We start from the raw sequence: 142,412 nt of genomic DNA, 5'->3' as shown, positions 1-142,412 counted from the left end.
GAGTGAATGAAACGGCAGTCAGTCCCGCCAAACAGTGACGTCACAATCACCGGAATGACGTCGCTTACATAATTCCCACGGTAGTAAAAAGGAGTACACACTCATTCGGTTTAGTGAATGCAACTTTTCTTGATCATCAAAGAAGCGTTTCGCTTTGAGCGAAATCGTGTAAATAACAGACAATTTGCTTTCGTTTTGAATACCATCTTCTGTATGTATAATGAAAAAGTTGCAGGATAAACAGAATACCCGGTCACTATCTTACAATACAAGTTTTATTTTGGTGTCGACAGGGAAAACAGATATGACTCTGCAAAACCTCCTCATCTCATCTCATCGCACAAACGATAGCAGCATCGATATTAATTATAGCAAAATAAAAATGTCCAACGTTGGAAATATTGCAAGTACATTCATTATTTACATAAACCAGTAATTAGAATAATCATTTATTTCATCTAGACTAAATAATTTGCAACTCCCATACACCGCCTGCAAGGAGACGTCCTTGGCCTATCGCTACCCACGATGCTTTCCATCGTGGTCTTATATTATGTAACTTTTCATGGGATATTAAATCTAGATATATCTGTTTTCGACAGTTAAATTTGTGTAAAACAAGCAGTCTCAACTGCAAATTACGAGACCGTAAAATGTAATCTTGGTCAACTCAGCCAAAACACAGGGGCACGCAAATTATGACGGAACGTTTACTAGTAAATTGATACGTATGTCATTTAAAAGTAATGGAGACCTTTTGATATGCACGTGTATATCATGACGTTTCAAGTGGCTACCCGTATTATTTTTTGTGAAAAATGAATTATACATATATGTTATAAAATTCGGTTAGCTTTTTTATTATTGTTTTATACACATTATGTGATATTTTAATGAAAACACAGATTTTACCTAAGAAGCCAATGATATAATTATATAATGTAAATATCGATTAGGTTGTAATAATAATAAAAATACTGTAAGAGATATCTTCATAATTCCAATTGTTCTGAAATCAGAACGATTTTTTAAATGTTCCAGCAAAATTAATGTAATGTAACTTACTTACTTTTGGAGAAAATCGTCTTTTTGTGTCCCAATTTCCCTGATGCAAATTTTCACTTGGAAGGTCTTTATCACTACTGTGTTTATTCACGTTGAAAACAAGCGTTCTGACGCCCTTCGCGGGTTAAGTTCATTTTACGAATTTAAAATCAACAAAAGGAGCGGAATAATATCAAGAAACAATGCATTTTCAGCTGTAATATCAACATTAGTCGGGCACAAAACCCGATATCGGATAATAAGAATTTCCTATAATAGTTGCAATAGGAAAATATTACTATGTCAGTAAATAAACGTTTAATTTCTTTCGTTTGATTCAATTTCTAAATTTGTTGACTTGATCCCCAACATTCCAGTGACGTCACTTTTAGTAGGAGTGAATGAAACGGCAGTCAGTCCCGCCAAACAGTGACGTCACAATCATCGGAATGACGTCGCTTACATATTTCCCACGGTAGTAAAAAGGAGTACATGTACCTACTAATTTGGTTTAGTGAATGCATCTTTTCTTGATCATCAAAGAAGCGTTTCGCTTTGAGCGAAATCGTGTAAATAACAGGCAATTTGCTTTCGTTTTGAATGCCATCTTATGTATGTATAATGAAAAAGTTGCAGGATAAACGGAATACACGGTCAATATCTTACAATACAAGTTTTTTTTGGTGTCCACAGGGAAAACCGAGATGACTCGGCAAAATCTCCTCATCTCATCTCATCGCACAAACGATAGCAGTATCGCTATTAATTAGAGCAAAACAAAAATGTCCAACGTTGAAAATATTGCAAGTACATTCATTATTTACACAAACCAGTAATTAGAATAATCATTTATTTCATCTAGACTAAATAATTTACAAATCCCATACACCGCCTGCAAGGAGACGTCATTGGCCTATCGCTACCCACGATGCTCTCGATCGTTGTCTTATATTATGTAACTTTTCATGGGATATTGAAGGTAGATATATCTGTTTTCGACAGCTAAATTTCTATGAACATGTGTAAAACAAGCAGTCTCAACTGCTATTCCGAGACCGTAAAATGCAATCTTGGTCACCTCAGCCAAAACACAGGGGCACGCAAATTATGACAGAAACGTTTACTAGTAATTTGATTCGTATGTCATTAAAAGTATTGGAGACCTTTTGATATGCACGAGTATATCATCGACGTGCAAGTGGCTGCCCGTATTATTTTTTGTGAAAAATGAATTATACGTATCTGTTATAAAATTAGGTTAGCTTTTTGATTGTCATTTTTATATACACTTTGATCTTCTATTCAAAGATATTCCGAATACCGAATAAATTTGTAGTACTTGAAGCCTTTTACCAAACTACAGTTGTGTCATGGACGTGAGGTTGGGGAACTCGCTCTTCATGTCTTGACTCTTCACAACAAGAAATTAAGAAATTAGAGTGACGATTATCTCCCTTTTGTAACAACTATAATTAATCTCATCACATTCTTACAACTTACAGGAATACACAACATCCAGCGTCACAAAATAAAATCGCCGAAAGGACAATTGAAGTGTTATATCTCCGCCATTTTGAATACATGACCTTGAAATTAGTCATTATATGTGTCTGAGAACATGCTCTTGCATATCCGTCCGCCATTTTGAATACATAACCTTGAAATTAGTCATTATATGTGTCTGAGAAAATGCTCTTGCATATCCAATCTTCAAACCATTTTTATCGGAAATCTCATACAAACGGTAAAATTTACGTTAAAAATTGAACGAAATGACGTTATTCGGAGGGCTATATTTTAGCCATTTTCAAATTCATGACTTCGAAATTAAAAATACCCTGTACAGATAATATGCCAATCCGCCATTTTTCTATATAACCCATTGAAATTCATAGGGTTTGCAGACAAAGTTTATACAACACAGGTACCAAAAATCAACACCATACATACATGTTTTAAAGCGCTGAAACACATGGCGCAAGGACAAAATAAAAACTAAAATTTCGATTTTGATGTCCTATATCTCCGCTATTTTCAATCATATGACCTTGAAATTGGTCATAATAGGTGTCTAGGAGCATGCTCTTTCACAATCCGAATTCAAAGCATTTTTCTTGGAAATTTTCATGAATTACGGTAAAATTTACGTTAAAAAATGAACGAAACGCCATATTTGCAGGGCTATATTTTCGCCAATTTTTAAGCTTTTTCTTTGAAATTAAAACCCTTAAAATAAACATATGCCAATGTCTAATTTTACAAAAAAAATCAACACCCTACATGAAATGATAAAGGCCCTACGAACTCACAAATTACGGAAAAAAATAAGGAAATGGAACATATTGCCATTTTTGGCTATATCAGTGATAAATCTACCCGCGCATCCCGAGTCCCTGGATTTTGTTTGTATTTTGTTTGTTTGATTTATTAACGTCCTATTAACAGCTATGGTCATGTAAGGACGGCCTCCCATGTATGCGGTGTGTTTGCGTGTGTATGTTGTGCGAGGTGCGTGTTTTGTGGAGACTGCGGTATGTTAGTGTTGTGTCTTCTTGTATAGTGGAACTGTTGCCCTTTTTATAGTGCTATATCACTGAAGCATGCCGCCGAAGACACCAAGCAACACACCCCACCCGGTCACATTATACTGACAACGGGCGAACCAGTCGTCCCACTCCCTGTATGCTGAGCGCTAAGCAGGAGCAGAAACTACCGAGTCCTGGACTCACAGAATTTTAAAAGGACCCATGAAATTTCTGGGAATGGGTATCTTAACACTGTGGGACCCATTGTTTTCACAAAAACCATTGAAAAGGACCCAAGAAAAATAATCGTAGATTGAACACTGCTATATTTCCTCTTTTTTCTATATAACCCTTGAAATTTATATATTTTGAAAACAAAAGTTTTTACAACACAGGTACGAAAAATCAAGACTGTTCATACAGGTTTAAAGGCGCTGAAACATCTCGCGCAAGGACAAATAAAAGCTAAAATTATGATTTTTGACGTTCTATATCTCCGCCATTTTGAATCATATGACCTTGAAGTTGGTCATTTTATGTGCCTGAGAGTATGTTCCATCACATGCGCCTTTCAGAACATTTCTACGTTAAAGTTCATTTTTGACCTTTGTTTGACCTCATTTGACCCCCCCCCCCCTCTCGTGACCTTGACATAATTGTGTAGCATACGGTTATGAAATTATGAGCGTTTAAAGAGTGACGTCTTCGACCTCGATGACCTGATGTGACATTACATTACCGGGTTACCATTGTGGTTCTAACTTGTCAACCGTCCATGGTCAGAGTTAACATCAGAAACATCGGATTCAGGGATGTGGGAGCTCTCCCTGCTTTCTCTTGCTGAAAAATCACCTTTTTTTGAGCTTAAAATCAGATTTTTTTCATTTCCTGCGTAGATATCACTACATATATTGGATATTTTGGTCCTGAAATGTATTTTTTGTTCTATTGTGGTCATTTTGATACCTCATTTGTCTACTTCGGTTGAAAAATGTTAATGTTATGACTATTTTTCAATTTTTAGTGAAATTCGAGTCATAACCTGAAATTCATCCCAACTTATGCAATGTTAACATTTTGATTTGTGATCAGTGGGTCATAAGGGTTCAGAAAAATATTGGTTCGGAGGTTTAGAGGGGGTGTGTGCATGTGGGACCCTCCTAGCCCATGGTCTACATTGCTTACATGTATTGTTATCTTTTACATGTTATAGTAAATCTCCATTTATCTCATTACAAGGTGTTTGTTGATTATAGTTAAATTGATCCAACACAAAATTTGGGATTCGTCTGCTGACCGGTGTCAGGGGATTGTAAATCAACACAATACGATCAAACCTTTGGGGAATATACTGTATTGTTGCTAATATTCGCGGAGGTTTCAATTTCGCTAAATAATTCAAGAAATGCAATACCTCAGGAAATCTATCAATAATCATGGTTTCGCGTATTATAGTCGATTGACACTTTTAAAGGCTACTAAGATAATTCGCGAAAATAAACCCCCGTGAATATGTTCCGAACAGTAAATCAACATATTGGACAATTTCAATTTGGAAAAATGACAAAAACTACTTATTATTTTTGTTTTCAAACTTTATTCATTGAAGAGAACTCAAAACAAATATAACATAAACAAATTATGACATCTCCAAATAAGCCGATATTGAAATTACACGACCTCGATCACAGGCGGTCAAGGTCATATGTCCCTGATGTTACCACTTTTTGATAAAGTGTATTTATGTTATATTTTGCATTTTTTTTTGCTTTTTAATACACTAACTCATTTTCTAGTTCGATTGGTTTAGTAGCGTGAAAGAAAAATAGGTTCCCATTGAATAAATTTCTTTTTATAATAAAAACAAACTTAGCTTTCGCAGTAAAATGCATTTCCTCGAAATGATTTTACTTATTACATATGATTTGAAACATTCAGAATTATTTTCTTCTGTGATTTGTTTTTCTTTGTACAATGGATTTATAATAATACTAGCTTATTGAAATCTGATGATTTACAATAAAAAATATTTTGAAAAATTACCTTAGTCACATCATGGATGAATGGGTAACAGTAGGGACACAAAAAGTAACATGACAGACATTTTGGGCAAAAGTTCTAATTAACAAAATATTCTGTGGATTGTGTCGGGGCTATTTTCTCCTCAGACCAATATTCATATTTATTAGTAACCCTTCTAACCATCAAGATCAAAAACAATTTGGAGAGAAGCAGATAATGACAAAAGTACAATAATGTGGTAACAGCATTGATGACTCAGTGTTTGTTTGATTAATTAACGTCCTATTAACAGCTATGGTCATGTAAGGACGGCCTCTCATGTATGCGGTGTGTTGCGTGTATGTTGTGCGAGGTGCGTGTTTCGGGAGACTGCGGTATATTCATGTTGTGTCTTCTTGTATAGTGGAACTGTTGCCCTTTTTATAGTGCTATATCACTGAAGCATGCCGCTGAAGACACCAAGCAACACACCCCACCCGGTCACATTATACTGACAACGGGTGAACCAGTCGTCCCACTCCCTGTACGCTGAGCGCTAAGCAGGAGCAGAAACTACCACTTTTACAGACTTTGGTGTGTCTCGGCCAGGGGACAGAACCCAGAGCCTTCCTCACAGGGGCGAACGCTCAACTCAAGGCCAAAAGTGAGGCGGTGCCAATGAAGGCATTAGGAAGGATAAAGTCAGTTAGGAAGAATAGAAAAGATAAGATCCTAAATTTAGTCGCCTTTTACGATCATGCAATAGGGGCAGCAGGTACAATTCCAACGCCTTACCTGCAGGGCATTGACTCAGAGTAACAGTAGGGACAATTATATTGCTTACATCAGATTATCAACTAAATCACTCAGAAATGATTTATTAGATAGTATTAAATGACAAGGTTTGAACTTTGGTGCCGTTGGCTTTTCTTTTTGAGGCATGTTAAGTTAATCAAATTCAAAGAAGGATAAAATCTTATAAAAAGTAACAGCATGGACGATGTAAAGTAACATCATGGATGGTGTTAAGTAACATCAAAGACATTTATATTCTTCTCATTGAGTATTCAAACAAAGTAAAACACTAAACATTTTTTACAATTCTATCCTACAAACATATTTATTAATCCAATATTCCAACATCAGAATGACAGAAATTTCAATAATGGATTAATAAAAAATAACATTTTAAAAGTCAAGTAACAGCATGGATGGTAGAAAGTAACAGCAAAGACAATATTTACATTATACTCTTTTTTGAGTATCTAAAATGAAATTAAGCACATTTAAAAAAGTAATTTCATACTGAAATTTGATCTTGCTTTCCAATATTCTATCAAAGTTATAGAATATCACAAGACTAGAATAAGTAAAACACATTTACAAAAACCTAATAACAGCATGGAAGGTAAAAAGTAACAGCAGAGACAATTCTGTTGTTTTCATTTGAGCATTTGTGTGAAGCATGATAAAATAATTTGAATTTTTTAAAACTCCCATCCTGTTTTACACTCTAACATACTTCGATCAAGCTAAAAGAACATTGATGCATGCTAAAGAATGATTAGGACAATGAAAAAAATAATTAACAGCAGGGACTGTCAAAAGTAACAGTAAGGACACTTAATTGCCTTCCTCTCTTTGAATACCCAGGTTTACCAAACAAAATAAAGTATAAATCTCAAAATAAGATATCTTTTTCTACTACTTGTATTGAAAATGGGATAAACCTTGTCAAATCCGAATTACGAGACATCTAAAACGAGTATTCACTAAAACCATAATGATGAGGCACCGATGTCTACATGGACAACGTTAGTTACAGCAAGTTGTTCAAATGTGGCATACAAATGAGATCAAAATTCTCACTCAACGCTTTCTAAGGTGTCACAATATCCTTTTCTAGAATTTCTTTCCAGATTTTCGGGTTTACCTCGAAGTGTGATGCAGAACCTTCCTTTTGTGTAGGTTCTGGAATAACTGCTAGTATATTTTCATGTAGATACCAACACTTATCTTTGATTTTTTTAGGCCAAAAGAAACAGTTGTTTTCATGCTTCCTTCCGACCATTGCCATGCACTCAACATAAACATCATCAAACCCCGAATCCTCAACATACCCAGGATATGGTTTTCCATCATACAATGCGAACACTCATTTGGGCAAGGGACCTCTAACAGATCACACACTGCTCTACCATCTGCTTCCTTTCCATCTTTCTTCTTCTCAATATGACCTTTCCCTTCAACAACACTTGCTTCTCCTTCATCTTTCTTTCCCTCCATGGGATAGTCCCCTACAACACTTGCTTCTCCTTCATCTTTCTTTCCCTCCATCTGATCATCTCCAATTACGACATTTGCTTTTCCCTCCTCTTTCTCTTCCTCAATCTCATCGTCTCTGACATCGATATTTGCTTTTCCTTCGTCACACTTTTCCCCAATCTGATTGTCCCTGACATCGACATTTGTTATTGCTTCATCTTGCTTTTCTTCAATCTGATTGTCGCTTTCATTAACTAGTGCTTCCCCTTCATACTTGCTCATTTCCACCTGTTCTTGCCTTGCAACTCCACTATTTTCTAACATATCAGCAGATGAGTCAATTTTGCTATCTGGTTGAAGCACTGGAAAAAGTGGTTTGGAGCCCAGTGAGCCCTCATGTCCCTCCTTGTTGAACTCAACATGATATATGCTACTTGAGGTATCCTCTACACCCGTGGTTTCAATAGTCTGTGTAAATCTGCTCTGACTATTGGATTTCCAAGTTGAGGGTATACTGAATATATTGGCATATGTAGAACACTTGCTAATCCAAAGAGCTGCCAGATCCCCATGTAGGATTTTGGTTTGCAGATTTTCATAACCTCATTTTCAAAGATAGTTTCTATCAGTGATGGAGTCAGATGTACCCCTGCGACAAATTCATCGGAATACATTGTGAATGTCTTAGATATGTTGGCATGTTTTGGTTTGTTCATCATTCCTTTGAGAAGGTTGTTGTCTTGGAGGTAATAGTCCTTATGCAATGAAAGTTCAGTAACGATCCTTGTCCTTATTTCATTGGGTTTGTTATCATGCCCAAAAGCAAAGACGCTTCCAGAGGCTGGTAAACAATCGCCGTCTGCCCTTACAGTAACAGGAAAATGGGCTCTGTCACCTGGAACATCTGCAGGATACAGATCAATGGCTGTGTCATCTACAGACAAACCTTCCTCTAAAATGTATCGTGATGAACCCTCTATTTCATCCAGAGTGAGATTTGAGCATGCAACTTGTAATTCAGCACATGTTTGGCATTCTTGACTTTGTTTTTCCAACCAGTTCTTGTAAGAAGTATCACTCTGTCCAGTTTCTTGTTCGCGGCTGGTAGTATGTTCTTTTGGTGCTGGTTCATCTGTGGTATTTTTTTGACATTTGACGATTTGGGTTTAGTCCTGTCAACAGATCTCCCCTCACAAACAAAGGAAAAGTCTTTGAAGTTGTGGCCGTTGCAGGGATTTTCTGAGCAGGAACAGCTGATGTCACGGTATTGGATATGTTCAGGACTTTTGGTCACAACTTGATGAAGTCTCATCGTACCAGTGTATTGGTGTATGGTATACAGATGAACAGATGTCTTTGCTTCTTGAAGACTGGAAACAAAGGTTGTAGCATTCATAATGTCTGCTCCATGGTGCACACATCGATCAGCTTCCCTTTTCAAGGCTCCACCAATGCCATCCGGTATTCCTTTTCCGTGACCAGCTTCAGGGAAGTTCCAATTTGCAGTAGTAAACCCAAGTTCAAAAATCTCTGTAGACAAAAGGTAGAAGTTAGCTTTTTGTCTATACTGAGAGGTAGGCCCATCGCTGAATATATGGACATGATCAACTGAAGGGTTCTTGTCTTTGATTTCTCTTAGGACTGGTGTCATAAATGTCCAGATAGAAGCTGGATCATGCTGAAGAGAATCTGAAACTCCACAGAAGGTAACAAAAATTTCATCTGTTCCAATAGCATAATAACCTGTGTGTAAGGTGATTTGGGGTTGGGAAGCGCCAAATTGCATGCTTTGTATTTCCTGGCTCATTTCCCCGACTTAATTTTCAGCAAAGTCTACATGGATGAAGCATTCCTGATTGGAAAGCGACTCTATCACAGATTTGTAAAACTTCAGCTGGTTGCAAAGATAAACAGTGATGTCGGAAGATTAGCCACATCTGTTCGTGGAACTTGTCCACTAGAGTACCTGCTGCTCCACTTTCTTCTTCTTTAACAGTCAATGTCACACATTTCTTTTCTCCACCTTTCAGAACTCTGTCTTCTTTAACTGTTTTCCATTGCTTTCAATGTAATATATGGTTTTGGTCTTTGACCTCGGTTTGTTCTTGTTTTTGGTTGCCAAGGTTATATTGGCCATACATGCATGTTTTTTCTTTAGTTGAGCATACTACTTCTTTAAGCAGTTCATTTAGATGATCAGACTTTAAGATTTTTTTTCTTGTACATTGCTCCTGCCAAAAACTTTACATTCTCACACTTTTTACAGCAACACGTGTCCCTGTCCGCTTCAGTTTTCAGTCAGCTGCGCGACTTTTTATCGAAGAGGTTTGTCAAGATGTGGTAACAAGGAGGAGTTGGTAGCTCTATGTTATGCTGCTATGCAGATGAACATATCCATCAAACAGTCTGAGTCAGAATATATTTTACAGAATACATTTGATTATAATAAATTGCTATGATTTGATGATAATGGCAATGTACATTACCAGATCCACTGCAATTATGTGCGGGTTGGTTGAAGGAGAGAATTGATTTATCACGATGGCTTAGAAATTAAACAATCATGTCTATAACATGTGTTTGCGAGTTGCTGTGTGTGTACGTCTATATGTTTTAGGAGGCTGCGGTATTATAAACGCGTTTTTGTCTACCTGTTATAGCGGAACAACTAATTTCCTTCATATCATGTTCACTTTTACATGCCGACGGAGATATTGATCAGCACACCCCACCACTACCCTGACAACAGGCAAACCGATTTTATAGACAATGAAACCCTAGTACAAAATTGAATTGTATGTATGTATGTATGTCAGAATACTTCGGAGAACCATTGCTGTGAAGCAATATCATCACTCATTATTGATGAAAGCTTTTTCGACAGGATATTCATGATTTATGCGTTACCATTGTTCTTTGTAACGGTGTGTATAGCATTAGTCGAACATAAAACCGTAATGGAAGTCTATATAATTTTACATAGCACATACAAACGAATTACAATACGATGAATATAGATCATCAGATGACCTAGTGGCGACAGTAGCCCTGCAGGTTTGTTTATTTGTTTGTTTGAGTAGTTCTATTAACGGCCATGGTCATGTAAGGGACGGCCTCCTATCTATGCGGTATGTAGCGTGTTTGTAGTACACAGTGCCCCTATTGCATGATCGTAAAAGGCGACTAAATTTAGGATCTTATCTTTTCTCTCCTTCCTAATTGACTTTATTTTTCCTAATGCCTCCCTTGGCACTGTCTCACTTTGGCCTTGAGTTGAGCGTTCGCTAATGTGAGGAAGGCTTTAGGTTCTGTCCCCGGACCGAGACACACCAATGTCTATAATAGTGGTAGTTTCTGCTCCTGCTTAGCGCTCAGCATTCAGGGAATGGGACGACTGGTTCGCCCGTTGTCAGTATAATGTGACCGGGTGGGGTGTGTTGCTTAGTGACTTTGGCGGCATGCTTCAGTGATATAGCACTATAAAAAGGGCACAAGTTCCACTATAAAAGAAAACACAACATGAACATACACACATAACGCGTCTCCCAAGACAAGCAACTCGCACTACACAACAGCTAACACACCGCATACCATGGAGGCGTCCTTACATGAACCACCAGGGTGCTTGATTTAATAACGTTTGTTTAAAATCAAATAAACAAACATGGGCGTGTTTTGGGGAGACTGAGTATAGTCGTGTAGTGTCCCCTTAGTCAAAGGGGAAAACGCTGGCACTTTTTATTGTTGCGATTTCACTGAAACGATACCATTCACAAGGACACAAAGCAACACACCCCACCCGGTCACATTATACTGACAACGGTCGTCCCACTCCCTTTATGCTGAGCGCTAAGCAGGAGCAGAAACTTCTACTTTTATAGATTATAGTGTGTCTCGGCCAGAAGACAGACCCCAGAGTTTCATAAATATATAGTTGCATCCATCTTTTCACCGAAGCATTTGTTATATAAATGCATAACGATTTTTTTAATCACGGTTTGAATGGTCTTTTTTTGTTTGTTTTGTTTGATTTATTAACGTCCCATTAACAGCTATGGTCATGTAAGGACGGCCTCCCATGTATGCGGTGTGTTGCTTGTATGTTGTGCGAGGTGTGTGTCTTGGGAGACTGCGGTATATTCATGTTGTGTCTTCTTGTATAAGTGGATACTATGGAGGGCTGAAGTTGGTTGCGAGTTCCTAGTTCCTAGTTCCGTTTAATAAACGGAACTAGGAACCAGACCCGAGTTCCGTTTAAGCTTATACGGAACTAGGAACCAGACCCGAGTTCCGTTTAACAAAAGTACTGGCCAACGACCCGAGTTCCGTTTATTAGGATTTCTACCTCTAATTGAATGTTCAATTACATATTATATATCGGAATCGAACTCTGAGCTTTCAGCAGCGATACGACACAGAATTAATCTCTATAACACAGATTTTCTTAAACGGATCTGACACCTAGACCTCAGTTCCGTTTAACTTAAACGGAACCAGGAACCAGACCCGAGTTCCGTTTAACAAAAAGTACTGGCCAACGAGCCGAGTTCCGTTTATTAGGATTTCTACCTCTAATTGAATGTTCAATTACATATTATATATCGGAATCGAACTCTGAGCTTTCAGCAGCGATACGACACAGAATTAATCTCTATAACACAGATTTTCTTAAACGGATCTGACACCTAGACCTCAGTTCCGTTTAACTTAAACGGAACCAGGAACCAGAAGTTCCGTTTAGCTTACCCGAGAGTTCCGTTTAACAAAAGTACTGGCCAACGAGCCGAGTTCCGTTTATTAGGATTTCTACCTCTAATTGAATGTTCAATTACATATTATATATCGGAATCGAACTCTGAGCTTTCAGCAGCGATACGACACAGAATTAATCTCTATAACACAGATTTTCTTAAACGGATCTGACACCTAGACCTCAGTTCCGTTTAACTTAAACGGAACCAGGAACCAGACCCGAGTTCCGTTTAAGCTTATACGGAACTAGGAACCAGACCCGAGTTCCGTTTAACAAAAGTACTGGCCAACGAGCCGAGTTCCGTTTATTAGGATTTCTACCTCTAATTGAATGTTCAATTACATATTATATATCGGAATCGAACTCTGAGCTTTCAGCAGCGATACGACACAGAATTAATCTCTATAACACAGATTTTCTTAAACGGATCTGACACCTAGACCTCAGTTCCGTTTAACTTAAACGGAACCAGGAACCAGACCCGAGTTCCGTTTAAGCTTATACGGAACTAGGAACCAGACCCGAGTTCCGTTTAACAAAAGTACTGGCCAACGAGCCGAGTTCCGTTTATTAGGATTTCTACCTCTAATTGAATGTTCAATTACATATTATATATCGGAATCGAACTCTGAGCTTTCAGCAGCGATACGACACAGAATTAATCTCTATAACACAGATTTTCTTAAACGGATCTGACACCTAGACCTCAGTTCCGTTTAACTTAAACGGAACCAGGAACCAGACCCGAGTTCCGTTTAAGCTTATACGGAACTAGGAACCAGACCCGAGTTCCGTTTAACAAAAGTACTGGCCAACGAGCCGAGTTCCGTTTATTAGGATTTCTACCTCTAATTGAATGTTCAATTACATATTATATATCGGAATCGAACTCTGAGCTTTCAGCAGCGATACGACACAGAATTAATCTCTATAACACAGATTTTCTTAAACGGATCTGACACCTAGACCTCAGTTCCGTTTAACTTAAACGGAACCAGGAACCAGACCCGAGTTCCGTTTAAGCTTATACGGAACTAGGAACCAGACCCGAGTTCCGTTTAACAAAAGTACTGGCCAACGAGCCGAGTTCCGTTTATTAGGATTTCTACCTCTAATTGAATGTTCAATTACATATTATATATCGGAATCGAACTCTGAGCTTTCAGCAGCGATACGACACAGAATTAATCTCTATAACACAGATTTTCTTAAACGGATCTGACACCTAGACCTCAGTTCCGTTTAACTTAAACGGAACCAGGAACCAGACCCGAGTTCCGTTTAACAAAAGTACTAGGAACCAGACGAGTTCCGTTTAACAAAAGTATCCGTTCCGTTATTAGGATTTCTACCTCTAATTGAATGTTCAATTACATATTATATATCGGAATCGAACTCTGAGCTTTCAGCAGCGATACGACACAGAATTAATCTCTATAAACACAGATTTTCTTAAACGGATCTGACACCTAGACCTCAGTTCCGTTTAACTTAAACGGAACCAGGAACCAGACCCGAGTTCCGTTTAAGCTTATACGGAACTAGGAACCAGACCCGAGTTCCGTTTAACAAAAGTACTGGCCAACGAGCCGAGTTCCGTTTATTAGGATTTCTACCTCTAATTGAATGTTCAATTACATATTATATATCGGAATCGAACTCTGAGCTTTCAGCAGCGATACGACACAGAATTAATCTCTATAACACAGATTTTCTTAAACGGATCTGACACCTAGACCTCAGTTCCGTTTAACTTAAACGGAACCAGGAACCAGACCCGAGTTCCGTTTAAGCTTATACGGAACTAGGAACCAGACCCGAGTTCCGTTTAACAAAAGTACTGGCCAACGAGCGAGTTCCGTTTATTAGGATTCCTATCTCTAACTGCATGTTCAATTACCTATTATATACAGGAATCGAACTTAGAGCTTCCATGAATAATACAGCAAAGAATTAATCTCCTTAACACAAGTTTCCTTAAACGGATCTGACACCTAGACTCCAGTTCCGTTTAACTTAAACGGAACTAGGAACCAGACCCGAGTTCCGATTAAGCTTTAACTGAACTAGGAACCAGACCTGAGTTCCGTATAACCCCACGCTTGTATAAACATTTGTAAAGCTCATCTGACCTGAAGGGCCTGATATCGAATATAATAATATATGATATCTTATATAGTTCGATCAAATTCTGGATGGACCTTGCTTCTTCAATAAATTTTAAATTGGCTTGCCATATTTACAGATATCTTTATCTAATCCCCATGGTAAAAAGGATTTTATTTTTAATTTTAAATCTAACAATGTTTCATCGAAATATTTAGATTTCCAGATTATTTTTCTCCATTTATTTTTATTTTTATGTGAAGGAGTATTTCAAATTAATATTTTTCTGATATTTTTATATCTTGTTAAATTGATGTGCATTTTATCGAACTGCAAGCATAAACCAAAACTGCCTTCGAAATATACATGTATATTGTACCTATTGATCTTGGTTAAGAATATCCTTCCGTGAGTCAACAAAATAGATCACGAAGAATCACCTGTTTTATGAAGTAATTGTCACAAAAACTCTTACAGTTGGAAATAGCAAAACAGGCTTCACGATTTGCTTAATTTAAATCTCCATCATATAATGATGCTTTCAATATCATATGATTATGAGTGCAAATCAATAGTGGTAGAGAGTCAGTCCCAGCATTTTTACAATTTTGAATTCGTTTAAGGATGCTACCATCGCAATATGAGTACGATCCCATATTTAATTTCAGAGAAAAAGTCGTTTATATGGAAATAAACAAATTGACCCCTTTTGGCCCCGCCCCTCAGGCCCAAGGGGATAAGCCACACCCTTTTTATAATTTTGTATCCTCGCCCCATACAGATACTACCTTTGCAATATGAGTTGTTATATATCGTGCTTAGTTTTAGAGAAGAAGTCTTTTATAAGGAAATTAGAGTTTTTTTCAATGTTAAGCCACTTTCATGATATAATACTTACTATAACTTTATAATTCAAATTCACTACATACACCAATTTTTATAGCCCTGAAAACATTATATTTGAGAATCCCGTCTCCCTACCGTACCTTATTTCGTACTCGACGAGAGTATATAGAATGATGTCCCTTCCTAAACACCTCTATGTAGCCCGAGGCCAAATGACTGAGAATGAAAGGGAGGGAGGACAGAAGAGTGGAACCCCATAAAGTCATTGTTAGTTTTACATCATGTAAATTGGTTTTACATTGAAAAACCTCAATTTCTTTACAGTAATACGCTACTATAACTTTAGTATGCGAATTTGTCTTTCTTACCGTAATGGCGAGTCCGCAGCCAGGCAGCCCAGTCAAATGGTAAATGTAGGGGACAGGCCCCAGGCAGGGAATATAAAACAGGGTTGAATGAACAAAGGTAAAAACGGATATACCTCTCCGTGGAAAGAGGTGCACCATTGTGGAAACCTGCTCGCATAAGGTTAAAAGACCATAAATGCATTTAATGTATACTGAGGAGGAACAGTCACAGACCGAGTCATCGAAACTGGGCCCAATGAAAACAGTCCATCAGAGTGGAAGGACAGAGACCGGAGGTGAAAGTAGACTGACCACGCCAAACGGCAGAAGACATTGATGTCCTGGTACAAGGACCTATTGCGGAGAGCCAAAGAAGTCGCAAGGGCTCTAACCTCATGAGCCCTCACCTTGCATTCCGCATGAGATTGATCATTAGACGGCTCATAAGCAATCTTGATCACCTGACATATCAATGTGGAGATGGACTGGAAGGAGATATCCTGCTGACCATGTTTTAAGGTCCCGACAGGAACAAAGCATCTGATAATTCTCCCCAGACTCAATAGAGACTGACAGGAAAGGGATTCTAATGGAATGGGGCGAAAAACCTGGTTCCCAATTCTTTGCCCAAATTTCAGGATCAATGAGAAGGGTAACGGCAGAGCTAGCTCTTGCCCATGAAATACGCGAAGAGCGAAAAGACAATGCATAAATATCACTTCTCATGTGGCCTGAGGCAACAGCAAGCAGAAAGACAGTCTTAAAAGTTAAAAACTTTATGAAGTCCGATCCTAAAGGCCCATTAGAAGCCGAAGCCCCCATTTATGACTCTAAAACGAGTTCTAGGTTCCACTGTGGAGCTAACTACTGTACGTTAGGCCTGTCCAGATTGAACCCCCGAATAAAGAAAAACAAAGAAATGAAGATCCTACCTCTGGTTTACCACGGAAAGAAAGTACACTGGCAATAGCTGTGTGATAGCCTGCAATAGTACATGATTGTGCTCCCTAAACAAGACAGAGAAGGAAACTCGCAATCAGCTGGGCAGAGGCCATGACCGGATCAATCTTCCTGACGCCAATCAAAGAAGATTTTCCAACGTGACTGGAAGGCGGCAGAGGAGAAAGACCTAATTGATCGGGCGATGCGAGCTGACATATCTGAAGAAAAGCCTGTCTGAGCTAGGACTCCTGAAATCACGTCCAAGCGTGAAGGTAACGTCTGGGGCCGATGCTAACGAAAGACATTTGTTTTTGGTGAGAGAACGAGGACGAGCCACCAGAAACGACAAGAGCTCCGAAAACCAGGGTTGACGCGGCAACAGTGGCGCTATCGGAAAGAAGGAGCAATAATGCTCCGGAAACTTCTGTAGAACCCTGCGTCTATGGCCCAAGCCATTTGGTTTGCCACGGAGAGACAAAGGTTGACAACTGATTATTGAGAAAAGAGGCAAAAAGGTCGAGGGATATAGATGCCGTTCTGTCATAACCAGCTGGCGCCCCCTGGAGATTATCCGCCAGAACATTTGCGCTTCCTGGAAGATGCTTGACTAAAATTGTTAACTGCATTTCCTTATAGATAGGAATAATACGGAAATACTGATAGCGAGGGCACAAAGGACGTGAGCTGGTGTCCCTTTCTCTCCAGATAAGCGACCACTGTAGAGTTGTCCGTAGCCATTCAAACTGCATTGGAATGCAGAATCTTCTAAAATGCCTGCAGAGAAAACAGAAGAGCCATCATCTTCTGCATGTTCCCCAGACCACTCCATCGACTGGCAATGGATGTCGAGGTAAGCCCCTAACACTTCCATGAACGCATCCGTGAACATGTTAACGGTGGGAGCTGGCATGGACGACAACGAAACCCCCTGAAATACATTTGTAATTGCCTTTCAGAGTACACCACCGAGCAAACCCCATGAGTTGAGATAACACACAATATTTAGATACCAACGAGGGGCCAGCCGTTGAAGGTCAGAGGAATATCTCTGGCCTTCTCGAATTTCTTCAAAGTTGGAATGACAATGCCATGAACCGCGTGGAAACGGTTTCCCAAGAAGACAATGTTTTAAGAAGGGGAACCTCATACTCTTTAAGGAACTAAGCCAACTCTAAGCAAAAGTTTCATGACCAGACGGGTGTTCCGATCCAAAGATTCCCGAACTAGATGGATCATTAGGAATTCGTCGACATAGTTGTGAACATGTCTTCCCTAGAGTGCAGAAATCACACTACAACCAGCAGCAGTTGATGGGACATCAAGCTCCAAACCTCTTGCGGATCAGAATTATTCTGGAATAGAAGCCGAGTGTGTAGTCCATAATAGGCACCTCCTCGACCGCGCCCTTTAAAAGCATGGTCCTTAGTTCCTCCCGGATGGAAACTGCCATCTCCGGATCCCCCGAAGGAGGGAAAAAAATACATACTTTGACACAAAGTGCGGATGCCGCAAGTATGGAATGCCAAACCGCTCCTTCACTACAGAAAAGGCTCAAGGGTCCTGGGTGATATCCTTCCATTGACTCTAGAAAGAAGGTGGACTGACGATCTCCTACAGGAAGATGAAAACGAGGAATATCGAGACCTTCACAGATGGAGAATTGTTGCCTTACCCAAACCCTAATTTACGAGAGGAGGACTTAAATCTGAGACTGGCTGAATTCTCAAGAAAGAGACCTTTCGTATGGAACGAGCAAGGACGGAGAGACGAATCAGGAACTTTTCGTCTTGTCCCAATGATTTGTAACTCTTCCTACCCTTCCCAATGTTACCATTGAAATAAGGCTTTGACTTCGGTCGCATATAACAGTGGGAGCAGAATTTCTAGCTTTCTTTTTTGGTGGTACTGACCTCTGTGAGGTAATGGCCTTCAACGTCTGAATTCTCTTCAAAAAAGGCAGAAGGGACCACGTCTGACATTGACGAGTAATGATACCTTCAAAGAAGCCAATCCTCTCAATGTCCTGTTCAGGGCAGAAGTTTCAAGTTTATGTATGACATTCTGGATGGAGAGACGCAACAGCCTCTCCATCGTGTGGTGCTCCTTGGAGCCGAACACTACCTGGTTCATTGACCAAGTTTCCAGAGTTCAACACTCAAGCTTAGCAGGCAAAGAGGGACGGCAGTCTATCGTGTATTGCATAACCAGGGGCTTGAACCTTTGACCAAAACTGAGGTGCAACAGGGCTAACTTAAGCGTGCGAGATGAGGAAAAATTCTTCTTCATAACTCGAGTTAAGATATGAATGCCATTGACCACTTTTCCTTGTTAGATAAACACCCGTCATATTGTCCAATGAAAATGTCCTGTTAAACATCTTATTACACTTGGGAATTTTTCATAAACGAACTCATTGGTGTGAGGAAGGCTCTGGGTTCTGTCCCCTGGCCGAGACACACCAAAGTCTATAAAAGTGGTAGTTTTCTTTCTCCTGCGGTTAGGCGTTCAGCACCCAGGGAGTGGAACCGACTGGTTTCGCCCCGTTTGTCAGTATAATGAGACCGGGTGGGGTGTGTTGCTGGTGTCCTTCGGCGGCATTGCTTCAGTGGACATATTACGCAACTATAAAAAGGGCAACAGTTCCCACTATACAAGAAGACACAACACGAACATACCCGCCGTCGCAGTCTCCAGTACACACACCTCGCCACAACATACACGCAACACATCGGCATACATGGAGGCCGTCCATTACATGACATAGCTGTTAAATAGGGACTTTTTTTTTTTTTTTTATAGGACGTTTTAATAAATCAACAAACAAACAAACAAACAAACAAACAATGAGTCAGTAAAAGCACGTGAACTGAATATGGAATTTGATTGCGTTGGGTTAAAAGGAACTCGGGTCTAATTCCTAGATTCGTATGATCTTAAACGGAACTCGGGCATGGTTTTTCGACTCCGTTTCTACGCTATATTGAGTTTTTCTGTGATTATAAGTTCCTAAAGGTTCCGAAGACGATTACTGTTAAATACTAGAACACTGACACGTCAAAATAGGCCCCGCTCAAGGTGCTTTGCGATTAGGTAAAGTAATATCTTGACAATGAAATGTACAATTGAAGCTCTGATTTCGAAATGATTGATGACAGTATATATTACAAGATATCTTAGAGGATTCTTGGCGCGTACCAAAGAATGATGTATGTCTGACGAAAGAGGAATATTTTCTCTGCTTTTTAAACAATAAATATTAAAATCCAAGATGACTGCCTCTTGGCCATCTTGTTGATTTTGTTTGATTGAGTTGTATGGCCCATTTGGGGATATCTTGTTGATAGATCGGTTCAAAAATGCCTTATACGCAACTAGGAACCTAGGGGAAACCAACCTCTGAAATTTCAGACAGATCCCTTTGGTGCTTAATAGAGATAAATATCTTCAACTACCAAAATCAAAATTGTTTCTCTGTCGGCCATCATATTGACCGATTGGCCCAAAAATGTAATATGCAGAACAAGGGCACTAAGGTAACCTACATCTGCAATTTAAGAAAAAAATTAAAAAAAAGAAACTAAAAAAGGACAGGCGGACGGACGGACGGACGGACAGATAGACCGACAACCTGATACTATAAGGCACCCGTATTGCGATACGGGGCACTATTAAGCATCAGGATATTCATTAAAGTCTTTAAAGGCAATGTATAGGCCAACATCGGCTTAAACAGAACTAGGAAACTGGTTCCTAGATCCGCATAAAATATTAAACAGAACAGAACAGGTCTCGTTGTCGACTTCGTGTAAAGAAATCTACACTGAAATGATTTTTTACTTTGATTACATGGTCATGAAATTTCAAAGACAATTCCTCCTGTAAAAATATATCTAAAAAAGTCACATCTATGCAAGCGTCGCTCTAAAACTGACCTCGAGTCTGGTTCCTAGTTCCGATCAAATAAACGGAACTCGAATATGGTTCCTAGTTCTGTTTGAGCTTAAACAGAACCCGGGTCTGGGTCCTAGTTCCGTTTAAGTTAAACGGAACCAGGGTCTAGGTGTCAAACCCGTTGAAGAAATTTCTATGTTGTATTATTCATGGAAGCTTTAAGTTCGCTTCCTGTATTACAATGGTATTAAATACATCTATATTAGAGGTAGAAATTCTAATAAATGGAACTCGGCTGCTTGACCAGTATTTGTGTTAAACGGAACTCGGGTCTGGTTCCTAGTTCCGTTTAAGTTAAACGGAACTGGAGTCTAGGTGTCAGACCCGTTTAAGGAAACTTGTGATAAGGAGATTAATTCTGTGCTGAAGTATTCATAGAAGCTTTAAGTTCGATTCCTGTATATAATAGGTAATTGAACATGCAGTTAGAGATAGGAATCCTAATAAACAGAACTCCGCTCGTTGGCCAGTTTTTTGATAAATGCCAACATGTTATGTCATAAAAATATCAATAAAGTTTGAAATGAATAATAGAATTAAAATAGTAAATTATAATACCATATTTATCTTATACGTGCATATTTTATTTGCCAACCATTATCAGATGGTGGGCTATTAAAAGCACCTTTCGTCCGTCGTCCATCCGTCCTTCCGTCCTTCCGCCCCTCCGTCCGTCCGCTAACAATTCTTGTTACCACTATATCTCAGAATGTAAAGAAGGGATCTGTCACAAATTTCATGTGCAGGTTCCCCTAGAGGTCTAGTTGTGCATTTTGCATTTTGGGACCGATAAGTCTACCAGATGGCCAACAGGACGCCATCTTGGATTTTGATAATTGAAGTTTGTTACTGCTACATATCTCAGAAAGTACTGAAAGTATCTTTCTCAATTTCATATGTAGTGTGTAGTAAAGTATGAAAAACAGAGTAAAGGTACCTCTTTCCATTGTAAGACGTAGATCATTCTTTGGTTGGCGCCAAAATCCCTCTGGGATCTCTTGTACAAAAGAATACAAGTATTGAGTGGCAGGTGCCAATACAGATTAAATTACCTTTACATACATACATACATTTATCTTACTGTTCACAATATTACAGAAGAACGCTTGTATCATTAATATGACGGCCAGCATAAAAGACTCATCCAGGTGTGATCTGTCAAGGATTACATCCACATTTTCACTATGCACATAAAAATACAAATTGTATGCAATACGTTATGTTGAAACCAAACAAAAAAACTTCGGGAATTAGAAAGAACGAGTCTTTAGATTTAAAAAACAAGGATTACACTAATTTAGCTGAAATTATTCCATTGGTTTGGTTTGCTTATTTTTACGTCCTAATCACGGTCAGGGTCATGTAATCGTGACAGTTTTGATGATGGAGGAAAACCAGAGTACCCGGAGAAAACAACACCGCCCAGCGGTGAGTACCTGGCAAATGCCCCACGTTAGATTCGAACTTACGACCTAGAGGTGGAGGGCTTGGGGTATATGTCGGAACACCTTAACCACTCAACGCGTCCTCAGATTATTTTATGTCTCCATGTTTGCCATGATCACCCAGATACACAAAAACCATCCTCGGTACTTTAGGGGTTACTATCCTTGTCATTATAGTGACAATGATAGTAACCCCTATTAAGTCGAGGATACACACATACTGTATTAGATATAGAGTAACATCCTTCTGGATTGTAGTGGATCAGATATGTGGGGCCTGAGTCATGGCATAATATTCAATTTTTAGATTTTAAATGGTAAATGACTACAACAGTGTTACAGTAATATACATATATCAGACTTATTGGTAAATGATAAAGTACCGGGTAATGTCTAATGAATCACTATGACATGTAGGGGTTAGAGAAGAACCATCGACCTATGGTCTGTCTAACTCTCGACGTTAGTTTATTGTTTTTCCCCCAGGTTAAGATATCATACACAGTTGTAAACTGCGTTAAATAAATCGATTCTCGCCGTCATGAGGAATTCCGTCCGGGCGTCACATAATTAATGATTTCAGAAATATTCTTAGTCGCCATATCACACATTTTCACTAATTCCACTGTTTGTTAGATTGCTTACAGCATATAAGTCTGTAGAACCAAAATCTGAATAAAACAATGACATACAGCAACGCTAAATTACAGTCTGTGATTATCGTCATCGAGGATTTCGCCCATATTTACTGTATATAATCACACATTTCAAAATACAAAATATATGTTAAAACACCAAGATGAAAGGTGGACATGGATCAATCAGTTCAACTGGTATGAACGATTTACTCCAACTAAGCACAGACATGTTTGTGCCTCAAATATACCACGGTAATCCAGGTGTTTAAAAAGAAAATACAAAAGGACAAAGGAAATGAAATTTTGTAAACAATACCTACACAAAATATATGTTATTTTGAATATTGTTGATCTGTAAAGATTCACTAATCCTTTAGTATGCAAGCCAATATGAAATGTGCACTAACAATGTCGTTTTGTTACTTTTGAAAGAGGATAAACAAGAATTTTAAGATAATTATAAGGAAACGAACTTTATATGCAATATTACTAAAAGTTACTAATAAACAGTGCGTTTGAAGAGGATCTAGATTGTTTCTATACTGGAAAACATGTATAGCTATAACTAACTAAAGCAACATCATACATGAAAAATCAAGAATTGCCAACTGCTAACAAACAAAATAAAAAACGCCATTATTGTCCAATCACATAAAAAAAATGATAGTCTACATAATTTCCCGTCATCACATAAAATTGATGATTTCGGAAATACTCAAATCTCATATAATGTGTTATGATATTGTTAAACAGCCAGTGAACATTTTATGTATGGCAAGAGAGAGGCATACCCTGTCACATTCATCAGACAATTAACCATGCAGCATAAGTAAACAAAGGTGTACGAACTGTCTTGCTGAAATGAAACTCGAACATTGATGCCTAATGTAAATTTTGGCACTGCTGAATATACAGCATTATGCTGTAGAATTGTAATGGACCGGAATGTCTCGATCTTTGGCTACTCTTTGTCTTATACCTTGTCATATATTTGCGAGAGTTTGTGTGTCCCCTCGTCTCGATTCAATACTGGCCCACTGCAGCGTATCAAGTTGGCTTCCCTTTTTTTGTCGCTGCAAGAGATTACTCTCCCTGTCTGTAATTCTGAGTTTTCCTAGTCGATCACCCGATGTTTCTGTGTGACATGGTCTGTAACAGCCGATTTGTTGATCTGGGACTCCGACTGTCTTCTTTTAGATTGAGAGAATATCTTGCTTGACTGATAATCCACATCTTTCCGGTGTTCCTCAAGGCGGATTTTGTTGTTGCCCTTAGTTGATTTTTCCCTTTATTATGACACTATTTTTGCACCACCTGTTTTAGGACCCATTCCGTATAATCATTGTCCTGGATATGTGGTTTTGGTTTATTTCCATTGTCAAACGTGGATTATTCTTTGATGGACCCCAAGATCCCTCTGGTTGTGTGTGTGTTGATCTTTTCCATATACACTATTACCTATATGCCACCGTCTTCGTTTTGATTCATCGTTGTTTTTAAGCTCTTTGTCATAACATGTATCACCTTCTCTGACAAATGTCACTGTTTTGTCCATACCATTTCCATCCACGAGTTCTCTACCCCGGCGGTAAAGTGGTCGAGACACACATCGACAGAAACATGAGGTACCAGTGTGACTTTTGTACCCAAATATTTCATAGCTCACGTGCCTTGGTTCCTCGTCAAAGTGGGCGTGGCTATTCACGAATCCGAGGAGGTCAAGCGATTGACCTGACCACGGGCTCCATCTGGTGGACACCTCTGAAATATTAGCCATACTTTTTAATATTCAGACTTTTTCCAAAATATATGTATCAAATCGTAATAATCATATCAAATTAAACGATCGTTCAAAAAACATGTTATAACAAAAGGAAATTAAAATGCATTATTTAAATAATAAGGTTTCTTGATATGATGTAAGATACTGACTTTAATACAAATAGTTTTCATCAATAATTCAATTGAAAATTAAAATTATAATGGCTTTTCAAGACTTCCATACAAAGCCAACGCAAATAAAAACCCAAACGAAAATGATGTTACAACGTAATAGAAAGGCTAAAATGTATTACACATAGGTTTTGAAATTCAGACTTTCTAAAAGTTTTTTTTCACTCAAAAATTATTTTAATGTTAAAACATTCGTCATTTACAATTGATTTAAAAACAACAAGATGTTAGACAGAAAGATGTGGTTCTTATTTTATTAAGATACAGAATTTGTGAAAGTATTCTAACTCTGGAAAATAATAATCTTTAACATGTTATTTAAAAATCATCATATATTGATGAATAAACAAAACTGAGTGGTTGAAAAGGAGAAGAATAATATATTTTGATAAAACATACATATAACAGGTTTTTGGTAATAAGATCCCCAACAAAATCACAAATAATTAATTATATACTTCTAAGATAAGAAAATCAAGCCAAAACTTTTCCATTTTCAAAATCTCATAACAACAAAAATATAAAGTGACCTACGTAACTCGTTGTCCTCCTATCTCCTCGTGTCTGCCCACCAGGACAACCCCGGCTATATTTATACCATGACAGTAAAACGACTAGTGTACGATTTCTGACGTCATAGTCAGGTTTATTTATAGATAATACTATGCCTTGTCGGCAGACGACAGGTATACGTATACTAACTGTAAACAAACGACTAGGATTTTGTTTACAGACGTAAACCTACGACCTGGTACGTTTACACATTGACACAGACGGCGGATTGGGGTAATGATGTAATGATATTCCAGTTAGCGGACGGTTTATAATGATGTTACTCAGTTAATTGACGGTCTATATACGTGTGTGTAAGGGTGTCAGCTAGTAAACAATACAAATATAAATATACATTATTATGTCTTATTTTATTTTAGTGCTGACGTTTGAAAATAGCTTATAAGATTATGGAAGAAGCAAATAAATATGTTGACCCCTGAATCCGATATTATTGCATCAGAAATATATATCATCTAATTTTCATTTGCGATTGTCAAGGGGATATAGCTCAGTGGTAGAGCATTCGACTGCAGATCGAGAGGTCCCTGGTTCGAACCCGGGTGTCCTCTAATTTTTATCGTCACATTACAGATCTGGATTAACGCAGATTTGTCAATTCTTGGATCACTCCATATATCAAGATATGCTCAGTAATGTAGAGTTATCTCATTTTCATTCCTGTTGTATTATCGATGCAGAATTGTTTTGATTTCTAGTAGTGATAGTATTCGATCTTTTTACTTTATTGTTATATAAAAAATAATGACTAATTTCATAATTTGACATCAATGTTTAAGTAATTAATTAATTAATCGTGTCATATACTTCTGAGGTAACAGATAAACAACGTATTTCTAATGTTTACTATATAAAACGAAATTCATCATTGTATGGTAGCAAAATTGTAAAATGGACAGGGCTCTGCTAATGTATAACATGGATAGATATATAGAATCGAAAGTTAAAATCGAAAGAAGAAAAAAGTTCAAAGAAGAAGTCTTTACATTCTTTACATGCTTATTGATTTAAAAATCCCTACATACAATGCTTATTTGCTTAATGCTGTTTATCATGCGGGTGATAATTAAAAGTAAAATAATTAAAAAAAATATTTAATTTCAAAATTTGCATATTGATAAAAATCCTAGCATTAAAAAAATGTATTCGTCATTTGTTTCTTTATATCATTAAATAGCAATACAAGCATGGCTACTAGAAGTGAGTTCTATTACTGTCTCTTCGTCACTGAATGAGTTTCACGGACACTATGACAAGTGTGCCGGATTACACACTCAAAATGTTCATGGAAATAACACAAGACAACCATTGTTAAAAATATCGACGATTTTAACAACGTATCGACCTCTACACTCTATTGATATCTCAATAGGAAAATGAAGGAAATGATCGTCTATTACAGATCACGTTTATAATATCAAACTATAATATTAATAAACTAAAATGGTAATTATACATAATTAATCTTCATTTGTGTAATTTCACAAGTACGCCCTTGTTATTAATGTACTATAGCATTTAGCTGTTAACTCGAAGATTTCGTGGAATGCAAAATAAGAGTGTAAAATATTCCGGACTACATTAATTTATGACCGTGTTTGTTTGTATATTAGAATCGTCTTTCTTTGAAACGAAGCGTTACGACAGGGCGACAGGCGGTCGAGTGACGATGTTCCTGTGGAAACTGCTACTTTAAGTAAGTAGGCCTATTACATATTAATTTTATACTGACAATAATTATGAAAAGGTATATGTACGGTTATTTATGTGACAATACCTCTAACAATTAAGAAGTGATATTGTTTGATATAACCTCTGTACAGTAATATGTTTAAAGCGAAAGTAGACAGTCGTATCTGTGTTGAAATAACGTACATGTGTATGTATATTTTAAATATTGATAAATATTTATTATTAAATATTGGTATATATTTGAAATATTGATTCATGTCACATTTGGATGACATCTTAGTGTTTACTTTCGTTTTCTATTGGGTTAACACTAATATCAATCCGGAAACCTACTGAACCAGATCAGGCTTACGCAGAAACTATTTATCTATTATGGCCTGTTTGAGAGGGCACTATTGCCTCATAGTATTGTCGAGGGATGAAATAGTGCCCAAGCCGAAGGCCATAATGGGTTTAGTACATCACCCTCAGATGGGACTTGTTTTTATGTCATCGTAACAGAAGCACGTCAAAGTGACACCTCTCAATGCTATCTTCATTTCCAAACCATATTATTACGTTAAAAGTACAACATATGAATTGTCGCGGTTAATTGACGGTCTATATACGTGTGTGTAAGGGTGTCAGCTAGTAAACAATACAAATATAAATATACATTATTATTTCTTATTTTATTTTACTGCTGACGTTTGAAAATAGCTTATAAGATTATGGAAGAAGCAAATAAATATGTTGACCCCTGAATCCGATATTATTGCATCAGAAATATATATCATCTAATTTTCATTTGCGATTGTCAAGGGGATATAGCTCAGTGGTAGAGCATTCGACTGCAGATCGAGAGGTCCCTGGTTCGAACCCGGGTGTCCCCTAATTTTTATCGTCACATTACAGATCTGGATTAACGCAGATTTGTCAATTCTTGGATCACTCCATATATCAAGATATGCTCAGTAATGTAGAGTTATCTCATTTTCATTCCTGTTGTATTATCGATGCAGAATTGTTTTGATTTCTAGTAGTGATAGTATTCGATCTTTTTACTTTATTGTTATATAAAAAATAATGACTAATTTCATAATTTGACATCAATGTTTAAGTAATTAATTAATTAATCGTGTCATATACTTCTGAGGTAACATATAAACAACGTATTTCTAATGTTTACTATATAAAACGAAATTCATCATTGTATGGTAGCAAAATTGTAAAATGGACAGGGCTCTGCTAATGTATAACATGGATAGATATATAGAATCGAAAGTTAAAATCGAAAGAAGAAAAAAGTTCAAAGAAGAAGTCTTTACATTCTTTACATGCTTATTGATTTAAAAATCCCTACATGCAATGCTTATTTGCTTAATGCTGTTTATCATGCGGGTGATAATTAAAAGTAAAATAATTAAAAAAAAATATTTAATTTCAAAATTTGCATATTGATAAAAATCCTAGCATTAAAAAAATGTATTCGTCATTTGTTTCTTTATATCATTAAATAGCAATACAAGCATGGCTACTAGAAGTGAGTTCTATTACTGTCTCTTCGTCACTGAATGAGTTTCACGGACACTATGACAAGTGTGCCGGATTACACACTCAAAATGTTCATGGAAATAACACAAGACAACCATTGTTAAAAATATCGACGATTTTAACAACGTATCGACCTCTACACTCTATTGATATCTCAATAGGAAAATGAAGGAAATGATCGTCTATTACAGATCACGTTTATAATATCAAACTATAATATTATAAACTAAAATGGTAATTATACATAATTAATCTTCATTCATGTAATTTCACAAGTACGCCCTTGTTATTAATGTACTATAGCATTTAGCTGTTAACTCGAAGATTTCGTGGAATGCAAAATAAGAGTGTAAAATATTCCGGACTACATTAATTTATGACCGTGTTTGTTTGTATATTAGAATCGTCTTTCTTTGAAACGAAGCGTTACGACAGGGCGACAGGCGGTCGAGTGACGATGTTCCTGTGGAAACTGCTACTTTAAGTAAGTAGGCCTATTACATATTAATTTTATACTGACAATAATTATGAAAAGGTATATGTACGGTTATTTATGTGACAATACCTCTAACAATTAAGAAGTGATATTGTTTGATATAACCTCTGTACAGTAATATGTTTAAAGCGAAAGTAGACAGTCGTATCTGTGTTGAAATAACGTACATGTGTATGTATATTTTAAATATTGATAAATATTTATTATTAAATATTGGTATATATTTGAAATATTGATTCATGTCACATTTGGATGACATCTTAGTGTTTACTTTCGTTTTCTATTGGGTTAACACTGATATCAATCCGGAAACCTACTGAACCAGATCAGGCTTACGCAGAAACTATTTATCTATTATGGCCTGTTTGAGAGGGCACTATTGCCTCATAGTATTGTCGAGGGATGAAATAGTGCCCAAGCCGAAGGCCATAATGGGTTTAGTACATCACCCTCAGATGGGACTTGTTTTTATGTCATCGTAACAGAAGCACGTCAAAGTGACACCTCTCAATGCTATCTTCATTTCCAAACCATATTATTACGTTAAAAGTACAACATATGAATTGTCGCGGAAATATGTGTTTCTATAAAACGGGATTCAGCTTCATGAAGATTAAAAGTATATCAAAATAGAACATGAGTGAACTTTCTTCTGTAGAACAGAAAATTTGCTTCCATCCCCGCACAAAACAGCCTGTCCGCCATCTTGACGTCTTGGTCGAAGCGCAACGTTATAATGACGTCATGTAATGGTGACGTCACAATACATTCACGTTCAATTTCGCGCCACTTCAATAGTGCCCGCTTGCCCGGGCACTATTGCAAATAGTAGCCATGTGTGTAGCCAATCAGAATTCAGTATTCTATCACGTGATTTACTAATATTCAGGATAACGAAAATACAATAAAGATTACTTGGCGGTTGCAATATATAATTATCCGACAACCGTCAATTAGTTATACGGTGGTCGTCATTTAAGTATGAGGTAGCCGCCAAATAATAGATCTGCGAGACATTTAAGTGGGTCCACCGAATAGATTGTGGTGACCTGGCCGCCATATTGATACATGGATGTTAACTAATCAAATGATTCACTGCGGCAGTGTTCCACTAGCACACATGTGTAGGGACCATTTCGTACCCGACCGGAATGCATAAACATCTGTAATGGTGTATATCTGTAATCTAAAACGAAAGTAGACAATCGTAGCTGTATAGAAATAACATAAAGGTGTAAATATATTAATATTGATAATATTTTATTAATCAAATGTTGGTGCATGTAATATTTGGATGACAACTACGTGTTTACTTTTGTTTTATATTGGACAAACGAAACACATCTATTCGTTTAGATTGATTTTATTGCGTGCACAATATGGGCAGACGATGTTCAAAATTCGATATTTGTCAAATTACATTTGTTTCTGACAACCCATTCCCTCCATATAAGCACTGGTTAAACACATGGTTTTTTACGAGGCTACGATTATGTCTACTATTTACACATGTGGCTATGGTATATTTGTGTAAAATAGACATGCGATTTGCATCGCTTAAATGGGTCCAATATATCGACCATTATAACAATATCTTGTACTGATAACTTTATTACTTTTACTTTATTTTAATGACAAGTAAATTATGCAATCAATGTTAAATAGCAATATAGTTTAATCAATCTATAGTTTTGTAAAGACAATGAAACTTCGCTTTCAAAATTATGAACAATCAAGGAGAACCCCAAATTGAAAATCGTTCATTCTTCTACTAGAAAGTCATCTGTATAAATGTAGAATTTTACAATGTTGTTAAAATAAATAACCACCTTTTTTCGTGAATCAAGAAAATATATTTAGAGACTTTGATATATTTGCGCACCCAACTTTCACACAAATGAGCGGTGACATACCTCCAAAATGTTCTAAATGTCTGCTCAGCGATGGATCGTCTTCGATTAGTTGGTTGATTTCTTGGTTGATTTGATTTACGTCCTATTAACATCCGGGGACCGTAAAGACGGCCTCCCGTGTAAGAAGAATGTTGCGTGTGTGACGGGCATGCAGGCGTGTTTAGGAGACTGTAGTATGTTGATGTTGTGACTCTTTGTGATAGCTGAACCCTTGTCTTTTTATAGTGCTATCTTTGATTTGAGTTGTGAATTGATTGATTGATAAACCATATTTAATACCGATCTTCTCAAGATCAGCAGACTGAACAATTGATCTTGATTTGTTTAATCATTAAACAGTTAAGTGTACCATGTTTGATAAAAAATTGAAATCAAGCTCGGAGTATCGCGTTTTTGACGATTGTTTTTCTTCATTTTTTCGGATGTTATGTTGAGTTACCTTATTCTGATTAGATTGCAAACTAAAAGTAGTTCGTCAGCGGTTAAATGTTTTAGTTCTTTGGACTATTGAAATCAAGAAATTTGTTCATCGCATAAGATATATATCTCGATAAAAAATTGATTGAGTTTTAGCGGTTTTTTTTTTGACAATTTTAATAATCATGTAACGTAATAAAATATCAGCAAAGATATATGTATTTTGACACGGTCTGTATGGAGTAATATCAAATATAAATTTACAAGTCCACCTGCGTAATTGAGATAAAATAGTTATAACAGCCACATTTACAATAACCAATCAATTAATGTAATGATTATATGCACTAAATCCAGTTTTAGCTTTGTCTATCGTTTAAATCAATTTTTTTTCAAAAAATTGTAATTATTTTATTTACCTGTCTGTACTGTGTGCGAAATAGAGGATAAAGTACAGCACAATAAAAAACTACTTTTGTTTCTACGTATTGACGAATTATTATACTCTTCCTTGATTTTTCACGAAATTTGAACACAACATATTTATCATGCCTACTTCTCAAAAAGATTTCTTCTATCTAAACTAGTGTTTCCCATAAGTTATGTATATAGCGTGTTCAGAGCGTAAACCCGGTGATTTTATTTCTAAACATTCTCTTTACTGATATGTTGGGGAATCCAAAGGGGCGCTTTTGACACTTTTCATTAATCTCTAAAGTTCAAGACAGACAAAGATTTTGTTGCGCTTTTTAATTTGTATATTATTGTTTTTGTTTTAAGGGTTGGTTTAACGCCACATTACCATGGCGGAAGGTGGATTTGTTCAGGAACAGACATCAGACAATGCCCTCGGTAGTCAATCTCTCGACACTTTGATGCTTGAATGTCCTATCTGTCTGGAACAGCTCCGACATCCCAAGTCCCTCCCATGTCTTCATTCATTCTGTAAAGAATGCCTCGCTTGCTACATCATCAATGAATCGTCAGGTAAGATGGCGTCGGCGTCTTCTTTCTCGTGTCCAGTATGTCGTAGGGACACCGAGCCGATAAACCAGTCAGAAGACAAACAACGTTGGGCCGAACAATTTCCTACCAACAATCTGGCGGTAGAGATGATCCAACATTTACAAAATACAAGCACGCTGATCATGTGTAAACCTTGTGAGAAGAAAGGAAACGTGAACATTCCGGCAAAGTTTTGGTGCGAGCAAACCAAATTTTACTTTTGCGAATCCTGTAAAGTCGGCTTCCATGACTTGATTCACGATGATTGTGAGCCCGAGAATATCACAGAAAGGAACAAATCAGCCACCATTCGACGGAAGATGTCGGCTACTGGGTGTGGTAAACACCAGGAGAAACTGGAGTATTACTGTGAGGATCATCAGATCCTTGGATGTCACAAGTGTATAATCGTCGATCATCGCAAATGTGAGGCGGTGACATCAGCAGACGATTTCCGGGACAAGATACTGACTACGAAAATTGACGATCTTCTTGGAGAACTTAAAAAATGCGTTAATTCCATGGAGATACTGATAAAAGATGTCGAGGAGCAGCTACAGTCCATGACAGACGACCAAATCACCGCACTTCAAAGTTTGACAGATCTACGTACAAAGATTAACGAGCGGTTTGGTGTACTTCAGAAAGAGCTTACAGACAAACTGACAGCATCATTCAAAGAAAACCTAGATATATCGAGGAAGAAGTGTGAGCGGCTGATGTTCGCTATGCAAAAGACCCTGACGTCATCACAGGATCCCGGCCTGAAGGAGGACACCGTGGGGACGATCAGTCTGTTCCAGAGAAGTCAGGCGGAGGTCGAGTCATGTAAGGGACTGATACAGGAGTTGGAGAAGTCGTCAAGGTCTATCAGTCTGAGACACGAGTATAACCCTGAGATACTCAAATTGGACACAAAGACCAGTCTTACTCTGGGGACGATACTCGTTCATAAACAACAGAGGAAACTGCCAAATACTGCGGCATTGTCCGAACGTCAGTTAAAGATGACCAAAAAGATCAACATCAAACTTCCGACCGATGCGAAATACTCTGTTGTCAAAATCAAATCAAAAAGTGAAACTTTTTACGGAAAACAGTGATTTTAAATGTGAGATAGAACAAAAAGAACAATTATGTGATCTTTGTCGTATTGACGATAATAATGTAGCAGTGATGTTGATGAAAGTCAAAACCATTTGTGTTATCAATGTCGGGGATTCCACATTGACGGTCATGTCGACTATCAAGATTCAAAACGTTACGAAAAACTGTCTAGGCGTCACATACAAAACAACACGTTTGTTTTTGGTACACTAACATCACTTTACAGTGTACCACAAAACAGAGGTGAAGCTACAATGCTCCATAACATTGAATCTAAATGTCTGCATCTCGCCTGTGATAAGATGAATGGACGTGTCTTTGCCAGCATCCACACCTCTGACCCTGACGATGTAGCCGTCACCCGACTGTCTGACGGGACACACACAGATGTACTGAAGGTCGGGGTCGTGAAGGGTACAACAGGTATAGACGTGGACAGGGAGGGTAACGTGTATGTCTGTGGATGGGGCTCCCACAACGTCATACAGATGTCTGGGGACGGGACTAACGTCAGGGAACTGCTGACGTCATCAGATGGAATAGAAAGACCGAGGGCGATTTCCGTGTGGGGAGATAAAGTAGTGATCACTTTAAGTAAAAACTCAGACCAACAGAACTTCGTACAATGGTTTCAGCTAAATTGAATTTTCGATTTGTACGTAGTCACATAAACTATGCGTGAATACTCTTGGACGATATTGAGTGAAAATGAATTTTCATATATCGCTGTGAAATTTCATGCTGATGTGTTGATATGAACACGGTAAAAGCGGGTTTGTGTTTGCAAATCATTTATGAATCTAATCCCGTTGTATCAAAAAAGAAACAAAATCTATAATTCCAATGAATTGTACATACATGTATTACATTGTATTTGTAAATAATTCAATTTTGCTTGTTACGGGCATTTTCATTGGCTTAAACATTTATTTTATCAGCCTAAAGGAAAACATGGGGTCGCCGTTTGTGACGTTGTTCTGATTGGCTGAGATGACGGCGTAATGATTTCATAGACAAAAGAGTCCGAAAATGAATTTTGGATTAATTTGAATATTTTTTTTTTATGTCATGGAGATATAACACAAAAATCTGAGTGTACTCTCATCATAAACCGCTTCGCGGTTTATTTAGAGTACACTCAGATTTAGTCTTTGTTAAATCTCTACAGTGTTTCTACATGTGAGTAATTTTAAAAAGTGATGCATATGGCGACATATCCGACCATTATCACAACGAAAATAGTTTGAATGGATTAAGGACGATCGCATACTACCTGTAAACAGACTTATTTAAGCGGTGATTTTGATTAAGCGCTTTCCCCGCTGCCTTTGAAGCGCTAATTCATGCACGGTGCATTTCGAAACAAAAGCGCCGACATATAATCACTTCATTAATTAGATTAAAGTTTTGACTTAAAATCGTCTAGTGCGTTTCTTGAAATCATGACCTGAAAACATTATATACACTTTACAGTATGATTAGCGGATTCTAAAAATATTGTTATATCTATTCATTAATAAATGAATACTATGCTGTAACAAATTGTTTTAGTTATCAATATTTTTTTTATCTGCTACTACATAACACAATTTTGTAATAGAATGATATAAAACAATTATACATCCAATTGTACATTCATAGATGATCGAGATCGGGGAAATTCAAAAGAAAACAAAAGTATATATATATAAAATAGAATATACAGAGAAAACGCATAATTGACTTACTTTCGGTATGGTGCTGCAGTTCCACTAAATTCCATGTAAACGTTCTCACTACACATAAGAGTTATCTCCTCTTTCCTGGTGTGCAGCCTTTAAATGTGTCATCTTCGACACCCAGGGGCACTGCTGATCACTATCTATCGTTATATCATTGAATGCAATTCAAGAGATAAAAACTGACCAATCACAGGTCTTCAAACAACGGTCTACAGATGCTTTCTTTAATATAACATAGAACGACGCCCAACTTCAAAACTATAAGTTAACCACAGCGCATCGATTCTTATGGGTATCAAAGGACCAAACTATATATGTCTCATATGTTGTGGTAGGTTTGCTATAATTAATTTTATTATGACCTAAACAATGAAAATGTGAATTTTCACCTTTGTCCTCAGAAATTACAATGAATCCAGAAGAAATCGGATATTCTGATTAGCATACAAAATGCACCTGACCCTAAGGTATCTCCATGCAAAATATTTTGCTTATCACTGATTGGCTGTAAAACAAAACCTTTATGCTAAAACAATTGAAAATGAAAAATGTCTCAAATTTCATACATTTTATGGGTTCCCTTAGGTTCTGCATTTTGGGACCAATCGGTAAAACTTGGATTTTGATAGTTGCAGTTTGTTACGCTATTTCTCAAAAAGGGATCTGTCTCAAATATTATATGTAGATTCCCCTTGAGCCTTTGTTGTGCATATTGCAATTTGGGACCGATCGGTCAACAAGATGGCCGACAGGCAACCATGTTGGATTTCGACAGTTGAAGTTTGAAAAGCAGAGACTTTCCATAGTCAGACATATGATCATTCTTTGGTGGTCGCCAAAATCCCTATGAAGCATCTAGTGTCTTCCCATTCTAATCCGTGTTTTCGTCTTATTCTCATAGTAGTTTGCTTCAAACTTTGTGGTGATTTCTCAGGTTTTAGTATTTTTTGGGGATAACACACGGATTTCGATCCATTCTAATACATTAGAGTTTCATGCCGCCAGTCCTGAAATTGGAGAAGTAACTGACATGTATCAGAATTATTCCGATATGTTACAGGATCACCGATATAAAATTCGAGCAACAATAGTAACCGTTAGTGACAACCAAAACGATATGAATGAAGTAAATAATCTTTTATTACTGATGAACATTAATATAAAGCAATGACAAATACTTATATGTACATGTATATAACCTTTTTGTTACAAAATATCATCTTAAACTATAAGTGTAACAAAACACCAAAATACAAATATCACAGGATCACTTCAGAATACGACACAAAGAACGCTTTTTTCATCAACATATACTGCTTATGTATGTATGATATACATGTATATATGTATACATGTTCATATATTTTGATAAATGCCAACATGTTATGTCATAAAAATGTCAATAAAGTTTGAAAAGAATAGAATTAAAATAGTAAATTATAATACCATATTTATCTTATACGTGCATATTTTATTTGCCCACCATTATCAGATGGTGGGCTATTAAAAACACCTTTCGTCCGTCGTCCATCCGTCCTCCGTCCTTCCTGCCCCTCCGTCCGTCCGCTAACAATTCTTGTTACCACTATATCTCAGAATGTAAAGAAGGGATCTGTCACAAATTTCATGTGCAGGTTCCCCTAGAGGTCTAGTTGTGCTTCTTGTATCATTGATATGGCGGCCTTCATAAAAGACTCATCCAGGTGTGATCTGTTAAGGATTCCATCCACATTTTCAATATGCACATAAAAATACAAATTGTATACAATACGTTATGTTGAAACCAACAAAAAAAACTTCGGGAATTAGAAAGAACGAGTCTTTAGATTTAAAAAATAAGAATTACACTAATTTAGCTGAAATTATTCCATTGGTTTGGTTTGTTTATTTTTACGTCCTAATCACGGTCAGGATCATGTAATCGTGACAGTTTTGATGATGGAGGAAAACCAGAGTACCCGGAGAAAACAACACCGACCAGCGGTGAGTACCTGGTAAATGCCCAACGTTAGATTCGAACTCACGACCTAGAGATGGAGGGCTTGGGGTAGTATGTCAGCACACCTTAACCACTCCGACAACGCGTCCTCAGATTATTTCATGTCTCCATGTTTGCCATGATCACCCAGATGCACAAAAACCATCCTCGGTACTCTAGGGGTTTCTATCCTTGTCATTATAGTGACAATGATAGTAACCCCTAAAAAGTCGAGGATACACACATACTGTATTAGATATAGAGTAACATCCTTCTGGATTTAATGGATCAGATATGTGAGGCCTGAGTCATGGCATGATATTCAATTTTTAGATTTTAAATGGTAAATAACTACAACAGTGTTACAGTAATATACATATATCAGACTTATTGGTAAATGATCAAGTACCGGGTAATGTATAATAAATCACTGTGACATGTACGGGTTGGAGAAGAACCATCGACCTATGGTCTGTCTAACTCTCGACGTTAGTTTATTGTTTTTCCCCTAGGTTAAGATATCATACACAGTTCTAAACTGCGTTAAATAAATCGATTCTAGCCGTCATGAGAAATTCCGTCCGTAAGTCACATAATTAATGATTTCAGAAATATTCTTAGTCGCCATATCACACATTTTCACTAATACCACTGTGAGTTTGATTGCTTACAGCATATAAGTCTATAGAATCAAAATCTGAATAAAACAATGACATACAGCAACGCTAAATTACAGTCTGTGATTATCGTCATCGAGGATTTCGCCCATATTTACTGTATATAATCACACATTTCAAAATACAAAATATATGTTAAAACACCAAGATGAAATGTGGACATGGAACAATTAGCTCAACTGGTATGAACGATTTACTCCAACTAAGCCCAGACATGTTTGTGCCTCAAAATTTGTCACGGTAATTCGGGTGTATAAAACGAAAATACAAAGGGACAAAGGAAATTAAATTTTGTAAACAATAACAACACAAAATATCTGTTACTTTGAATTTTGTTGATCTGTAAAGGTTCACTAATCCTTGTAAAATGCCAACCGGGGAGTATTTGAGGCTCAGTATACAAGCCAATATGAAATGTACACTAACAAGGCCGTTTGATTACTTTTGAATACACAAGAATTTTAATATAATTATAAACGAACTTAAAATACAATATAAGTTACTTATATGCAGTGCCTTTGGAGAGGAATTTGACTGTTTCTATACTAGAAAACAACATATAGCTATAACTAAATAAAGCAACACCTTACATGCAAAAATCAAGCATTGTCAACTGCTAACAAACACAATAAAAACGTCATTATTGTCCAATCACATATAAAATGTGAGAATCAACATAATTTACCATCATCCGAAATGTCTCGATCTTGCTACTCTTTGTCTTATACCTGGTCATATATATTTGCGAGAGTTTGTGTGTCCCCTCGTGTCGATTCAATACTGGCCCACTGCAGCGTATCAAGTTGGCTTCCCTTTTCTGTCGCTGCAAGAGATTACTCTCCCTGTCTGTAATTCTGAGTATCCCTAGTCGAACACACGATATTTCTGTGTGACATGGTCTGTAATAGCCGATTTGTTGATCTGGGACTCCGACTGTCTTCTTTTAGATCGAGGGAATTTCTTGTTTGACTGATATTCCGCATCCGGTGTTCCTCAAGGCGGATTTTGTTGTTGCCCTTAGTTGGTTTTTCCCTTTATTATGACACTATTTTTGCACCACCTGTTTTAGGACCCATTCCGTATAATCATTGTCCTAGATATGTGGTTTTGGTTTTTTCCATTGTCAAACGTAGACCATTCTTTGATGGACGCCAAGATCCCTCTGGTTTTGTGTGTTTTGATCTTTTCCATATACACCAATACCTGCATGGCACCGTCTTCTTTTTCATGTGTCTAGGAAAGGCATAGTATCATTGATTTCTTCCTCGCAAGTAAATTCAATGTTATTACTGGCATCGATGGTGTTGATGGTGTGGTCAGCTGTTTTAGTGGCCCTTTTCAGGATTTGTCCAGATTATCGCACACATCTGACTTGATATTAGGCAAAGAGTAGTAAGGTCGAGTCATCTTCGCCTCATTATAATGGTAGAGCATAGTGATGTAGAACTTCCGACATTGAGCATAGATCTTTGACTTTCATTTCAAAGACAACATCGTATACATCGTACTAGGTATCGAATCGACACACATACAATGTTCACTGGTTCTGTAACAATATCATTGTATAATCCATGCTTTCTAATACGAAGAAAATTATTAGAAATAACACTGTAAATATTTTCACTGATTGCACTAGCGGGCTGATTGTTGGAAACATAATTTAACACGTGATGTGTTTTCAACTTAGGAAAAAAAATAATCTACAACACGGACAAACAATTGTATAGAAAAGATCGTCAGCATGCAGGGATTCATTCCACATGTGGTTTGTGTACCTCAAAATACGAATTGATTCTTAACACAAACCGAAAGGTCATCACATCGACATGCAAACAACGAATTACGAGATTTAAGATAATCAATTAGCTCCAACTCAGTTCAGGTTAGTTTGTCCCTCTATGATTGTCTTGGTAGAGCGAATGGAAATATAAACCTTGAAGTACGAAGGAAATGAAAGCATGTAAATAATAATCAAATAAAGAATCTATTCCTATGTTGTTGTCATGTAATTGTTCTATAATCCAACTATAATCCAAGGAATCGATATTAATAATAATGACATTGTCATCTTTGACAGACACGTCTTCTTACACGGTCAACTCCATATTTCTGCGTTACTTATTCTTCAGTTATATTTGAAAGTATGTTAGAAATCCTTTGCTTGTTGCATTAAAATGGTTCGATGGTTCTGTATTGAGCTCAGACATGTTCATATCTTGACTGTACACTTCATGATCATAGGCTGAGATTTAATATACATAATGTTGTATCCCAACATACGGATGATTTCGCTGGTATTGTAGTTGATGAAATGTTAGTGTTGTCATCAAAAAGAAGATAAATCCTAAAAGTTATAGTTGCTATGCCGACGATGAAAATGTTTTACTGGATTCATTGTGTAAAATTCCATAATTTTGATGGTATTCAGTGTTAAACGTCACTCAGTGCAAATATCCTTGAATTCTTTCTTAGCAAAGTTATGAAAACATAAAAACAATTCATCCCAAACACAATCGTTCCACAGAACGTGCATTGCTGACAATAATAAAATTTATGTGAAATGTGCATTATCGTTATCTATCCAATATGTCTGTGTTTTCACCTTCACTCTGCAAATTACTTTCTCCCTTGTCCTTCATTGTTTTAACGTTTTTCATCCTAAAATGTTTTGATTTATCGTTGTTTTTAAGCTCTTTGTCATAACATATATCACCTTGTCTGACAAATGTCACTGCTTTGTCCATACCATTTCCATCCACGATTTCTCTACCCCGGCGGTAAAGGGGTCGAGACACACGTCGACAGAAACAGGAGGTACCAGTGTGACCTTTGTACCCAAATATTTCATAGCTCACGTGCCTTGGTTCCTCGTCAAAGTGGGCGTGGCTATTCACGAATCCGAGGAGGTCAAGCGATTGACCTGACCACGGGCTCCATCTGGTGGACACCTCTGAAATATTAGCCATACTTTTTAAAATCCAGACTTTTTCCAAAATATATGTATCAAATCGTAATAATCGTATCAAATTAAACGATCGTTCAAAAACATGTTATAACAAAAGGAAATTAAAATGCATTATTTTAATTATAACGTTTCTTGATATGATGTAAGATACTGACTTTCATACAAATAATTTTCATCAATAATTCAATTGAAAATCAAAGCTGTAATGGCTTTTCAAGACTTCCATACAAACCCAACGCAATTAAAAACCCAAACGAAAATGATTTGTTGCAATGTAATAGAAAGGCTAAAATGTATTACACATAGGTTTTTTTAGACTTTCTAAAAAATATTTTTCACTCAAAAATTATTTTAATGTTAAAACATTCGTCATATACAATTGATTTAAAAACAACAAGAAGATGTTAGACAGAAATATATGGTTCTTATTTTATTAAGATACAGAATTTGTGAAAGTATTCTAACTCTGGAAAATAATAACCTTTAATATGTTATTTTAAAATTACCATCTATTAATGAATAGACAAAACTGAGTGGTTGAAATGGAGAAGAATGATCATTTTTGATAAACCTACATATAACAGGTTTTTGGTATTAAGATCTCCAACAAAAGCACAAACAATTAATTATATACTTCCAAGAAAAGAAAATCAAGCCAAAACGTTTTCCATTTTCAAAATATCATAACAACAAAAATGTAAAGTGTCCTACGTACCTCGGTGTCCTCCTGTCTCCCCGTGTCTGTCCACAGGACAAATCCAGCTATATTTATAACATGAGAGTAAAATGACTAGTGTACGATTTCTGACGTCATAGTCAGATTTATTTATAGATAATACTTTGCCTCGTCAGCAGACGACAGGTATACGTACACTAACTGTAAACAAACGACTAGGATTTTGTTTACAGACGTAAACCTACGACCTGGGTACGTTTACACATTGACACAGACGGCGGATTGGGGTAATAATGTAATGATATTCCAGTTAGCAGACGGTTTATATTGATGTTACACAGTTACTTGACGGTCTATATACGTGTGTTTAAGGGTGTCAGCTAGTAAACAATACAAATATAACTTTACATGATTATGTCTTATTTTGCTTTAGTGCTGACGCTCAAAAATAGCTTATATAATTAGGGAAGAAGTAAATAATTATGTTGACCTCTGAATCCGATATTATTGCATCAGAAATATGTTTAAAGAGGATATAGCTCAGTGGTAGAGCATTCGACTGCAGATCGAGAGGTCCCTGGTTCGAACCCGGGTGTCCCCTAATTTTTATCGTCACATTACAGATCTGGATTAACGTTGATTTGTCAATTCTTGGATCTCTCCATATATCAAGATATGTTCAGTAATGTAGAATTATCGTACTCTCATTCCTGTAGTATTATCGATGAAGAATTGTTTTGATTTCTAGTAGTGATAGTATTCGATCTTTTTACTTTATTGTTATATATAAAATAATGACTAATTTCATAATTTGACATAAATGTTTAATTAATTAATTAATTAATCGTGTCATATACTTCTGAGGTAACAGATAAACAATGTATTTCTAATGTTTACTATATAAAACGAAATTCATCATTGTATGGTAGCAAAATTGTAAAATGGACAGGGCTCTGCTAATGTATAACATGGATAGATATATAGAATCGAAAGTTAAAATCGAAAGAAGAAAAAAGTTCAAAAACTTAAAGTCTTTACATTCTTTACATGCTTATTGATTTAAAAATCCCTACATGCAATGCTTATTTGCTTAATGCTGTTTATCATGCGGGTGATAATTAAAAGTAAAATAAGTAAAAACAATTTTTGATTTCAAAATTTGCATATTGATAAAAATCCTAGCATTAAAAAAAATGTATTCGATGATCTTAGCAACGTATCGAACTCTATCCTATATTGATATCTCAATGATGGAGAATTTCACCTGATTACATTTCAATAAAAGCAATATCGGAATATTAAAAGTAAATATGAAGGAAATGACCGTTTATTACAGATCATGTTTATAATATCAAACTATAATATTATAAACTAAAATGGTAATTATACATAATTAATCTTCATTCATGTAATTTCACAAGTACGCCCTTGTTATTAATGTACTATAGCATTTAACTGTTAACTCGAAGATTTCGTGTAATGCAAAATAAGAGTGTAAAATATTCCGGACTAGATTAATTTATGACCGTGTTTGTATATTGGAATCGTCTTTCTTCGAAACGAAGCGTTACAACAGGTGGTCGAGGGTAACAACAATGACAATGTTCCTGTGAAAACTGCTACTTTAAGTAAGTAGGCCTATTACTTATTAATTTTATACTGACAATAAATTTGAAAAGGTAAATGTACGGTTATTTATGTGACTTCTAACAATTAAGAAGTGATATTGTTTGATATATTCTCTGTACAGTAATATGTTTAAAGTAGACAGTCGTATCTCTGTTGAAATAACGTACATGTGTATGCATATTTTAAATATTGATAAATATTTACTATTAAATATTGGTACATATTTGAAATATTGATTCATGTCACATTTGGATTACATCTTAGTGTTTACTTTCGTTTTCTATTGGAACACTGATATTTAACACTGATATCTTTTGGGAAACCTACTGAACCAGATCAGGCTTACGCAGAAATTTGTGTTTACTTTCTTTCATTTTTTTTATTCAAGATAACGAAAATACAAATAAAGGTTACTTGGCGGTCGCTATATATAATTATCCGACGACCGTCAATTAGAAATAAAGCGGTCGTCATTTAAATATGTGGTAGCCGCCAAATAATATCTGCGAGACATTTAAATGGGACCACCGAATAGATTGTGGTGACCTGGCCGCCATTATATGGATGTTACTAATCAAATGATTGACTGCGGCAGTGTTCCACTAGCACACATGTGTAGGGACCATTTCGTACCCGACCGGAATGCATAAACATCTGTGACGGTGTATATCTGTAATCTAAAACGAAAGTAGACAATCGTAGATGTATAGAAATAACATATAGGTGTAAATATACTAATATTGAGAATATTAATTAATCAAATGTTGGTGCATATAATATTTCGATGACAACCACGTGTTTACTTTCGTTTTATAATGGGCAAACACATCTATTCGTTTAGATTGATTTTATTGCGTGCACAATATGGACAGACGATGCTCAAAATTCGATATTTGTCAAATTACATTTGTTTCTGACAACTCATTCCTTCCATAAACGCACTGATTAAACACATGTTGTTTTTTTTTTTTTTTTTTTTTTTTTTTTTTTTTTTTGCTAATGCAGTGCCTCATGGAATGAACCAACTATCAAAATGATGTTTATTTATTTATTTACTTTTAAATTATTCACGAGGCTACGATTATTGTATACTATTTATAGATGTGGCTATAGTATATTTGTGTAAATAAGACATGCGATATGCATCGCTTAAATGAGTCAAATATCTCGACCATTATAGCAATACCTTGTACTGATTACTTTATTCATAATGACAAGAAAATTATGCAATAAATGTTAAATAGCAATATAGTTAAATCAATCTACAGTTTTGTAAAGACAATGAAGCTCCGCTTCAAAATTATGAACAATCAAGGACCCCAATTTGAAAATCGTTCATTCTTCTACTAGAAAGTCATATATATTAATGTAGAATTAGAATAGGGGGGGGGGGGGGCATTAACATATTTAGACCCGTGCTTGCAAAGTTTTATGATCCCAAGGTAATTTAGAAATCTGGATAAACATTCATGACCAGGTAATTATCACATGTTCCATTTAGTCATTTATATTGCTGCGCTATTTTAATTTGTATATTATTGTTTTTGTTTAAAGGGCTGGTAAACGCCACATTACCATGGCGGAAGGTGGATTTGTTCAGGACCAGACATCAGACAATGTCCTCGGTAGTCAATCTCTCGACATTCTGATGCTTGAATGTCCTATCTGTCTGGAACAGCTCCGATATCCCAAGTCCCTCCCATGTCTTCATTCATTCTGTAAAGAATGTCTCGCTAGCTATATCGTCAATGAATCGTCAGGTAATATGGCGTCGGCGTCTTCTTTCTCGTGTCCAGTATGTCGTAGGGACACCGAGCCGTTAAACCAGTCAGAAGACAAACAACGTTGGGCCGAACAATTTCCTACCAACAATCTGGCGGTAGAGATGATCCAACATTTACAAAATACAAGCACGCTGATCATGTGTAAACCTTGTGAGAAGAAAGGAAACGTGAACATTCCGGAAAAGTTTTGGTGCGAGCATAACAAATCATACTTCTGTGAATCTTGTAAAGTCGGCTTCCATGACCTGTTTCACGAGAATTGTGAACCCGAAAATATCACCAAAAGGAACAAATCAGCCACCATTCGACGTAAGATGTCGGCTACTGGGTGTGGTAAACATAAGGAGAAACTGGAGTATTACTGTGAGGATCATCAGATCCTTGGATGTCACAAGTGTATTATCGTTGATCATCGGAAATGTGAGGCGGGACATCAGCCGACGATTTCCGGGACAAGATACAAACCACGAAAATTACGGATCTTCTTGGAGAACTTCGGAAATGCGTAAATTCCATGGAGATATTGATAAAAGATGTCAAGGAGCAGCTACAGTCCATGACAGAAGACCAAATCACCGCACTTCAAAGTTTAACAGACATACGTACAAAGATTAACGAGCGGTTTGATGTACTTCAGAAAGAGCTTACAGACAAACTGACAGCATCATTCAAAGAGGAGAAGGAAAACCTAGATCTATCGAGGAAGAAGTGTGAACGGCTGATGTTCGCTATGCAGAAGACACTGACGTCATCACAGGATGCCGGCCTGAAGGAGGACACCGTGGGAACGATCAGTCTGTTCCAGAGAGGTCAGGCGGAGGTCGAGTCGTGTAAGGGACTGATACAGGAGTTGGAGAAGTCGTCAAGGTCTACCAGTCTGAGACACGAGTATAACCCTGACATACTCACATTGGACACAAAGACCAGTCTTACCATGGGGGAGATACTCGTCCATCAACAACAGAGGAAACTACCGACTGCTGTGGTATGTAAGCCATTGTCCGAACGTCGGTTGAAGATGACCAGAAAGATCAACATCAAAGTTCCCACTGACGAGAAAGACTGTAATCTGTCTGGAGTAGTCCTCCTGTCTGGTGGACGTATTGTTATAGGAGACAATGCAAATCACAAAGTAAAATTATTTACGAAGAACGGTGATTTTAAATGTGAAGTCCAGCTGAGTGAAGCATTGTGCGACCTTTGCCGTGTTGATGACAACACTGTGGCAGTGACATTGCACTGGAATAAAACCATATGTACAGTCAATGTAACGGATTTAACCTTGACCGTCCTATCTAAAATTAAAATTCAAAACTTTACTGAAGACTGTCTTGGTGTCACATACAATAACAACACGTTTGTTGTTGGTACACTAACATCACTTTTCAGTGTACCACAAAACGGGGGTGAAGCTACAAAGCTCCATAAAATTGAATCTAAATGTCTGCATCTCGTCAGTGATAAGATGAATGGACGTGTCTTTGCCAGCATCAACACCTCTGACCCTGACGCTGTAGCCGTCACCCGACTGTATGACGGGAGACACACAGATGTACTGAAGGTCGGGGTCGTGAAGGGTACGACAGGTATAGACGTAGACGGGGAGGGTAACGTGTATGTTTGTGGGGCGTCCTCCCACAACGTCATACAGATGTCTGGGGACGGAACCAACGTCAGAGAACTGCTGACGTCATCAGATGGAATAGAACGACCGAGGGCGATTTCTGTGTTGGGGGATAAAGTAGTGATCACTTTAAGTAAAAAATCAGACCAACGGAACTTCGTACAATTGTTTCAGCTAAATTGAATTTTCGATTTGTACGTAGTCACATAAACTATGCGTGAATACTGTTTGTCGATATTGAGTGAAAATGAATTTTCATATATCGCTGTGAAATTTCATGCTGATGTGTTGCTATGAACACGGTAAAAGCGGATTTATGTTTGCAAATCATTTATGAATCTAATCCCGTTGTATCAAAAAAGAAGCAAAATCTTTAATACAAATGAATTGTACATATTACATTTTATTTGTAAATAATTCAATTTTGCTTGTTACGGGCATTTTCATTGGCTTAAAAATTTACTTTATCAGCCTAAAGGAAAAAATGGGGTCGCCGTTTGTGACGTTGCTTCTGATTGGCTGAGATGACGGCGTAATGATTTCATAGACAAAAGAGTCCGAAAATGGATTTTGAGTGTTGAAGAGATTATCTATCGTAAATTGAATTATAAGGATTAATTTGAATATTTTTTTTATGTTATGGAGATATAACACAAAAATCTGAGTGTACTCTCATCATAAACCGCTTCGCGGTTTATTTAGAGTACACTCAGATTTAGTCTTCATTAAATCTCCACGAATATATTACCGAGTGTTTCTACATGTGAGTAATTTAAAAAGAGATGCATATGGCGACCAATCCGACCATTATCACAACGAAAATAGTTTGAATGGATTAACGACGATTGCAAACTCTCTTTGAGTGAAATGACTGTAATATTGCTGGAGAGGACAGGGAAACAAAGTACGGTCAGAAGATAAATGACGAAGCTGAAGATTACCAATTATCAGTGTGATATTTACATACTGTAAACAGACTTATTTTAGCGATAGTTTTGATTAAGCGCTTTCCCCGCTGCCTTTGAAGCGCTAATTCATGCACGGTGCATTTCGAAACAAAAGCGCCGACATATAATCGCTTCATTAATTAGATTAAAGTTTTGACTTAAAATCATCTAGTTCGTTTCTGGAAATCATGGCTTGATAACATTATATACACTGTACAATATCATTAGCGGATTCTAAAATCTTGTTATATCTGTTCGTTAATAAATGAATACTATGCAGTAACAAATTGTTTTAGTTATCAATAATTTGTTTTTTTGTCTATCTGCTATATAACATAACTTTGTAATAGAATGATTATACAATTATACATCCAATCATACATTGATATATGATCGAGATCGGAGAAAATCAAAAGAAAACAAAAGTATATATACATAAAATAGAATATACAGAGAAAACACATAATTGACTTACTTTCGGTATGGTGCTGCAATTCCACTAAATTCCATGTAAACGTTTTCACTACACATAAGAGTTATCCCCTCTTCCCTAGTGTCATCATTTGTGCAGCCTACCACTGTGTCATCTTCGACACTCAGGGGTTACTATTGATCACTATCTATCGTTATATCATTGAATGCAGTTCAGGAGATAAAAACTGACCAATCACAGGTCTTCAAACAAAGGTCTACAGATGCTTTCTTTAAATATAACATAGAACGACGCCCAACTTCAAAACTATAAGTCAACCACAGCGCATCGATTCTTATGGGTATCAAAGGACCAAACTATCTGTCTCATATGTTGTGGTAGGTTTGCTATAATTAATTTTATTATGACCTAAACAATGAAAATGTTAATTTTCACCTTTGTCCTCAGAAATTACCATGAATCCAGAAGAAATCGGATATTCTGATTAGCATACAAAATGCACCTGACCCTAAGGTATCTCCATGCAAAATATTTTGCTTATCACTGATTGGCTGTAAAACAAAACCTTTATGCTAAAACAATTGAAAATGAAAAATGTCTCAAATTTCATACATTTTATGGGTTCCCTTAGGTTCTGCATTTTGGGACCAATCGGTAAAACTTGGATTTTGATAGTTGCAGTTTGTTACGCTATTTCTCAAAAAGGGATCTGTCTCAAATATTATATGTAGATTCCCCTTGAGCCTTTGTTGTGCATATTGCAATTTGGGACCGATCGGTCAACAAGATGGCCGACAGGCAACCATGTTGGATTTCGACAGTTGAAGTTTGAAAAGCAGAGACTTTCCATAGTCAGACATATGATCATTCTTTGGTGGTCGCCAAAATCCCTATGGGGCATCTAGTGTCTTCCCATTCTAATCCGTGTTTTCGTCTTATTCTCATAGTAGTTTGTTTCAAACTTTGTGGTGATTTCTCAGGTTTTAGTAGTTTTTGGGGATAACACACGGATTTCGATCCATTCTAATACATTAGAATTTCACTCCGCCAGTCCTGACGATGGGAAATTGGAGAAGTTACTGACATATATCAGAATTATTCCGATATGTTACAGGATTACCGATATAAAATTCGAGCACCAATAGTAACCGTTAGTGACAACCAAAACGATATGCATGAAGTAAATAATGTTTTATTTCTTATGAACATTAATATTAATCAATGACAAATACTTATATGTACATGTATATAACCTTTTTGTTACAAAATATCATCTTAAACTATAAGTGTAACAAAATACCAAAATACAAATCTCACAGAATCACTTCAGAATACTACACAAAGAACGCTTTTTTCATCAACATATACTGCTTAGGTATGTATGATATACATGTATATATGTATATATGTTCATGTATTTTGATAAATGCCAACATGTTATGTCATGAAAATATCAATAAAGTTTAAAATGAATAGAATTAAAATAGTAAATTATGATACCATATTTATCTTATACGTGCATATTTTATTAGCCCACCATTATCAGATGGTGGGCTATTCAATTGCCTTTCGTCCGTCGTCCGTCCGTCCTTCCGTCCCTCCGTCCGTTAACAATATTTGTTATGCTATTTCTTAGAAAGCACCGAAGGGATCTATCTCAAATTTCACATGCAGATTTCCCTAGGGTCCTAGTTTTGCATATTGTATTTGGGGACTGATCGGTGAACAAGATGGCCGACAGGACGCCATATTGGATTTTGATAATTTAAGTTTGTTACAACTACATATCTCAGAAAGTACTGAAAGTACAGGGTCATGTAATCGTGACAGTTTTGATGATGGAGGAAAACCAGAGTACCCGGAGAAAAAACACCGACCAGCGGTGAGTACCTGGCAAATGTCCCACGTTGGATTCGAACTCACGACCTAGAGGTGGATGGCTTGGGGTATATGTCGGAACACCATTAACCACTCCGCCACCGCGTCCTCAGATTATTTCATGTCTCCATGTTTGCCATGATCACCCAGATACACAAAAACCATCCTCGGTACTCTAGGGGTTACTATCCTTGTCATTATAGTGACAATGATAGTAACCCCTAAAAAGTCGAGGATACACACATACTGTATAAGATATAGTAATCCTTCTGGATTTAATGGATCAGATATGTGAGGCCTGAGTCATGGCATAATATTCAATTTTTAGATTTTAAATGGTAAATAACTACAACAGTGTTACAGTAATATACATATATCAGACTTATTGGTAAATGATCAAGTACCGGGTAATGTATAATAAATCACTGTGACATGTAGGGGTTTGAGAAGAACCATCGACCTATGGTCTGTCTAACTCTCGACGTTAGTTTATTGTATTTCCCCCCTGAGACCCAGTTAAGATATCATACACAGTTCTAAACTGCGTTAAATAAATCGATTCTAGCCGTCATGAGAAATTCCGTCCGTAAGTCACATAATTAATGATTTCAGAAATATTCTTAGTCGCCATATCACACATTTTCACTAATACCACTGTGAGTTTGATTGCTTACAGCATATAAGTTAATAGAATCAAAATCTGAATAAAACAATGACATACAGCAACGCTAAATTACAGTCTATGATTATCGCCATCGAGGATTTCGCCCATATTTACTGTATATAATCACACATTTCAAAATACAAAATATATGTTAAAACACCAAGACGAAAGGCGGACATGGAAAAAATAATTACTGGTATGAACGATTTACTCCAACTAAGCCCAGAAATCTTTGTGCCTCAAAATTTATCACGGTAATCCAGGTATATAAAACGAAAATACAAGGGGGCAAAGGAAATGAAATTTTGTAAACAATAACAACACAAAATATATGTTACTTTGAATTTTGTTGATCTGTAAAGGTTCACTAATCCTTGTAAAATGCCAACCGGGGAGTATTTGAGGCTCAGTATACAAGCCAATATGAAATGTACACTAACAAGGCCGTTTGATTACTTTTGAATACACAAGAATTTTAATATAATTATAAACGAACTTAAAATACAATATAAGTTACTTATATGCAGTGCCTTTGGAGAGGAATTTGACTGTTTCTATACTAGAAAACAACTATAGCTATAACTAAATAAAGCAACACCTTACATGCAAAAATCAAGCATTGTCAACTGCTAACAAACACAATAAAAACGTCATTATTGTCCAATCACATATAAAATGTGAGAATCAACATAATTTACCATCATCACATAAAATTTATGATTTCGGAAATACGTGCTGTATTCAAATCTCATATAATGTGTTTTGATATTGTTAAACAGTCAGTGAGCATTTTATGTGTGGCAAGAGAGAGCCATACACCACCAGACAATTAACCAGGCAGCATAAGTAAACAAAGGTGTAAAAGGTACGAAATGTCTTGCTGAAATGAAACTCGAACATTGATGCCTAATGTAAATTTTGGCACTGCTGAATAAACAGCACTATGATGTAGAATTGTAATGGGCCGAAATGTCTCGATCTTGCTACTCTTTGTCTTATACCTGGTCATATATTTGCGAGAGTTTGTGTGTCCCCTCGTCTCGATTCAATACTGGCCCACTGCAGCGTATCAAGTAGGCTTCTTTTTTTTGTCGCTGCAAGAGATTACTCTCCCTGTCTGTAATTCTGAGTTTTCCTAGTCGATCACACGATGTTTCTGTGTGACATTGTCTGTAATAGCCGATTTGTTGATCTGGACTCCGACTGTCTTCTTTTAGATCGAGGGAATTTCTTGCTTGGCTGATATATTCCGCATCTTTCCGGTGTTCCTCAAAGCGGATTTTGTTGTTGCCATTAGTTGGTTATTCCATTTATTATGACACTATTTTTGCACCACCTGTTTTAGGACCCATTCCGTATAATCATTGTCCTAGATATGTGGTTGTGGTTTTTTCCATTGTCAAATGTAGATCATTTTTTGATGGGCGCCAAGATCCCTCTGGTTTTGTATGTGTTGATCTTTTCCTTATATACCTATACCTGTCTAGGGAAGGCATAGAGTCATTGGTTTCTTCCTCGCAAGTAAATTCAATGTTATTACTGGCATCGATGGTGTTGATGGTGTGGTCAGCTGCTTTAGTGGCCCTTTTTAGGATTTGTCCAGATTATCGCACACATACGACTTGATATTAGGCAAAGAGTAGTAAGATCGAGTTATCTTCGCCTCATTATAATGGTAGAGCATAGTGATGTAGAACTTCCGACATTGAGCATAGATCTTTGACTTTCTTTTCAAAGACAACTCGTACACTTTTACACCTTTCTGTTCAAGGTTATGCTGCTTGGTTCATTGTCTGATGAATGTGTCACCGTATACATCGTACTGGGCATCGAATCGACACACATACAATGTTAATTGGTTCTGTAACAATATCATTGTATAATCCATGCTTTCCAACACGAAGAAAATGTTAAGAAATAACACTTCAAATATTTTCACTGATTGCACTAGCAGACTGATTGTTGGAAACATAATTTAACACGTGCTGCGTTTTCAACTCAGAAAAAAATCTACGACACTGACAAACTATTTTAAAAAGAATGGATCGTCATTATGTAGGGATTCCCTCCACCTGCGATTTGTGTATCTGAAAATACAAAATGTTTCTTAACAAAAACCGAAAGTTCATCACGTGGAGATAAAGAACAAGATATTTGAAATAAATCACTTAGTTCCAACTCAATTAAGATTAGTTTATGCCTCTATGGTTGTCTCGGTAAATGAGAATATCAACCTACGAAGAAAATGAAAGTATGTAAATAATAATTATACAAAGATTCTGTCCCTATGGTGTTGTCAAGTAAATGTTCTATATTCCAAGGAATCAATAATTATGATTATGAAATTGTCATCTTTGACAGACACGTCTTCTCACACGGTAAATTACATATTTCTGCGTTACTTATTCTTCAGTTATATTTGAGAGTTTATTTGGAAATCCTTTGATTGTTGCATTCACCACTAGAGTCCAGTTAAGATGGTCGATAGTTCTGTATTGAGCTTCGTCCAGACATATTCATATCTTGACTGTACACTTCATGATCATAGGCTGAGATTTAATATACATAATTATGTATCCCAACATACGGATGGTTTCGCTGGTATTGTAGCTGGTGAAATGTTAGTGTTGTCATCAAAAAGAAGATAAATCCTAAAAGTTATGGTTGCCATGCTGACGATGAAAATGTTTTACTGGATTAATTGTGTAAAATTCCAAAATTCTGATGCATTTTTCAGAGTAACCGTCAAATATCCTTGAATTCTTTCTAAGCAAAATTATGAAAACATCAATTGATCCCCGAACACAATCGTTTCACAGAACATGCATTGCTTACAATAATCAAATTAATGTGAGTAGTGCATTATCGTTATCTATCCAACACGTCTGTGTTTTCACCTTCACTCCCCAAATCACTTTCTCCTTTGTCCTTCATTGTTTTAACGTTTTTCGTCCTAAAATGTTTTGATTTATCGTTGTTTTTAAGGTCTTTGTCATAACATGTATCACCTTCTCTGACAAATGTCACTGCTTTGTCCATACCATTTCCATCCACGATTTCTCTACCCCGGCGGTAAAGGGGTCGAGACACACGTCGACAGAAACAGGCGGTACCAGTGTGACCTTTGTACCCAAATATTTCATAGCTCACGTGCCTTGGTTCCTCGTCAAAGTGGGTATGGCTATTCACGAATCCGAGGAGGTCAAGCGATTGACCTGACCACGGGCTCCATCTGGTGGACACCTCTGAAATATTAGCCATACTTTTTAATATTCAGACTTTTCCAAAATATATGTATCAAATCGTAATAATCGTATCAAATTAAACGATCGTTCAAAAACATGTTATAACAAAAGGAAATTAAAATGCATTATTTTAATTATAACGTTTCTTGATATGATGTAAGATACTGACTTTAATACAAATAGTTTTCTTCAATAACTCAATTGAAAATTAAAGCTGTAATGGCTTTTCAAGACTTCCATACAAACTCAACGCAATTGAAAATCCAAACGAAAATGATTTGTTGCAACGTAATAGAAAGGCTAAAATGTATTACACATAGGTTTTGAAATTAAGACTTTCTAAAAATATTTTTCGCTCAAAAATTATTTTAATGTTAAAGATACTCCACCGCTGACAAATGGTATTTTTTCTCCATTCAAAACAGGAGAAGACGATTTAGTAGTTTTTCTTTAGTTACAAAAAAAACTTACTTTACACCATTACCACCATTGAAAAGTTTGAGCTTCTAATTTTACTTCATGTTAAAAATATGAAAAATAATTAATTGCATCCCGAAAAACTTCCGTTGCACTATATCATATATGGAATGAAGTAATGATTCCCCATGCACCAAAGGCGAAATAGATTATTTCATGTTATTGTTTGTGTTAATAAGGCATATATATACACGATTAAACACCAATCATTGTTCAAATGATGAATATCATTTGTGCTCTGTCGGCGGTGGAGCATCTTTAAAACATTCGTCATATACAATTGATTTAAAAACAACAAGATGTTAGACAGAAAGATATGGTTCTTATTTTATTAAGATACAGAATTTGTGAAAGTATTCTAACTCTGGAAAATAATAACCTTTAACATGTTATTTTAAAATTACCATATATTAATGAATAGACAAAACTGAGTGGTTGAAATGGAGAAGAATGATCATTTTTGATAAACATACATATAACAGGTTTTTGGTATTAAGATCCCCAACAAAAGCACAAACAATTAATTATATACTTCCAAGATAAGAAAATCAAGCAAAAACTTTTTCCATATCAAAATAACAACAAAAATATAAAGTGGCCTACGTACCCCGGTGTCCTCCTGTCTCCCCGTGTCTGTCCACAAAGACAACCCCGGCTATATTTATACCATGATAGTAAAACGACTGGTGTACGATTTCTGACGTCATAGTCAGGTTTATTTATAGATAATACTATGCCTCGTCAGCAGACGACAGGTATACGTATACTAACTGTAAACAAACGACTAGGATTTTGTTTACAGACGTAAACCTACGACCTGGGTACGTTTACACATTGACACAGACGGCGGATTGGGGTAATGATGTAATGATATTCCAGTTAGCAGACGGTTTATAATGATGTTACACAGTTAATTGACGGTCTATATACGTGTGTTTAAGGGTGTCAGCTAGTAAACAATACAAATATAACTTTACATTATTATGTCTTATTTCATTTTAGTGCTGACGTTTAAAAATAGCTTATATAATTATGGAAGAAGTTAGTAATTATGTTGACCCCTGAATCCGATATTATTGCATCAGAAATATATATAATCTGTTTTCCAATAACGATTGTTAAGGGGATATAGCTCAGTGGTAGAGCATTCGACTGCAGATCGAGAGGTCCCTGGTTCGAACCCGGGTGTCCCCTAATTTTTATCGTCACATTTCAGATCTGGATTAACGTAGATTTGTCAATTCTTGGATCACTCCATATATCAATATATGCTCAGTAATGTAGAGTTATCGCACTTTCATTCCTGTAGTATTATCGATGAAGAATTGTTTTGATTTCTAGAAGTAATAGTATTTGATCTTTTTACTTCATTGTTATATATAAAGTAATGACAATGTTAGCTATTTTCATAATTTGTTATCGGTAAACACCATATTTAGTATTTGATAGTGTATATATATATATATACAATGTATTTAGGTATCACAGGGGCCGCGGTGGCCAAGTGGTTAAGATGTCCCTACATATTACAACAAGTCCCCCATCTCTGTGTCGCGGTGGCCGAGTGGTTTAGATGTCCCGACATATTACCACAAGTCGCCCACCTCTGTGGCGCGGTGGCCGAGTGGTTAAGATGTCCCGACATATTACCACAAGTCGCCCACCTCTGTGTCGCGGTGGCCGAATGGTTAATATGTCCCGCCATATTACCACAAGTCACCCACCTCTGTGCTGCGAATTCGAATCCCATGTGGGGCAGTTGCCAGGTACTTTCCACTAGTCGGTGGTTTTTCTCCGGGTACTCCAATCGTGTCATATACTTCTGAGGTCACAGATAAAAAATGTCTTGCTAATGTTTACTATATATATATCGAAATTCATCATTGTATTGTAGCAAAATGTTATCAATTGTAAAATGGACAGGGTTTGATAACTATGTATAACATGGGCAGATATTCTCACTGTTTCAATACGGTTGTCCATGAATCGAAAGGAAAAATCGATAGAAAAAAAGTAAAAAAAAAATAATGTCTTATAGATTCTTTATAGGCTTATTGATTTACAAATCACCACATGCAATGCGCTTTTGCTTGATGCTGCTTATCATGCGGGTGTCAGCTGCTAAGAATTAAAATATGTGATGTAAAAGCAGTAAAAACATTTTTTTTAATCCAAAATTTGCATATTAATAAAAATCCGAAAATAAAAAAATGTATTCATCATTTGTTTCAGCAATACAAGAATGGGTATTAGAAGTGAGTTCTATTACTGTCTCTTCGTCACTGGTTGAGTTTCACGGACACTATGACAAGTTTACCGGATTACACACTCAAAATATTCATGGAAATAACACAAAACAACCATTGTTTAACAATATCTACTATTTTAACAACGTATCGACCTCTACACTCTATTGATATCTCAACGATGGAGAATTTCATATGATCACATTTCAATAAAAGCGATGTAGGAATATTACAAGTAAATATGAAGGAAATGACCGTCTATTACAGATCATGTTTATAATATCAAACTATAATATTATAAACTAAAATGGTAATTATACATAATTAATCTTCCTTCATGTAATTTCACAAGTACGCCCTTGTTATTAATGTACTATAGCATTTAACTGTTAACTCGAATATTTCGTGTAATGCAAAATAAGAGTGTAAAATATTCCGGACTAGATTAATTTATGACCGTGTTTGTATATTGGAATCGTCTTTCTTCGAAACGAAGCGTTACAACAGGTGGTCGAGGGTAACAACAATGACAATGTTTCTGTGGAAACTGCTATTTTAAGTAAGTAGGCCTATTACTTATTAATTTTATACGGACAATAAATTTGAAAAGGTATATGTACGGTTATTTATGTGTCAATACATCTAACAATTAAGAAGTGATATTGTTTGATTTAACCTCTGTACAGTAATATGTTTAAAACGAAAGTAGACAGTCATATCTGTGTTGAAATAACGTACATGTGTATGTATATTTTAAATAATGATAAATATTTATTATCAAATATTGATACATATTTGAAATATTGATTCATGTCACATTTGGATGACATTTAGTGTTTACTTTCGTTTTCTATTTGGTTAACACTGATATATATTGGGAAACCTACTGAACCAGATCAGGCTTACGCAGAAACTATTATTCAGGAGAACGAAAATACAATAAAGGTTACTTGGCGGTCGCAAAATATAATTATCCGACAACCGTCAATTAGTTATAAAGTTTAGTTTAAATATTAATTCCAGTACGTGGTAGCCGCCAAATAATAGATCTGCAAGACATTTAAGTGGGACCACCGAATAGATTGTGGTGACGTGGCCGCCATATTGATACATGGATGTTTTAAAACTAATCATATGCACCCATATATAGGGACCATTCCGTACCCGACCGGAAAGCATAGTACGCCAGGTACATTAATTCTATACTGGTATCTTAATATAATTTAAAATGAAAGTAGACAATCGTAGCGGTTTAGAAATGACACACAGTAATGAACTATTAGTATTGAGATTATGTTATTAACAAATATTGATACATTTAACATTTGGGTGACAAAGACGCTTGGTTTAACACATCTATTCATATAGATTGGTGTTATTTCGCGCATAATATGGACAGACGATGCTCGAAATTCGATATTTGTCAAATTACATTTGTTTCCGACAATCTATGCCGTCCATATATGCACTGGTTTAATGTATTTTCCCCCTTTTGCTAATGAAGTGCCTCATGGAATGAATCAACTATAAAATGATGTTTATGTATTTACTTTTAAATTACTCACGAGGCTACGATTATTTTCTACTATTTACACATGTGGCTAAATAAAAATGTGTGTAAATAAGACATATGCAATATGTATTCCATAAATGAGCCCAAATATCCCGACCCTTATAGCCATATCTTATATTCACTTTAAAATGACTAGAAAATTATGCAATCGATGTTAAATAGTAATATAGTTTTATCAATCTACAGATTTGTAAAGACAATGAAACTCCACTTTCAAAATAATGAACAATTAAGGAGAAATATAATTTGAAAATCATTAATTCTTCTACTAGAAAGTCATATAAACAAATGTAGGATTGCTCAATGGCCATAATGTTAAAATATGTAACCCCTTTCTGTAAATCAAAAATATATATTTAGAGTCCCTGAAATATTTGTGCATCCAACTTTCACACAAATGAGCGGTGACATACCTCCAAAATGTTCCTAAATGTCTGCTCAGCGATGGATCGTCTTCGATTTGTTGGTTGGTTTCTTGGTTGATTTGATTTACGTCCTATTAACATCCGGGAACCTTAAAGACGGCCTCCCGTGTAAGAGGAATGTTGCGTGTGTGACGTGCATGTAGGCGTGTTTAGGAGACTGTAGTATGTTGATTTTGTGGCTCTTTGTGATAGCTGAACCCTTGTCTTTTTATAGTGCTATCTTTGATTTCAGTCGTGAATTGATTGATTGATAAACCATATTTAATACCAACCTTCTCAAGATCAGCAGACTGAACAATTGATCTTGATTTGTTTAATCATTAAACAGTTAAGTGTACCATGTTTGATAAAAAATTGAAATCAAGCTCGGAGTATCGCGTTTTTGACGATTGGTTTTCTTCATTTTTTCGGATGATATGTTGAGTTACCTTATTCTGATTAGATTGCAAACTAAAAGCAGTTCGTCAGCGGTTAAATGTTTTAGTTCTTTGGACTATTGAAATCAAGAAACTTGTTCATCGCATAAGATATATATCTCAATAAAAAATTGATTGAGTTTTAGCGGTTTTTTGACAATTTTAATAATCATGTAACGTAATAAAAATCAGCAAAGATATATGTATTTTGACACGGTCTGTATGGAGTAATATCAAATATAATTTTACAAGTCCACCTGCGTAATTGAGATAAAATAGTTATAACAGCCACATTTACAATAACCAATCAATTAATGTAATGATTATATGCACTAAATCCAGTTTTAGCTTTGTCTATCGTTTATATCGACATTTTTTAAAATTATAATGATTTTATTTACCTGTCTGTACTGTGTGCGAAATAGAGGATAAAGTACAGCACAATAAAAAAATTACTTTTGTTTCTACGTATTGACGAATTATTATACTCTTCCTTGATTTTTCACGAAATTTGAACACAACATATTTATCATGCCTACTTCTCAAAAAGATTTCTTCTATCTAAACTAGTGTTTCCCATAAATTATGTATATAGCGTGTTCGGAGCGTAAACCCGGTGATTTTATTTCTAAACATTCTCTTTAGTGATATGTTGGGGAATCCAAAGGGGCGCTTTTGACACTTTTCATTCATCTCTAAAGTTCAAGACAGACAAAGATTTTGTTGCGCTTTTTAATTTGTATATTATTGTTTTTGTTTTTGTTTTAAGGATTGGTAAACGCCACATTACCATGGCGGAAGGTGGATTTGTTCAGGACCAGACATCAGACAATGTCCTCGGTAGTCAATCTCTCGACATTCTGATGCTTGAATGTCCTATCTGTCTGGAACAGTTCCGACATCCCAAGTCCCTCCCCTGTCTTCATTCATTCTGTCAAGAGTGTATCGCTAGCTACATCGTCAATGAATCGTCAGGTAAGATGGCGTCAGCGTCTTCTTTCTCGTGTCCAGTATGTCGTAGGGACACCGAGCCGTTAAACCAGTCAGAAGACAAACAACGTTGGGCCGAACAATTTCCTACCGACAATCTGGCGGCAGAAATGATCAAACTTCTACAAAATACGAGAACACTGATCATGTGTAAGCCTTGTGAGAAGAAAGGAGATATGAACATTCCAGCGAAGTTTTGGTGTGAGCAAACCAAATCGTGCTTCTGTGAATCATGTAAAGTCGGGTTCCATGACCTGTTTCACGATGATTGTGAGCCCGAGAACATCACAGAAAGAAACAAATCAGCCACCATTCGACGAAAGATGTCGGCTACTGGGTGTGGTAAACATCAGGAGAAACTGGAGTATTACTGTGAAGATCATCAGATCCTTGGATGTCACAAGTGTATCATCGTCGATCATCGGAAATGTGAGGCGGTGACATCAGCAGACGATTTCCGGGACAGGATACAAACCACGAAAATTGATGATCTTCTTGGAGAACTTCGGAAATGCGTAAATTCCATGGAGATACTGATAAAAGATGTCGAGGGGCAGCTACAGTTCATAACAGAAGACCAAATCACCGCATTGAAAAGTTTAACAGATCTATGTACAAAGGTTAACGAGCGGTTTGATGTATTTTAGAAAGAGCTGACAGACAAACTGACAGCATCATTCAAAGAGGAGAAGGAAAACCTAGATATATCGAGGAGGAAGTGTGAACGGCTGATGTTTGCTATGCAAAAGACCCTGACGTCATCACAGGATACCGATCTAAAGGAGGACACCGTGGGAACGATCAGTCTGTTCCAGAGAGGTCAGGCGGAGGTCGAGTCGTGTAAGGCACTGATACAGGAGTTGGAGAAGTCGTCAAGGTCTACCAGTCTGAGACACGAGTATAACCCTGACATACTCACATTGGACACAAAGACCAGTCTTACCCTTGGGACGATACTCGTCCATCAACAACAGAGGAAATTACCAAATACTGCGGCATTGTCCGAACGTCAGTTGAAGATGACCAGAAAGATCAACATCAAAGTTCCCACTGACGAGAAAGACTGTGCTCTGTATGGAGTAGTCCTCCTGTCTGGTGGTCGTATTGTTGTAGGAGACAATGCAAATCACAAAGTGAAACTATTTACGGAAAACGATGATTTTTTGACCGTCCTATCTAAAATTAAAATTCAAAACTTTACGGAGAACTGTCTTGGTGTCACATACAATAACAACACGTTTGTTGTTGGTACATTAACATCACTTTACAGTGTACCACAGAACGGAGGTGAAGCTACAATGCTCCATAACATTGAATCTAGATGTCTACATCTCGCCAGTGATCAGAAGAATGGACGTGTCTTTGCCAGCATCTTGACCTCTGACCCTGACGCTGTAGCCGTCACCCGACTGTCTGACAGGACACACACAGATGTACTGAAGGTCGGGGTCGTGAAGGGTACAGCTGGTATAGACGTAGACAGGGAGGGTAACGTGTATGTTTGTGGGGGGTCCTCCCACAACGTCATACAGATGTCTGGGGACGGAACCAACGTCAGGGAACTGCTGACGTCATCAGATGGAATAGAACTACCGAGGGCGATTTCTGTGTGGGGAGATAAGGTAGTGATCACTTCAAGTGCGTCATCAGAACAACGGAACTTTGTACATTTGTTTCAGTTTGTTTAGAGAAAAAAAACTTTATATTTCGATTAGTACGTAGTCACATAAACTGTTCGTAAATATTTTTTTCCATGAAGACATTGAGTTTTTATATATCAGTGTGAAATCATGTTGATGAGTTGTGTTTGGAAATTATTTATGAATCGAATCCCGTTATTTCTGACTAGGAAAAAAACTTAATACAAATATATTGTACATAGTCGATTGCGAGAAAAAGTTATGAAAAAAAATCTGTATCGATTATATATAAAAAAAGACAAAGGATGACAGCCGCCATCTTTGATTGAGAGGGGTACCTCGATTAAAACGTTAAAAGTCGGTCACATAAAAACTATGTATACGTTACCGTGCCCGAATATGAATCTTCGTGACGACACAGTCACTATGTTCCGAGAATCCTGATTTTTGTTTCCTGTATTTTTATTTTATAGAACGTATCCGCTAATATCCATCACAAAACGGTTTAAGTAAACGGAAGTAGGCGAGGCTATCCACAGCCCTGTGAACGGAGCGGAGCGTCTATGAAAAACAATGTCTGTCCGTTTTTTGTCTATGACTTCATAAAACCAAAATACATTGAGAATAATGCTTATAATTTAATTCAGATAACTCACTCAGGTACTAATTAGGCATAAATTTCAGTGATTTTACTTATTTTTTTTTACAATAAAACAAAGTGAGTTGTAGCGCAGTGATATCTTATCCATTAATTCATTATGGTCATATTGACTGTGCCGCTTTTAGAATTCCCCGCGAAACCGTTTGGTATATATGACGTCATAATACTTGACGTACACTTCATTCGGTCTATGGAAAAATAACCTCAAAGATCTAACCAATAGAAATGAGTATAACACATGAAATTAGATTATAAATGTACATTATCTGTGAACTAGTTGTTTCATTAAGGATAATACACCTTGGAATATTACATAATTTGAACATACATTGTCATATTTCTTCCTACATTATCTTTTGAAACAACGCACAATGAGAAAACCATGAATATTTCATAACTGGTGAGAATGTATAATATTTATATGATTATACACATCCTTATTTGTCAAAATGGAAAACTTTCTGCAACCAGATTTTATGTACTCGGGTAAGCATAACTCTGGAAGGCCTCATTCCTAGAGTGGGTTTTTTGTCCAACTTTTAAAAATTGTACGCACATGTATACATGTCTGTACATGTAAATTGTATATCATTTGAATTTGATTTTTTCTTTTTAAGTCGAGTAACGGTTAACAGTTTGCCATCGAACGGATACGATTTTAATTTCCAAATATTTTATTAACAAAAAGATGTTAGTGTCAATTGGATTAGACATTAGGCATCGCCTACCCTAGTCTTCTCCTGATATTAGTGGTACAAACAAACAATTATATAAAACATATATACATGGTGAGGTTTATGAAAATATGGGGAGGTAACTCCTAGATGAGGAACGACATAATTTTTTATCCTATTTATTTTAACTCTATAAATTAACAGTTAATTTTCATTTTTTATATAATAACCAAATATTATCACATGATTCTAACTATACTTGAGAGTATGTAAAATAATAATATTTTTAAATAAAAGAAAAGAAGAAGAATGATAATCATATTAACAGAGAGATAATTCAAAAATGAATTTGGATAAGTCTCATTAGGCTGCCCATAGTACACAGATATTGTTAGTTGCTAGCTGTATCAAGCTGGATCTCCAGGGATGAAGGATTATGGGTACATGTACATATAAACAATAATGTATAATTTTATAAGACTTACCATTACTATGATCTACATGGCTTCATATACCAGAATAATAAATGTTTTATTTACACAAATAAATCAAACTTTAAATCTCTTTGATTGAGCTATTTAATTAGACACGTGAGTTAATATATTTCTATTTTCAGTATAATTACAATCTGTACATCCCTGTATTTGAACACATCAGTTATGTCAGTTGAAATTTGGTTATTTTTATTTGTGTGGATGATTCAATATTATGGATTTCATCAGCATCTTAATCATTTCATTGAACATTGTTGGAAAAAACTTTCAAAATAGCTTACTGTGCGACTAAGCGAGGATAAAATAATCTGTTTGTGCGAAGGGAATACCCATAGAGTGTCTCATCATGTATAAAAGGTTCAATAATATCTCTTAGATAATCTGGTGTTTCATTGTTCATTATTCGGTACATTAAAATGACTTTATGTTTATATCTTCTGTATTCTAATGTTTCCCATCCTAATTCTTTGTATACTTTATTATGAGATGTGCCTTTACGTGGGCCTGTTATTCATCTTGCAGCCTCTAGTTGTATTGATTCTAATAGATCTTTTTGAACTCGTGTATAATTATCCCAAACAATATCTGCATATTCAATTACTGGTCTAATGTAAGATATATACATAGTGATTTCCTATCAATTTTGTTCTTTAGCAATCTTAATATATTTAGTCTTTTAAAAGCTTTCTCATATGTGTTTGAAATATGTAGATTCCATTTAGCATCATCACTAAGTGAAAGACCAAGGTGTGTATGTGTTGTATTTTCAATAATAGGATTATTATAAAGGTGTATAACAGGATGAATTTAACAGTTTTCCTGGAAAATATAACAGACTCTGTGTTAGCAGGGTTAAATTTGATATCCCTTTTAGTGGCCCATGTTTTTATATTATATATATCGAACGGATACGTAAGATACTACAAAAATACATGATATGATAACAGAGTAATTTTGAAGATCATTTAATAAGTTATAACATCCTACCTGCAGCTTTCTGATCTATCCGAATAAAATTTCAGAGGATAGGCCTAGACCTAACGGTACGATGATCGAATTGTTTGGGGCTCTAGCAAGTCTCCGTATATACTGACGTTAGGGCATTATACTGAGAAAAGTGTGCAATGTGACACAATTGAAATATATTTCACTATCTTGACCTTTTACTGTACACGCATTTGACAAACAAAAGATATTTATACAGTATATATATGTTTAATGGAGATTCTCATGTGCGCGAAAAATGATGACGTCGGCAACCGAAAGGTATTTTCATATATCATTTTCGTCGTCAGCTAGGTATGAATAACCCCTTAACTTAATCATCAGCATTGGATAGTTGTATGTACATTATGATTAGTTTGACTTTCTAATATTCCTGTATTTTTATAATCCCGACTTTTTAGATGCGCGAAAAACGACACCCCTAGGATACATTGAATAGAATATACAGGGAAAAACACATAGTTGATCCACTAAATTCCATGTAAACGCGCCCCTGTCGTTGACGACATACATGTATCAAGTCACAAGCATGTAGGAGTTATCTCCTCTTTCCCGATTTCATCATTTGTTCAGTCTACCACTGTGTATTTCTTTTTAGTTTTTCATTAGTTTTCTGAACTGAACTTCACAAACCCAAGATTTGCTGATAAAAAACTGCAATAAATAGCATCTCTATTCTAATATTTAATTAATCAGAACTTCAACAATGAAAATGTAAATTTTCACCCTTGTCCTTTGGCCGCTGAAATTACCATGAGCCCAGGAAAAATTCTGAATATCATACAAAATGCACCGACCCTAAGGTATCTTCATGCATTAACCTACGACCTGGGTACGTTTACACATTGACACAGACGACGGATTGGGGTAATGATGTAATGATATTCCAGTTAGCGGACTGTTTATGATACGTGTGTTTAAAGGTGTCAGTTAGTAAAAAATACAAATATAAATTTACATTATTATATTTTATTTCATTTTAGTTCTGAGTTCAGAAAAAAATAGCTTATATAATTATTAAAGAAGTTAATAATTATGTTTACCCCTGAATCCGATATTATTGCATCAGAAATATGTATGATCTATTTTTCAATTGCGATTGTCAAGAGGATATACATGGTGATTTATCAATTCTTTAAATTCTCCATATATCAAGATATACTCATTCGGTAGAATTATCTCATTTTTATTCCTGTAGTATTACCGATAAAAAATTGTTTTGATTTTTGGTGATACAGAAGTTTATTCGATCTTTTCACTTAATTGTTATATATAAAATAATGACAAAGTTACCTTATTTTTATAATTAGACATATATTTTAAGTTATTTTCAATAACAATTTAAACTTCAATTAAAATTAAAACTCTCGACCTTCCAGGGGTTACTATCACTGTCGTGATATCCATCTCTGCAATATGCCATAGCAACAGTGAATGTTCTGTATTCGATCACAGATGAGACATGTATATTGTAGTAAGTTTTTTTTTTTTTTTTTTTTTTTTTTTTTTTTTTCATAGAAAGAGTTGAATAATGGTACACTGTGGTTGACAGTGTGACTATGAAGTTTGGCGTCGCTGTCTCTGTAATATTCAAAGGAAGTCTCTGCAGGCCTGTGAATGGTCAGTTTTTTGCTATGACATATTCCAGGGGCGGATACAAGGAAAGCAATAGCAACTCCTGGAATACCGAGGATCCATATTATTTTTAGAAAAAAAAACTAATTGTGTATGAATAACAATTTACCATGTCAGAACATCTCTATAGATAGCTTGAAATGTAAAATTCTCAGTGTAAAACTATGTAACAATGTAGGCCATTGTCTGCAATGTAGTGAAGATAACATCCGGACCTGATTTCAGTCCATCTGTTTTGAATATTATAATAGTCCTGATGGGCGTTACGATTTCACGAGGAAGATAAACAGATAAAATGCGGTCTTTTGTGTAAGCACAGAAAGCTGTTTGGAGCCTACCTGTCAGGTAATAATTTAATATCGATATGTTAAAGAACAACGGATATTATAACCTTGTATCAGAATAAAATTCGGGAAAATGCATTGTTATTTTGAACCACGAAGACAACGGTGTACTTATATCAGCTAAAACGAAAGTAGACAATCGTAGTTCAGGAGAAAGCACTAATTTGCATAATGAAAACCATTTAACTGCTGTATCTTAGTAGATAAATATTAGACCCTATTTCAATTATTCGTTCATATAACGTGATGTTAGGGTATTTAAAGTTACTTTCGTTTCTTATTGGTTTAACATTGAGACAAATATACCTCTGTGTATCTAAAGATCGTGTATTTACAGATAAGATACAATGTACTGGGTGACCTAACTGGGTTTCAAAACGTTATGACATAGAATCAATCTTCTTATGATTAGGTTGATTATTTGGGTAATTAGTCATATTTCACTACACGTGATTTGGTATGAGGTTTTTAAAACATCGATCTTTTACTTTCGACATTCCCAATTTGTCGTGACTGGTTTAAATACAGTTAAAAGTATCATTATCTTGTGAACATTACTGTAACAATAAGTATTGTTATTATGTGTGAATGTTGAATTTAGCTGTATAAAAGATGCAGAGAGTGGTGCAAGTTAAGGTGAATATGGTGTTCCTTATGAGTAAATGTGTTTGTTTTTTCCCGGAATATTAGAATGAAACGGAATGAAAGTCTCCCTTCTGACTATTTTATGTAAGAGTTGTCTCCCTTGATATATTTATAAACTGTTGTGGAAATTAATTAAATTAACTTCATTGCATATAATTTTTTTGAGTGGATGAGACGAATGATTGAAATGTATGCAAGCGCAAATTCTTAATAAATCTGTTATTAGGTAAGAGAGAAGAGTGAGATAAATTTGATCTAAAATATAACAAATATGGAAACTGAATGAGAGCCCTAGATATTTGCGAATGGGAAATGTATTGTTATTTACATGTATTACTGAATAAAATAATATTTTTGAAAAAAAAAAAAAATCTTGTGAATCTAATACCGGACGTGGAATTTAGATAAGATAAAAAAGACCATGCACATTTCTGAGATGATATGTATTAATATTTATTAGAAAGGGTAACAGGTACAGAAGAGGGTAATAGTGACACAAGATGTCCATATATATACACATGTGTAGGAGTCGGTTTATAATTGTATGTGTTTAATTTATTTACCGGAAACACAGACTAAGATGTTTGATTTGGGATATTTCTGGTAATGTTTAAAACTTAAAACATATTTGACCACTAATCATGGTGCCATGGCAGATTAAAACCTATAACACCGGGATCATCCATCTGTTTCATTTCGTATGTTCTTGAGTTATTTTGATTGGATGCATATCACAATAAACATAAAACAAAAACGTGATTTATTTGATTTTAAATGTGCTTCACAATAAATTTGAACATGCAAAAATGTTCCTGCTTTCGCGTGCTGAATGTTTTGCCTCAAAGATACTGTAGACATTTCTCTGAATGAAAGCGTACGTATTGGATTAATATATATGTAATTATCCCATGAAATGTTTTGTATGTATCACTGTGTCATATGTTACAGTAAGCGGTTTGAGAGGCATACACCAATAACAATAAGGATAAAAATGGCTGCCTCCGCAGATAAATTTCCACAGCATATTTTGATTTTCTAAATAATTTCGATTCTACAGTGCTTGTGATAAAAAATATATGTTCATGTTGTTCACGAAATTTTATTAAATTAGTCTTGTGATTTTAAAGTTTGAATAACTCCTCGTTCAAGATCCTATATCATATCACTATTTTGACTTATAAAGTTTCGTTTTAGGTTACCCAAACAACAACTTAATATGGCGGAAGGTGGATTTGTTCAGGACCAGACATCAGACAATGCCCTCGGTAGTCCATCTCTCGACACTCTGATGCTTGAATATCCTATCTGTCTAGAACAGCTCCGACATCCCAAGTCCCTCCCCTGTCTTCATTCATTCTGCCAAGAGTGTCTCGCTAGCTACATCATCAATGAATCGTCAGGTAAGATGGCGTCGGCGTGTCCAGTATGTCGTAGGGACACCGAGCCGTTAAACCAGTCAGAAGACAAACAACGTTGGGCCGAACAATTTCCTACCGACAATCTGGCGGCAGAAATGATCAAACTTCTACAAAATACGAGAACACTGATCATGTGTAAGCCTTGTGAGAAGAAAGGAGATATGAACATTCCAGCGAAGTTTTGGTGTGAGCAAACCAAATCGTGCTTCTGTGAATCATGTAAAGTCGGGTTCCATGACCTGTTTCACGATGATTGTGAGCCCGAGAACATCACAGAAAGGAACAAATCAGCCACCATTCGACGAAAGATGTCGGGTACTGGGTGTGGTAAACATAAGAAGAAACTGAAGTATTACTGTGAAGATCATAAGATCCTTGGATGTCACAAGTGTATCATCGTCGATCATCGGAAATGTGAGGCGGTGACATCAGCGGACGATTTCCGTGACAAGATACAGACTACGAAAATTGAAAATCTTCTTGAAAAACTTCGAAAATGCGTAAATTCAATGGAGATACTGATAAAAGATGTCGAGGAGCAGCTAAAGTCCATGACAGAAGACCAAGTCACCGCACTGGGAAGTTTAACAGACCTACGTACAAAGATTAACGAGCGGTTCGATGTACTTCAGAAAGAGCTGACAGACAAACTGACAGCATCATTCAAAGAGGAGAAGGAAAACCAAGATATATCGGGGAAGAAGTGTAAACGGCTGATGTTCTGTATGCAGAAGACTCTGACGTCATCACAGGATGCCGGCCTGAAGGAGGACGCCGTGGGGATGATCAGTCTGTTCCAGAGAGGTAAGGCGGAGGTCGAGTCGTGTAAGGGACTGATACAGGAGTTGGAGAAGTCGTCAAGGTCTACCAGTCTGAGGCACGAGTATAATTCTGACATACTCACATTGGACACAACGACCAGTCTTACCCTGGGGAAGATACTCGTCCATCAACAACAGAGGACACTACCGACTGCTGTAATATGGTGGGCATTATCCGAACGTCAGTTGCAGATGACAAGAAAGATTGACATCAAACGTCCAACCGATACGAATGACTGTACTTCCTGTGGAGTAGTCCTCCTGGCTGGTGGACGTATTGTTGTAGGTGACTTTGCAAATCAGAAAGTAAAACTTTTTACCGAGAACGGCGATTTTCAAAGCGAGATGGAACTTGGTAATAGACCGTTTGACATTTGTGTTATTGACGACAACACTGTAGCAGTGATGATGTGTACAGTTCAATCCATTTGCGTTATCAATATCAGGGATTTCACATTGACTGTCAAGTCGAATATTAAGATTCGAAACGTTACTGAAAACGGTATAGGTGTCACATACAATAACAACAGTTTGTTGTTGGTACACTAACATCACTTTACAGTGTACCACAAAACGGAGGTGAAGCTACAATGCTCCATAACATTGAATATGGATGTCTGCATCTCGCCATTGACCAGATAAATGGACGTGTCTTTGCTAGCATCAATAGATCTGGCCCTGACGCTGTAGCCGTCACCCGACTGTGTGACGGGACACACACAGATGTACTGAAGGTCGGGATCGTGAAGGATACAACAGGTATAGACGTAGACAGGGAGGGTAACGTGTATGTTTGTGGGTTTTACTCCCACAACGTCATACAGATGTCTGGGGACGGGACCAACGTCAGGGAACTGGTGACGTCATCAGATGGAATAGAATATCCTAGGGCGATTTCCGTGTGTGAAGATAAAGTAGTGATCACAAATGATTCAACAAAACAACAGAACTTTGTTCATTTGTTCCAGCTTGTTTAAAATAAAACAGAGTCATACAAACTGTACTTGTATACTATTTGAACGTGAAAACATTGAGGGAATATTAATATGCAGACTGTACTCGCTGTGGAATTTTGTGTTGTGTTGATATCTACACGGTAATAGTGAAGTTGACTTTGCGAATTAATCATGATGCTAATCCTGTTGGAAATTTTATATTACAAGTAATATACATAGTGCTGTTACATTTTATCGGCAACAAAGCAGTAACAAAGCAGTAAAGTACATGTATTGATTGATGAATAAACATATAGAAGTGGAATTTTTTCACACCTATCTTCCGGGATATTTTTCAGCAATTGCGCGAATTTTGTGATTTAGTTATTTACAAATGACAAGCGTGGAAAAATGTTATGAACATTTATGAACAGTATGAATAATGACAGAGGAAAAAAATTCCAGGTTTACATGAATTTATAAAAACCGCAAAAATCGGCCGTACAATTGGTGTGGAGGATAGGAAAAGGTGGGATAAATATCGAAGCTTCTCTTGCAACTTTGAGCACTTATATTTGTAAACTGTTACTTAATGAGTCATTTCTAATAGTTCAAGACGTTAAGAATTACCTATATGATATAATTTAGAAATGACTTTTCAATATCGTTTATAAATTGGAGTATTCGCATCCAGTCCATTTTGTAATTTAGTTCGAAATAGTTTTTAATTAAAGTTCATTTAAGTAAACACACGTAGTTATCTTAGTCAATCCATCATCATTTAGGACCTTCATACCACCAGATTGTTTCTGAAACATTTGTGCAGCATTGCGGTATTGATATGTAATTAATGGTATTGATTTTAAGCTTTTCATCAGTACACCAGTAGTGATACAAAGAAATGTTATCATGAATTTGGTGGAAAAGGGGAAATAATCGAATTATTAATTTTTTTGTCAACCTGATCGTGACCTTATCAGTTATTGTTATTATAGGTATAATGCATACTTATATATAATCAAGTCACCTCTGTTTAACTGCATCACAATAAATTACTTTTAAAGCTAATAATTTTATTATCTACTCATTGGAAAAGAGATAATCTCGGAGCAATACGAGGGGTGTTCCAAAATTATTGTTACTTTGGTGATAGAAGTAATTCTGATCATTTTACTTTGCCCTGTCCCTCGAAGTACTCCCCCTCTGCATTTATGCATCGTTTCAACCGATCGATCCACTTTTGGAAACAGTTTTCGTACTCTTGAATTGATATACTCATAAGATATGGCAGAGCCAAGGGCATTTCTTGATTTATATTTTGTTCCAGACAGGTGAAATTTTAGTTTGGGGAACAAGAAAAAGTCACAGGGGGCCAAGTCTGGGAATATGCAGAGTGACCTTTTCTGCCTTCAAAAACTCCGTTACAATGCGCGCCTTGTGTGCTGGCGCATTATCATGTAAGAGCCTGAGGTACTTCAAACCTGTCTGTGGGCGGCGGCGTTTGTAGACTTTCTTAAGTTTTCGAAGTACAACGTCTCTATAATACTTCGCTGTGACAGTTTTGCCTTTTGGAACAGGGATTTGGATGATTGGACCCCTGTTATCAAAGCATATGACATACAAAACCTTCCTCACGGTGCGTATTCTTTTAGCAATGCTTGGGCGCCTTTTTGTTTGCTTGCCCAGATTCAATTAGAGCATTTTCTTTTGGCTTCGAAAAAAACACCCATGTTTCAACACCTGTGACCAAATTATCAAAAGCCTTTTTGCTGTATTTTGGGTATTTCTTCAATAAGGATTTGGCCTTGTCAACCCGGGACCTCTTTTGGTTGTCAGTTAGTAAATTGGGTATCCATCTGGCATTGATCTTGCCCAGCTTAAGATGTTTCTTTAAAATGCAATGAATACGTGCTAAAGACAAGCCTGTCATTTTAGCTAACTGCCGGACAGTGTACCTTGCATCTTTTTCAAGGATTTGCCTAATTAGTTCAATGTTATGCTTTGATGTTGTTGTTGCAGGGCGACCTGTGTGGGCAGCATCTTTAAGCTGCTGGTGTCCCGACTTAAATCGAGCAACCCACCTACAAATAGTCATAAATGACATTTGACCATTCCCATATATATCACACACCTCACTATGAATATCCACCGGCTTTAAGCCAAGTAGAGGCCTACCTTTGATATAGGCCCTTATTTCAATTACGTTTTCAACTCTCTTGCCAACCATATTTGTATAGAGTGTAACGAGTGCGCTACAAAACAATGTACACAGCACCAAGGTCAGTGTAATTGTGAGCGAGGTATTTACCTATATCACACTTCAGATATCACGCTATCGCCACGAGGTAGTTTTAAGTCCATTTAGCACGATTTCCACGATATATTGCGCAAGTAACATTAATTTCGGAACATCCCTCGTATTACCTCTTTTCTTCATTCCAAAGCTCTTTTAATCCTAGAATACCTAAGCTTCAGTCATTATTTGGTCATAGAGAATTGACCACATTTGAGTGTATATGGGAACGATGTGCTATTTTTAGATCCCCATTTTAGAATTGGATCCAAATTTCTCGAAACAAGAAGGGCCAACTTATACTCACTTTTTTTCAGGTATTATATGTAACTTTGGTAAAAATCCGTTTTTGACTTCCGTCATCCAATTTGATGGGGATCTTGGCCGCATAGCATGATAGCATGACATTGTTGATTCTTAAAATAGTGTTATATCTGATCTTTATTAAATGAATACCATACTGTAACAAATTGTTTTAGTTATGAATAATTGTTTCCTGTCTTTTTGCTACATATGATAATGTTGTGACAGAATGATATAAAACAATCATATATTCATTATACATTTATTGATGATCGAGACCGGGGAAATTCAGAAGAAATTCAAAAGTAACTGTAGTAGTAATATATAATAGAATATTCAGGAAATATACATAATTGATGGTGCTGTAGATCTACTCCAGTCCGTTGTCGTTCTAATAAAATATCAGTCACAAGCATGTAAGAGTTATCTCCTTTTCCCCGGTCTCATCATCAGAAGAGCACTGTGCCATCCTCGATTACCATTGCTCACTATCGTTATATGAATGAAGGCAAAAAAAAAAACAAAAAAAAAAAACAAAAACAAAAAAAAAACTGGTCAATCACAGGCCCGCCCGCATACACTTCCTGTGACTATAACATAGAGCGACACCTAACTTCAAAACCAGTAGTCAACCACAGTGTAACCTGTCTCATCAGATGTCGCACACAGAGCCTTCAAGTTTGATATGGAATATTCCAGAGATGAATGTAACGACAGTGATAATAACCCCTGGAGTATCGAGGATGGTACTGTGCGTTCGTGTTGAATGTTCCGTAATAATATCAAAACCTTTGTAAAGTTCAATCTTTTATCAATCATAATAATGATATTAAATATTTCAGTGACACTCATTTTAAAAGTGTTTATTGACTCTGAAGAGATTAGAAAATATATGTCGTACCTTTTTATCTGTTGACCATAGGTCTGTCCCTGTGTCTGTCTGTTTTATGTCTGTCATCTGCAGGTATTTTCCGGATTTTCAATGACACATAAAGTGATGTTTGGGACCGTGTATAAATATAGATGTCTGAGATCTTTTTATTCTCCGAACATTTTTGGTTGCCATGATAACCAGGTCTCTACATACAATGCCAAGTGGTCAATAACTCATTCGTCTTTTGATCGATTTCACTAATCAATAGTTACAATAGAAATATAACGGTCTGTTTGTTTGTTTGTTTGATTGATTAATTCACGTCCTATTAATGTAATGTTGGTCTCCAATATAAGCGTGTATAGCATGTGTGAAGTGCGAGGTGCGTGTTTTGGGAGACTGCGGTACGTTCGTGTTGTGTTTTCTTGTATAGTGGAACTCTTGCCCTTTTTATAGTGCTGTATCATCACTGAAGCATGCCGCCGAAGACACCAAGAAACATATCCTACCTGGTCACATCATACTGACAATGGGCGAACCAGTCGTCCCAATCCATTTATGCTGAGGGCCAAGCAGAGCAGAAACTACCACTTTTATAGACTTGGTGTGTCTCGGTCAGGGGATAGAATCAAAAGCCTCCCTTCACAAGATCGGACGCTCAATCGGAAGGCCATAGTAATCAGGTCTATAGTTATACACAGGATTTGCTCCCCAACTAATTTTTGGAATATTGTATCTGAACTTTCAGACGGATCCAATTATTAATATTGCATTTACATACTTTCATTTGTAGACCTGGTAACGTTAGACAGAAATATTGATATTCAGTCATCTCTGATATTCCAGGGGTTAATATCACTGTCGTAATATCCACCACTGGACTATGTTATTGCATAAATTAAGAATATGTGTGCGACTGCAGATGAGACAGATAGTTTACTGTTTTAAATAGAATAAAGGTACACTTTTTTTTACTTCGTTCAAGTTCGATGTCGTACCCTGTGAATCTTAAAATGAAGAATTTGTAGGCCAGTGATTGGTCGTCAGGTTTTTCGTTTTCTCCTGAAACGCCTTTAATTTTGCTATGGCATATAGCCCAGGGATGCGGAATATCAAGATAGTGGTAGTAACCCCTAAAATCTCGAGGATGGCTATCAGAAGTCTGATTATCTCCCCTTTTCACATTTTCAGATGGTCTCCTTACCCTACCGACCCTAATTTTTTTACCCCCGACCAATTTTTTCCCCACTTTTCTACGAAAAAAAAATAAAAGTCAGGATTTCGATTTCAGACTCCGGTTGCGGCCATTCTTTTAGAATGAAAGACACTAAAAAAATCCTCCCGACCAACAGACACTATTTTTTTGCCAATGTAACCCTACACAGACATTTGTTTTGGCCTGAGTGTAAAATCACGGTTTTAAAACATAGATTTCCGTTTGGTGTAAAATACTATTACTTTAAATTTGATTTTATCCTACATGTTTAAGCATCTGTATGTGCATGTACATATCAAGATGTGCATGTCCGGGGGCAGGTGTTTTACATGTACATGTATACCAGGCGCCCTGTTTACGCTCCAACGCCAGTCATTGTTTTGAAGTCGTTGTTTTACTCCATAGTTCTGTTCTGTAGTAGAAAGACGCAGATTAAACAGTTAGCTGCTGAATTGGTCATGTTTTGCACAATACTAAATCCTCATTCTTCTCATCGCTCGACTTTTATTATCGTACGCGTACGTTGGAACAGGCGTTGTATATTTGTGAAACGTATGTCATTAAATCCAATTTATTTTGGGGCAAAACGTTACCTGTATACACCAAGGAAAAAAAAACTTAACGTATATGTTCAAAGTTATTTAGGACAGTTTTATAACGAACATATTGTTGACGGGAACTTCTGAAAAATTAGGAGGATGTATACATATGTATACAGTAGAGCCATATATATGAGCTTTTGTTTGAGGACGCCCATCGAAAATTCACACCAAACTTAAAACTAATCTAGTTTTGTTTGAAGATTATAAGGCGGATAGTTAGTATACACGCTGCATGTAGCCGATTATTTGCTAAGAAAAAGGGACTTTTATTTGAATTGAAAATGGTCAGAAGGACTGCTGAAGAAGTTTTTACCCCTGATGTAGATTTACATGTCTCTAAACCATTGCCGAAATACATTTATGAAATGATAAAGGGTGATCTAACATATCAAGTTTTACGTCATTTCAAATACATGTATATAGGTGTTAAATTTACATGTATGTAAATTATGTAATCATTCTGAACAGGTTTTATGAAGTTTTATTACATGTTTTATAAGAAACGTTTATGAAACTGAATTTTGCTACTCGTGTGTTACAAGTGAATCCTTGCCTATAGGTATATAATATAACCTTACCAAACGCAAATTTATAATTTCGGAAATACTCAAGTCATCACATAAAATGTGTATTGGTAAACAACCTGTTATAATGTTATGTGTGGCGTTCCAGTGACTAGAACGATGCGTACCCTTTCACTTTCGTCAGACCACAAAGGTGTATAAGTGTACGAGCTGTCTTTAAAATGAAACTCGAACATCGTTGCCGAATGTAAATGTCGGCACTGCAAAGTATACAGTACTATGATGTAGAATTCTAATGGGCCGAAATGACTCGATCTCGATACTCTTTGTCTAATATCTGATCATATATGTGCGAAGACTGTGTGTCCCCTCGTCTCGATTTAATACTGGGCTACTGCGGCGTATTCACTTGAAGATATCATTCTCGTTGTCTATTACTCCCAGTCCATCACATGGTTTTATGTGACATGGTCTAAAGCAGTCGATTTGTTGACCTGAAACTGTTGTTTTCTTTCAGATTGAGGCTGGGATTCCGCATTTTGCAATTGTTCTTCAAGGCCGACCTCAAAGCGTCTTCCTGTCTCTCTTATATACGATGCATCACGATTTTTTATCCGATCTTGTAGACACACTCTGTAACATGTTTTATCCTTAGGATGTACTATAGGATGATGTGGATTGTCCTGAGTGGTGTCATGACTGTTGTTATGTCATAGCCTCAGTATATTCTCTGGATGGTTTCAGATAGCTACGATGACGTAACTCTGGATGACGGACAGAATATTTCTGACGGATGGCATTTCCTGTTAGAAATGGAGTGAAGGCAGGGTATGATTATTTGTTGTTGGTTTCAGACATACCTTTGATCTACGAGATGACGACTTGAATTTTGATTTTGGTGTTATCCTTTGTTGGTTTTCTTTTGATTTCCTCTGTATTATGACACTGTTTATGTACCCGTTTTAGGGATAAAATTAATTCCGGATAATAGCAAGTTTTTATTGTCCTAGATATATGATTTAGTTCTACAAACTTCACAACGGTCTCACATCTATCGAGCAATGTACGCACTGCGCCTAGTTTCTGATTAATAGATGGTGGGTATTGAAGTTTAGGTATTTTATGTGGGTCTTTTCCCTATGTACCAATACTTTTTCGGTCTTCTTTTCCAGGTGTCTAGGAAAGCCATATTGCCGTCGGTTTCTTCTTCATAAATGAGTTCGATGTTATTACTGGCGTCGATGGTGTTGATATGGAAGGTCAGCTGATCTGGATTTTTCCAGATTATCGCACAAATATCACAAGATATTAGGCAAAGAGTAGTAAGGTCGAGTTATCTTCGGTCCATTGTAAAGGTAGAGCATTGTGATGTATGTACACAGACTTCCGACATTGAGAAAATATCTTTGACTTTCATTTCAAAGACAACCCGTACACTTTTACACCTTTCTGTTCAAGGTTATGCTGCCTTGTCCTTTGTCTGAGGAATGTAACATCGTATACATCGTATTAGGTATCGAATCGACACACATACAATGTTCACTGGTTCTGTAACAATATCATTGTATAATCCATGCTTTCCAACACGAAGAAAATTATTAGAAATAACACTGTAAATATTTTCACTGATTGCACTAGCAGGCTGATTGTTGGAAACATAATTTAACACGTGATTTATTTTCAACTTAGAATAAAAAATAATCTATGACACGGACAAACAATTGTATAGAAAGGATCGTCAGCATGCAGGGATTCACTCCACATTTGGTTGTGTACCTCAAAATACAAATTGTTTCTTAACACAAAGCCGAAAGGTCATCACATGGACATGCAAACAACGAATTACGAGATTTAAGAGAATCAATTAGCTCCAACTTAATTCAGGTTAGTTTGTCCCTCTATGATTGTCTTGGTAGAGCGAATGAAAATATATACCTTGAAGTACGAAGGAGATGAAAGTATGTAAATAATAATCAAACAAAGAATCTATTCCTATGGTGTTATCATGTAAATGTTCAATAATCCAAGGAATCGATAATAATGATAATGAAATTGTCATCTTTGACAGACACGTCTTCTTACACGGTCAATTCCATATTTCTGCGTTAGGTATTCTTCAATTATATTTGATAGTATCTTTGGAAATCCTTTGCTTGGTGCATTAAGATGGTTCGATGGTTCTGTATTGAGATTTCATATACATAATAATGTATCTCAACATACGGATGATATCGCTGGTATTGTAGCTGGTGAAATGTTAGTGTTGTCATCAAAAAGAAGATAAATCCTAAAAGGTATGGTTGCCATGCCGACGATGAGAATGTATTACTGGACAATTTTGTAAAATTCCATAATTCTGATGCTTTTCTCCCGAGTTAAATGTCACTCAGTGCAAATATCCTTGAATAGTAAAGTTATGAAAACATCAATTAATCCCCGAACACAATCGTTCCACAGAACATGCATTGCTGACAATAATCTTTATCTATCTAACACGTCTGTGTTTTCACCTTCACTCCCCAAATCACTTTCTCCTTTGTTCTCTACCGTCTTTACGTTTTTCATCCTAAAACGTTTTGATTCATCGTTGTTTTTAAGGTCTCTGTCATAACATATATCACCTTCTCTAACAAAGGTCACTGCTTTGTCCATACCATTTCCATCCACGATTTCTCTACCCCGTCGGTAAAGGGGTCGAGACACACGTCGACAGAAACAGGAGGTACCAGTGTGACCTTTGTACCCAAATATTTCATAGCTCACGTGCCTTGGTTCCTCGTCAAAGTGGGCGTGGCTATTCACGAATTCGAGGAGGTCAAGCGATTGATCTGACCACGAGACACACGCCGACAGAAACAGGAGGTACCAGTGTGACCTTTGTACCCAAATATTTCATAGCTCATGTGCCTTGGTTCCTCGTCAAAGTGGGCGTGGCTATTCACGAATTCGAGGAGGTCAAGCGATTGACCTGACCACGGGCTCCATCTGGTGGACACCTCTGAAATATCAGCCATACTTTTTAATATTCAGACTTTTTCCAAAATATATGTATCAAATCGTAATAATCGTATCAAATTAAACGATCGTTCAAAAACATGTTATAACAAAAGGAAATTAAAATGCATTATGTTAATAATAAGGTTTCTTGATATGATGTAAGATACTGACTTTCATACAAATAATTTTCATCAATAATTCAATTGAAAATTAAAGCTTTTTCAAGACTTCCATACAAACCCAACGCAATTAAAAACGTAATAGAAAGGCTAAAATGTATTACACATAGGTTTTGAAATTCAGACTTTCTAAAAAATATTTTTCACTCAAAATGTTAAAACATTCGTCATATACAATTGATTTAAAACAACAAGAAGATGTTAGACAGAAATATATGGTTCTTATTTTATTAAGATACAGAATTTGTGAAAGTAATCTAACTCTGGAAAATAATAACCTTTAATATGTTATTTTAAAATTACCATCTATTAATGAATAGACAAAACTGAGTGGTTGAAATGGAGAAGAATTATCATTTTTGATAAACATACATATAACAGGTTTTTTGGTATTAAGATCCCCAACAAAAGCCCAAACAATTAATTATATACTTCCAAGATAAGAAAATCAAGCCAAAACTTTTTTTCATTTCAAAATCTCATAACAACAAAAATATAAAGTGGCCTACGTACCTCGGTGTCCTCCTGTCTCCCCGTGTCTGTCCACAAAGACAACCCCGGCTATATTTATACCATGATAGTAAAACGACTGGTGTACGATTTCTGACGTCATAGTCAGATTTATTTATAGATAATACGACGCCTCGTCAGCAGACGACAGGTATACGTAAACAAACGACTAGGATTTTGTTTGTAGACGTAAACCTACGACCTGGGTACGTTTACACATCGACACAGACAGCTGATTGGGTAATGATGTAATGATATTCCAGTTAGCAGACGGTTTATAATGATGTTACACAGTTAATTGACGGTCTATATACGTGTGTTTAAGGGTGTCAGCTAGTAAACAATACAAATATAACTTTACATGATTATGTCTTATTTTGTTTTAGTGCTGACGTTTAGAAATAGCTTATTTAATTATGGAAGAAGTAAATAAATATGTTGACCCCTGAATCCGATATTATTGCATCAGGAATATATATAATCTGTTTTTCAAAATCGATTGTCAAGGGGGATATAGCTCAGTGGTAGAGCATTCGACTGCAGATCGAGAGGTCCCTGGTTCGAACCCGGGTGTCCCCTAATTTTTATCGTCACATTACAGATCTGGATAAACGCAGATTTGTCAATTCTTGGATCTCTCCATATATCAAGATATGCTCAGTAATGTAGAGTTATCGTACTTTCATTCCTGTAGTATTATCGATGAAGAATTGTTTTGATTTCTAGTAGTGATAGTATTCGATCTTTTTACTTTATTGTTATATATAAAATAATGACAACATTATGCTAATTACATAATTTGACATAAATGTTTAAGTAATTTTTGAGATACAATTAAAATTTAAATTTGAATCAAAATCTTCGACTTTCCAGGGGTTACTATCACTGTCGTAATATCCACCCACGGAATATGTCATAACAAAACTGAAGGGTCTGTATGCGACCACACATGATAGAGATAACAACTCTTGGAATATCGAGGATCCACATCATTTCCGAAACAAAAAATAAAAGTATATGAATAACAATTTACAACGTCAGAACATCTATATAGGTAGTCTGTAAAATTACCTTATGAACTATGTAAACAATGCAGGGCATGGTCGCTGCTTTGATGTTTTGGGATAAAGACATTTAACTACAACGCAGCAATTATATTGACGACAGAAAATATCAGACGACGTTTGTGGTAATTTTAACATTTAATAAATTTGTATTATATCATTTCATTTAAGAAATGATCTATACTGTTGTATTAACACTAAGTTGACTTTTCAGTGTCTTTGTTTTTACACTTAATTTTTGGACATTTTAAATCCAATTTTGATTTCGGTATGCGCCTCGATCGGATTTGATATTGTATTGGAGTTTTACTTGAATAATAGGGATATTCTACAGGGGGATCATCAAATATTATTAACATTATTAACACAAGGTTTTACAACATTTTGTGATCCTGAAGGTAGAATATCCACATCCATCATATTCACATCTTCTCACACACCGACGTTATTATTACAATTTTTATGAAGATTTCCCGCCATTTTGAACATTCAAGTTCTTCGAAAAGCGTGTCTGGAAATAAAGTATACATAGATCTAAATAAAGAGTGTACGATATTTTCAACATACATCCTACTGTGTGCGTCTTTACAGTTATATCAGCATAAAAATGATGTTCAGATTTAACAAGATCGTTCATGTCGTGACCAATACTACAGTCATAAGTATGAATCTGAAATAGCTTTTCCCTGGATGATGATTATTTCAGTCTAAAAGATTCGACTCCGTTAAAATGAATATCAAATTAGACTGAACTCTATTTACTAGCCTTCAAAGACAAAAGTGAAGGATATAATTTATTTTTAATAAGATAAAGTAGATGAAAATGTAGTAATGTATAATATGAGAAGTATTCAACAGGAAAGTGCATCACTGTTCGTTCCACTAATATGAGGAGGTGATATCCAAATCAAATTAATATAGTTTAAAAACCATGATGTATGTTACGTGATAGAGCAGCCTGGGGATCATACCTATCTATTACTCAATCAAACTCTTCAGGGAAATCGAAGAAAAAACAATTGCTTATAATATCGACGTTTTTAACACGAACTCTATCCCATATTGTGTTTTCTACGAATGAAATTTCAACTGATTACATTAAAATAAAAATGACATACTTATGTTAAAAGCGACCGTCTACTATATATAGCATATTCGTAATATCAACCTATCAAAGTATAAACTAAAATAGTACTTATAAATTATTAATTTTAATTAATGAACATTTTCATGTATGCCTTAATTATCATGTGCTATGGCATTTAGCTATTGACTCGAAGAGTTTTGGGAATACAAAATATTCCGGACCAGATTAAATTATGATCGTGTTTGTATATTAGAATTATCTTTCTTCGAAACAGGAGGTGTCGACAGGTGGATAAGGGGAACAGCAATGATGATGTTTCTGTGAAAACTGCCGCTTAAAGTAAGTAAACCTGTGAGTTATTGATTTTATATTGACCTCAAAAAGGTATCTGTACGGTTATTTAAATGACACTAACATTAAAAATTCGAAAGAAATATTGTTGGATTTAAGTTGTACATTAATCTATTTAAAACGAAAGTAGACTATCGTAGCTGTGGAGTGTGTGAAATAATATACTTAATAGAATAAATTAGACGTAAATATATTAATACAACAAATCTTTCATTTATCAAATATTGGTACATATTTGAAATATTAAGTCATATAAGATTTGGATGACATATTGATATTTACTTTCGTTTTCTACTAAGTTAACACTGATATCCATTTGAAACTACGGAAACAGATTAAAGCTTACATAGGAACATATTATTCAGGGAAAGGAAATTACAATGTATGTTAGTTGGCGGCCGCTATATATAATTATCCAACGACCGCAACGTAGATATATGGTATCCATCATATAAATATGTGTCAGACGATTAAATGGTGGCCTGGTCGCCACCTAATCTGTGACGGTAAATATCTATAATTTACATGTAGTTAAAAACGAAAATAAACAAATTTAATTGTTATAGTCCTATAAAATAGTTTCTATATAAACTCTATTGAAAAAAATGCCAATAAATGAACTGTTCCGTCGAGCGGTCCAAATAACTGTTAAAATGTGCTGTTGGACCGGAGTGACGGTATAACAAAACAGTTGTCGACTGGGTTTTCTGGCAACAGATGTTTGTTGGACCCTCACACAAACTGTTGCCCTCGGCCTTCGGCCTCGGGCAACAGTTTGTCTTCGGGTCCAACAAATCATCTGTCAACAACTGTATGCTGTTGAGAAAAAAACATATAGGTGTAAATAATCAAATATAGGTACATATTTGGATTACATATTCGTGTTTACTTTCGTTTTATACTGGGTTAACACTGGGACAATATTAAGGAACCTCTGAAATTTTAACATTTCCCTGCATTTTTTTCTCATACATGTTTTTGGAAACTGGAGTAATTGCAATAAAATGAAATAAAATTTGTACGTTTATGTGCTTGAACAGATACCTACACGTATTAGCTGATTTATTTTGGGGTGTGTTGCTTGGTGTCTTCGTCGGCATGCTTCAGTGATATAGCACTACACCAGTATAACACATTCTCCCAAAACAGGCAACTCGCACTTCACACACGCAAGACACCACATACACGGGAGGCCGTCGTTACATGACCATAAAAATACAGATTGCCAAAAATATTCTATTGTCTCACATAAACACTCAAAATATTTTAATAACGGTAAACTGCAGAGATAGCCGAAAGTGACATTGCACTGATTATTTATGTAACAATTTGATGAAAAAATGGGAGAAATAGAAATGCAATTAAGACATGTTTTAAAATGGGAACCAAATGCATAATATTTTAGATTATTACAGATCAAATTCTACAAATAATAAACTTACAATCTTTCAACACAAAGTTCATATAATTTGTTACAAATATTATCACTTGTTATATGAAGTTCCTCTTTGATCATGAACATCCAAACTACATCTAATAATTTCAACTATAATTACATTGTAATCAATTAAAAATTTCAATCAAATAAGCAATTTTCAACATTCACATTTTAATATGAACAAAATGTGATAATGAACTAATGTTTAATCACTGATAATTACATCATATTTTACTTATTAATTCTACAACAATCAATTAAAAAATAGATGTTCTCAATTTTCATATTGATAGCAGCCCTCTTGGATTTTACCAAAGTAGAATTTTTAGCATTCTCACCTTCATTTGAATGGGAAAAGATCAAATTATATCATATTTAATAATGCTTTGACAAAAACAAATTAATTAAATGGCAGATTTTCCTGAAATCCATGTTTATCTCGGCCACTTTGGATTTTCTCCGGATGCCTCCATACCTTAAAATGATAACTACTTACCCGAGGTCTTACATACCAACTGAATTGTTAAATTGTTAAATTTAATTTGCTCTTATGTACTATTAGATCCATAAACTGGTTATCGTATCATAATGGCAATAACATGCAATCAACGCTGTATCAGGATATTGTTTTATCATTGTATAATTTTGTAAAGACAATGGTTCTTGTCGAATGGTTTTATTCATCTTTTCGAATGCTAATGATTAGCGTACCTTATTCCAAAAGGGTTTGACGTTCTGTCAATAATATATAGTATATATATATAAAAAATACCCCTATATACTTACTATACTATATATATTGACAGAACGTCAAACTCCTATGCTTATTCTGATCAGATTGCCAACCATATGTAAAAACAGTTCTGAAACATTTTAGTTTAGGTTTTGGGACTATTAAAATAAACAAACTTATAAACATCTCATAATACATAATCTACAATGTATATATATTTCGGTAAGAAATGGTTATTTGGGTTCGAGTACTTTTTAACAATTTTAACAACCATGCAATGAAATAAAACATCAGCAAAAATTATCTGTTTACACGATTTTATGAGCATTTCAAATGCGAGTCGTTTCTAGTGTGCCCACATGTGTAAAACTGTAACAGTCAGTGTTTCCACCTGTGTAATTGATGTGAAATAGTTATACATGTAACTTCCACATTTACAATAGCATATTACCAAAGCATTTAATTTTGTGAGGAGTTTATGCTTTGAATCCGATTTAACTGTACATGTATCTCTCGTTTAAATAGAGTTTTGGGTGAAAGGAAGGACATCACATTGGACCGTTTTACTGCTAAATCATAGTAGTTACATATTGTATAGTATTCAAAACATCCGATTTTTTCTGGACACATGGTAATTTTAGAGGTCAAAGGTCAAATGTCAAAGGATGAAAATCGATGCTGTCATTGTTTAGATCCTAAATAATTAAATATCAGAGTAGAAATGATATTTTCTACAGGTTTTGCCTGCAAATCATGGGTTGTGGAATGACAGTTCAGAAAACAAATGACGAATTGAAGAATCTAAAGGTGCGCTTTTTACATTTTTCTTTCATTTGTATAGTTCAAGATAGACATATGGATGCATTTACATGTTAACATCCTGGTTTGTGAGTGTCTAACGGTAATTTAGAAACATAAACTTTCCTTGATTAAACATGTATACATGTTATATTCATGACCAGGTATTTCCTTTTATCCATTCATTTAAGTTTCTATGTTGCTGGGCTGTTCTAATTTCTATATTTTTATTTAAGGTTGACTAACACCACTTTAACATGGCGGAAGGTGGATTTGTTCTGGACCAAATGGCAGATGACCCCACTGGAAGCAAGTCTCTCGACACTCTGTTGCTTGAATGTCCTATATGTCTGGAACAGTTTCGACATCCAAAGTCCCTCCCCTGTCTTCATTCCTTCTGTAAAGAATGTCTCGCTAGCTATATCGTCAATGAATCGTCAGGTAATATGGCGTCTGCGTCTTCTTTCTCGTGTCCAGTATGTCGTAGGGACACCGAGCCGTTAAACCAGTCAGAAGACAAACAACGTTGGGCCGAACAATTTCCTACCAACAATCTGGCGGTAGAAATGATCCAACATATACAAAATACGAGCACGCTGATCATGTGTAAACCTTGTGAGAAGAAAGGAGACATTAACATTCCGGCAAAGTTTTGGTGCGAACATAACAAATCATACTTCTGTGAATCTTGTAAAGTTGGCTTCCATGACCTGTTTCACGAGAATTGTGAACCCGAAAATATCACCAAAAGGAACAAATCAGCCACCATTCGACGGAAGATGTCGGCTACTGGGTGTGGTAAACATAAGGAGAAACTGGAGTATTACTGTGAGGATCATCAGATCCTTGGATGTCACAAGTGTATCATCGTCGATCATCGGAAATGTGAGGCGGTGACATCAGCAGACGATTTCCGGGACAAGATACAAACCACGAAAATTGAGGATCTTCTTGAAGAACTTCGGAAATGCGTAAATTCCATGGAGATATTGATAAAAGATGTCGAGGAACAGCTGCAGTCCATGACAGAAGACCAAGTCACAGCACTAGAAAGTTTAATAGACCTACGTACGAAGATTAACGAGCGGTTCGATGTACTTCAGAAAGAGCTTACAGACAAACTGACAGCATCATTCAAAGAGGAGAAGGAAAACCTAGATATATCGAGGAAGAAGTGTGAACGGCTGATGTTCGCTATGCAGAAGACACTGACGTCATCACAGGATGCCGCCCTGAAGGAGGACGCCGTGGGGACGATCAGTCTGTTCCAGAGAGGTCAGGCGGAGGTCGAGTCTTGTAAGGGACTGATACAGGAATTGGAGAAGTCGTCAAAGTCCACCAGTCTGAGACACAAATATAACCCTGACCTACTCACATTGGACACAAAGACCGGTCTTACCGTAGGGGAGATACTCGTCCATCAACAACAGAGGAAACTACCGACTGCTGTGGTATGTAAGCCATTGTCCGAACGTCAGTTGCAGATGATAAGAAAGATTGACATCAAACGTCCAACTGACGAGAAAGACTGTGATGTGTATGGAATAGTTATCATCTCTGGTGGACGTATTGTTGTAGGAGACAATGAAAATCACAAATTGAAACTATTTACGGAATACGGTGATTTTAAATGTGACGTAGAAATAAGTGAAGAATTTTGCGATCTTTGTCGTGTTGACGACAACACTGTGGCAGTGACATTGGACAAAGATAAAACCCTATGTACAGTCAATGTCAGGGATTTAACCTTGACCGTCCTATCTAAAATTAAAATTCAAAACGTTACGGAGGACTGTCTTGGTGTCACATACAATAACAACATGTTTTTTGTTGGTGCACTAACATCACTTTACAGTGTATCACAAAACGGAGGTGAAGCTACAATGCTCCATTACATTGAATCTAAATGTCTGCATCTCGCCAGTGATAAGATGAATGGACGTGTCTTTGCCAGCATCAACACCTCTGACCCTGACGCTGTAGCCGTCATCCGACTGTGTGACGGGACACACACAGATGTACTGAAGGTCGGGGTCGTGAATGGTACAACAGGTATAGACGTAGACAGGGAGGGTAACGTGTATGTTTGTGGGTTTAACTCCCACAACGTCATACAGATGTCTGGGGACGGAACCAACGTTAGGGAACTGCTGACGTCATCAGATGGAATAAAACGACCGAGGGCGATTTCCGTGTGGGGAGATAAAGTAGTGATCACTTTAAGTAAAAAATCAGACCAACGGAACTTCGTACAATTGTTTCAGCTAAATTGAATTTTCGATTTGTACGTAGTCACATAAACTATGCGTGAATACTGTTTGTCGATATTGAGTGAAAATGAATTTCCATATATCGCTGTGAAATTTCATGCTGATGGGTTGCTATGAACACGGTAAAAGCGGATTTATGTTTGCAAATCATTTATGAATCTAATCCCGTTGTATCAAAAAAGAAGCAAAATCTTTAATACAAATGAATTGTACATATTACATTTTATTTGTAAATAATTCAATTTTGCTTGTTACGGGCATTTTCATTGGCTTAAAAATTTACTTTATCAGCCTAAAGGAAAAAATGGGGTCGCCGTTTGTGACGTTGCTTCTGATTGGCTGAGATGACGGCGTAATGATTTCATAGACAAAAGAGTGCGAAAATGGATCTTGAGTGTTGAAGAGATTATCTATCGTAAATTGAATTATAAGGATTAATTTGAATATTTTTTTTAAGTTATGGAGATATAACACAAAAATCTGAGTGTACTCTCATCATAAACCGCTTCGCGGTTTATTTAGAGTACACTCAGATTTAGTCTTCATTAAATCTCCACGAATATATTACCGAGTGTTTCTACATGTGAGTAATTTAAAAAGAGATGCATATGGCGACCAATCCGACCATTATCACAACGAAAATAGTTTGAATGGATTAACGATGATTGCAAACTGTCTTTGAGTGAAATGACTGTAATATTGCTGGAGAGGACAGGGAAACAAAGTACGGTCAGAAGATAAATGACGAAGCTGAAGATTACCAATTATCAGTGTGATATTTACATACTGTAAACAGACTTATTTTAGCGATAGTTTTGATCAAGCGCTTTCCCCGCTGCCTTTGAAGCGCTAATTCATGCACGGTGCATTTCGAAACAAAAGCGCCGACATATAATCGCTTCATTAATGAGATTAAAGTTTTGACTTAAAATCGTCTAGTTCGTTTCTGGAAATCATGGCCTGATAACATTATATACACTTTACAGTATGATTAGCGGATTCTAAAAATATTGTTTCATTAATAAATGAATACTATGCTGTAACAAATTGTTTTAGTTATCTAATAATTTGTTTTTGTCTATCTGCTACATAACACAACTGTAATAAAATGATATAAAACAATTATACATCCAATTGTACATTCATAGGTGATCGAGATCGGAGAAATTCAAAAGAAAACAAAAGTATATATACATAAAATAGAATATACAGAGAAAACACATAATTGACTTACTTTCGGTATGGTGCTGCAGTTCCACTAAATTCCATGTAAACGTTCCCACTACACATAAGAGTTATCTCCTCTTTCCTGGTGTGCAGCCTACCAATGTGTCATCTTCGACACCCAGGGGTTACTACTGATCACTATCTATCGTTATATCATTGAATGCAGTTCAGGAGATAAAAACTGACCAATCACAGGTCTTCAAACAAAGGTCTGCAGATGCTTTCTTTAATATAACATAGAACGACGCCCAACTTCAAAACTATAAATCAACCACAGCGCACCGATTCTTATGGGTATCAAAGGACCAAACTATATATGTCTCATATGTTGTGGTAGGTTTGCTATAATTAATTTTATTATGACCTAAACAATGAAAATGTGAATTTTCACACCTTTGTCCTCAGAAATTACCATGAATCCAGAAGAAATCGGATATTCTGATTAGCATACAAAATGCACCTGACCCTAAGGTATCTCCATGCAAAATATTTTTTGCTTATCACTGATTGGCTGTAAAACAAAACCTTTATGCTAAAACAATTGAAAATGAAAAATGTCTCAAATTTCATATATGGGTTCCCTTAGGTTCTGCATTTTGGGACCAATCGGTAAAACTTGGATTTTGATAGTTGCAGTTTGTTACGCTATTTATCAGAAATGGATCTGTCTCAAATATTATATGTTGATTCCCCTAGGCATTTGTTGTGCATATTGCAATTTGGGACCGATCGGTCAACAAGATGGCCGACAGGCAACCATGTTGGAGTTTGACAGTTGAAGTTTGAAATATGATCATTCTTTGGTGGTCGCCAAATTCCCTCTGGGGCATCTAGTGTCTTCCCATTCTAATCCGTTTTTCCATCTTATTCTCATATAGGGATTGGATTTCGTTTTTATGTTAACCATGCTTGTATGCAGCAATTCCTCTAAGAATATATTCTATAGGGCGCGTTAGCGCCCCATATTGAATATATTCTTAGAGGAATTGCTCCATACAAGCATGGTTAACATAAAAACGAAATCCAATCCCTATATTTACACTCACACGACTTTTTATTTATATTTTATGCAGTGAAATCGTCATTTGAAAGTGACGTAATTATTCAACAAAAGTCGGTCAAAAGTGGGAGGAGCTTACTCAATTGAACAGCGAATGATGACGCTTCACGTAAGGTAGAATTATTCATCCGCGACGACAAAAAAGTTCAATATTTTAGTGTAAAATAAACATGACAAACAAAGGAAATTTCAGAGATAATTTTATTTAATCAGATCAGAACTTTAAATATATATTCAATTTTGCTAAAATTTCATATATAGCGTAATAACATAAAGTATTTGTTCACGGCCACATGTGTGAACTCGGTGGCCGTTATTGTGCAGCGAGGCGAAGCTGACGCACGCTTACACACTTTAGTTTGCCGAAGTTGTGAAAACACCGATTTTCAAGTAGCTCAATGTGTTTGAGATGTCGTCTGACTTGACGATATTACATCCTTGGGAGCCATGTGATTATATAAACTACGCTTAGATCCATATCGCCATCGATAGATGAAACAAATTCACTTGTGTTCGATGGATACAATGTATTTGTGGTGACGCGGAACTGTCAACACGTGGATTATTAGCGGTGCATGTTTTATAATACACATGATTAAATACTCAAAGAACAAAGACAAAAGGATATGTTTATAACTGACCTCTATCAGAGGGTCTCACACAGGCACAGAGGTAATGTTTACATTTGACACCCATCATTTTTAACAAAAATGAAAGCACGTCGCCCCGGTCGGGATATTTTTCCGTTTCTTTATACAATTGTTAATTTAAAAATTGTTTGAATCACATATAAATATAAAACATGTATATATTGTTTACATTTTTCCAAAATTCTATGAAAAACAACAATATACACGTAATGTTTCGTCAAAATGTAAACAAAGCCATGTGTTTCTTTTAAAAAAAGTAGTCCTTTTACGTTGCACAGAACATTTCCTTACGCAAGTTCAAAGTTCAATGTTACCATGCAGTTATGGTAAACAAAATCGGCTAGTATTAGCGTATAGTGACCAAGCCTAGCAAGTGTAAATATAGCAGTATGTTTCAAACTGCAGTGATTTCTCAGGTTTTAGTATTTTTGGGGGATAACACACGAATTTCGATCCATTCTAATACATTAGAGTTTCACGCCGCCAGTCCTGACGATGGGAAATTGGAGCAGTACATTGTAACTGACATATATCAGAATTATTCCGATATGTTACAGGATTATCGATATAAAATTCGAGCACCAATAGTAACCGTTAGTGACAACCAAAACGATATGCATGAAGTAAATAATGTTTATTTCTTATTAACATTAATATTTAGCAATGACAAATATTTATATACAGATGTAAATAACCTTTTTGTTACAAAATATCATCTTAAACTATATGTGTAATGAAATACCAAAATACAAATCTCACAGGATCACTTCAGAATACTACACAGCAAAAAGTGCAACGCATGTTTTACATACGTTTGAAATAACATGCGTTAAACGTATGTTTATAACATGCGTTTTACGTATGTTTTGGCCACCATGCGTAAAACGTACGTTTGAACAAAACATGCGTTAAACGTATGTTTAACATATGTTTTACGTACGTTTGATTTCCACCACATGTAAAACGGACGTCTGTTAAAATAACCCTACTAATTACACGTAAAACACTAGTTTTATCAATGTTATTGAAGACCTGCAATGTTGGTTTTTTTTCAAAAATGATACTCCCATATGCAAATACATGTTTAATAACCTCTATGGTTTGGTTTCATTTTATCTATATATGTCTTCTACCAACTTATAGTGAACCTCATATTAGCCTCATGATAGAATAAAGCAGCTTCAATATCGTATGAATCTATATGTAGGTCTACAATTATATGTACATCTACAGATTGTGAACAGAAGTAAAACCGCTAATGTGGATTCCGTCTTTTTAAATTTAAATTTAAACAGTTTTGAAGACTAATGCTCTGAATAAATATGATCAATATCAGCTGACCAGCGTTTCATGATGTACAATGTAGTAGGTCTACAACTGCTGTCTGATCATCCTCGATACCATAGCTGGCGTCTGTTTCTGGTTTTAAGAAATAACAGCTTTCCCTACTATATAGTAGGGGTAGGTTATTGTATGTTTTCAAAACCAGAAGCAGACATCTGTGCTATAACATGACAGACTCTAATGGCTGGACAAATTTATATTCCGGAAATCTTTATTTATTGTCTATTCATAGAATACGTTTAAATGTTATTCTGAGATTCTGTGTAAACATCTGAAATTTCTTACTTGATTTCTGGACTCTCTGAGTCAGAATTTGATTGGGCACGACTTGAGTAAAGATTTTAGGCTTTAAAATCTCAGCGATAAAGTGACGTTAAGGACAAATTGATGTAGGAGAAAGAAAATCATTCTAAGATTATGAAAGTTATCAATGTAGTTACTCGTTTGTAAATACAACATACTGTGTATGAAAAAGTATCAGTCATTGCACAGGAACCGAAAATACAAATAAAATGGAATTGAACTTTACTTTTGAAAATGTTAAATATATGGTACAACTTCAAAGACAATGTAATTGTTCATAAAAAAAACCAAAAAAAAGATGGAATTTGTAATAGGAACAAACATATGAATAACATATGTTTTGAAACGTCCGTTTTACATGCGTTTACGTTTTACGTCTGTTTACCATGCGTATTACGCATGTTTAACACATGTATTACATACGTTTCGTACGTCCGTTTTACATGCGTGGTCCTCAACATGCGTTTTACATGCGTTTTATAACGTACGTAAAACGTGTATGCACTTTTTCCTGTGTACACAGAGAACGCTTTTTTCATTAACATAAACTGATTAGGTATGTATGATATATATATATATATATGTATACATGTTCATGTATTTTGATAAATGCCAACATGTTATGTCATGAAAATGTCAATAAAGTTTTAAATGAATAGAATTAAAATAGTAGATCATAATACCATATTTATCTAATACATGCATATTTTATTAGCCCACCATCATCAGATGATGAAGGGATATATCTCAAATTTCACATGCATATTTCCCTAGGGTCCTAGTGCATATTGCATTTGATGACTGATCGGTGAACAAGATGGCCGGCAGGACGCCATATTGGATTTTGATAATTAAAGTTTGTTACAACTACATATCTCAGAAAGTACTGAAAGTATCTTTCTCAAATTTCATATGTAGTGTGTAGTAAAAATTTGAAAAACAGAGAAACATCTTTCCATTGTTAGACGTGGATCATTCTTTGGTTGGCGCCAAAATCCCTCTTGGATCTCTTGTACAAAAGAATACAAGTATTGAGCTGCAGGTGCCAATACAGATTAAATTGCCTTTACATACATACATTTATCTTACTGTTCACAATATTACAGAAGAACGCTTGTATCATTAATATGGCGGCCATAATAAAAGACTCATCCAGGTGTGATCTGTCAAGGATTCCATCCACATTTTTAACTATGCACATAAAAATACAAATTGTATACAATACGTTATGTTAAAACCAAACAAAAAAACTTTGGGAATTAGAAACAACGAGTCTTTAGATTTTAAAAAACAACAAGGATTACACTAATTTAGCTGAAAACATTCCATTGGTTTGGTTTGTTTATTTTTACGTCCTATTAACGGACAGGGTCATGTAATCGTGACAGGTTTGATGATGGAGGAAACCCAGAATACCCGGAGAAAAAACACCGACCAGCGGTGAGTACCTGGCAAATGCCCCACGTTGGTTTCGAACTCACGACCTAGAGGTGGAGGGCTTGGGGTAATATGTCGGAGCACCTTAACCACTCCGCCAACGCGTCCTCAGATTATTTTATGTCTCCATGTTTGCCATGATCACCCAGATACACAAAAACCATCCTCGGTACTTTAGGGGTTACTATCCTTGTCATTATAGTGACAATGATAGTAACCCCTAAAAAGTCGAGGATACACACATACTGTATTAGATATAGAGTAACATCCTTCTGGATTGTAGTGGATCAGATATGTTGGGCCTGAGTCATGGCATAATATTCAATTTTAAAATTTTAAATGGTAAATGACTACAACAGTGTTACAGTAATATACATATATCAGACTTATTGGTAAATGATAAAGTACCGGGTAATGTCTAATGAATCACTATGACATGTAGGGGTTAGAGAAGAACCATCGACATATGGTCTGTCTAACTCTCGACGTTAGTTTATTGTTTTCCCCCAGGTTAAGATATCATACACAGTTGTAAACTGCGTTAAATAAATCGATTCTCGCCGTCATGAGGAATTCCGTCCGGACGTCACATAATTAATGATTTCAGAAATATTCTTAGTCGCCATATCACACATTTTCACTAATACCACTGTTTGTTAGATTGCTTACAGCATATAAGTCTATAGGATCAAAATCTGAATAAAACAATGACATACAGCAACGCTAAATTACAGTCTGTGATTATCGTCATCGAGGATTTCGCCCATATATACTGTATATAATCACACATTTCAAAATACAAAATATATGATAAAACACCAAGATGAAAGGTGGACATGGAACAATTAGTTCAACTGGTATGAACGATTTACTCCGACTAAGCACAGACATGTTTGTGCCTCAAATATACCACGGTAATCCAGGTGTTTAAAAAGAAAATACAAAAGGACAAAGGAAATGAAATTTTGTAAACAATACCTACACAAAATATATGTTATTTTGAATTTTGTTGATCTGTAAAGATTCACTAATCCTTTAGTATGCAAGCCAATATGAAATGTGCACTAACAATGTCGTTTTGTACCTTTTGAAAGAGATTTAACAAGAATTTTAAGATAATTATAAGGAAACGAACTTTATATGCAATATTACTAAAAGTTACTAATATACAGTGCGTTTGAAGAGGATCTAGATTGTTTCTATACTGGAAAACATGTATAGCTATAACTAACTAAAGCAACATCTTACATGAAAAATCAAGAATTGCCAACTGCTAACAAACAAAATAAAAACGCCATTATTGTCCAATCACATAAAAAAATTGATAGTCTACATAATTTCCCGTCATCACATAAAATTGATGATTTCGGAAATACTCAAATCTCATATAATGTGTTTTGATATTGTTAAACAGTCACTGAGCATTTTAAGTGTGGCAAGAGAGAGGCATACACTGTCATCTTCATCAGACAATTAACCAGGCAGCATAAGTACACAAAGGTGTACGAACTGTCTTGCTGAAATTAAACTCGAACATTGATGCCTAATGTAAATTTTGGCACTGCTGAATATACAGCATTATGCTGTAGAATTGTAATGGACCGAAATGTCTCGATCTTGCTACTCTTTGTCTTATACCTTGTCATATATTTGCGAGAGTTTGTGTGTCCCCTCGTCTCGATTCAATACTGGCCCACTGCAGCGTATCAAGTTGGCTTCCCTTTTCTGTCGCTGCAAGAGATTACTCTCCCTGTCTGTAATTCTGAGTTTTCCTAGTCGATCACCCGATGTTTCTGTGTGATATGGTCTGTAACAGCCGATTTGTTGATCTGGGACTCCGACTGTCTTCTTTTAGATTGAGAGAATTTCTTGCTTGACTGATAATCCACATCTTTCCGGTGTTCCTCAAGGCGGATTTTGTTGTTGCCCTTAGTTGATTTTTCCCTTTATTATGGCACTATTTTTGCACCACCTGTTTTAGGACCCATTCCGTATAATCATTGTCCTGGATATGTGGTTTTGGTTTTTTTCCATTGTCAAACGTGGATCATTCTTTGATGGACCCCAAGATCCCTCTGGTTGTGTGTGTGTTGATCTTTTCCATATACACTAATACCTATATGCCACCGTCTTCGTTTTGATTCATCGTTGTTTTTAAGCTCTTTGTCATAACATGTATCACCTTCTCTGACAAATGTCACTGTTTTGTCCATACCATTTCCATCCACGAGTTCTCTACCCCGGCGGTAAAGTGGTCGAGACACACATCGACAGAAACATGAGGTACCAGTGTGACTTTTGTACCCAAATATTTCATAGCTCACGTGCCTTGGTTCCTCGTCAAAGTGGGCGTGGCTATTCACGAATCCGAGGAGGTCAAGCGTTTGACCTGACCACGGGCTCCATCTGGTGGACACCTCTGAAATATTAGCCATACTTTTTAATATTCAGACTTTTTCCAAAATATATGTATCAAATCGTAATAATCATATCAAATTAAACGATCGTTCAAAAACATGTTATAACAAAAGGAAATTAAAATGCATTATTTAAATAATAAGGTTTCTTGATATGATGTAAGATACTGACTTTAATACAAATAGTTTTCATCAATAACTCAATTGAAAATTAAAACTATAATGGCTTTTCAAGACTTCCATACAAACCCAACGCAATTAAAAACCCAAACGAAAATGATTTGTTACAACGTAATAGAAAGGCTAAAATGTATTACACATAGGTTTTGAAATTCAGACTTTCTAAAAGGTTTTTTTCACTCAAAAATTATTTTAATGTTAAAACATTCGTCATTTACAATTGATTTAAAAACAACAAGATGTTAGACAGAAAGATGTGGTTCTTATTTTATTAAGATACAGAATTTGTGAAAGTATTCTAACTCTGGAAAATAATAATCTTTAACATGTTATTTTAAAATTATCATATATTAATGAATAAACAAAACTGAGTGGTTGAAAAGGAGAAGAATAATATATTTTGATAAAACATACATATAACAGGTTTTTGGTAATAAGATCCCCAACAAAATCACAAATAATTAATTATATACTTCTAAGATAAGAAAATCAAGCCAAAACTTTTCCATTTTCAAAATCTCATAACAACAAAAATATAAAGTGACCTACGTACCTCGTTGTCCTCCTATCTCCTCGTGTCTGTCCACCAGGACAACCCCGGCTATATTTATACCATGACAGTAAAACGACTAGTGTACGATTTCTGACGTCATAGTCAGGTTTATTTATAGATAATACTATGCCTTGTCGGCAGACGACAGGTATACGTATACTAACTGTAAACAAACGACTAGGATTTTGTTTACAGACGTAAACCTACGACCTGGTACGTTTACACATTGACACAGACGGCGGATTGGGGTAATGATGTAATGATATTCCAGTTAGCAGACGGTTTATATTGATGTTCACAGTTAATTGACGGTCTATATACGTGTGTTTAAGGGTGTCAGCTAGTAAACAATACAAATATAAATATACATTATTATGTCTTATTTTATTTTAGTGCTGACGTTTAAAAATAGCTTATATAATTAGGGAAGAAGTAAATAATTATGTTGACCTCTGAATCCGATATTATTGCATCAGAAATATATATAATCTGTTGTCAAGGGGGATATAGCTCAGTGGTAGAGCATTCGACTGCAGATCGAGAGGTCCCTGGTTCGAACCCGGGTGTCCCCTAATTTTTATCGTCACATTACAGATCTGGATTAACGCAGATTTGTCAATTCTTGGATCTCTCCATATATCAAGATATGCTCAGTAATGTAGAGTTATCTCATTTTCATTCCTGTTGTATTATCGATGCAGAATTGTTTTGATTTCTAGTAGTGATAGTATTCGATCTTTTTACTTTATTGTTATATAAAAAAATAATGACTAATTTCATAATTTGACATCAATGTTTAAGTAATTAATTAATTAATCGTGTCATATACTTCTGAGGTAACAGATAAACAACGTATTTCTAATGTTTACTATATAAAACGAAATTCATCATTGTATGGTAGCAAAATTGTAAAATGGACAGGGCTCTGCTAATGTATAACATGGATAGATATATAGAATCGAAAGTTAAAATCGAAAGAAGAAAAAAGTTCAAAGAAGAAGTCTTTACATTCTTTACATGCTTATTGATTTAAAAATCCCTACATCTAATGCTTTTTTGCTTAATGCTGTTTATCATGCGGGTGATAATTAAAAGTAAAATAATTAAAAAAAAAATTTAATTTCAAAATTTGCATATTGATAAAAATCCTAGCATTAAAAAAATGTATTCGTCATTTGTTTCTTTATATCATTAAATAGCAATACAAGCATGGCTACTAGAAGTGAGTTCTATTACTGTCTCTTCGTCACTGAATGAGTTTCACGGACACTATGACAAGTGTGCCGGATTACACACTCAAAATGTTCATGGAAATAACACAAGACAAACATTGTTAAAAATATCGACGATTGTAACAACGTATCGACCTCTACACTCTATTGATATCTCAATAGGAAAATGAAGGAAATGATCGTCTATTACAGATCACGTTTATAATATCAAACTATAATATTATAAACTAAAATGGTAATTATACATAATTAATCTTCATTTGTGTAATTTCACAAGTACGCCCTTGTTATTAATGTTCTATAGCATTTAGCTGTTAACTCGAAGATTTCGTGGAATGCAAAATAAGAGTGTAAAATATTCCGGACTAGATTAATTTATGACCGTGTTTGTTTGTATATTAGAATCGTCTTTCTTTGAAACGAAGCGTTACGACAGGGCGACAGGCGGTCGAGGGTAACAACAGTGACGATGTTCCTGTGGAAACTGCTACTTTAAGTAAGTAGGCCTATTACATATTAATTTTATACTGACAATAATTTTGAAAAGGTATATGTACGGTTATTTATGTGACAATACCTCTAACAATTAAGAAGTGATATTGTTTGATATAACCTCTGTACAGTAATATGTTTAAAGCGAAAGTAGACAGTCGTATCTGTGTTGAAATAACGTACATGTGTATGTATATTTTAAATATTGATAAATATTTATTATTAAATATTGGTATATATTTGAAATATTGATTCATGTCACATTTGGATGACATCTTAGTGTTTACTTTCGTTTTCTATTGGGTTAACACTGATATCCATCAGGAAACCTACTGAACCAGATCAGGCTTACGCAGAAACTATTTATCTATTATGGCCTGTTTGAGAGGGCACTATTGCCTCATAGTATTGTCGAGGGATGAAATAGTGCCCAAGCCGAAGGCCATAATGGGTTCAGTACATCACCCTCAGATGGGACTTGTTTTTATGTCATCGTAACAGAAGCACGTCAAAGTGACACCTCTCAATGCTATCTTCATTTCCAAACCATATTATTACGTTAAAAGTACAACATATGAATTGTCGCGGAAATATGTGTTTCTATAAAACGGGATTCAGCTTCATGAAGATTAAAAGTATATCAAAATAGAACATGAGTGAACTTTCTTCTGTAGAACAGAAAATTTGCTTCCATCCCCGCACAAAACAGCCTGTCCGCCATCTTGACGTCTTGGTCGAAGCGCAACGTTATAATGACGTCATGTAATGGTGACGTCACAATACATTCACGTTCAATTTCGCGCCACTTCAATAGTGCCGGGCACTATTGCAAATAGTAGCCATGTGTGTAGCCAATCAGAATCCAGTATTCTATCACGTGATTTACTAATATTCAGGATAACGAAAATACAATAAAGATTACTTGGCGGTTGCAATATATAATTATCCGACAACCGTCAATTAGTTATACGGTGGTCGTCATTTAAGTATGAGGTAGCCGCCAAATATTAGATCTTCGAGACATTTAAGTGGGTCCACCGAATAGATTGTGGTGACCTGGCCGCCATATTGATACATGTATGTTAACTAATCAAATGATTCACTGCGGCAGTGTTCCACTAGCACACATGTGTAGGGACCATTTCGTACCCGACCGGAATGCATAAACATCTGTAATGGTGTATATCTGTAATCTAAAACGAAAGTAGACAATCGTAGCTGTATAGAAATAACATAAAGGTGTAAATATATTAATATTGATAATATTTTATTAATCAAATGTTGGTGCATGTAATATTTGGATGACAACTACGTGTTTACTTTTGTTTTATATTGGACAAACGAAACACATCTATTCGTTTAGATTGATTTTATTGCGTGCACAATATGGGCAGACGATGCTCAAAATTCGATATTTGTCAAATTACATTTGTTTCTGACAACCCATTCCCTCCATAAGCACTGATTAACCACGTTTTTTTTTGCTAATGCAGTGCCTCATGGAATGAACCAACTATCAAAATAATGTTTATTTATTTATTTACTTTTAAATTATTCACGAGGCTACGATGATTTTCTACTATTTATACATGTGGCTATAGTATATTTGTGTAAATAAGACATGCGATATGCATCGCTTAAATGGGTCCAATATATCGACCATTATAGCATATCTTGTACTGATTACTTTATTAATTTTACTTTATTTTAATGACAAGAAAATTATGCAATCAATGTTAAATAGCAATATAGTTTAATCAATCTACAGTTTTGTAAAGACAATGAAACTCCACTTTGAAAATAAATTAAAAATAATCAAGGAGAAACCAAATTTGAAAATCTTTCATTCTTCTACTAGAAAGTCATATATATAATTGTAGAATTTTACAATGTTGTTAAAATAAATAACCACTTCGTTTTTTCGTGAATCAAGAGGATATATTTAGAGTCTTTGAAATATTTGTGCACCCAACTTTCACGCAAATGAACGGTGACATACCTCCAAAATGTTCTAAATGTCTGCTCAGCGATGGGTCGTCTTCGATTTGTTGGTTGGTTTCTTGGTTGATTTGATTTACGTTCTATTAACATCCGGGGACCGTATGTTGCGTGTGTGACGTGCATGCAGGCGTGTTTAGGAGACTGTAGTATGTTGATTTTGTGGCTCTTTGTGATAGCTGAACCCTTGTCATTTTATAGTGCTATCTTTGTTTTCAGTCGTGAAATGATTGATTGATAAACCATATTTAATACCGATCTTCTCAAGATCAGCAGACTGAACAATTGATCTTGATCTGTTTAATCATTAAACAGTTAAGAGTACCATGTTTGATAAAAATTGAAATCAAGCGCGGAGTATCGCGTTTTTGACGATTGGTTTTCTTCATCTTTTCGGGTGATATGTTAAGTTACCTTATTCTGATTAGATTGCAAACTAAAAGCAGTTCGTCAGCGGTTTAGTTTTAGTTGAGTTCTTTGGACTATTGAAATAAAGAAACTTGCTCATATATATATCTTGATAAAAAATTGATTGAGTTTTAGCGGGTTTTTTTGACAATTTTGATAATCATCTAACGTAATAAAAATCAGCAAAGATATATGTATTTTGACACGGTCTGTATGGAGTAATATCAAATATAATTTTACAAGTCCACCTGCGTAATTGAGATAAAATAGTTATAACAGCCACATTTACAATAACAAATCAATTAATGTAATAATTATATGCACTAGATCCAGTTTTAGCTTTGTCTATCGTTTAAATCGACATTTTGTTTTTAAATTGTAATGATTTTATTTACATGTCTGTACTGTGTGCAAAATAGAGGATAAAGTATAGCACAATAAAAAAAACTACTTTTGTTTCTACGTATTGACGAATTATTATACTCTTCCTTGATTTTTCACGAAATTTGAACACAACATATTTATCATGCCTTCTTCTCAAAACGATTTCTTCTATCTAAACTACTGTTTCCCATAAGTTATATATATAGCATGTTCAGAGCCTTAAAACCCGGTGATTTAATTTCTAAACATTCTCTTTAGTGATATGTTGGGGAATCCAAAGGGGTGCTTTTGACACTTTTCATTCATCTCTAAAGTTCAAGACAGACAAAGATTTTGTTGCGCTTTTTAATTTGTATATTATTGTTTTTGTTTTAAGGGTTGGTAAACGCCACATTACCATGGCGGAAGGTGGATTTGTTCAGGTTCAGACATCAGACAATGTCCTCGGTAGTCAATCTCTCGACATTCTGATGCTTGAATGTCCTATCTGTCTGGAAGAGCTCCGATATCCCAAGTCCCTCCCCTGTCTTCATTCATTCTGTCAAGAATGCCTCGTTAGCTACATCATCAATGAATCGTCAGGTAAGATGGCGTCGGCGTCTTCTTTCTCGTGTCCAGTATGTCGTAGGGACACCGAGCCGTTAAACCAGTCAGAAGACAAACAACGTTGGGCCGAACAATTTCCTACAAACAATCTGGCGGTAGAAATGATCCAACATCTACAAAATACGAGAACACTGACCATGTGTAAGCCGTGTCAGAAGAAAGGAGATATGAACATTCCGGCGAAGTTTTGGTGTGAGCAAACCCAATCATACTTCTGTGAATCTTGTAAGGTCGGCTTCCATGACCTTTTTCACGAGAATTGTGAGCCAGAAAATATCACCGAAAGGAACAAATCAGCCACCATTCGACGGAAGATGTCGGCTACTGGGTGTGGTAAACATAAGGAGAAAATGGAGTATTACTGTGAGGATCATCAGATCCTTGGATGTCACAAGTGTATCATCGTCGATCATCGGAAATGTGAGGCGGTGACATCAGCAGACGATTTCCGGGACAAGATACAAACCACGAAAATTGAGGATCTTCTTGGAGAACTTCGAAAATGCGTAAATTCCATGGAGATACTGATAAAAGATGTCGAGGAGCAGCTGCAAACCATGACAGAAGACCAAGTCACAGCACTACACAGTTTAATGGACCTGCGTACGAAGATTAACGAGCGGTTTGATGTACTTCAGAAAGAGCTTACAGACAAATTGACAGCATCTTTCAAAGAGGAGAAGGAAAACCTAGATATATCGAGGAAGAAGTGTGAACGGCTGATGTTCGCTATGCAGAGAACCCTGACGTCATCACAGGATCCCGGCCTGAAGGAGGACACCGTGGGAACGATCAGTCTGTTCCAGAGAGGTCAGGCGGAGGTCGAGTCGTGTAAGGGACTGATACAGGAGTTGGAGAAGTCGTCAAGGTCTACCAGTCTGAGACACGAGTATAGTTCTGACATACTCACATTGGACACAAAGACCAGTCTTACCATGGGGGAGATACTCTTCCATCAACAACAGAGGACACTACCGACTGCTGTGATATGGTGGACATTATCCAATCGTCAGTTGAAGATAACCAGAAAGATCAACATAAAAGTTCTCACTGACGATAAAGACTGTTCTGTGTATGGAATAGTCCTCCTCTCTGGTGGACGTATTGTCGTAGGAGACAATGCAAATCACAAAGTGAAACTTTTTACGGAGAACGGTGAATTTCGATGTGAGATGAAACAACGTGAAAGCGTACGTGACATTTGTCTTATTGACGATAATACTGTAGCGGTGGTTTTGATGAAAGTTAAAACCATTTGTGTTATCAATGTCGGGGATTCCACATTGACGGCCATGTCGAATATTAAGATTCAAAACGTTACTGACAACTGTCTTGGTGTCACATACAATAACAACACGTTTGTTGTTGGTACATCCCAATCACTTTACAGTGTGTCACAAAATGGAGGCGAAGCTACAATGCTCCATAAAATTGAATCTGAATGTCTGCATCTCGCCTGTGATCAGAGGAATGGACGTGTCTTTGCCAGCATCCACACCTCTCACCCTGACGCAGTAGCCGTCACCCGACTGTCTGACGGGACACACACAGATGTACTGAAGGTCGGAGTCGTGAAGGGTACAGCTGGTATAGACGTAGACGGGGAGGGTAACGTGTATGTTTGTGGACGGGACTCCAACAATGTCATACAGATGTCTGGGGACGGAACCAACGTCAGAGAACTACTGACGTCATCAGATGAAATAAAATGGCCGAGGGCGATTTCTGTGTGGGGAGATAAAGTAGTGATCACTTCAAGTGCGTCATCAGAACAACGGAACTTTGTACATTCGTTTCAGTTTGTTTAAAGAAAAAAAACTTAATATCTCGATTAGTACGTAGTCACATAAACTCTGCGTTAATATTGTTTTCCATGAAGACATTGAGTTAATATGAATTTTTATATATCAGTGTGAAATCATGTTGATGAGTTGTGTTTGGAAATTATTTATGAATCGAATCCCGTTATTTCTGACGAAAAAAACTTAATACAAATATATTGTACATAGTCGATTGCGAGAAAAAGTTATGAAAAAAAATCTGTATCGATTATATATAAAAAAAGACAAAGGATGACAGCCGCCATCTTTGATTGAGAGGGGTACCTCGATTAAAACGTTAAAAGTCGGTCACATAAAAACTATGTATACGTACCGTGCCCGAATATGAATCTTCGTGACGACACAGTCACTATGTTCCGAGAATCCTGATTTTTGTTTCCTGTATTTTTATTTTATAGAACGTATCCGCTAATATCCATCACAAAACGGTTTAAGTAAACGGAAGTAGGCGAGGCTATCCACAGCCCTGTGAACGGAGCGGAGCGTCTATGAAAAACAATGTCTGTCCGTTTTTTGTCTATGACTTCATAAAACCAAAATATATTGAGAATAATGCTTATGATTTAATTTAGATAACTCACTCAGGTACTAATTAGGCATAGATTTCAGTGATTTTACTTTTTTTTACAATAAAACAAAGTGAGTTGTGGCGCAGTGGATATCTTATCCATTAATTCATTATGGTCATTGACTGTGCCGCTTTTAGAATTCCCCGCGAAACCGTTTGGTATATATGACGTCATAATACTTGCCGTACACTTCATTCGGTCTATGGAAAAATAACCTCAAAGATCTAACCAATAGAAATGAGTATAACATATGAAATTAAATTATAAATGTATATTTTCTGTGAACTATCTGTTTCATTGAGGATAATACACCTTGGAATATTACATAATTTGAACATACATTGTCATATTTCTTCCTACATTATCTTTTGAAACAATGCACAATGAGAAAACCATGAATATTTCATAACTGGTGAGAATGTATAAGATTTAAATGATTATACACATCCTTATTTGTCAAAATGGAAAACTTTCTGCATCCAGGTTTTATGTACCCGGGTAAGCATAACTCTGGAAGGCCTCATTCCTAGAGTGGGTTTTTTGTCCAACTTTTAAAAATTGTACGCACATGTATACATGTCTGTACATGTAAATTGTTCATCATTTGAATTTGATTTTCTTTTTTGGTCGAGGAACGGTTAACAGTTTGCCATCGAACGGATACGATTTCGATTTCCAAATATTTTATTAACAAAAAATGTAGCCTATCTTAGTCTTCTCCTGATATTGTTGGTACAAACAAACAATTATATAAAATATATATACATGGTGAGGTTTATGAAAATATGGGGAGGTAACTCCTAGATGAGGAACGACATAGATTTTTATCATATTTATTGTAACTCTATAAATTAACAGTTAATTTTCATTTTTTATATAATAACCAAATATTATCACCTGATTCTAACTTTACTTGATAGTATGTAAAATAATAATATTTTCAAATAAAAGAAAAGAAGAATGATTATCATATTAACAGAGAGACAGTGTCTTTGTTTTTACACTTAGATTTTGGAAATTTTAAATCCAATTTTGATTTCGGTATGCGCCTTTTGATCGGATTTGATATTGTATCGAAATTTCACATGAATACGAGGGATATTCTACAGGAGGGTCACAAATATATTTTTAACACCTGATGGTTTTACAACATTATAAATTACATTTTTATAAAGATATCCCGCCACATTGAAAATTCAAGTCCTACGAAAAGCGCATCTGGAAATAAAGTATACATAGATCTAAATAAAGAGTGTACGATATTTTCAACATACATCCGATTGTTTGCGCCTTTACAGTTATATGAGCATAAGATTTCAGCTAATATTTAACAAGATCGTTAAAGTGAATAGTCGGGCAAAGAAAACCAGTCTAAATGCGTTCATTGGCCTTCCAAAAGTTCTCACATATTAATACGACGGTCAAGTTCTGCTTACGTTTCCCAGTTCTGACCATTGAAATAAAGAAAAGTTGAAAGCATTGAAAGCGAGGCTGCGTGGAAATGTAACCACGGACATAGTCAGCCGGGAGGACGTTTTAGGATTCCTTTACTTTAAATTAATTTCTACATGCGCAGACAGATTTTGACGAGAAAGTTTATTTTTCTATTCCATAAGAAATTATACTGAATACATTCACACCATTTTTACCGACTTTAGCCATCCTTGCCCGACTGTTCATTTTAATGTCATGACCAATACTACATCCATAGGTATTAATCTGAAATAGCTTTATCCCCGGATAATGTGTTTTTAATATTTTTTTGCAGTCTAAACGATTCGACTAGGTTCAAATAAATATCAAATTATACTGAACTTTATTTACTAGTCTTCAAAGACTTATGTGGAACATATCATTTACTCTTTTAAATAAGATTAAGTAGGTGAAAGTGTAGTGCTGGGAGATGCTGATATGATACCATATTAACTAGAAATAAGCTGTATTTGTACGAGCCAATATATTTATTCAGCAGGACAAACCACCAGTGAAAGTGTAACTATATTCTTGTCTTTGGTATTAGAGCTGATATGATACCATATTAACTAGATATTAACTGTATTTGCACGAGATATTAATTGTATTCAACAGGACAAACCATTCAGTGAAAGTGTAGCAAAGTTCGTATCCTTGATATGGAAGCTGATATGGTACCATATGAAGTAGAAATTAGCTGTGTTTGTACGAGCTATATATGTATTCAATAGGACAAACCACCAGTGAAAGTGTAGCTATATTCGTATCTTTGATATGAGAAGCTGATAACTACAATATTGTATATCAAATTGATGTAGATTTAAAAACCATTTTAATAAACGTGTGTAGTTGCTTTTGATTAATTTAATTGTATTTAATTACAAATCCTCCAATCATATCATGTAGTGTTGACAGGTAAATAAAGTCTTCTAAGGTTTACTCTATAAACCTTAATGCACGTACATTCATTAACAGGGCGCTGATAATATATAATATGGTTCAAGTCGTGACAAACTATCGACTTGACAGTTGTGTAGATAATCTTCGGTGTACAACAGTTTATCTTATAAATAGGAAGTGGAAATTTGGATAGAACAAAACTAATTGAAATTAATGTTTCCAAACGTTTAATTAATTAATTAATACGAACACAGACACAGAGGTAATGTAAACTTACATTTGACATCCATCATTTTAACAAAATTGAAAGCACTGCACGGACGGGATATTTTCCCCGTTTCTTTATACAATTGTTAATTTTAAAAAATGTTTGTATCATTTATAAATAATATGACCGAAGGCAAGGCCTTAAAGGGCGCAGCCTGATGTTTTATTATGAATCATGCACGGCATAGAAAGAGCGAAGCTCTACTTGTTTATTTTACTTTCTATTTCATGTAGAAGACATAATTTAGAAATAAAAGGACGCACTTTAAACTATAGAAGTATATGATGTAATAATTGTCTAGCATAAACTCAACTCTGTGTCCATTCAAGGCCTAGAGTGCCGCGTATGCGAATCCTATGATTTCGCGCCATTTGTTGACGTTATGTGACGTCATGATTTCTTGTGCTCATCTTCGCTTCGTGGATATTTTAACTGCTTTCAATATTTATTTTTAAAGTGTTATTTTTATTATCTAAAAAATTATTAAAAATGTTTAATTACTCCTGTTATGCATTTGCATTAGTTAAATATATATTTACTGGGGAGAGCAGTACCGGAGCAACGCACAATCTCCCCATATGTATGACAAAATGGCGGCCGCAAACTGAAGCTGTTAGTGTGTAAGATTGAATTTTGAAGATTGTCTTTTTTCTTCGTGTATCTCTTACCTTAGAAGTGCTTCGCACTTCGCCCTTATAAAACATATATGTATTGTTTACATTTTTCCAAATTCCATGAAAAACAACAATATACACGTAATGTTGCGTCAAAATGTAATCAAAGCCATGTGTTTCTTTAAAAAAGTAGCCCCTTAACGTTGCATAGAACATTTTCATACGCAAGATCAAAGTTGAATGTTATGGAAAACAAAAACGGCTAGTACTTGCGTATAGAGAACAAGTCTAGCAAGTGTAAATATATGCTTATGATCAACACCACAGGAACATAGCGATAATATACCAGTGAAATAAGATAGACATTAAGCAGAGCCCGAGACACTGGAGGAAAACTCTTTGAAAAAGCAGAAGACTACAAGCAGTGGACAAGGGAGACAAGTTTAGGACAAATAAGGATTAAAGCTTGGGACACAGAACCTTCTCGATTTTACAGATCGTAAATGCACTGCGTTAGCATTTAATGTTGCGCTGGTTTATAAAATTGAGAAGGGTTCCGAAGAAAAAATAAACATGGCGGTGGTGATTAAAGTAGAGAACAGGGAAATGTCTACCTAGATCAGTTTTGGAATTTCTCTGTTCATCAGGTCATATCTTTGTCAATACTTGGCCAATTTTGTTCATCAAGCAATCATTGGAAAGATGGTTTCTTTTCTCTTTAAGGAAATATATGCTTCATTGGTATGTTTATATCAAGCACTCTATTCTATTTCGTTTGGTTTTTGTGTTATTTTAAACTGATAAAAAACATTAAGAATGTTTTAAGACAAAGGAAACATAAACCAAAAACATGTGATTTTACTTGATTTGAAATGTGCTTCCCAGTAATCATGAATATGCAAAGTGTCCCTGCATTCGTTTGTTGAAGGCTATGCCTCAAATGTACTTTAGGTGCTGGTGATAAAATGTATAATAATGCATAAATTTTGTTCATTTCACGTTTTCAGTTTATGAAATTAGTCTTAAAATTTTAATAAATGTTGGTTTTTTTTTTTAGCTTACTCTATAGAGATATTTTCACAAACATTTTGACTTTCTAAAATAGTTACGAATGTAGGTGCTTGTGATAAAAAGTATTTGTGTTCATTTCACGAGATTTGATGAAATTAGTCTTGAAATGTTAATTGCTCCCTTTGAATAACTACTCGTTGAAGATCCTATATCACTACATTATTTTGACTTTTAAAGTTTCGTTTTAGGTTACCAAAACACCAACTTAATATGGCGGAAGGTGGATTTGTTCAGGACCAGACATCAGACAATGTCCTCGGTAATCAATCGCTCGACACTCTGATGCTTGAATGCCCTATCTGTCTGGAACAGCTCCGACATCCCAAGTTCCTTCCTTGTCTTCATTCATTCTGTCTAGAGTGTCTCACTAGCTACATCATCAATGAATCGTCAGGTAAGATGGCGTCGACGTCTTCTTTCTCGTGTCCAGTAAGTCGTAGGGATACCGAGTCCTTAAACCAGTCAGAAGACAAACAACGTTGGTCCGAACAATTTCCTACCGACAATCTGGCGGTAGAAATGATCCAACATCTACAAAATACGAATACACTGATCATGTGTAAACCTTGTGATAAGAAAGGAAACGTGAACATTCCGGCGAAGTTTTGGTGTGATCACATCAAATTTTACTTCTGCGAATCCTGTAAAGTTGGTCATCATGACTTGATTCACGATGATTGTGAGCCCAAGAATATCACAGAAAGGAACAAATCAGCCACCATTCGACGGAAGATGTCGGCTACTGTGTGTGGTAAACATCAGGAGAAATTGGAGTATTACTGTGAGGATCATCAGATCCTTGGATGCCACAAGTGTATCATCGTCGATCATCGGAAATGTGAGGCGGTGGCATCAGCAGACGATTTCCGGTACAAGCTACAAACCACAAAAATTGAGAATCTTCTTGGAGAACTTCGAAAATGCGTAAATTCCATGGAGATATTGATAAAAGATGTCGAGGAGCAGCTGCAGACCATTAAAGAAGACCAAGTAACCGCGCTACAAAGTTTAATGGATCTACGTACGAAGATTAACGAGCGTTTTGATGAACTTCAGAAAGAGCTTACAAACAAATTGACAGCATCATTCAAAGAGGAGAAGGAAAACCTAGATGTATCCCGGAAGAAGTGTGAACGGCTGATGTTAGCTATGCTGAAGACTCTGACGTCATCACAGGATGCCGGCCTGAAGGAGGACGCCGTGGGGACGATCAGTCTGTTCCAGAGAGGTCAGGCGGAGGTCGAGTCGTGTAAGGCACTGATACAGGAGTTGGAGAAGTCGTCAAGGTCTACCAGTCTGAGACACGAGTATAACCCTGACATACTCACATCGAACAGAGCGACCAACCTTACTCTGGGGAAGATAGCCATCCATCAACAACAGAGGAAACTGCCAAATACTGCAGTATTGTCCGAACGTCAGTTAAAGATGACCAAAAAGATCAACATCAATCTTCAGACCGATGCGAAAGACTGTGTTGTCCGTGGAGTAGTCCTCCTGTCTGGTGGTCGTATTGTTGTAGGAGACAAGGCAAATCAAAAAGTGAAACTTTTTACGGAAAACACTGATTTTCAATGTGAGTTGGAGCTATGTAAAAGACCGTGCGATCTTTGTCGTATTGATGACAACACAGTAGCAGTGATGTTGGTGAAATTGAAAATAATTTGTGTTATCAATGTCGGGGATTCCATATTGACTTCCAAGTCGAATATCAAGATTCAAAACGTTACTAAAAACTGTCTTGGTGTCACATACAATAACAACACGTTTGTTGTTGGTACACTAACATCACTTTACAGTGTACCACAAAACAGAGGTGAAGCTACAATGCTCCATTAAATTAAATCTAAATGTCTACATCTCGCCAGTGATCAGAGGAATTGACGTGTCTTTGCCAGCATCCACAACTCTGACCCTGACGCTGTAGCCGTCACCCGACTGTCTGACGGGACACACACAGATGTACTGAAGGTCGGGGTTGTGAAGGGTACAACAGGTATAGACGTAGATAGGGAGGGTAACGTGTATGTGTTTGGGGTTAACTCCCACAACATCATACAGATGTCTGAGGACGGAACCAACGTCAGGAAACTGTTGACGTCATCAGATGGAATAGAATATCAGAGGGCGATTTCTGTGTGGGGAGATAAAGTAGTGATCACAAACGAATCAGAACAAAAGAATTATGTACATTTGTTTCAGCTTGTTTAAAGGGAAACGTAGTTATATAAACTGTGCTTAAATGCTGTTTGAACGTGAAAACATTGAGTGAATATTAATGTGCAGACTGCATTTCGTTGTGCAAGTTTATGTTTTCATATCAGCACGATAAAAGTGGAGTGGACTTTGCAAATTACTCCGAATACTAATCCTGTTGAAAATATTATATTACAAATATTGTTAAATTTTATCGGTATTTATCGGAAACAAAGCAGTATTGATTAATGGATAAAAATGAAGAAGTAGAATGAATCACTGTGTGAAACTCTTCATCTATTTCACTTCATCAAATCAGGCGGGATATTTTTACCAAGTGCAATGTGATTAATTTCATTACAGATGCCAAACGTAAAAGAAATGGTTACAATGTTACAATAGTTTGAAACATGGCTGAGTAATGTACACGAATCAGCAACTGCAATGATGGGCTGTAAAATTGTTGATGATGTACATTGGATAAATACCGATTTTTTTTTCTGAAATATGTCGATTATTTGTTATATTTAGCACTTATATTTGCAATCCGTAAGTTGTTTATTATTTCTTATAGTTAAAGACGTTAAGTATGACCGATATGATATAATTTAGAAGTGACTTTTTAATAGATTATTCGTATCAAGTAGTTTTTTGTGATTTAGTGGGAAGTAGTGCGAAGTTCATTCAAGCCCAGAAAAAAATCGCTTGATTACATGTATATGTGCTTTGAAGGAAGGTCAATTTTTTCGAATGGCTAAATTTTTTTCTGACATAGATTTTTGGAAATAGGCGTTCATACCAAAGTTGAAAAAGGAATGAAAAATAGCATGGTAGTGTGCTTGATATTGAGCTGTTTTGAATCCGAGATAGCTATTTGACGTAAATAATGAGTTAACAGGAATTTTAATGTTTTGACCATACACGTGAGAAACTAAAGCAATTTTTTTCCAAGTTAGTTGTCCGATAAGTATGAATATTTGCAAAATTGAAAAAAAAAATCAATGTTTTCTTTAAGAATATAATATCACACAGTCAAATCATTCTTTCTGCTCAGAATAGCAGTATATGTTTTCCCCAACCCCCTAAATATCAATGTGAGAATAAAGATGATTTTACTTTTGAATTCATCTTCAAAAAATCACATGATAATGTATTGAAAATCATTAAAGGGACAATTCAGTCTAAGAGAACATTAAATTTTGTACATATATTGGATAAAACCCAGTTCTAATGGAAATTAGACCAGTCGGTTTTTCTGTGATATGCCAGAAAAGCCCATGGTAGTAAAATGCGTGTGAAATGTTCAAACTCGCTCGCTGTCCGCCATTACACATTGTGGTCGAAAATCTTGTATGCCGAACCCTATCCCTTGTCTCGTAGAGTAATGCTACTTTTGTCTAGAACTGCTGAAATCGCTCTGACAGTAGTGTGTTTAACTTATTAGGTGAATTGTCTTGCCTTAAAAATAATTTTATCACCTCCACAGTGGTTATGTAATTCATTTGTTTAACGTGCGTGACTTTTGCCCGGATACGGATACAGCATACATATTGTACCTGCTTAATCGTATTGATCAACGATTTGTAATTACAACGGTATCAACTAAAATACTAAATAATGACGTGGAATGTCAATATTTTATGTAATATGTTTCATAAGAAATATAGAACAATACATTTATGCCATATTTTGCTTCTTGGTTATGTAAAAGAATTAGCCTGAGTGAATTGTCCCTTTAAATAGAAATTGATTCATAATAGTACAACTGGGAATCTTGGTCTTCTAGCATGATAACATGACTTTGTTGATTCTTAAGATAGTGTTATATCTGATCTTTAATAAATTTCAATTTCCAAATATTTTATTGACAGAAGATGTTAAGTGTCAATAGGATTTGACATCAGGCATAGCCTATCTTAGTCTTCTCCTGATATTGGTGATACAAACAAACAATTATATAAAACATAAATACATGGTGAGGTTTATAAAAATAAGTAGGGGTTGGGGTTGGTTAACTCATTGAAGAGGAACGATATAATTTTTGATCATATTTATTGCAACTCTATAAATCAACAGTTAATTTTCATTTTTAATATCATAACAAAAAATTATGACATGCTTTTAGATATACTTGTTAGTACATGTATGTACATTTTGTGATATTTATCCTATTCGCCCCAACAGATACATGCTATCTTTAATAAATGAATACCATACTGAAACAAATTGGTTTAGTTATGAATAATTGTTTAGGACTGTCTATTTGCTAAATAAGATATTTTTTAACTGGAAGGTATGAAGCAATCATATATTCATTATACATTTATTGATGATCGAGACCGGGAAAATTCAGAAGAAATAAAAAGTAAATATGGTAGTTACATAAAATAGAATATTCGGGAAATAGATATACATGTAATTGACTCACTTTCGGCATGGTGCTTAGATCTTATCTAGTCCGCTGTTTCATTTTTTTTTTTTTTTTTTGTCCGTAGAAAAAAATGAATAATGGTACACTGTGGTTGAAGTTCTTGATATTTTATTAACATACAGAATGTGAAAGTATTCTAACCCTGGAAAATAATCACCTTTTTAAATTTCATTGAAATATTGATTAATTATATTAATGAATAAACAAAACTGAGTGATTGAAATGGAGAAGATTTAACGGGTTTTTGGTATTAAGATACCCAGCAGAAACAATTAATTATACACTTCCAAGATAAGAAAATCGAGCAAAAACTTTTTTTTTCATTTCAACAACATAACAACAAAAATATAAAGTGACCTACGTACATCGGTATCCTCCTGTCTCCCCGTGTCTGTCCAAAAGGACAACCCCGGCTATATTTATACCATGATAGTAAAACGACTTGTGTACGATGTCTGACGTCATAGTCAGGTTCATTTATAGATAATACTATTCCTCGTAAGCAGACGACAGGTATACGTATACTAACTGTAAACATACGACTAGGATTTTGTTTGTCGACGTAAACCTGCGACCTGAGTAGATTGGGGTAATGATGTAATGATATTCCAGTTAGCAGACGGTTTATAATGATGTTATACAGTTAATTGACGGTCTATATATGTGTGTGTCAAGGTTTCAGCTACTAACCAATACAAATATAACTTTACATTATTATGTTGTATTTTATTTTAGTTCTGACATCTGAAAAATAGCTTATACAATTATTGAAGAAGTTAATCATTATGTTGACCCCTTAATCCGATATTATTGCATCAGAAATATACATGATCTATTTTCGCAAGGGGCTTTCAAGGGAATATAGCTCAGTGGTAGAGCATTCGACTGCAGAGAGGTCCCTGGTTCGAACCCGGGTGTCCCCTATTTTTTATCGTCTACAGATCTAGATTTACGCTGATTCGTCAATTCTTTGATTTCGCCATATATCAAGATACACTCATTCGGTAGAATTATCGCACTTTTATTTCTGTAGTATTACTGATGACAAATTGTTTGGATTGTTATACAGAAGTTTATTCGATCTTTTCACTTAATTGTTATATATAAAATAATGACAAAGTTAGATTATTTTATAATTAGACATAATTTTAAGAAATTTTCAATTACAATTTAAATTTAAATTTAGATTAAAACCCTCGACCTTCCAGGGGTTACTATCACTGTCGTGATATCCATCCCTGCAATATGCCATAGCAACACTGAATGTTCTGTATGCGATCACAGATGAGACAGGTGGTATAATAAGTGAATAATGGTACACTGTGTTTGACTGTGTGACTATGAAGTTGGGCGTCGCTGTCTCTGTAATATTCAAAGGAAGTCTCTGCAGGCCTGTGATTGGTCAGTGTTTTACTATGACATATTCCAGGGGCGGATACAATGAAATTAATAGCAACTCCTGGAATACCGAGGATCCATATTATTTTTTTAAACAAAAACTTATTGCTTATGAATACCAATTTACAATGTCAGAACATCTCTATAGATAGCTTGAAATGTAAAATGCTCAGTGTAAAACTATGTAATCAATGCAGGCCATGGTCTGCAATGTAGTGAAGATAACATCCGGACCTGATTTCAGTCCATCTGTTTTGAATATTAGAATAGTCCTGATGGGCGTTACGATTTCACGAGGAAGATAAACAGATAAAATGCGGTCTTTTGTGTAAGCACAGAAAGCTGTTTGGAGTCAGCCTACCTGTGAGGTAATAATTTAATATCGATATGTTAAAGAACAACGGATACTATAACCTTGTATCAGAATAAAATTCGGGAAATTGCATTGTTATTTTGAACCACGAAGACAACGGTGTACTTATATCAGCTAAAACGAAAGTAGACAATCGTAGTTCAGGAGAAAGCACTAATTTGCATAATGAAAACCATTTAACTGCTGTATCTTAGTAGATAAATATTAGACCCTATTTCAATTATTCGTTCATATAACGTGATGTTAGGGTATTTAGAGTTACTTTCGTTTCTTATTGGTTTAACATTGAGACAAATATATTTACAGATAAGATACAATGTACTGGGTGACCTAACTGGGATATCAAAACGTTATGACATAGATTCAATCTTATGATTAGGTTGATTATTTGGGTAATTAGTCATATTTCACTACACGTGATTTGGTATGAGGTTTTTAAAACATCGATCTTTTACTTTCGACATTCCCAATTTGTCGTGACTGGTTTAAATACAGTTAAAAGTATCATTATCTTGTGAATATTACTGTAACAATAAGTATTGTCATTATGTGTGAATGTTGAATATAGCTGTATAAAAGATGCAGAGAGTGGTGCAAGTTAAGGTGAATATGGTGTTCCTTATGAGTAAATGTGTTTGGTTTTTTTCCCGGAATATTAGAATGAAACGGAATGAAAGTCTCCCTTCTGACTATTTTATGTAAGAGTTGTCTCCCTTGATATATTTATAAACTGTTGTGGAAATTAATTTAATTAACTTCATTGCATATAATTTTTTTGAGTGGATGAGACGAATGATTGAAATGTATGCAAGCGCAAATTCTTAATAAATCTGTTATTAGGTAAGAGAGAAGAGTGAGATAAATTTGATCTAAAATATAACAAATATGGAAATTGAATGAGAGCCTAGATATGCGAATGGGAAATGTATTGTTATTTACATGTATTACTGAATTAAATAATATTTTTTGGAAAAAAAAAATTAAAAAAATCTTGTGAATCTAATACCGGACGAGGAATTTAGATAAGATAAAAAAGACCATGCACATTTCTGAGATGATATGTATTAATATTTATTAGAAAGGGTAACAGGTACAGAAGAGGGTAATAGTGACACAAGATGTCCATATATATACACATGTGTAGGAGTCGGTTTATAATTGTATGTGTTTAATTTATTTACCGGAAACACAGACTAAGATGTTTGATTTGGGATATTTCTGGTAATGTTTAAAACTTAAAACATATTTGACCACGGTCATGATGCCATGGCAGATTTAAAACTGGAACACGGGGATCATCCATCTGTTTCATTTCGTATGTTTTTGAGTTATATTAATTGGATGCATGTCACAATAAATATAAAACAAAAACGTGATTTATTTTATTTTAAATGTGCTTCACAATGAATTTGAACATGCAAAAATGTTCCTGCTTTCGTGTGCTGAATGTTTTGCCTCAAATATACTGTAGACATTTCTCTGAATGAAAGAGTAGGTATTGGATTAATATAATATGTAATTATCCCATGAAATGTTTTCCATGTATCACTGTGTCATATATTACAGTAAGCGGTTTGAGAGGCGTACGCCAATAACAATAAGGATAAAAATGGCTGCCTCCACAGATAAATTTTCACAGCATATTTTGATTTTCTAAATAATTTCGATTCTACAGTGCTTGTGATAAAAAATATATGTTCATGTTGTTCATTTCACGAGATTTTATTAGATTAGCCTTGTGATTTTAAAGTGAATAACTACTCGTTCAAGATCCTATATCATATCACTATTTTGACTTGCAAAGTTTCGTTGTAGGTTACCCAAACAACAACTTAATATGGCGGAAGGTGGATTTGTTCAGGACCAGACATCAGACAATGCCCTCGGTAGTCCATCTCTCGACACTCTGATGCTTGAATGTCCTATCTGTCTAGAACAGCTCCGACATCCCAAGTCCCTCCCCTGTCTTCATTCATTCTGTCAAGAATGTCTCGCTAGCTACATCATCAATGAATCGTCAGGTAAGATGGCGTCGGCGTCTTCTTTCTCTTGTCCAGTATGTCGTAGGGACACCGAGCCGTTAAACCAGTCAGAAGACAAACAACGTTGGGCCGAACAATTTCCTACAAACAATCTGGCGGTAGAGATGATCCAACATCTACAAAATACAAGCACGCTGATCATGTGTAAACCTTGTGAGAAGAAAGGAAACGTGAACATTCCGGCAGAGTTTTGGTGCGAGCAAACCAAATCGTACTTCTGTGAATCTTGTAAAGTCGATCATCATGATTTGTTTCACGATGATTGTGAGCCCGAGCATATAACGCAAGAAAATAAATCAGCCACCATTCGACGGAAGATGTCGGCTACTGGGTGTGGTAAACATAAGGAGAAATTGGAGTATTACTGTGAGGATCATCAGATCCTTGGGTGTCACAAGTGTATCATCGTCGATCATCGGAAATGTGAGACGGTGACATCAGCAGACGATTTCCGGGACAAGATACAAACCACGAAAATTGAGGATCTTCTTACTGAACTTCGGAAATGCGTTAATTCCATGGAGATATTGATAAAAGATGTCGAGGAGCAGCTGCAGTCCATGACAGAAGACCAAGTCACCGCACTACAAAGTTTAACGGACTTACGTACAAAGATTAACGAGCGGTTTGATGTACTTCAGAAAACGCTTACAGACAAACTGACAGCATCATTCAAAGAGGAGAAGGAAAACCTAGATATATCGAGGAAGAAGTGTGAACGGCTGATGTTCGCTATGCAGAAGACACTGACGTCATCACAGGATGCCGCCCTGAAGGAGGACGCCGTGGGGACGATCAGTCTGTTCCAGAGAGGTCAGGCGGAGGTCGAGTCTTGTAAGGGACTGATACAGGAGTTGGAGAACTCGTCAAAGTCCACCAGTCTGAGACACGAATATAACCCTGACCTACTCACATTGAACACAAAGACCAGTCTTACCCTGGGGAAGATACTCGTCCATCAACAACAGAGGACACTACCGACTGCTGTGGTATGTAAGCCATTGTCCGAACGTCAGTTGCAGATGATAAGAAAGATTGACATCAAACTTCCAACTGACGAGAAAGACTGTGATGTGTATGGAGCAGTCCTCCTGTCTGGTGGACGTATTGTTTTAGGAGACAATGCAAATCACAAATTGAAACTATTTACGGAATACGGTGATTTTAAATGTGACGTAGAAATAAGTGAAGAGTTTTGCGATCTTTGTCGTGTTGACGACAACACTGTGGCAGTGACATTAGACGAAGTTAAAGCCATATGTACAGTCAATGTAAGGGACTTAACCTTGACAATCCTATCAAAAAGTAAGATTAAAAACCTTACAGAAAAATGTTTTGGTGTCACATACAATAACAACATGTTTGTTGTTGGTACACCTACGTCACTTTATAGTGTACCACAAAATGGAGGTGAAGCTATCATGCTTCATAAAATTAAATCTAAATGTCTGCATCTCGCCAGTGACCAGATAAATGGACGTGTCTTTGCCAGCATCAACACCTCTGACCCTGACGCTGTAGCCGTCACCCGACTGTCTGACGGGACACACACAGATGTACTGAAGGTCGGGGTCGTGGAGGGTACGACAGGTATAGACGTAGATCGGGAGGGTAACGTGTATGTTTGTGGACAGAATTCCCACAACGTCATACAGATGTCTGGGGACGGAACCGAGGTCAGGGAACTGCTGACGTCATATGATGGAATAGAATATCCGAGGGCGATTTCCGTGTGGGGAGATAAATTAGTGATCACTTCAAGAGCGAGATCAACAGCACAACAGAACTTTGTACGTCTGTTTCAGCTTGTTTAAAGGAGAACTTGATTGATACGTACTCAAATAAACTGTGCGTGAACACAGTTTATCGTAATGACATAATGTAAAAACGGATGTTGTGTTGGTATTAACAGTGTTAAAACGGAGTTCGCAAAGCTCATGATTCTTATCCCGTTTTCGTATGAAAAGAAATATTTCATAATATAATTTATGATACAAATGATGTACATAGATAGGTCTGTAAATTAGTTAGCAAGTAACAGAGCAGTGCGGATTGTAAAATATTGATTCATGCATAAAAATGTACTTTAAGTGGAATTAATAACTGTGTGGAAAACCTGCGTCTTTTTCGCTTCAATCAGATCTCTTGAGAATATATTACCAAGTGTTTTTGCATATGACAACAATTATCACATCGCAAATACTTTAAATAGATAAATGATAACTGCTGACTATCTTATTTGTGTTGTATTTGTGACGTTGATAATTCAAGAAATGCAATGGCATATCTCATTATTAAAGTAAAAACGAATCGTATTTCATAGAAGTAAGCACTTCTTATAGATAGCCGCTTCGGTAACTTGTCCGGTTGTTTCGGTTGCCGCTTAGGTGTTTGCGAAGAAAATCGCTCATGTCATTGAGAACCGTCATATCGCCTATTGGCTGTATCATTGCTTTAAAAGAAAAGGAAAATATTGCATGCTCAGAAGATTATTGGCGATGCTTTTTGGTGATTATCAATGATCAGTTGCATGTGATACGTTTTTGTTATTATTGTGAACAGACCTATTTTAGCGGTAGTTTTAATTTAACATTTTTGCGCTTAAGGTAGCTCCATACTTTTGGAAAAACCCATGTCATTTTTTTCTAACAGGTCTTATTTTCTTGCATTTTTCATGTAGATTTCAAATCTGTAAAGATAAATGGGTGTTCTCGAACTACTTTTTGAGATATTTGAGCTTGAAATATACCATCCATGCAAATTTGCTGACCGAAAATAGAAAAATTCATAAAATTATGTTTTCTGTAATATTAGGGTGAATGTAGTCTCGATCCTGTTGATTTTTTGTCCTAAATTTCTTACGATAGAACAATATACAAAACTAATTTTATTTTTACAAATGCTAACTAATTTTTGTTATTTCCCAGGACCGTTTCTATACGTTATTACCATGTTTTGCCATATTTTCGCCCGTAAAAAATCAATGAATAGGCCAAAAAGGAAATGAAAACCCATGTCAATTTCACAATATTTGTATATGATATGCCCAAGGTAATATGTTTTTCAAATATCATATAAAAACACGGGGTCCTCGATCAAAATTTCACAATTTTGTAAGCTTGAAGTTTGTAACTCGCAACCCTACCCCCATTTCATCTAGTGCTGAGATGGGTTATATTTGACTATTTTTTGAAAATCATGCCAAAAAAAGAATTCCACATCAGTTCATACGTTTTTGTGATATTATGTCTGGTTTATGTCTGTTTGTTTTTTTGATTTTCTCCAAATTGTGTGTTTAAAGGAAATCCGTATGCGATTTTTTTTAATTCCGGAATTTCGGTCCGGCCGGGTCCCGTCTTATGATTTATAGCGACGAACGGTACTTCCGGTGTTTAAAAATCCATTCCCATTTACGACAGGGACCGCAAAAACCTCAGAGATAGCATATAATTTTCACTTCACTGCTTTTATTTGATTTATTTAATGATTTTAAACATTCAATATTATATGTAGACAATTTTCACCTATTGAAAAAATATCCAAGTGTGATGTCGTGGCGTATCGGAAACCATTCTGGAATTCAAAACAACCTCCGCAACTTCCGGTATAGCGTCAAATGAATTGGCGCGATTTTCAAAAGTATGGACCTACCTTAATTTAACATTTTTGCGCTATCCTAAAAGCAGTAATTCACGCCTAGTGATACATTTTGTATTCGGGTATTCTCAGTATTGTATGAACAAATTGCCTGATTGATATCCGCGTTAATGAATCATAATTGACACTCTATAGTTTTTCTTGTTTATTTTTTGTTTTTGATTGTTTTTTTTTTGTTGTTTTTGAATTTGCACTAAAGTATGACAGAACTAAAAGTTTGCACTATTAAATTATTTCTTGTAGTTTTTAAAAGCTCAATACGTTAATAATAGCGATATGATATAATCAAGTGACTTTTCAATATGATGTTAATAGTATGAATTATTCGTATCATGTTTTGTTTTGTTAATTAGTGTACAATTATTTTTAATTAAAGTCATTTCGATCAAAACGCAGACTTAAATCACTTGTATTCGCACCTATCCAAGTTATTACGGTTTGACAAGGCTCACAGGATCACAGAACTGTTAAACTTTCACTTCTCATCAAATGATCATTTCTACTGGTGATATTTTATAACTAAGCAAACACTGACACAACTCATTCATATTTCAGTCAATTCATCATCATTTTTGACCTTTATATCATCAGATTGGTTTTTAAATATTTGTGCAACGTTGCATATTTCATTGACCTAAATCTTTTCATTAGTACAAACAAAACCAATAGTGATACAAAGGCATTTCATCATCAAGCTAATGGAAAAAGAGAAATAAAAGATTAATCAATTAATCTTTTCTTGTCGTCCTGTTCGTGACCTTATCAGTAATTGACCCATCCCCAATCGGAGCTAAGCTCCGCCCACTTTCTCGAAGCATGGTTACTGTTGCTAGGTCGGACAAACACTGAGGAAAGATGGCGGATGCTGCGATAATCCGTGCAGCAACTTGAAGGATCTTCCGCACGACTATTCTTTAAAAGTATTCAAAAGAATCCATCAGTTTAAAATCAACACAATAGGCTCCATTGGGGTTTCAAATATTTTATTGAGGCGTATCTTGGGAAAGTTAAACTAACAAAACCAGCATCGATAAACTGTCAGTTTCGGAGCCAACGAAACAAATGACCAGCCGCATCTGCTGCATCTCGACATAAATACAGTGAGAATATCTTTATCTATTTGCCCATGTGTTGCAGGCAAAGTAAAAAAACTTTAACTGTATATGCAGGCTTTCCATGTGTATTTATAAATGTTTACAAATATTACCTTACCTTTGGCTCCGCCCCCTCGCTCGAATGACAGACAGTTCCGAACGCAACTACTCAGCGATACGTAGCCGTCAGGAAGTACTTCGTCTACAGTAAACACGGCTTTAACGAATCAAGGAAATATTATCATAAAGGATAGCTATCAGGTTCATTATTACTGCAAACACAAGGCAGTCGAAATGAAAATAAAAAACTCACTTGATCTACTGGTAAATGTTCGTTATAACCGTGGTTTATTTACTCTTGACGTAGTACTCGTCAGTTGAGTCACAGAAGTTACCTCGTGATACATATGTATGATTAACTCGGGTCACAGCTGCTTGTATTAGCTCCTATGTTATTTCTCTCGTAAATTCTTGAGCTTGTCTCAAGCACAAGTTCTGATAGCAACTGCAGTCTTACAATGTAGTCTTAGCGACAGTGCTCATACATCTCATGATCAGATAAAAACAATGAAACCAACTCTAATAATACACCATAAATAGCTTTATTTTGCAGCCTTAAACTTTTCTTGAAATCTTGCAATAAAGAATATAGAATGTCCAATAATGGTATAATATATCATATAACACATCAGTTAAATAATACTTATAACCTGTGATGATGAGAAGATAGGTGTTTTGATTTTGAGAAATGTTTTGAACTGATGTACAACATCAGTTTAAAGAATTCTCTGTTTAGAATGTAAAGAAATTACAGAAGTTACAGTATTATGTCAACATGTATACAGTTTATACTGTGTTGTAATTTTGAAATCATTTTCATAAAATATGCTTTTAAGTAAAAGCATCATGAGCATATGATTGTAACCTCAGACCTGCAAATTTATGTTCATTAAATGTCTTCTTACAGCAGGGAAAATGGCATGTTATCATTGTTATGCCTTTTCTACATTTACTTTTGATATCAAAATTTTACGTGTACATAAAATGAACAAAATTATACCAAAATTGTGTAATGAATTCCAGAGATGAACTTGAGATTACACTCCTCAATCTCCGAATGAATGTTAAATCCTTTGTCGGTCATGATGCCATCCATATCATGTAGGTATCTCTCCACAAGCTTTTTCAGCATTTCCCGACACCCTGACTGCTTGAATATTTCCTTGTTAGACATAAATTCATCAAATAACACAGGTATAAAAATAATTGAACCTCTTGGATCACATGCCACAAGACTCTGAAGTTCAATGTGTTTGTAGACTTATAATCCGAGTGGGTTTGGAATACGCAGACAATGATGTTGGTTTAGAAATCTTTATTTCTGTGCAATCAAATACAGCAAATGTGGTTGGAAACTCCAGCTGATGAACTTTGGGCATGTGTTCATATATAACATCTCTTGATGGCCAGATAGAAAATTCTCCACATCATAAATACAAGTAATCCATCCAGTTGGGAACAATACACTTGCAGTTTTGTTTCTAAAGCCAAATCTGTAACCAAGATTCACATAATGACATAGTCGTGACAGACTTTCAATATAACTACATGTAATAACAGTTGATTTTCAACAGACAGTGACATAACTTCTTTCTGTCCATTGGTAGGCAAGTTGATAGGATATTCTGCAACATCTGGTACAGTACAAAAAAGTTCACAATATAATCATACTGTTGTGTTGTAAATCCAGTGTAGTATCTGAACTGCTCCTCATTTGTCTCAAGTTCATGAACATTAAAATGATGTTATTGCTTGTCAGTTTGAACTGAAGAGCTGGAAAATTTTCTCTGTAATGTTTGGTATCTGCATAGAGTGTCAAAGAAGATTTTTCCTGTCTATGTTGGATGTTCTCTTAATTGCCAAATTACAAAACGTCCATCGGAACACCCCTGAAATCAAATGAAGAGACATATCATATATATATATATATATAATTCCATAAACTCAAACAATGCTTCTTAGTTCTTGACACTAATCTCTCATATAGACCTTTTGAAAATCAAGACATTGTATATATTATATAACATTTTGCATCAATTGGTTAGTTTATATTAAAGCCTTGAAAGTCTGTTTGGTCAATACAAATAATTAGTTTAAATAATTTAAAAGACTTATTAACATAAAATTATCCTGTAAACCCTTGTTTTCATTTCTTTTTCAAACATTGATATTTATTCGTTAACAGTCTCAGCCTCTCCAAAGGAAGTTGGGATGGGGTCGCTTCATTTGAGCCTTGACATTCTTTAATTTCAGACTCTCATATATAATTTTATCTCAAAACTTTATTAACATATGCACTGCTGACAAGTAAACATATCATGAAATTTAAAATAAAGGCATCTATTTGTGGAATATTAAGAAAACAATCTGGATTCAAGCACAAGTAAGAAAATTTTTACAATTATCTACAAAAAGTGTTCCAATGTTGGGTAGCGTCACGTTACTCCTATATAGAAACGAAATTGATTTGTTTTCTATGCATCCATACACTTGCGGCTGCAGTACTTAATATGAAATTTGATAAACTCGTTAAATAATTTGACATATTAAATTATTACATACATGTATAATTGTATGACCTCTACAGACACTTTAGCCCTTCAAATCTTGATTTCAAGTAATAATACAAGTTTAATTAAAGCGTAATTTGGGGCCGTGCCAGTTTGTTGGTGGATGAAAGCTGGAGTACCCGGAGAAAAGTACCTCACAACTGCCCCTCATGGTATTCGAACTTGTGACCCAGAGACGAAGGGATTGTGGAATATATTGGGACATCTTCAATCACTCGGACATGTACAAATACTACAATGGAGGTACAACTCTCACTGATGTGAATGTGTTGTAGCCTGTACACATAATAACTGATACTTTGTAATGCATTGTAATCAATTTACCTTTCCTGTTTACTGATGGTGGAAAAATGATTTTTTCCTCTGAGGTGGTTGACGCACAGGGTGTGAACCTTTTGTGTCTCTGCTATTAGGCCCATGCCCGCCATGGAAGTGCTGATATGAAACAAAATGTATTACAATAATTAATATTACTTTAAATTAATGGAGTCAATAAATATGCATACTTAAAAACCTTGTCCCACATGTTGTGAGATCTTTGTAACAGCGACCCCGAGTTGGAGTATCGGTGTATAGTATAAAATAATAATAAAAAAAAAATCACAAAATATTTGGTCCAAACTCACGCTTACATGTATAGAAGATGTACGGTACATTCTCTTAGTTGTATATAGACCCATTTTTAATTTGTAATCCTAAATTAAGAAACAAAAATGCAGACTTCAGTCAAAACCTAAGTTTTTCTCTTTATGTGACTGGGTCAATGTTTCGTGAAATCGGGGTCAGGTCATCTTATATACCTAAAACCCCTATATAAATATAAAATACATGTGCTGTGTTGTCTGAATTTACATGTCCCTGTGTCAAGTACTGTTATATATGTACAATGTAGCCTTTAGTGAATGTTGCTGTTATGACTTTTGACAGTCTAGCTATGAGACGTGATAGCAAGTACGTTTCTGCTGAAAGATACTCTTGTAAAATCCTTGTTGTTAATTTTTCCTACAATTATTCTCAAAACGTGTTTCAATATTGATTATTACCCGCATATATCAGCCAACCCCCCCCCCCCCTAAACTAAATACATTTTCACGGGGAAGTAAATTTAAATGTGCCATGTGATCATTGATTGCTGAAGTCTATTTCAAGTTACATGTGCATTAATTCCTCAACCATAACTTCATATTCTCTATACCTGCTTGAAATCGAAATCGCACGTAGGCCACTAGTGTCACTGTTGATTGATCTGCATGAATGCTTCCGTACAGTAGTACGCCTACTCACTGATCAAGCTACCTGTCGTCTGCTCGTTCACCGACTGGTCACGTTTTGCATTGATTCACTACGTTTATATCGTTTCGTACACATATCTAAATAAGCTATATCACTATTCTTATTCTAACTTTGAAATATTTAAAAATAATTTAAAAAAAACTTACGAAAACGTACCTTTGAACAAAACGTGTTTGTCGATTTTGTCAACATCCAGCTAATCGTGGAGTCTGTTACATGTGCGAATCCACCTCAACATCGATAAATGTTGCTCTTACATCTCTCACATGGTCCGGATACCGAATGTCAAAGTTTCATAGACCAAATGTGCATCCTTTCACCGTTATAGTATCAGAAACGGTCGTAAATGTAAAGTCCAAGGCAGGTCGGTCAAGCGCCGTGTTTGTCCGACCTAATGGCGGGGGGCGTGACGACAGGACCGAGGTGAAGGGGTGAATTATTTTCATTGGTCAAAAAATAAAAAGGGGCGGAGTCGGGGATGGGTCAATTGTATTATAGTCTGTCGTCCTTTGTTAAATTGTGTTTCTTTGATATGTCATAATTACTAAAACACAATGTATCATATGCACTATGTGTTGTTGATCCAAAGGTTTAATTTGAATTTCCTGTTGAAATTGTACTCAGTTGATGATTATATAAAAAAATAATTGTAGAATTCGTAAGTCAACCATAAGTCAACAGTGTACCGATTACATCCACAGAGCTTTCAAGTTTGCTGTGACATATTCCAAGGGTGAATACAACGACAGTGATAGTAACCCTTGGAGTCTCGAGGATGGTACTGTGACTTTGTATTGGATGTGTCGTAATAATATCAACATTATGGAAAGTTCAATCTTTTATCAATGATAGTATTGTTCAGTCTCCACCATGATATTAAATATTTCAGTGGCGCTCATTTAACTGTTTCTTGACTCTGAAGAAATCTCATAAGATATGCCATTTCTGGTATTATTTTTATCACTTTCTTATTGATCTGTCTGTGTGTCTGTCTGTTTTCTGTGTGTTTGTCGTCCGGAAATCTTGTCTATAATTTTAATGAAACTTAGATGTGTAAGAAGACTTTATTTCACGACAACTTTGATGACTATGGTAACCAGATCATTACAAAGACTTTGCATTTGTAAATAACCCATTAGTCTTTGGACCAGTGTTGCTAATCACATGGTTACAGTGGAAATATAACAGAGGGCACTGACAGGTTAATAAATTGATAATATTCAATTAATCTGATAATTTCTATATACAGTAGTTGTTTTAAAGATGACGAATACAACGGTTACAGTTTTCAAGAGATCAGATGATATTTTGATTTTGGTTTATAGTTATACACATGTTATGCTGTCCGGTTAACTCCTCCTAAACTACTGGTCCAATAACACAGTAATGTAAGGCTTTATTTTTACGAAATTGCCGTGGTAACTAGGTCGCTGTAATTCATTAGTTATTGTTCAAACTTAATAAAAAATCTTGATTTCCGCCCCTGTCAGAAATAGACAAGAATTTCAAAATTTTTACGCATTTAACATCTACGTAAAATCTATGTATTGCCTAACCTACACATTAAACATTTGAAACTGATGCACCCTGAATAACCAACCATGCAGTAGGCTCTGAAACATTCACCTTCTGCCCGGATGGGGATTTTCAGTAATATATTTTAAGTTTGATTCTGCGGTTCCTATAGTGGTTTAAGGGATGACAGTTACAATGACACAGTCCTCTAATTGACAACAGATGTGAGAGGTAGTTTTAGTCCTTCCATGAACTGTTATGACATAGTCAAGCGTTGGATATAACGATAGTGATAGTATTCCCTGAGGTATCGAGGATCACAAAACATATGTATCCTAAGTTTTGCAATAATATTAATAGTTTAGTTTTGGTAAATGTCAACAAAGTGTTGTAAGTATTATATACACCAGACTTTATGATAAATAAATGTCCAACTATGACATGTAGGGGTTGGAGAATATGGTCCGTCAACATTTTCGGCGTCAGTTCATTGCCTTTGATTTAAGCCATTCTACAGTATTAACAGTTGTAAGATTTGTGATATCATTTCCGGAAATAACATAATTAATTACTTCAGACATACTCTTAGTCGCCATATCACACATTTTCATTATTGCCACATTGAGACTGATTGTTTCCAGCATAAAATTTAATACAATTTAAATCTGGATAAAACAATGACATACAACAATGTTAAGCTACAGTCTGTGTTTATCGACATCGAGGATTTCGCCCATATTTGATCTATATAATCATACAAATACAAAACATATGTTAAATCACCAAGACGAAAGGGTGACTTCAAGAAATTAGTTCAACTGGTATGAACGATTTACTCCAACTAAGCCGGGACATCTTTGTGTACCACGTTAATCCAGGTGTATAAAACGAAAATAAGAGCAAAGAAAGTTAAATCTGATAAACCACACAAAATATATGTTACCTTGATTTTTTAACCTGTAAAGGTTCTCTTATTCCTGTAAAAATGGGGGAGTATTTGAGGTTCATTATACATTTACACAAGCTTATATGAAAAGTGCACTAAAAATGTCATTTTATTACATTTAAAAGGGATAAACAATAATTCTAATATGATTTAAAGGCACCATAAACGAACTTTAAATACATTATAGATTACGAATACAATTCCGGCGTAGAGGAACTTGATGTTCCTGTACTGGAAAACAACTATAACTAAATAAAGCAACACCTCACATGCAAAATAAATTGCAGTACTATGATGTAGAATTGTAATGGGTCGAAATGACTCGATATCGATACTCTTTGTCTAATATCTGATCATATATGTGCGAAGACTGTGTGTCCCCTCGTCTCGATTTAATACTGGGCTACTGCGGAGTATTCACTTGAAGATATCATTCTCGTTGTCTATTACTCCCAGTCCATCACATGGTTTTATGTGACATGGTCTAAAGCAGTCGATTTGTTGACCTGAAACTGTTGCTTTCTTTCAGATTGAGTCTGGGATTCCGCATTTTGCAATTGTTCTTCAAGGCCGACCTCAAAGCGTCTTCCTTTCTCTTATACACGATGCATCACGATTTTTCTATCCGATCTTGTAGACACACTCTGTAACATGTTTTATCCTTAGGATGTACTATAGGATGATGTGGATTGTCCTGAGTGGTGTCATGACTGTTGTTATGTCATAGCCTCAATATATTCTCTGGATGGTTTCAGATAGCTGCGATGATTGACGTAGGCGTGAAGGCAGGGTATGCTTATTCGTTGTAGGTTTCAGACATGCCTTTGATCTACGAGATGACGACTTGGATTTTGATTTTGGTGTTATCCTTTGTTGGTTTTCTTTTGGTTTTCTCTGTATTATGACACTGTTTATGTACCCGTTTTAGGGATAAAATCCATTCCGGATAATCGCAAGTTTTTATTGTCCTAGATATATGATTTTGTTCTTCAAATTGGTCCTGCTGTTCTGTGACAACAGTCTCGCATCTATTGAGCTATGTACGCACTGCGCCTAGTTTCTGATGGTTGGTATTGAAGTTTAGGTATTTTATGTGGGTCTTTTCCCTATGTACCAATACTTTTTCGGTCTTCTTTTTCAGGTGTCTAGGAAAGCCATTGTGCCATCGGTTTCTTCTCCATAAATGAGTTCAATGTTATTACTGGCATCGATGGTGTTGATGTGGGAGGTCAGCTGATCTTGTGGCCCTTTCTGGAGTTTTCCAGATTATCATACACATATCACCAGATATTAGGCAAAGAGTAGTAAGGTCGAGTTATCTTCGGCCCATTATAATGGTAGAGCATTGTGATGTATGAACACAGATTTCCGACATTGAGCTCTTTGATTTTTATTTCAAAGACAACTCGTACACTTTTACACTTTTGTGTTCACGTTTATGCTACCTGGCCCTATTTCTGAGGAATGTAACATCGAATATATCGTACTAGGCATCGAATCGACACACATACAATGTTCATTTCAATTTCAAAATATTTTTATCAAATCATTTGGTTTAATAGGGATTGGGCAGCAGGCTATGCCTATATAAGCCCTCTCCCTGAACATACAATGTTTACTGGTTCTGTAAAAATATCATTGCATAATCCATGCTTTCCAACAAAAATAAAATGATTAGAGATAACACTAGGTCATCACTTGGACATGAAAACAACGGGCCTCTAGATTTGAAATAAATAAATAATCTCCAACTAGTTTGTGCCTCTATGATTGTCTCGGTAAATGAGAATATAAAACCTGAAGTACGAAGAAACTGAAATCATGTAAATAATAATCATATGTAACGAATCTGTCCCTATGGTGTTGCCATGTAAATGTTCTATAATCCAAGGATTTATAAGTGTCATATACGTCCTTGTATAAGCCAAGGAATTAATAATAGTGATTACGATATTGTCATCTTCGACAGACACGTCTTCTTACACGGTCAATTCCATATTGCATTACTTATTTTTCAGTTTTCAGTCATATTTGAGAGTTTATTTGGAAATCCTTTGATTGTTGCATTCACCACTAAAGTCAAGTTAAGATGGTTCGATGGTTCTGTATTGAGCTTCGTCCAGACATTTTCCTTTCTCGACGGTACACTTCATGATCATAGGCTGAAATTTAATATACATAATGTTGTATCCCAATTGCAACATACGAATCATTTCGCTACAACACCTACAAAATACTTTGATTTAGAATGACCGATTTGCTCCAGTATGTATGCCAAAGTTTTGCAATGTAACAGTTTTAAGTATGAGTTACTAATAATGTGGCTCGCTATTTATCGTTCCGTAAATTCTACCAACCGCTACCAATGGCGGCGGCGAACATAAAAAACTAGACTAACTGTATCTTTGCCGTACCGTAATGATTTGATAACGCAGCTTGTAAAAACAAAGCACCAGGTATCGGCCTGATCAGTGATATTAATTAGCTCGATGGTTTTAAGCAAGCAACACAAGCTGTCGTAATCCCTATTGTCCGGCGAAGGGTCGTCGCGAGACAGGTGTGACAGCATGCCGCGGGGTATCAGCGAACACCTGATCTGTACAGGCAATTCCATAATTCTGATGTTTTTTTCCCGAGTTAAATGTCACTCAGTGCAAATATCCTTGAATTCTTTCTTAGCAAGGTTATGAAAACATCAATTTATCACCGAACACAATCGTTATCTATCCAACACGTCTGTGTTTTCACCTTCACTCCCCAAATCACTTTCTTCTTTGACCTCCATTGTATTTACGTTTTTCGTCCTAGAATGTTTTGATTCATCGTTGTTTTAAGGTCTTTGTCATAACATATATCACCTTCTCTAACAAATGTCATTGCTTTGTCCATACCATTTCCATCCACAATTTCTCTACCCCGGCGGTAAAGGGATCGAGACACACGCCGACAGAAACAGGAGGTACCCGTGTGACCTTTGTACCCATTGGTTCCTCGACAAAGTGGGGGTGGTTATTCACGAATCCGAGGAGGTCAAGCGATTGACCTGACCACGGGCTCCATCTGGTGGACACCTCTGAAATATTAGCCATACTTTTTAATATTCAGACTTTTTCCAAAATATATGTATCAAATCGTAATAATCGTATCAAATTAAACGATCGTCCAAAAACATGTTATAACAAAAGGAAATTAAAATGCATTATTTTAATAATAAGGTTTCTTGATATGATGTAAGATACTGACTTTCATACAAATAATTTTCATCAATAATTCAATTGAAAATTAAAGCTGTAATGGCTTTTCAACACTTCCATACAAACCCAACGCAATTAAAAACCCAAATGAAAATGATTTGTTGCAACGTTATAGAAAGGCTAAAATGTTTTACACATAGGTTTTGAAATTAACACTTTCTAAAAAATATTTTTCACTCAAAAATTATTTTAATGTTGAAACATTCGTCATATACAATTGATATAAAAACAATAAGAAGATGTTTGACAGAAAGATATGGTTCTTATTTTAATAAGATACAGAATTTGTGAAAGTATTCTAACTCTGGAAAATAATAACCTTTAACGTGTTATTTTAAAATTATCATATATTATTGTATAGACAAAACTGAGTGGTTGAACTGAGAAGAATGATCATTTTTTATAAAACATACCTTTAACAGGTTTTTGGTATTAAAATCCCCAACGAAAGCACAAACAATTAATTATACACTTCAAAGATAAGAAAATCAAGCCAAAACTTTTTCCATATCAATATATATAACAACAAAAATATAAAGTGCCCTACGTACCTCGGTGTCCTCCTGTCTCCTCGTGTCTGTCCACAAAGACAACCCCGGCTATATTTATAACATGATAGTAAAACGACTGGTGTACGATTTCTGACGTCATAGTCAAATTTATTTATAGATAATACTATGCCTCGTCAGCAGACGACAGGTATACGTATACTTACTGTAAACAAACGACTAGGATTTTGTTTACAGACGTAAACCTACGACCTGGGTACGTTTACACCTTGACACAGACAGCTGATTGGGGTAATGATGTAATGATATTCCAGTTAGCAGAGCGGTTTATAATGATGTTATACAGTTAATTGACGGTCTATATACGTGTGTTTAAGGGTGTCAGCTAGTAAACAATACAAATATAAATATACATTATTATGTCTTATTTTATTTTAGTGCTGACGTTTAAAAATAGCTTATATAATTATGGAAGAAGTTAATAAATATGTTGACCCCTGAATCCGATATTATTGCATCAGAAATATGTGTAAAGGGGATATAGCTCAGTGGTAGAGCATTCGACTGCAGATCGAGAGGTCCCTGGTTCGAACCCGGGTGTCCCCTAATTTTTATCGTCACATTACAGATCTGGATTAACGTAGATTTGTCAATTCTTGGATCTCTCCATATATCAAGATATGCTCAGTAATGTAGAATTATCGCACTTTCATTCCTGTAGTATTATCGATGAAGAATTGTTTTGATTTCTAGTAGTGATAGTATTCGATCTTTTTACTTTATTGTTATATATAAAATAATGACAACGTTAGCTAATTTCATAATTTGACATAAATGTTTAAGTAATTTAATTAATCGTGTCATATACTTCTGAGGTAACAGATAAACAATGTATTTCTAATGTTTACTATATAAAACGAAATTCATCATTGTATGGTAGCAAAATTGTAAAATGGACAGGGCTCTGCTAATGTATAACATGGATAGATATTCTCACTGTGCCAATACGTTTGTCTATGAATCGAAAGTTAAAATCGAAAAAAAAGAAAAAAGTTCAAAAACTTAAAGTCTTTACATTCTTTACATGCTTATTGATTTAAAAATCACTACATGCAATGCTTATTTGCTTAATGTTGTTTATCATGCGGGTGACAGGTGCTAAGAAGTAAAATATGTGATGTAAATGAAGTAAAAACAATTTTTGATTTCAAAATTTGCATATTGATAAAAATCCTAGCATTAAAAAATGTATTCGTCATTTGTTTCTGTATATCATTAAATAGCAATACAAGCATGGCTACTAGAAGTGAGTTCTATTACTGTCTCTTCGTCACTGAATGAGTTTCACGGACACCATGACAAGTTTGCCGGATTACACACTCAAAATGTTCATGGAAATAACACAAGGCAACCATTGTTTAACAATATCGACGATTTTAACAACGTATCGACCTCTATCCTATATTGATATCTCAATAGGAAAATGAAGGAAATGACCGTCTATTACAGATCATGTTTATTATATCAAACTATAATATTATAAACTAAAATGGTAATTATACATAATTAATCTTCATTCATGTAATTCACAACTACGCCCTTGTTATTAATGTACTATAGCATTTAGCTGTTAACTAGAAGATTTCGTGAAATGCAAAAATAAGAGTGTAAATTTTTCCGGACTAGATTAATTTATGACCGTGTTTGTTTGTATATTAGAATCGTCTTTCTTTGAAACGAAGCGTTACGACAGGGCGAAAGGCGGTCGAGGGTAACAACAGTGACGATGTTCCTGTGGAAATTGCTACTTTAAGTAAGTAGGCCTATTACATATTAATTTTATACTGACAATAATTTTGAAAAGGTATGTGTACGGTTATTTATATGACATTGCCTCTAACAATTAAGAAGTGATATTGTTTGATATAACTTCTGTACAGTAATATGTTTAAAACGAAAGTAGACAGTCGTATCTGTGTTGAAATAACGTACATGTGTATGTATATTTTAAATATTGATAAATATTTATTATTAAATATTGGTATATATTTGAAATATTGATTCATGTCACATTTGAATGACATCTTAGTGTTTACTTTCGTTTTCTATTGGGTTAACACTGATATCCATCAGGAAACCTACTGAACCAGATCAGGCTTACGCAGAAACTATTTATCTATTATGGCCTGTTTGAGAGGGCACTATTGCCTCATAGTATTGTCGAGGGATGAAATAGTGCCCGAGCCGAAGGCCATAATGGGTTTAGTACAGAACCCTCAGATGGGACTTGTTTTTATGTCATCGTAACAGAAGCACGTCAAAGTGACACCTCGCAATGCTATCTTCATTTCCAAACCATATTATTACGTTAAAAGTACAACATATGAATTGTCGCGGAAATATGTGTTTCTATAAAACGGGATTCAGCTTCATGAAGATTAAAAATATATCAAAATAGAACATGAGTGAACTTTCTTCTGTAGAACAGCAAAATTTGCTTCCATCCCCGCACACAACAGCCTGTCCGCCATCTTGACGTCTTGGTCGAAGCGCAACGTTATAATGACGTCATGTAATGGTGACGTCACAATACATTCACGTTCAATTTCGCGCCACTTCAATAGTGCCCGCTTGCCCGGGCACTATTGCAAATAGTAGCCATGTGTGTAGCCAATCAGAATCCAGTATTCTGTCACGTGATGTACTAATATTCAGGATAACGAAAATACAATAAAGATTACTTGGCGGTTGCAATATATAATTATCCGACAACCGTCAATTAGATATAAGGTGGGCGTCATTTAGATATGTGGTAGCCGCCAAATAATAGATCTGCGAGACATTTAAGTGGGACCACCGAATAGATTGTGGTGACCTGGTCGCCATTATATGGATGTTAACTAATCAAATGATTCAATGCGGCAGTGTTCAACTAGCACACATGTGTAGGGACCATTTCGTACCCGACCGGAATGCATAAAGATCTGTGACGGTGTATATCTGTAATCAAAAATGAAAGTTGACAATCGTAGATGTATAGAAATAGCATAAAGGTGTAAATATATTAATATTGAGAATATTTTATTAATCAGATGTTGGTGCAAATAATGTTTGGATGACAACTACGTGTTTACTTTCGTTTTATATTTGGCAATCACATCTATTCGTTTAGATTGATTTTATTGCGTGCACAACATGGACAGACGATGCTCAAAATTCGATATTTGTCAAATTACATTTGTTTCTGACAACCCATTCCCTCCATATAAGCACTGATTAAACACATGGTTTTTCACGAGGCTACGATTATGTCTACTATTTACACATGTGGCTATGGTATATTTGTGTAAAATAGACATGCGATTTGCATCGCTTAAATAGGTCCAATATCTCGACCATTATAGCAATATCTTGTACTGATTACTTTATTCATAATGACAAGAAAATTATGCAATCAATGTTAAATAGCAATATAGTTTAATCAATCTACAGTTATGTAAAGACAATGAAACTCCACTTTGAAAATAATTTAGAAATAATCAAGGAGAAATTGGAAAATCGTTCATTCTTCTACTAGAAAGTCATATATATAATTGTAGAATTTTACAATCTTGTTAAAATAAATAACCACTTTGTTTTTTCGTGAATCAAGAGGATATATTTAGAGTCTTTGATATATTTGTGCATCCAACTTTCACACAAATGAGCGGCGACATACCTCCAAAATGTTCTAAATGTCTGCTCAGCGATGGATCGTCTTCGATTTGTTGGTTGGTTTCTTGGTCGTGTAAGAGGAATGTTGCGTGTGTGACGTGCATGCAGGCGTGTTTAGGAGACTGTAGTATGTTGATGTGTTGGCTCTTTGTGATAGCTGAACTCTTGTCATTTTTAGTGCTATCTTTGATTTCAGTCGTGATGTGATTGATTGATAAACCATATTTAATACCAACCTTCTCAAGATCAGCAGACTGAACAATTGATCTTGATTTGTTTAATCATTAAACAGTTAAGTGTACCATGTTTGATAAAAAATTGAAATCAAGCGCGGAGTATCGCGTTTTTGACGATTGGTTTTCTTCATTTTTTTCGGATGATATGTTAAGTTACCTTATTCTGATTAGATTGCAAACTAAAAGCAGTTCGTCAGCGGTTAAATGTTTTAGTTCTTTGGACTATTGAAATCAAGAAACTTGTTCATCGCATAAGATATATATCTCGATAAAAAATTGAGTTTTAGCGGATTTTTGGTAATTTTAATAATCATGTAACGTAATAAAATATCAGCAAAGATATATGTATTTTGACACGGTCTATATGGAGTAATAGCAAATATATTTTTACAAGTTCACCTGCGTAATTGAGATAAAATAGTTAAAACAGCCACATTTACAATAACCAATCAATTAATGTAATAATTATATGCACTAAATCCAGTTTTAGCTTTGTCTATCGTTTAAATCGACATTTTTTTTAATTATAAAAAATCGTACAATTCAGCAATGATTTTATTTACCTGTCTGTACTGTGTGCGAAATAGAGGATACAGTACAGCACAATAAAATACTACTTTTGTTTCTACGTATTGACGAATTATTATACTCTTCCTTGATTTTTCACGAAATTTGAACACAACATATTTATCATGCCTACTTCTCAAAACGATTTCTTCTGTCTAAACCCGCTGATCTTATTTCCAAACATTCTATTTAGTGATATGTTGTGGAATCCAAAGGGGCGCTTTTGACACTTTTCATACATCTCTTAAATTCAAGACAGACAAAGATTGTTGCGCTTTTTTAATTTGTATATTATTGTTTTTGTTTTAAGGGTTGGTAAACGCCACATTACCATGGCGGAAGGTGGATTTGTTCAGGACCAGACATCAGACAATGTCCTCGGTAGTCAATCTCTCGACATTCTGATGCTTGAATGTCCTATCTGTCTGGAACAGCTCCGATATCCCAAGTCCCTCCCCTGTCTTCATTCATTCTGTCAAGAATGCCTCGCTAGCTACATCATCAATGAATCGTCAGGTAAGATGGCGTCGGCGTCTTCTTTCTCGTGTCCAGTATGTCGTAGGGACACCGAGCCGTTAAACCAGTCAGAAGACAAACAACGTTGGGCCGAACAATTTCCTACAAACAATCTGGCGGTAGAAATGATCCAACATCTACAAAATACGAGAACACTGACCATGTGTAAGCCTTGTGGGAAGAAAGGAGATATGAACATTCCGGCGAAGTTTTGGTGCGAGCAAACCCAATCATACTTCTGTGAATCTTGTAAGGTCGGCTTCCATGACCTGTTTCACGAGAATTGTGAGCCAGAAAATATCACCGAAAGGAACAAATCAGCCACCATTCGACGGAAGATGTCGGCTACTGGGTGTGGTAAACATCAGGAGAAACTGGAGTATTACTGTGAGGATCATCAGATCCTTGGATGTCACAAGTGTATCATCGTCGATCATCGGAAATGTGAAGCGGTGACATCAGCAGACGATTTCCGGGACAAGATACAAACCACGAAAATTGAGGATCTTCTTACTGAACTTCGAAAATGCATACATTCGATGGAGATACTGATAAAAGATGTCGAGGAGCAGCTGCAGTCCATGACAGAAGACCAAGTCACAGCACTAGAAAGTTTAATAGACCTACGTACAAAGATTAACGAGCGGTTTGATGTACTTCAGAAAGAGCTGACAGACAAACTGACAGCATCATTCAAAGAGGAGAAGGAAAACCTAGATATATCGAGGAAGAAGTGTGAACGGCTGATGTTCGCTATGCAGAAGACACTGACGTCATCACAGGATACCGACCTAAAGGAGGACACCGTGGGAACGATCAGTCTGTTTCAGAGAGGTCAGGCTGAGGTCGAGTCGTGTAAGGGACTGATACAGGAGTTGGAGAAGTCGTCAAGGTCTACCAATCTGAGACACGAGTATAATTCTGACATACTCACATTGGACACAAAGACAAGCCTTACCCTGGGGAAAATACTCGTTCATCAACAACAGAGGGAACTGCCGAGGTATAGGGCTTTGTCCGAACGTCAGTTACAGATGATAAATAAGATCAACATCAAACTTCCAACTGACGAGAAAGACTGTGGTGTGTTTGGAGTAGTCCTCCTGTCTGGTGGTCGTATTATTGTAGGAGACAATGCAAATCACAAAGTGAAATTATTTACGGAAAACGGTGATTTTAAATGTGACATAGAAATAAGTGAAGAATTTTGCGACCTTTGCCGTATTGATGATAAAACTGTGGCAGTGACATTGGACGAAGATAAAACCATATGTACAGTCAATGTAAGGGATTTAACCTTGACCGTCCTATCTAAAATTAAAATTCAAAACTTTACTGAAGACTGTCTTGGTGTCACATACAATAACAACACGTTTGTTGTTGGTACAGTAACATCACTTTACAGTGTACCACAAAACGGAGGTGAAGCTACAATGCTCCATAACATTGAATCTAAATGTCTGCATCTCGCCAGTGATAAGGTGAATGGACGTGTCTTTGCCAGCATCTACACCTCTGACCCTGACGCTGTAGCCGTCACCCGACTGTCTGACGGGACACACACAGATGTACTGAAGGTCGGGGTCGTGAAGGGTACAACAGGTATAGACGTAGACAGGGAGGGTAACGTGTATGTGTGTGGGTTTAACTCCCACAACGTCATACAGATGTCTGGGGACGGAACCAACGTCAGGGAACTGCTGACGTCATCAGATGGAATAAAATGGCCGAGGGCGATTTCCGTGTGTAAAGATAAAGTAGTGATCACAAATGAATCAACAAAACAACAGAACTTTGTTCATTTGTTTCAGCTTGTTTAAAAGAAAACAAAGTCATACAAACTGTACTTGTATACTGTTTGAACGTGAAAACATTGAGGGAATATTAATATGCAGACTGTACTCGCTGTGTAATTTTGTGTTGTGTTGATATCTACACGGTAATAGTGAAGTTGACTTTGCGAATTAATCATGATACTAATCCTGTTGGAAATCTTATATTACAAGTAATATACATAGTGCTGTTACATTTTATCGGAAACAAAGCAGTAAAGTACATGTATTGATTGATGGATAAACATATAGAAGTGGAATTTTCCGGGATATTTTTTAGCAATTGCATTGTGATATTAGTTATTTACAAATGACAAGCATGAAAAAATGTTATGAACATTTACGAACAGTATGAAACATGACAGAGGTAAGAATTCCAGGTTTACAGGTGCTGTACATGAATTTATGTTATTTTTTATAAAAATTGACCGTAGAATTGGTGAAGAGGATAGGAAAAGGTGGAATGAATATCGAAGCTTCTCTTGAAAACGCCAATTATTTGCAACTTCGAGCACTTATATTTGTAATCTGTTACTTAATGAGTTATTTCTAATAGTTCAAGACGTTAAGAATTACCTATATGATATAATTTAGAAATGACTTTTCAATTTATCGCTAATACGTTGGAGTATTCGTATCTATCCGTTGTTGTGAAATAGTTTTGATTAAAAACTAAAGTTCATTCAGATCCAGAAAAAACACACACAGAGTTACCTGAACATTTTTCGCATCTATCGATGTTATAGTAATTTGACAACGCTCACAGTGTCACAGAACTGTTAAACTTTCACTTCTCACCAGTTAGACATTTCTACCGGTGATATTTTATACATAACACTTACATAACAAATAGTTATCTCAGTCAATCCATCATCATTTAGGACCTTCATACCACCAGATTGTTTCTGACACATTTGTGCAGCATTACGATATTGATATTTAATTAATGGTATTGATTTTAAGCTTTTCATCAGTACAAACAAAACCAGTAGTGATACAAAGATATTTTATCATGAACTTATTGGAAAAAGGGAAATAAACGAATTATTAACGATTTTTTTTCTTGTCAACCTGTTCGTGACCTTATCAATTATTGTTATTTGTCATAATGCATACTAATATCTAATTAAGTCGCCCCTGTTTATCATAGCTTGTTTGTATAACAAGGAAATATTTCACTTGTTATTAAAAAATGTTGATGTCTTAAAGAAACAATGATCTGTAATGACTTCTTGTGACGAAATTTTAATACACTAGTACTTTGGCCGTGAACGGTAGACATATCCTGGATATTCCAAAATAGTGCCGTGTTGTCCGTTCGGTGGTCGTGGTCTTCACTGATTTTACAGAGTGTAAACATGGACTTAAATGAAGAATGAATACAAAAGATAAACACCTGACATTAACAGCTGTATTTTTACGTAAAATAATTACTTAATTAACTTTAATTGAAAAGCAGATATAATTACCGCGCGGTTAATCCAACAACAATAAATCAAAGGAAGTTGTATTGCAATGTTAAATGTAGTAGTGTCTGAAAGAAATATACACATCCATCTGTCAGTTACAGTTATATGTACGCGTTCAGTGTCCTTTGTTGTACAACGTGGTATTATTATAGAATAGCACTAAAATCGTTATAATAACATGACTTTGTTGATTCTTGAAAATGAATACCATACTATAACAAATTGTTTTAGTTATGAATAAATTGTTTCCTGGCCCTCTGCCACATAAGATAATTTTGTAACTGGAATATATAAATCAATCATATATTCATCATACATTTATTGATGAGCAAAAAATCAAAAGTAAATAGAGTAGTTACATAGAATAGAATATTCAGGAAATAAACATAATTGACTCGCTCTCGGCCTTGGTGCTGCAGATCTACTCCACTCCGTGTATACATACTCCTGTCGTTCTAATCAAATATCAGAAGTATGTAAGTTATTTTCTCTTCCCCGACATCATCTGTGCAAACTAGCACTGTGCCATCCTCGATACCCCAGTATTTTACAATTGCTCACTTTCGTTATATCACTGAAGGCAGTTCAGGAGAAAACAACTGATCAATCACAGACTCGCACAGACTTCCTTTGACTATTACATGTTACATAGAACGAAACCATAAGTCAACAGTTTACCGGTTATATCCACAGAGCTTTCAAGTTTGCTGTGACATATTCCAAGGGTGAATACAACGACAGTGATTGTAACCCTTGGAGTCTCGGGGGTGGTACTGTGACTTTATTAAATGTGTCGTAATAATATCAAAACATTAGGAAAGTTCAATCTTTTTTTTATCAATTATAATATTGTTCAGTTTCCACCATGATATTAAATATTTCAGTCGCGCTCATTTAACTGTTTCTTGACTCTGAAGAAATCTGATAAGATATGCCATTTCTGGTATTATTTTTATCACTTTCTCATTGATCTGTCTGTGTGTCTGTCTGTTTTCTGTGTGTTTGTCGTCCGGAAATCTTGTCTATAATTTCAATGAAACTTCAGAGTGATGTTTGGGGCCGTGTGTAAATGTTTAAGAAGACTTAATTTCACGACAACTTTGATGACTATGGTAACCAGATCATTACAAAGACTTTGCATTTGTCAATAACCCATTAGTCTTTGGACCAGTGTTGCAAATCACATAATTAGAGTGGAAATATAACGGAGGGCACTGATAGGATAAAAATTGATAATGTTCAATGAATCTGATAATTTCTATATACAGTAGTTGACAAATACAACGGTGATAGTTTTCAAGACATCAGATGACATTTTGATTTTGGTTTATAGTTATACACATTTTTTTACTCTCTGATAAACTCCTCCTAAACTACTGGTCCAATAACACAGTAATGTAAGGCTTTATTTTTACGAAAATGTTAGTTGCCTTGGTAACTAGGTCGCTATAATTCATTAGTTATTGTTCAAACTTGGATAATATGTATTGCATTGCAATATATGGATGCCTAATAAAACATCTTGATTTCCTCCCTTGTCAGAAACAGACAAGAACTTCAAAATCTTTACGCATATAACATCTACGTAAAATCTATGTATTGCCCAACCTACACATTAAACATTTGAAACTGATGCACCCTGAATAACCAACCATGCAGCAGGCTCTGAAACATTCACCTTCTGCCCGGATGGGGAGTTTCAGTAATATATTTTAAGTTTGATTCTGCGGATCCTATAGTGGTATAAATGATGACAGTTACAATGACACAGTCCTCTAGATGACAACAGACGTGACAGGAGTTTTAGTCCTTCCATGAACTGTTAGGACATAGTCCAGGGTGGGATATAACGACAGAGATAGTGATCCCTGAGGTATCGAGGATGCACAAAACATATGTATCCTAAGTTATGCAATAATATTGATAGTTTAGTTTTGGTAAATGACAACAAAGTGTTGTAAGTATTATATACACCAGACTTTGTGATAAATAAATGTCCAACTATGACATGTTGGGGTTGGAGAATCATCGACCTATGGTCTGTCAACATTTTCGGCGTCAGTTCATTGCCTTTTGATTTAAGCCATTCTACAGGTTAAGATATCATAAACAGTTGTAAGATTTGTGATATCATTTCCGGACGTTACATAATTAATGGTTTCAGACATATTCTTAGTCGCCAAATCCCTCATTTTCACTTCGCCACATTGAGGCTGATTGTTTGCAGCATCAAATTTGATACAATTTAAATCTGGATAAAATAATGACAAACGACAATGTTAAACTACAGTCGTCTTGTATT

The 142,412-nt window shown here is 35.7% G+C and overlaps 9 protein-coding genes, 4 long non-coding RNA genes, 7 other non-coding genes and 1 pseudogene across 21 annotated transcripts; 17 read left to right on the top strand and 4 right to left on the bottom strand.

The window, feature by feature from the left end:
- The first annotated feature begins 25,868 nt into the window (after positions 1 to 25,868).
- Positions 25,869 to 25,940, top strand: Trnac-gca (transfer RNA cysteine (anticodon GCA)). Its single transcript has one exon. It is a non-coding gene; the product is annotated as a tRNA-Cys (tRNA).
- A 1,077-nt stretch (positions 25,941 to 27,017) lies between these two features.
- Positions 27,018 to 35,111, top strand: LOC138336580 (uncharacterized; annotated as a pseudogene).
- On the top strand, positions 27,882 to 27,953 carry Trnac-gca (transfer RNA cysteine (anticodon GCA)). The gene has a single exon. It is a non-coding gene; the product is annotated as a tRNA-Cys (tRNA).
- Positions 35,112 to 38,791: 3,680 nt separating the features above from the next.
- On the bottom strand, positions 38,792 to 41,690 carry LOC138336585 (uncharacterized). Its single transcript, XR_011210443.1, has 2 exons — positions 41,609 to 41,690; positions 38,792 to 40,878 (listed from the first exon to the last, which is right to left on the bottom strand). It is a non-coding gene; the product is annotated as an uncharacterized lncRNA (long non-coding RNA).
- A 408-nt stretch (positions 41,691 to 42,098) lies between these two features.
- Positions 42,099 to 42,170, top strand: Trnac-gca (transfer RNA cysteine (anticodon GCA)). Its single transcript has one exon. It is a non-coding gene; the product is annotated as a tRNA-Cys (tRNA).
- An 890-nt stretch (positions 42,171 to 43,060) lies between these two features.
- Positions 43,061 to 47,840, top strand: LOC138336572 (tripartite motif-containing protein 2-like). Its single transcript, XM_069286089.1, is given in 3 exon segments — positions 43,061 to 43,197; positions 44,753 to 45,408; positions 45,411 to 47,840. Coding segments are annotated over 2 exon segments (2,013 nt in total). The 5' UTR covers positions 43,061 to 43,197; positions 44,753 to 44,774; the 3' UTR covers positions 46,790 to 47,840.
- Positions 47,841 to 55,372: 7,532 nt separating this feature from the next.
- Positions 55,373 to 55,444, top strand: Trnac-gca (transfer RNA cysteine (anticodon GCA)). The gene has a single exon. It is a non-coding gene; the product is annotated as a tRNA-Cys (tRNA).
- Positions 55,445 to 59,680: 4,236 nt separating this feature from the next.
- LOC138336584 (tripartite motif-containing protein 2-like) lies at positions 59,681 to 63,800 on the top strand. The gene has a single exon (XM_069286102.1). It carries the CDS (start codon positions 59,702 to 59,704, stop codon positions 60,545 to 60,547), a length of 846 nt encoding a protein of 281 aa, XP_069142203.1. The 5' UTR covers positions 59,681 to 59,701; the 3' UTR covers positions 60,548 to 63,800.
- LOC138336583 (uncharacterized) lies at positions 60,632 to 63,800 on the top strand. Its single transcript, XM_069286101.1, has one exon. The coding sequence runs from the start codon at positions 60,632 to 60,634 to the stop codon at positions 61,586 to 61,588; it is 957 nt and encodes a 318-aa protein (XP_069142202.1). The 3' UTR covers positions 61,589 to 63,800.
- Positions 63,801 to 63,942: 142 nt separating this feature from the next.
- On the top strand, positions 63,943 to 73,874 carry LOC138336579 (tripartite motif-containing protein 2-like). The gene is given in 3 exon segments (XM_069286096.1): positions 63,943 to 66,354; positions 68,193 to 69,760; positions 69,763 to 73,874. Coding segments are annotated over 2 exon segments (1,998 nt in total). The 5' UTR covers positions 63,943 to 66,354; positions 68,193 to 68,214; the 3' UTR covers positions 70,215 to 73,874.
- Positions 73,875 to 76,635: 2,761 nt separating this feature from the next.
- Positions 76,636 to 79,741, bottom strand: LOC138336587 (uncharacterized). Its single transcript, XR_011210445.1, has 2 exons — positions 79,674 to 79,741; positions 76,636 to 78,982 (listed from the first exon to the last, which is right to left on the bottom strand). It is a non-coding gene; the product is annotated as an uncharacterized lncRNA (long non-coding RNA).
- Positions 79,742 to 80,177: 436 nt separating this feature from the next.
- Trnac-gca (transfer RNA cysteine (anticodon GCA)) lies at positions 80,178 to 80,249 on the top strand. The gene has a single exon. It is a non-coding gene; the product is annotated as a tRNA-Cys (tRNA).
- A 1,824-nt stretch (positions 80,250 to 82,073) lies between these two features.
- LOC138336573 (tripartite motif-containing protein 2-like) lies at positions 82,074 to 88,455 on the top strand. 2 transcript variants are annotated; one of them, XM_069286091.1, is made up of 3 exons: positions 82,084 to 82,160; positions 85,081 to 85,150; positions 85,378 to 88,455. In XM_069286091.1, the coding sequence occupies exon 3, from the start codon at positions 85,399 to 85,401 to the stop codon at positions 87,412 to 87,414; it is 2,016 nt and encodes a 671-aa protein (XP_069142192.1). In that variant the 5' UTR covers positions 82,084 to 82,160; positions 85,081 to 85,150; positions 85,378 to 85,398; the 3' UTR covers positions 87,415 to 88,455. The 2 variants fall into 2 exon arrangements, with proteins under 2 accessions (XP_069142191.1, XP_069142192.1); XM_069286090.1 differs by lacking the exon at positions 85,081 to 85,150 and having other exon boundaries at positions 82,074 to 82,160.
- A 2,512-nt stretch (positions 88,456 to 90,967) lies between these two features.
- Positions 90,968 to 96,732, bottom strand: LOC138336586 (uncharacterized). Its single transcript, XR_011210444.1, has 2 exons — positions 96,583 to 96,732; positions 90,968 to 95,851 (listed from the first exon to the last, which is right to left on the bottom strand). It is a non-coding gene; the product is annotated as an uncharacterized lncRNA (long non-coding RNA).
- A 350-nt stretch (positions 96,733 to 97,082) lies between these two features.
- Positions 97,083 to 97,154, top strand: Trnac-gca (transfer RNA cysteine (anticodon GCA)). The gene has a single exon. It is a non-coding gene; the product is annotated as a tRNA-Cys (tRNA).
- Positions 97,155 to 98,180: 1,026 nt separating this feature from the next.
- Positions 98,181 to 106,448, top strand: LOC138336574 (tripartite motif-containing protein 10-like). Its single transcript, XM_069286092.1, has 2 exons — positions 98,181 to 98,310; positions 101,473 to 106,448. Exon 2 carries the CDS (start codon positions 101,495 to 101,497, stop codon positions 103,508 to 103,510), a length of 2,016 nt encoding a protein of 671 aa, XP_069142193.1. The 5' UTR covers positions 98,181 to 98,310; positions 101,473 to 101,494; the 3' UTR covers positions 103,511 to 106,448.
- Positions 106,449 to 107,276: 828 nt separating this feature from the next.
- Positions 107,277 to 113,444, top strand: LOC138336581 (tripartite motif-containing protein 5-like). Its single transcript, XM_069286097.1, has one exon. The coding sequence runs from the start codon at positions 108,649 to 108,651 to the stop codon at positions 110,275 to 110,277; it is 1,629 nt and encodes a 542-aa protein (XP_069142198.1). The 5' UTR covers positions 107,277 to 108,648; the 3' UTR covers positions 110,278 to 113,444.
- A 1,214-nt stretch (positions 113,445 to 114,658) lies between these two features.
- Positions 114,659 to 121,977, top strand: LOC138336571 (tripartite motif-containing protein 2-like). The gene is made up of 2 exons (XM_069286088.1): positions 114,659 to 114,831; positions 116,652 to 121,977. The coding sequence occupies exon 2, from the start codon at positions 116,674 to 116,676 to the stop codon at positions 118,690 to 118,692; it is 2,019 nt and encodes a 672-aa protein (XP_069142189.1). The 5' UTR covers positions 114,659 to 114,831; positions 116,652 to 116,673; the 3' UTR covers positions 118,693 to 121,977.
- Positions 121,978 to 122,207: 230 nt separating this feature from the next.
- Positions 122,208 to 126,038, bottom strand: LOC138336570 (uncharacterized). Its single transcript, XR_011210441.1, has 3 exons — positions 125,709 to 126,038; positions 124,584 to 124,694; positions 122,208 to 123,578 (listed from the first exon to the last, which is right to left on the bottom strand). It is a non-coding gene; the product is annotated as an uncharacterized lncRNA (long non-coding RNA).
- A 6,272-nt stretch (positions 126,039 to 132,310) lies between these two features.
- On the top strand, positions 132,311 to 132,382 carry Trnac-gca (transfer RNA cysteine (anticodon GCA)). Its single transcript has one exon. It is a non-coding gene; the product is annotated as a tRNA-Cys (tRNA).
- A 1,126-nt stretch (positions 132,383 to 133,508) lies between these two features.
- Positions 133,509 to 139,472, top strand: LOC138336577 (tripartite motif-containing protein 2-like). The gene is made up of 2 exons (XM_069286095.1): positions 133,509 to 133,589; positions 136,604 to 139,472. Exon 2 carries the CDS (start codon positions 136,626 to 136,628, stop codon positions 138,627 to 138,629), a length of 2,004 nt encoding a protein of 667 aa, XP_069142196.1. The 5' UTR covers positions 133,509 to 133,589; positions 136,604 to 136,625; the 3' UTR covers positions 138,630 to 139,472.
- Positions 139,473 to 142,412: the final 2,940 nt, after the last annotated feature.

This window comes from Argopecten irradians, chromosome 12 (assembly GCF_041381155.1).
Source record: "Argopecten irradians isolate NY chromosome 12, Ai_NY, whole genome shotgun sequence".
NCBI lineage: Eukaryota > Metazoa > Mollusca > Bivalvia > Pectinida > Pectinidae > Argopecten > Argopecten irradians.
This window is presented reverse-complemented; position numbering and strand designations above follow the sequence as displayed.

What these genes read in the sequence shown, in the direction of transcription:
- LOC138336581 (XM_069286097.1), top strand. Translation starts at nt 108,649, where the DNA reads ATGGCGGAAGGTGGATTTGTTCAGGACCAGACATCAGACAATGTCCTC.
- LOC138336574 (XM_069286092.1), top strand. Translation starts at nt 101,495, where the DNA reads ATGGCGGAAGGTGGATTTGTTCAGGTTCAGACATCAGACAATGTCCTC.
- LOC138336573 (XM_069286090.1), top strand. Translation starts at nt 85,399, where the DNA reads ATGGCGGAAGGTGGATTTGTTCTGGACCAAATGGCAGATGACCCCACT.
- LOC138336571 (XM_069286088.1), top strand. Translation starts at nt 116,674, where the DNA reads ATGGCGGAAGGTGGATTTGTTCAGGACCAGACATCAGACAATGCCCTC.
- LOC138336584 (XM_069286102.1), top strand. Translation starts at nt 59,702, where the DNA reads ATGGCGGAAGGTGGATTTGTTCAGGACCAGACATCAGACAATGTCCTC.
- LOC138336577 (XM_069286095.1), top strand. Translation starts at nt 136,626, where the DNA reads ATGGCGGAAGGTGGATTTGTTCAGGACCAGACATCAGACAATGTCCTC.
- LOC138336583 (XM_069286101.1), top strand. Translation starts at nt 60,632, where the DNA reads ATGTTTGCTATGCAAAAGACCCTGACGTCATCACAGGATACCGATCTA.